This window comes from Cnephaeus nilssonii, assembly GCF_951640355.1.
Source record: "Cnephaeus nilssonii genome assembly, chromosome: 11".
NCBI classification, from domain to species: Eukaryota; Metazoa; Chordata; class Mammalia; order Chiroptera; family Vespertilionidae; genus Cnephaeus; species Cnephaeus nilssonii.
The window spans coordinates 68,405,360-68,543,983 of NC_137082.1; the positions used below are offsets into that span (position 1 = coordinate 68,405,360).

Sequence of the window (138,624 nt, forward strand, 5' to 3'; positions counted from 1 at the left end):
GCAGGGGAAGCAGCTCATAAGGTCCCTGCTTCTATGGGTATGGGGCTGGTGGGGGACCCCTGAAGAGGAGCCGACCAGAGGGCTGGAGAAAGGGGTAGGGGTGGGAGCTGGGAGAGGGAGGGGAGGGGAGAGGTGTGTGATGGGAGCTGAAAGGAAGGATTGGGGCTGGGGTGGGGGAGGAGGCAGGACTACCTCACTATGGTCCCAAGAAGGCAGGGCCCATATGGGTCTCTTTTGTGTAGTGTTTGTCCCCCTTGCACAGTGCCAGGCACACAGTAGGTGTGTAATTAGTACCTACGGACAAAATGTAGGCCCATCTGCTCTGCCCTCACATAGAGCCTCCTTTGATGGTCTCGTTTCTCTTACAGGCTCCTGGACGGGACGGCCCCTAGTCCTCTAAGGATCCTCGGATCTGCGGGCCCCAGCCGGCACCCCTCGGCGCAAGGAGCATGGCGCACACCGGCCTCGGGAGCTGCGGAGGCACTGCCTGGTGACCCCGCCTCGGAGGCTCCAGGGGGGCGCGGGCGGGACCCTGGGGACCGTCCATGCCCAGGGTGCGGCCGCGCCCCCTCCCCCTCCAGCCGGGCGCCCCCCGCTGCTGGGTGGCGTTCAGGGGTGCCGGCCAGTCCGGGTGCCCCGTTGGGGGGCGGCGCCCCGGAGGCCTCGCTGAGGCCACCATGTGATGTGGCCCCGCTTGGTGGTGCCACCCGAGCTGCGTGCCTCTGGTCGTCCATGCTCCTGGGCCCCCGCGCAGGCCAAGCATGAGGCCGCGTCCCGATGGCCGGGCGCTGGCGGGAGCTGCGCTGCCGCCCGCGCTGCTGCTGTTGCTGCTCCTGCTGCCGCCGCCGCCGCCGCTGCTGGGGCGCCTGTGGGCGGCGGGCACGCCCGCGCCAGCCGCGCCTGGGGCTCCGCAGGAAGGTGCGCTGGGCACTGGCCGCGTGAAGCGCGGCTGGGTTTGGAACCAGTTCTTCGTGGTGGAGGAGTACACGGGCACGGAGCCCCTCTACGTGGGCAAGGTAAAGTGGGACCCCGCACCGCTGTCCCGGGCCCAGGACCCTGGAGACACCCCAATTCCCCTACCCCCTAAGTGCCTGGTCTCAACTGCCTTAGCGGGGTGCTGCGGCGGGGGAAGGGAGGGGTACGTGGGAAGGGGGAGTGGAAGGGGGGAGGAGGCAGACACCAGGGTCCCGCACTCTCCTTTTCGTCCCTGCCCCACGCCCTTCTCTAGTGCCTCTTCCTTGGAGTCTTGGAGCACAGAGTGCTAGTGGGTGAGCCCAGTCCATCTTGGAGCTAGATGTATCTAGAGTGTAGAAACACATTTGCCAATCTGAACATCCCACACATACTCTCCCCACTCTGCTTAAAATTCTTCAAGAGCTTCCCATGCACTTGGGGACAAACCCAAATTCCACCCTCCTGCCTACAAAGATTGGCTCCCCTCTCTGAGATTCAGCCCTGGGCCCTGCTGCCCCAAACACTCCTGACACACCTACACCCCCCCCCCCCCCCCCCCACTTCCTAGGATGCCTCCCCTGAACTGCACCACCTGCTGCTCCTACTGATTACGGTGTACTCACACTCAGCTCTCTGCCCAGTGGCCACTTCCTCAGAGAGGCCGCCCCTCCCACACCAGGCCAGGAGAGGTCCCTGTAGGTGACCATCCCTCCCTGTTCTGTGCCCTCCCACGTGAGGTATTTTTCCTTCATAACACTTCATTATGCATGTGTTTGTTTGATTATGCATTTAATGTGTGTCTCTCCTCTTGGATTGTGTTTGTTTTGCTCCCCATTAAATCCCCAGTGCTTAATGCAGACATGGCTCACAAACCGTTGAATGAACGAATGAATGAATGAATGAATGAATGAAAGCTATTGTCTCAAACTCTGATGGTTAATGTGGCTGAAGATGTGTGCCCAAGGAGTATAAGGAGCTGAGGTCTTCGTTCCCCCATGCAATGCCTAAGCCTCTCATACTTACGCTGGAGAGGCAGAGGCAAGTAAGATCCAGCCTCTGCCATTTGGGGGCTCCCCTGAGTGGCAGAGACAGCCTGGTGCATAAAAAACTTCACAGGGCAGCACCTGGCACCGAGTAGGCATTCAATAAATAGTATCGGTTGGCTGGCTTTATAGAGGAGAAAGCACCTGAGCTGGGTTTTGATGTATAGGTAGGAGTTCATCAGCTTGCTGGGAAGGAGGCCATAACCTATGCAAAGGCTTGGAGTCCTGCTGGAGCCCAGCTTATTAGTCCTCTAAGTTTGGAGACTTGTCAGGAGCTGAGGTGTTGAGGTGGAGGGTGCTTGTAGGGCATGAAAAGCAGAGTGGTACCCAGGGAGGGTTCTCTGGTCTCTGCTAAGGCCAATCAGCTTTCCAGGAAGTTTTGGTCAGCAGAGATGCGGGGGGTGGGGAGACCAACTCTGGAGTTTCCTGTGTGTTGAGATATGGGTCTGAGAATTGGGAGACTGACCAGGCCGCTCAGTTCGGGGTTCAGGGATCAGGAGCCTAGACAAGGACGGGAGGAAAGCCTTGATAGTAATCTTTCAATTTGCCTGGCAGGAAACCCAGATTTTCTCCCCTCTTGACAGTCATCCCTGGTCCTTGGCTGCTTTCCCTCTCCATACATGGGGCTGGAGTTGATCCGCGCAACTCAGCAAATGAGGATTTGACAGATAGAGCTCAGAGAGGTTCATGTCCTTGCTCAAGCCAACTAGTGGCAGAACCAACGGCTCCTGACTCCTAGCCAGGGCAGTGAAATGGTGGGTCTGGTAGAATGGGGTGAAGGGATGGGGAAAGAGGAACCGGTGCCAGCTAGACCATCGCTGATGGTGAGGCAGCCAAGAATACAGGCTTTGGAGCAGACACTCCTGACGCCGAGGCCTGGCTCTGCTAACCCATGAACCACATTACCTTAAACAAGTCACTTCACCTCCCTAGACCTCAGTCTCTTCATCTGTGAGAGTGGGGCTAAGAGAGCTCAGCTTCCTAGGGTTGTTGAGAGGATTAAAGAAGCAAACTGAGTACATAAAGTGTTTTGCCTGCAGCCTGGTTGCTTGTCTATTGTTTTTGTTTTTTTTTAATCTTTTCTATATGAAGCACTTAACTCTTGAACTGCAAGATAGAAATCATTGTTCCCTTATGTAGGCAAGGAAACCGAGGTTCAGAGAGGGCAGAGTCATAGAGGGGCCAAGTGGCTTGGCCAGGATTGTTGTGTGTTGGAGGCCAGTCCCACCTGGATTCTGCAAACCTCTCAGAAACCTCCAGGCCTGGGAGAAGGGCTTCGGGAAACCCCAGAGAGAAAGGGGAGGAGTCTGACACATCTGCCTAAATGTCAGTGGTGGTGGTCTCAGGCACCCCCGCCCTGCTGTCTGCCCAGCAGCTGGGGATCTGAGAAGGCCTCCCCAGCCCAGCTGCCCACATCCTGAAAAGATCAGAGAAACCGCTGACTCACCGCTGCATCCATCCAGCCATACCATCATCTCAGCGGCATGGGCCAAACCCCACCCATCTCTTAGAACCAGTCTGTCAGCGATGGGAGGGCCCTAGTAAGTTCCTTCATTATAAAATGGGGAAACTGAGGCCAGGGGCAGGGAATATCATGCCAAGGCCACAGCAGCACAATGACAGAATCAAGCCATTGACCAGATCTCCTGACACCGGCTCCTGGCCCCATGAGGTTTAACTATTCTGTATGAATGTCTATTATGATGCAAGCATTGTGCCCAGCCAGGGGGGTCTTCCTCTCACAGCAACCTCTCCCAGCGTCCCCGCTGCTGTCAGGACTATTTCATCCTCCCCCTTCCTCATCTGCAGCCAGAGCCCCCCCTCTCTTGCTTTCAAGGCCACCTCCAGAAAAGCACTCTGTGCAAGGAGGAAAGAGAACTTTCCATCTGTTGGCAAACAGTTGCCCAAAGCACACTTTCTTGTGGAAGGTGGTATAGTGTGTGGTTCCGGGGGGGCCAACGGGAGCCAGACTGCCAGAACTCAAACCCAAGCTCTGCCGCTGGTTATCCCTGACCGTCGGCACGTTGTTTAATGTATCTGTGCCTCAGTTTCCTTATCTGTTGAGTGAGGGCCTAGCCCCTCCTCAAATGGTTGTGATGAGGGTTCAGTGAGTCAGCATATGTCAAGATCCTGGCATGTGCTCAGTATGCACTTTTATCATCATAGGGCTCAGCCGATATTTCCCCCACATTGAGAAAACCGTCTACACGGACACTACGAACCCTGCTCTACACCCTGAAAGCCTCTTCGCCCCCTGATGTTCTGGTTTCTCACCAGAGCGGGGGCAGGTGGTCTCTAGCTCACTCCTCACTCAAGGAATATGAGCTTGGGCTTTTAAAAACCCACCTGTCCCCTTTCTAGTCGAATCCCATGTTTGTACAAGTGGTCGTGTGCATGCATGCGCGCATGCGCGCGCACACACTCACACACACTCATGCTTACGCTCTCTCGCTCTTCAGGGAGAAAGGACTTCTCCACGGTTTCAGTTAATTCACTGCTTCCAGGTCCCCTGCCCCAGGGAGCCACTGGGAGCATCTGTCCTTGTCGAATTCCAAAGGTAGCTTAGCAACAGCACCATCTCCAGTGAACCCTGGCCCCAACCGTAACCTGTTTTACAACCGCCTCCTCCATCACTCACCGCCAGGCTCCTGTCAGCACCCGCAGGGAGCACTGGGCGCCGAGGTGGTCACCAGAGCCCCACTCAGGCCGCTCCCTTCGCTGTCCTGCCCCCTCGGCAGCCTCGCCCACCTCTTCCATTCACCTTCTCGCAAGACCCACCTTAAAGCAACCTCCCAGCATTTCCATACAATCTGGGTACGTTGACTAATCCCTTTTCCAAACTGTAATTTCCCCGGAGGCCTCTTGTCAGTTGCATGTGGATTTTGTAGGATTTTTAATTCTTTTTTTTAAAAAGCTAGAATTATGGGGTCAGCCCTTACGACCAGCTCCTGTGGGCGGTGAGATCCATTTTAGATATACGGCAGGATTAAAGTGGGACGGAGAGCAGATTTAATTAAGTTGCTAATATTTAAAGAAAATTGATGAACTCCTGGTTTACGAGTAGCACAGGCGTGAACAGACCCCTTATTCTGGGAGAGGCTTTTTATTTGATTTGCTTTCCGTTTAAATCCTGGACTCGTTTTATTTGCGTAGCTGCACTGTCCATTTAATTGTCTTTAATAAGGAAAACGTACCTCTGCTCGCATTTAATTTTGATTTAATTAGGAGGAAGTAATTAATGGCCTCATAAATCCTGTTTTTCAGCCTCCCCCCGCCCCCGGGTGAGAAGCACTCACTCTTGTGTTTTTGTGTTGTTTATGATCTGAGGCAGGGATTGGGAGAGGCAGTCTCCTCCCAGGCTATCCACACTGGATGCAGTGGAAAGGACCCAGGATGGGGAGTCGGACAGGCCTTGGGGCTGCCTCTTGTTAGCTGTGACCTTAGGTAGGATATGGGCCCTTTCTGAGCCTCAGTTTGCCAATCCATACAACGGGGAGAGAGTAATCTCTAATTCACAAGATCGCTATGAGATATCAATGAGGTCATGGTCAAGGGTCTGGAAGTGTGCCCGGTGACTCCCCTCCCTAGTCTAGCTCGTGCGTGCCTGCGATTTAATGGAGTGATTGGACCTTCCAGAAAGCCCAGAAGACATCGGGGAAGTCTAATGACAGTTGTTTATTTCATTATTCATTTATTGAGTGTGTTTGGTGCTGTGCCCTGTGCCAGATGCTGGGGAGCTGGAAACAAAGCCATACGCTTGACCCTCAAGGAGCACGAAATCTCACACTCTCATGTGCATACACACAAACACAGACACATTCCACTTTCCCATCTACCTGTATTTTCTCTGCAGGCATTGTCAGGGCACTAGTGTGTGCCAGGCCTGGGGAGTTCAGACAGAGAGTAACCAGTTAGTCCATGCCCCTGAGGCCCATGACAGCTGGGGAGACAGATGTGCAGCATTGAGGTGTTACAGAGGAGTGTGCATGGGACAGGGGACAGGGCAGAGTGAGGGTTCTGCAGCCAAATTGGAGGGCATCTGAGAGGACTGACTGAAGGAGGAAACAAGCTGAGTTTAAAAGACTCCAAGCAGATATTGCATGATGGCCCCTGTATCTCCAATGGGTCAGGATTTGAGCGACCCTCAAATCCTCCTGAGACTATAGGGTGGGAAAGGGAAAGGAAGTGAATTTGCATTGAGCACCTACTATGTGCCAGGAGCTTCCACATATGATCTTATGAATCTTTGAAATCTATGGGAAGATTAAATCAGCCCAATGTACAGATGGGAAAACTGAGGCTCAGAGAAGGATTGCCTCTTACCCAGGGTTATGCAACAGGTCAGTGACAAAGCTGAAGCTGGCACCCAGCCAATCCTGAAGCCAAAGCTTGTCGCCTTTCCTGACTTGTGATTCGAAGTCCTTTTCCAAATGATGAAATAGAGGCTCAGACTGAAGAGGCCACCAATGACTGTGGCCTGCCGAGTGCAGGGCAAAAGACCGGCGTCCGGGCCTTCCCCGCAAGCCGTGCAGCCCCGTGACTGCCCTGCAGCCCACTCCCTCCTCCTTTGCCCTCTTCCTCAGCCAGAAACATTGTCAGTGGACTCACCGGATCCCCAGAGGCTGCCGAGGGACCAACCTGTGCGTAGGAGTCAAACAGATCAGGGCCCATGTCAGTCTCTTCACCTGGAAAACGGGGTACATTTCTGTACACCATGAGGTTAAATCCTATTACTGCGGAGGCCTGCAGCACATGTCTGACATGTAGGAGGTGACCAATAAGTGAGGGCACCATCCTCCAGCCTCCACTCACAGCCGGAAGTCTTGAGAAATGTCCTCCTCGGGTAGGGCCACAGGCACTCCCTCCCTCTGCACTGCAGAGCAGGGCCGGGCAAGCAGGGCAGGCAGCCCAGACCAGCCCGAATCCTCAGCTCCTAGCTCCTGCCCAGGCCGACCAGCCCTGTCTGACTCTACAGTCCCCCGTGGGTAGCCACTGGGCCCCAGCGTGAACTCTGTGTCATTCTTCATAGAAAAACATTGATGACATCACCTCTGAGTTCCACTGATCCCTGTCCGGGGTCTGAGTGAAAATGTCAAGGGCTGCAGGGACATGAGGAAGACCCAGGAGAAAGAAAGAGAAGAAAACAGCCATTTATAGTGTTTAGGTCAATACATGTTCTCCTTTAAGCTTCACCACACCTGCACCAGGAGGGCTGGATCTGATTTCTCAGGGGAGGGGGGAACGGGCTCAGAGAGGTAACATGAACAAGCCTGTGGTCACAAGTCATGGGATCAGGAGCTGACTCCCTCTGTCTGTGCCTCAGTTTTCCTATCTGAGAAATGGAAGAATAATAGTGTTCCATGTGGCGGTGATGAAAACGAATAAGAGAATAGCTGTTCAGCATCCCCCCAAATGGTAAGGAACTATAGGCACACCTTGTTTTATTGCACTTCGCTTCCCAGATGCTGGTGTTGGTGGGTTTGTTGTTGTTGTTGTTTTACAAATTGGAGGCAAGACCCTTCACCAGCAAAAATAGATGATTTGATTTATTGCGATACTCACTTTATTGTGGTGTCTGGAACCGAACCCGCAATGTCCCCGCGGTATGCCTGCATTCTGCACCCTGCTCAGAAATGTTTGCTGAGGAAGTAAGCAGATGCCAGGTCTGACTGGAACGTGGGTGCAGGCACTCTCAGATGGAACAGGTCCACCCTCTCCTGTGGCCAGGTCCCCCGGGCCGATGTGGAGGAAAAGCATAAACAGCAACAGGAGAGACAGGTCTCCTCATCCCAGCACTGCCGATGATTCAGGGCCGCCGTTGTGAGATAATTTTATGGGGGGCATTAAACTGAGTTATGAGGTTTTTACAATCCAGCCACTTATGAGAAATCTATTAACAGTAACTGGACAGGAAGAAGGCTTCTTGGTGGAGCCCAGGACAGGCATTAATTGGGGCAATCTATAACAGGATGGGGACCCAGAAAGGTTCCACCAGCCGCCTCCATTTACTCCCCGCAATTTCTGCTGAGAATCAGCAGACTCGCCAAAAAGAGAGAGATGCCCATTAATCGGCTAATGAAATATGAAAATGTTTATGGGCCATTCAATCTTCCAAATGGCACTTCTATAATCCACCTTTCAGACACAAAGTTCCACCGGCAGAATTTATTCCCCGGCTCCTCCTGCGTGGCCGGGGCCGGGTTTTCGTCCCCCTCTGTGATGACTTGATCCGGCACCTGTTATCCCACTGAGTGGGCTGGGGGACACGGGGTCCTGGCCAGAGACGGGACTTGGGGGTTCTCTCCTTCACACCCCATCTCTGTGGAAGCACAGAGAGGAGTGGGGACCACCCAAGGTCACCAGCTTCCTGGGATGCGTTTTCTTCTGCTCCGCGCTGCCTCGGGGAGTGGAGCATGGGAGGATGCGGACTTAGGTGTTTCTGTTTGGGCGGACAGCCTGCTGGCTGGTGGCTTGCCCAGGAGATCTCCGTGCAGAGAGAAGAGCCTGGGATCTGGAGCCTCAGAGGGCCTGGACTACATCCCAGTTATATATAGCCAGCATTTTGTAATAACATAATAATACGATAGCGACCATTTACTGGACACTTATTATGTCTCAGGCAGGGCTGATTTTCAGTTCGCACATGCCAGCGTGGTCGTGTGGCTGTGGAGACAGTGAGAAAGCTCCCTGCCTGCGGTAAACAGTCTCTCCTCTCCCTCGCCCCAGCTCCCTCAGCCCCTTGAACCTCTCTGATCGAGCAACCACGCGGTTCCTGCCTGGCCCAGCAGGACCCTCCTGTGGTACCATTCCTTGGACAGTCCCCCTGCCATGCTGACTGTTAAATACTGTGTCATGTCCTGCCAGGCAGGTGCTAAGGGCCTTGTGTGATTTCAACTCACTATCCCCAACACCTGTAGGAGAGAGGTGCTATTACAATCCGTGTTACAGAGGAGGCAACTGAGGCCCAGAGAGGGGCAGTGGCCACACAGGGAGATGCTGCTGCAGGCAAGGCCAGGCTGTAATGCCGCTCCTCCGCCCGGGCTCCTCCCTGGAGGCTTGAGGATGGAGTGAGAAGGCCAGGCTGTGGACCAGGCCAGTTCCTCCAAGGAGCACATCATCCCATTTCTCTAATTCTCTATGGGAAACTAAAAAAAAAAAAAAAAAAAAAAAAATCTATAATATCTGTAGCAAAACCTACTCAGGTACTATTTTTTTAAATAAAGAACCCTGAACTAGATAAATATGTAAATGGCTTAGCATGGTGCCCAGCACATAGTAAGTGCTCCTTCAATTTGCATCCCCCTTTCTCCTCTCTCCCTTTGTGTCCTGTCCCCATCCTGTGCCACGCCCTGAGGCTGGCTCTCCAGGGGTGAGTAAGAGGAATAAGATAGGAGCCCTGACCTCTGGGGGCTCAGAGCCTGAGGAGATTGGACAGCAGCTTGGAATCATATTAGCAATGCAAACTGAGGCCCCACTCCCAGACCTACTGAGTCAGAATCTGCATTTTAACAAGATCCTCAGGTGATCTGCATGCACATGAGGTGGGAGAAACACGGGCTGCAGCCATCCCACAAGCTGAACATGATAATGATGGCTGATGTACTGAACTGCAGAGATCATGGAAGGGGACGGGGACGGGGATCCAGAAAAGTGTAGGGAAGAGGCGGCATTGAGCGGAGCCTGCGGGAGGAGCAGAGCTTAAGTGAGCAGAGAAGTAAGGACAAGTGCTCAAAGCAAGAGCCCGTTGGTGTGGAGGTGGCTCTGGAGTTCTTTGTCAAGGCAACGGGGAGCCATGGGAGAGTTGCAAGCAGGGAAGGCTGAGTTCCAGCTGCAGAGCGAAAGGTGGATTATGGGGGCAGGGCTGGAGCAGGGAGAGCTGTGGAGGGCTGGTGAGGCCCAGACAGGGGTGAGGCATGGCTTCCCAGGCCTGTGTTCTTACTGAAGGATGGGTGTGTTAACGAAGGGACATGCTTAGGAACAGGCCCGTCCCGGGATTCCCAGGGGGAGGCCGAGAGGAGCTTCCTCCCCCACCTCCACCCTGTCTTCCTCCCTGCCTCTCCAGATCCACTCGGACTCCGACGAGGGTGACGGGGCCATCAAGTACACCATCTCAGGCGAGGGCGCGGGCACCATCTTCCTGATCGATGAGCTGACAGGTGACATCCATGCCATGGAGCGGCTGGACCGTGAGCAGAAAACCTTCTATACGCTGCGGGCCCAGGCTCGGGACCGTGCCACCAACCGCCTGCTGGAGCCCGAGTCGGAGTTCATCATCAAGGTGCAGGACATCAACGACAGCGAGCCCCGCTTCCTGCACGGCCCCTACATTGGCAGTGTGGCCGAGCTCTCCCCCACAGGTGGGCTGCGGGATCCTGGGGGGCTGGGGGGGGGGCGGGGTGAGGAGGGAGGGGAGCTGCCAGGTTCTGAGTGGGAGCCCGCTGTGGGGGGAGGAGCTGAATCTGCGGGGAGGAGCAGGAGCGACAGGATCTGCTACCCCAGGGCAAAGGGTACTGGTGTGAGCCAGGTGACCACACAGGCTCAGGCATAGACCTGGACACAGTCACAGAGGCATGCATGCAGGTGACCTCAGGCACATACACGGACATAGTCCCCACATGAGCATGGGTCTCCATGTGGACTCAGAGACACACTTGGACATGGTCTTACACCCACACATAGACCCAGCCTCACGTGCAAGCTCAGCTGTCCACCCGTACCCAGCCCTTCACCAGAGTTGAACTCCACACACACTGTACAGCCCTTGGTCACCATCCCCACCCAGACGCAGGTACAGCAGGACACAGGTACACCTACAACCAAAGACAACCAGAGGGAGACACAGCTGAGACAAGGACCAGCCACACAACCAGGCACAGCCCAACACCCAACATAGCCACATACAACCCCACCCAGGGAACAGCCCTTTGCACAGATGGAGCTTATGCACAGACACAGTCACCTACACAAACACAAGGACTAGCCGCACCGAGTATTGCCATCTGGGCCCACTCCACCAGAGGGTGGCTGTGAACAGGCCTGGCACAGCTGGGTGCAGCAGCATTCAGACAGCTCCCTTCACTGCCCTCAGGAGGCCCCAACGCACCAACATGCCGCCCCCTGGGGACAGTTCACAGAGACGCTGAGCCCCCAACACAGGTTCAGGTGCATGTGCCTGGCAGGCTGCAAACACCCAGGGCGCTGGGTACGTGCGGAAAAGGGAGCACACACATCAAAAGTCCCATCTGCAAGAAGACCTCAGACTTGGCCACACCAGAAACGCGCATTTGCCCCGCAGGGAGCACTGACGCTAACGGTTGGATGGATCTGCCCTCTCCCTCCACGGGGCCCACATACAGTTGGCTGACCACCGAGGCTCCACGTGGCCTAGGGCTCCTCGTAAAGCCAGTAGCTGCCATCTCCTTCCCCACCGTGTTCACCTAAGCACCTGCCAGCCAGGCTGGGCCCGGAGCGGCGACCCTCGGTCCGAGACCCTGGCCCATCCCTGAGCGCTGTGGGCTCGGCGCTGCTTCTCTCTGGGCCTTCCAGCTCCACGGCTGCATGTCAGATGCCAGGGGTATTTGAGTTCTTGGAGGAAAGTGCAGTCAACCCCAGCTTCCCCAGATGGAGCTCAACTGGCAGATTGGCAGAGAATGAGCAGGCAGCCAGGAACTGAAGAGGAAGTGAACCAGAGAAAATGATGGGCACAAAGGGGTGGTGGGAGAACAGGGAACAGTGAGGGTGTGAATGTGGGTGCCAGCAGGGATGTACACACACAGTAGGTCCACATGTGTGCCTGGTGTGCACATCCACGGCTGGTCAAATGGCACTTTAAGGCCTGTGCACCCATGTGACGTGCTGTGTGTCTCTTTGAGTGTCTTCTTTCATTCATTTAAGAAATATGTGTGAGGATCTGCTATGTGCTAGGCATTGGGGACACAGCAATGAAAAGGCAGTCAAGCCTCCCTGCTCTCAGTAAGCAAATAAGCAAGTAAACGAACAGGTCTCTGATCTGGGAAGGCTTCTCTGAGGAGACGACATTGAGGCAGAAACCTGATGGAAAGCATGGGCCCTGGGGTAGAGCATGCCAGGCAGAGGGGACTGTACATGCAAAATCCCTGAGGAGAAGTGGAGCGGCAACCAGGTCTTGCAGCCATGTAGACCATAGTCAGGGCTTTGCCTTTTATGCTGAGCAAGCTGGGAAGTCAGCAGATGGGCTTGTTCCGAAGAGTGACATGATCTTAGTTTTAATAGGATTCCCTGGCTGTTCTGTGATGGTTAGGTGTTGGGGGGGGGGGGGGGCGGAGGGAGAGGGGAGGGCAGAGGCAGAGTGCCCATTGAGGAGAATATTGCAATTACCTAGACAGGAAATGATGGTGGCATGGAACAAGGTGGTACCAGGGAGGGTATTGCAAAGAGGTCGACTTATGGATAGATTTTGAAAGTAGAGCTGAAAGCATTTGCTAATGGATCGAATGTGGGGTGTGAGAGAAAGAAAAGTCAAGGATGACTACTGAGATTTTGACCTGGGCAATTAAATAGATGGAATTTCCATTTACCGAGATGGAAGGGGCAGATTTGGAGGGTGGAGGGAGACCAGGAGTTTGGTTTCAGACGTGCAAAGTTGGAAGCACTCATTAGCTAACCAAGTGGAGATCTTGAAAAAGGCAGTTCAATATACAGGCTCAGTGAGAGGTCTGGGCTGCACAGATAAATCTGGAAGTTGTCAGTAGCAAAGACCCCCTGGACTCTCAGAGCCCAATGAGTACTTAGAAATCAGTTTTGCAAATGGGGGAAACTGAGGCTCAGGGGGGGGCAGTAATGTGTCCAAGGTCACACAGCAAGTCAAAGGTGGCTCAAGCCCCTGACTTCCCAGGTCCAGCAGCTCCTACTACTGGATTCAAACTCTGGCCAGGAAGGTATATGGCCCGGTCGCTCTTCACCCAAAACTGACCTGCTCATTCCCAAATGGAAAAGACCATAAAGGAGGCTGGAGAAGGAAGCAGGAACCATATCCCAAGGACCTGAGAGAAGCACGGAGCCTGGGAAGGCTTAAGCAAGAAAGTAACACGGGCAGACTTGCATTCTAGACAGCTCCCCAGCTGCTGTATGGAGAATGGATGGGGATGGTGGGTGGGGGCTCCAGAGGGAGGCCCAGCCCCATATCCACCGGGATGGCTCGTCCATCATTACTTCACACTCTCTGCAACTCCAAGACGTGGCAGGACGGATGGTAGCATCCCCATTAAACAAATCGGAACCTCAGTTTCCCCCATTTGCAAAACTGATTTCTTTTTTTTTTTTTTTTTTTTAAATTTCTTTATTGATTAAGGTGTCACATATTTGTCCTCATCCCCCCATTCCCATCCCACACCCCTCCCCTTGGATGCCCCAACCCTCTGTTGAACTTAAGCATTGGTTAGGCTCATATGCATGCACACAAGACCCCTGGTTGATCTCTCCCCCCTCCCCCCACCCTCCCCTATCCTCCCTCTGAGGCCCGATAGTCCGATCGATGCCTCCTTGTTTCTGGTTCTGTTCTTGTTCATCAGTCTATGTTGTTCATCATTTCCCCTAGATGAGCGAAATCATGTGTCACTATAGATATACTTATAAGAATTGAATGTGCGACGAGCAAAAATAGTTATGCTGACAGGCAAATGAATCAGTCTGTAGTGAGTTTCTTTCTGGACCAACAGTTCTTTTGAGACCCAATATCAATGTCCACCGGTTCCCTATGAGTACATGTCGGCACTGACCCCTCAGCTCTGGATGGTGGACAAATGGTGGTAATGCAGGTCCGACTCCCTCTGGTTTGGTCTCGGCTGGACCCAGGGGCACTGCTTCACCCGGATCCAGGGGCCCACGGCCTCGCCCGGACCCGGGGCCAGGCTCACCCGGATCCAGGGGCCCGCGGCCTCGACCGGACCCGGGGCCCAGGGCTCACCCGGCTCCAGGGGCCCGCGGCCTCGCCCGGACCCGGGGCCCAGGGCTCACCCGGCTCCAGGGGCCCGCGGCCTCGCCCGGACCCGGGGCCCAGGGCTCACCCGGCTCCAGGGGCCCGCGGCCTCGCCCGGACCCGGGGCCCAGGGCTCACCCGGCTCCAGGGGCCCGCGGCCTCGCCCGGACCCGGGGCCCAGGGCTCACCCGGCTCCAGGGGCCCGCGGCCTCGCCCGGACCCGGGGCCCAGGGCTCACCCGGCTCCAGGGGCCCGCGGCCTCGCCCGGACCCGGGGCCCAGGGCTCACCCGGCTCCAGGGGCCCGCGGCCTCGCCCGGACCCGGGGCCCAGGGCTCACCCGGCTCCAGGGGCCCGCGGCCTCGCCCGGACCCGGGGCCCAGGGCTCACCCGGCTCCAGGGGCCCGCGGCCTCGCCCGGACCCGGGGCCCAGGGCTCACCCGGCTCCAGGGGCCCGCGGCCTCGCCCCGACCCGGGGCCCAGGGCTCACCCGGCTCCAGGGGCCCGCGGCCTCGCCCCGACCCGGGGCCCAGGGCTCACCCGGCTCCAGGGGCCCGCGGCCTCGCCCCGACCCGGGGCCCAGGGCTCACCCGGCTCCAGGGGCCCGCGCAAAACTGATTTCTAAGTACCGAGGCTCAGAGAGGAGAAAATGTGCTCACAGCCACATAGCAAGGCAGTGACCGAGCAAGTCGCTGAGCTTGGCTCCCAGACGGTTGGAGTGGCGAGAGTCCTTGTGTCACACCTGGGGAAACTGAGACCAAGAGAAGGGCACGGACTTGTTCAAGGTCGCCCAGCCAGTAGGATGCAGAGCCAGCCCGCAACTTCACAAGCACCGACCTAAGGAGCCCCAGCCCTGCCTCACCTCCCTCTCCCAGCCCACTCACTCTGACATTCCACTGGGGAAAAAGTCAGGCAGGGGACTCGACAAGCCAGGAAACCCGGGAGGGGGGAGGGAAGAAGCAGAAATTAAATGCATTTATTTCATTTGAGCAACTTTTTGAAGGAGAAGCGAATTTGACACCGGGTGCTTGCGGAAACTCCAGGCGGCTTTGAAAATCAGTCACAATTACTGAGCCTCCTGTTCCGGGCCAACGGGGGCGGGGCGGACAAGCGTACCGGGTCTGGGCAGCTTCGGAGATCAGAAGGAGCAGAAACGCAGATTGGGACATGAAAGGCAGCAGAGCTCGCAAATTAAACCACTCACAGCTTAAAAGGGAAGGAAAGTGTGCCGGGGGCCTCCAACCAGCCGCCACGCTCCTGCTTCCGAGGAGGGGCACGCCAGCCAAGCTGAGCCCCCGAAACAGGTCCTGCAGCTGAGTCAGGAGGCCTGGCTCCCCTCATGGCCTTGGCCAAGTTTCTGCCCCATTCTGGGCCCCCAACTTTCGTTCTGAACATTGAGGGATTTCATTCATGCAACAGATATGTATTGAGTGCCTGCTATGTGCCAGGCACTGTGCCAGGCACGGGGGATTCTTAGGAAGCCTATGTATAGAGCAGGGAGAGAGACCGTAAACAAATAAACAAGCCAATATATTATATTCCCAGTGGTATAAGCGCTGTAAAGAATAGGGGATCGGGAATTCCACAGGGTGGGACCAAAGTAGATCTAATTAATAAATAAGAAAACAGGAATAAATTCTGTGTTTCAGGTACTCACAACTGCAAACCTACTTGTGCCCCACCCTGTACTGGGAGAGTGCTATTTTATAGAGAGGAGTTAGGGAAGGCCTTTATATCTATATCGATATAGATATAGACATTTCAAAGAGGAAGGGAGAGGGAGAGATATAAACACCAGTGTTGAGAGAGAATCATCGATCGGCTGCCTCCTGCATGCCCCATACTGGAGATCGAGCCCGCAATCAGGGCATGTGCCCTTGACCAGAATTGAACCCAGGACCCTTCATTCCTCAGGCTGACACTCTATCCACTGAGCCAAACTGACTAAGGCAGCCCTTCTTTTTATAAGATGACATTTGAACAAAGATCTGAAGGAACCGTGGGAGTGAGCCAAGGAGCCATGTGAAACAGTAGTTTTCATACTGTATTGTGCATCCACATGGCCTGAAGGGCAAAACACAGCCGGCTGCCTCCTCCCCAGGCTTTCTGATTCAGTAAGACTGGGCTACTAGAAAGGTGCGCATCTTTTAAAACAAATCCCGAGGTGATGCTGGTGCTGCATGTTTAGGGACCACACTTGGAGAAACACTACACTGGGGGAAGAATGTTCCAGACCGTGAACAGCAAGTGCAAAGGTCCTGAGGCAGAGTGTGTTTGTCATGTTTGAGGAATAGCAAGAAGGTCAGTGTGGGCGAAGAGAGGAATAAGTGAGGAGGAGAGTGTCCAATGAGATCAGAAGAGGTACCAGGTCAGGGTCGCTTAGGACGTTGCAGCCATTGAAAGGTTTTTAGTTGCACTCTGAAGGAGATAGGGAGTACAGCAGTGACATGATCCAGCTTATATACTTAAACGATGAGTGTTGGCCACCATGTTGAAAATAGACTGTAGGGAGCAAGGTTGGAAGTGGGAAGATTAGTGAGGGGGCAATTGCAGTCCTGTGGGCAAGAGGTGATGCTGACTTGGACCCGTGTAGGTGGTGAGAAGATGTGGGTTTATGGATGGATGTTGAAGGTAAAGCCAACAGGGTTTACGAGGGATTGGATGTGGGGAGTGAGAGATGAGACAAGGGTGATGCTGACGTTTTTGGTCTGAGCCTCTGGATGGATGCAGCTGCTTTGCTGAGATTGGGAATGCTCCAGGAAAGAGCAGGTTTCCAGCGCAAAATTAAGAATTTGTTACTGGACAGGTTAGGATTGAGATGTCTGCTAGAAATCCAAGTGGAGTTGGGTCTCTGAGTCTGAAGGTCAGGAGCGAGATCGGGGCTGGAGATACAATGTTGGAAGTCATCCACACACACAGGACATTTAAGGCTTCAGGCTGGACGAAATCAACAAGTAAGCTTTGAGGAGAAGAGTTGGACTAGATAATCTCTTGATGTAGGGCCACCAAACCCCTTCCCCAGAGTGTCAGAGCTGACCAGTGGGCAGCAAGAGTATTTCATAGGGCTCCTGTGCCCAGCTCCACTCCACCTACTTATTAATGCCAACTGTGTATAAGACAATATACTTGGCACTGTTGAGGATACAGAAATGGGAAGTTCAATCCAACACACATCTATTAGCTACTACTTTATTCTGGGCACTGCCGGGGATATAAAGATAAGTAATTGAATTAAATCCACGAATGTTTATTAGCACCCATTATATACAAGGACCCCCATGTACTTGGCCCTGTAGGGGTTGCAAATATGAGTCACCCAACTTAGCAGACATTTATTAGCACCTATTTTACATAGAGCCCCAAGGGGATAAGAACATAAGCAGTTGCTTTCAATAAACACAGATCCGTGCCTACTATGTGGGGGTGCAAAGATAAGCACGACATGGCTGCTGACCTCGAAGTGGTGGCAGATCAGTTTTATTTCTGGTGACAACTCTAATCAATTGGTAGTGACTTTAGGGCTGCGTTAAGGAGGAGTCTGCAGGTTCATTCAGGCTCAGCAGAAAAGAAAGCCGCAACTGATTAGTGATGTCTGCTGTGAGCAAAGGCAGGAGAATGTGGTGGCTTATATGCCATAGGCTTGACATTGCTGGACCGTGGAATTGGGGCTCAACAGACTGGAGATGGGCAGGGGCCCTGCCGCAGCCACTTTCCCATGAGTTCCACTTCCTCTGTGTGCAGCATCTTTAATAGATGGGAAAAGACTGTTTTGTGGGAGAGTTTGCACCGGGATATTCACTAAATAATAGCTATCAGCCAAGACTGCTTTCACGGAGCTATTTTCCTTTATTCTCACAATCCTGGGGAACGAACAAGGCAGATATTATTGTCCTCATTTTACCAGTGAAGAAATAAATTCAGAGAGAGAGAAAGTAACTTGCCTGAGGTTCCAGAGGAAGAACTAGAGCCAGACCCTGAAACCAGACTCTGAGCTACTTCCCTTGGCCTGCCTCACAAATAGCCAAAACTATTTCTTTAGCTGGCGCAAGACTTTGCAGCTTGCAAAGCACTTTCCCATCCCTCATCTCATTTCACCCTCCCAGGAACTCTCTTGGGTTAAGTGTTGACACCCCCATTTTACAGCTGAGGAAACTGAGGTTCAGGAGAGGTAGAGAAATAACATTGGGATCGCGTACTATCTGATTGCTAAATCCAGTGCTGGGGCCGTCGGGGCAGAGAGGACAGGAGGAGGGCAGGAGGCCCTGGGTTCCCAAGGGCCCCATTTGGGGAGGGCAGCAGCAGGCTGGGAGCTTCCAAGTGTCCCATCTGCAGCCGAGAGAGTGTAGCTCAGCAGCCCTCAGGCCCAAGCCAAGAATCAATCGCTGGCCTCTGCAGAGACAACTTCTAAAGATGTTTTTAATTAAAGTCCAGGAAGATCTATATGTGCAATATCTCCTTGCCTAGCAACGGCACTGGCTCTCTCCACCCAGATGGGGATGGGCATAGGGGGACAGGACAGGAGGTGTCTGGTGGGAAGAGGTGGCAGAGAGGAACAGAGGCCCTGGCCCTCAGGAGCGCCCCACAGCCCAGGTGATCTGGACAGGAAGGAGTGTACCAGTGTCTTTCTTTGTCTTTTCCATCAACAAATCACTCCACAAGCATGAACACACTCTCTGTGCCAGGCCCTGTGCCCACTGTGGCAGGGGGTACAAAGGTGATAGAGCCACCATCCTGCCCTCAAGGACCCAGCACATAAAGGGTGCTCTGTGGATGTTGGGGGACCGGATGGAACTGAATTATAAGCAAAGACAAATGTTCGCTTTCTGCAACTGGCAGAGGGATGTTCTTGCAGAAACTTAGAATGTCACCAGACAACTTAACAGAGCGCCTCCTTTAAATGTGGAGAGAACCGAAGGGTGTACTGGTCTCAATTTAGGGTGGCAGGAGAGACCTTTCTCTCAGGGGGACGGCTTGGATACACACACACTCACTCACACACACACCAGTTGCCTACACGGTTGAGTCCATGGCAGGGACCCATGAGCAGAGAAAGAGTAAAGGGACAGTGTTCCAGAGTCCCCTGGAGACTCTGGAGAAATGTTTGTGACATGGCGGGGGGTGGGGGTGGGGGGCTCACCCCATCAAGCCAAAATCTCCTTTCTTCTCCTTATCCCCTTCCCACTCTCTCCTACTCTCCTCCTGCTTCATATGTATCTCCGTCTGTCTCTGCTTCTATATAACTTGACTTTCCAACTTTATCTCTGTATTTCTACCTCTTTCTGTCACACTGTCTCTGTCCCACTTCTATCCCTGCCTCTCCGAACCTCACCTCTCTGTCTCTGTCCTCATTTCTCCCTCTGTGTCTGGGTATCTCTGTCTTCCCACTTTTTCTCTGTCCATCTCTCTGAATCTCTGTCCCTCTGTCCCTTGTCTCTCTGTCTCTGACCCACTTTCATGTCCCATCTCTTTGTGCCACTTTCTCTGTCAGTTGTCACTGGGCCTGCCTCCTCCCCCTCCCTCCTGTGACCTCCCCCTCCTGTGCAGTCACTTCCCTGCATCTCCAGTGCATCATTCATCTGCATTAGGCTGCCCTGGCTGAGCAGCGGAAGTGGGGTTGGGGCCAGCCCAGCAAGTGCATTATAAGTGATGATCAAAAGTGGAGTTGTGGGGGTTAAGGGGGGGCAGTTTGAGAAGGGCCTTGTTTCCTGTGTAATCTGAGCATTCCCAGGGACTTGACAAGTGGTTTTTAATTTTTAATAGAAAGCATTCCGAGCAGTTCTGGCAGCAGCAGGGGGTGGGACTCATTTTTTATAAATGTGAGCCGAGGGTTTCCCAGGCCCAGCAGGGCAGTGCAGGGAGGGAGGAGGAGGCAGGATGATCATAATTACAAACATCTTCATAATAATGACACTCGGTCATCTCGGTTGAGGACTCTGTTCTTTTCCAAAGTGTTTCATCTCTTTCATCTCTTTATGGCATCTCCCTCATCCAGTGAGGCAGGAAGGATAAAGCCTTATCTCCATTTCACAGAAGGGGAACTGAGGCCCAGTTAGGTCAGACGGTTTTCCCATAACCAAGGACAGGGCTGGAATGAGAGTTTATGTCTTCAATCCCTGAGCTCCACTCCCCATAGCACTACCTCCTTCCTCCTCCCTGAGCCACCTAGGGCTTCTCCTGAGGGTCCTGGAGCACAAGTTTGGGTCTCCGTTGGACCCCACAGATAGCAAGGGTTAAGGGACAAGAAAGGAAATAATTCTGGCCTGGGAGACAAGACATGGGTTGCAATTCAGACTCCATGAGGAGCTATGTCAGAACCACCCAGGTAAACCAGAGATGAGGGGTGGGCAAGCCCCCGCCCTCCTGAAACTGGTGCTCTGGGATATCCTACTCATGGCCAAAGACATGGCCCCAGAGACCTTCTGACCAGACAAAGAGAGGTGAAGGGAATAACCCTGATTGAGCACCTACTACATGCCCGGCTTCCCCAGGTACTTAAATCCATCACTCTAATCCTCATAGCATCTCTGCACATTTCAGGCAAGGAAACAGGTCAAACAGAAGGCAAGACTTGACCACGGCACAGAGTGAAGAAGTGGTGGGATTTGAACCCAGGGCTCTCTGATGCCAAAGCCCGTGCTGTTTCCATGGAGGTGTGAGGGGCATCTCCTCCCAGGATGTCCAACTTCTCCTGCCGATTTTGCCTGGGAGGAACACGGCATCATCCTTGCTGCTCCCTTCTGGTGTCAGTCTCAGCACAGGCACAGTGAGTCATGGAGGGTGACATGCTAGCTACACAGAGCAGGTTTGAATATCTCCCTTCCACATACTAAGATGTAACCTGGGGAAAGTCATTCAGCCTCTTTGTGACTCAGTTTCCTCACCAGTCCAGCCAGGGATTGTGTCTAGGGCATCAGTTCTTAGCCTTGGATGCTCTTTAGAATCTCTGTGGGAGCTTTTTTAAGTACTTTGTCTGTGCTCCACCCCAAGAGAGTCTTACTGAATTGGTCTGGGGTGGGGCTCAGCATCCGGCTTGTTTTACAGCTCCTAAGAGGTTCCAATGTGCAGCCAGGCTGCGAACCACTGGTTTCTGTGCTCTCCCAGGACCAGCCTTTCTGCATCTAACATTCCACATGGAGCCCTGGGCGCTGAGATGCTGTTGGTCCAAGAATCACTTTGGCAACCCTGCCTATGCCAACCTAGATTTGGGCTCTCCAGCACCGGTAGCAGCAGGGCTGGCTGGCAGCACCATGGACAGCGGACACTTCATCCTAGCTTCTGGAAGTCTGGGCTTGAATTGAACTAGCTATTGGGGAGGGAGAATGTTCAATACAACTCCCTTCTCTTTCCTCCCCTTCCTTTCTCTTACTCTTCCCTCTCTCTTGCTCTCTGTCTAGTTCTACTCTCATAGACCCCTCCCCCCTTATCCTACTTCTAAGGTAGGACACATGTGGGTTTTGACATCAGGTCGACCTGGGTTTGAATCCTGCCTTCCCTATGTCCTTGCCAGATGAATTTAGCCACACACTGTCCTTGGTTCTGAAAATAGAAATCTGTTTGAGTTCTCAGAACAATCCTGAGAGCTTGGTAGTACTATTACCCTCACTTCACCAATGAAGAAATTAAGGTACACGGTGTTTCATTGCTTTATTTGACCTCCATTTCCTCAGATGTAAAGTGGAAATTTTAATAGAGCTTACTTCAAGGCTTTATTATATAAATCCCATAAGATAATATACACACAGGGTTTACCAATATCCAACAAGAAGCAGTCATTCAATAAGCACAACATATCATTATCATCGAATAATGATACATAATGATGGGTTTCATGTTTACTCATTATTAATTCGACATTTTCACTCTTCACTATGCATAGCAGTTTTCTCATCTGTAAAATGGGAATGATGCAGGATTGTACTGGAATCATCTCGTATCAGCTCACAAGAGCCAAGTATTGATCTTCAGAAGTTTTGTGAGCCTCTTGATATCACATTGGTAGCTTGAAATTGGCCATGGTGGGAGTATTTACACCATGAAAATCAGCAAACGCTACAAAGTAGGGCATTCCTTCCTGCCCCTCCACCCCCTGGAGCTGATGGTTAAACATGAACCAGCACACCACTGCATCACATCACAGAGGGCGTGGGGACTGAAGGAGGGAGTGGACATGATGGTGCATTGTAAACTGCAGGCTGCTGAAGCTAGGGGGGATGACCTGAAGGTGGTCCCCCAGCAACTACAAGCCTGGCACCCTCTGTCAGTTCTGGGGAGCTGCTGACTTGCGAAGAAGGTGGGAGGGGTGTGGGTCCTGGGGAACCAGTTGTGAATCACTGACCCTTCACTATCCCCACATGTTGGCATTAACTGTAATGGCTGCAATAAAGAATCCCAGATTGGGGAAATGATTCTATCATCCCCGTGGGAGTCCCTGGGATGCAGCCAGGGAGAGGGAGGGTGGAGAGAGAGAGAGAGAGAGAGAGAGAGAGAGAGAGAGAGAGAGAAATCAGCCATATCTATGGGGAGTCACTTGCCCAGAGGGTAGAGGGAAACATGCAGAGGGGAGGGACAAGGGGACCCTCTCTGATAACAGTTACAACAGCCAGTGTTTATTGAGCACCCACCATGAGCCTGATGCTTTCTCTATCTTCTTCCATTTCAGTATGTCCGCAAGGGGGGCATAATTGTGCCATTGTGTACTGGCATGCAGTGCCTCCTGACTCGGCAACAACCTGCATTTATTGAGTCCTTAGCATGGGCCAGACACTCCGTGCTGAAAAATTGAAATCTATTTGAATTCTCAAACCAATCCCAAGAGCTTGGTAGTACTATCACCCTAATTTCACAAATAAGAAAATTGAGGTACAAATGGTTTTGTGCTATACCCAAGGTCAAACTGGTAATAAGTGGCAGAGTCGTACGGATTGTGATTCAGTACATCAGGCCACCATCCCCAGAGTCACCGTGCCTGTGCTGACTCTGACAACCAGAAGGTCTTTGGCTTCCAAGAATCCTGAGGTCAAATCTCACTCCTTCCTCAGTCTGTACCTTCAGTCACGTCTTCTCTGTTCTTTTACCTGTTTCCTCACCTGTAATTATGAGGGGCCCATTCTGCCTCTCCGAGATGCCATGAGAATTAGAGATGATGAATGTAAGTGGCTGGTGAAGCCAGGCATGTAATAGGTACTCAATAGCTTATTCCTCTCTCCTCTCTGTAGAATGGGGTGGAGGCACCTGGGACCATGCTCTTGGCCCTGAGCAGGAAACCCGAGCACCAAGCATCCAGAGGGAGGGGGCTTGCCCAAACCCCTTCCCCAGCTTCTCCTGGGAACCCTGACATGGTTGACGTGGAGCTGGAGCCACCAAAGAAAGAGGCGCATTGCAGAGCAGGCTTAGGAGGCTCGTGGGCGGGAGGACATGAGAGGGAAATGAGAAATGCAAAAGAGTGAAAAATAAATACACGTGTCTGTCTGGAATGATCGAGGGCCCCAGGCTGGAGGCGGGGAGGCCGGGCTTAGCAGAATTGCTGCAGTAGCATTTCCAAAGCCTCCCTCATTAGCCAGGCAGTGAGCTGGCCTCCCCTCCCAGCACACTGCCCTACTGGCCCAGAGAGCCGAACCCAGGCCCAGGAGGACCCTACTCAGAACCCCAGGAGGCCTGGGCCCCTTCCCCTCACCAGCATGGCACTCAGAAGAGGGCATCTCCTTGCAGTGAGGTCTGAGTCTTATCCCCCTTGGGTCATATCCTGGGCCCCCTAGCCTCTCTCTTGGGTCTTTCACCTCACCCTCTCTTTCCTGAAAAGGTTCAGATAGACCAGATGGCTTTTCTGTCCCCCCCCCCTTAAACCTTCCCCCCACCCTAACCCTCAACCCCCATCCTGTCCAGCCTCACGTCCCAAGCCCTGCTTTTGTCAAATTGAACATGATGTCAAATTAGAGCCATCTCTGGGACAGGCCAAGAGAAGCTCCCAGTTTAATGAGGCAGCGTCGAAAATCAATAACTTAATTGCCACTGTTTGATGGACTTTTATCCAATTTATACTCTCCCCAGCAGCCTACGTGCTGAGCATGAGGAGAAGTGTGTGTGTGTCTGGGGGTGGGGACCATCTGCACGGGGGTTGGGGAGGGGCAAGGAAGGCGCCAGGGCCCACAGCCAACTATTTCCCAGGGGGAAGCTGGGCACTGCCATTCTCCTTCCACAGGGACCAAGGGACAGACACTGGCCTGGCCTCTGAGTCCCAATGAACTTGGTTGTCCTTCTGAGCTGCCCCCTCATCCTGCCACAGGATGGGGGATGAGGGAAGTGGGGGGTGAAGGCATGGGGAGGAAGGAGGCAGGGTTCCCTTGAGAAGTACGGAGTGTGTATGAAGCAGGTGCCTGGTTTCCAGTCCGAGCTCTGACGGACTGCCGTGATCTTCGCTGGTGACAATGACCGTGACCACACCCCCTGAGAGACAGCTCTGAGCTGTTCTGCACTGGGAGTTTAGAACGCATTCCTTCATGAACCAAGGACTAGAATGTCCCCATTTTGCTGAAGAGGAAACAGATTCAGAGGGGCTGGCTGCCTTCCATTGCCAAAGCCCCACAGCTGGGAACCAGGGAAGGGAGGTTTGCCTAGAGATCTGACTCCATGTTCCTTGTGTCCGTCAGTAGGGAGGCCCTTGATCAGGAAGCAGGCTGGGACTCAGTGAGGGGATGGGGCCTGGTTTCCATGTTCCCCAGTCTGGGCCTCCTCTCCCAGCTTCCTTCGGGGTAGGAAAAGGTGGGGAGGATGAGTTCAGCGGCCCCCGGTGACCCCTGTATCGCTTGGTCCCCCGGGCCCAGGCACATCGGTGATGCAGGTGATGGCCTCGGATGCGGATGACCCGACGTACGGCAGCAGCGCTCGGCTGGTGTACAGCGTGCTGGATGGAGAGCACCACTTCACGGTGGACCCCAAGACCGGTGAGGGGCGGGGCCGGGCCAACAAGGGGCGGGGCCTGGCGGGACCAGAGGGGTGGGCCTGGGCCGAGGACCACACCGTGTTGTGTGCTGTCTGCCTTCTAACCTCAGGGCGCTGAGGGTGGGATGGAGGGCACGGAAGCATTTTGCCCGCTCCAGGAGACCCAAGGGAGGGGGAAGGGGCAGCCAGACAGGAAGAAACAGAAAAGAAGGGGGCGGAGGGCACCTGCAAGACTGGCAGGAGGCGGCCACTGGGCGCCCTGAAAGGGCCTCAGAGGCCTGAGCCAAGCAGCCCCTTGTCCTTGGAACTAAACTGAGGCAGGCGTGTCATAATGAATGCACTTTGGGGGAGGTGGGCTGGTGAAGGGCACCTTTTCAGCAGTTAGGAGAGCTCTCTTCAAGTGGCAGTCATTAAGGATCTGATGGAAAGACAGAAACGCACTGTTAAGGAAGAAAAGGCTCTCTGCCATTTACCCTCCTCCCACCACACCAGACGATGCCCCCCTTCGCTCTGAGGTCAGAGCCCGGTTCCTTCTCTGAGGGGCCTGGCGAGTGGCACGGGGGACAGAAGGAGGAGACTGCGGCTCCGAGAAGCAAGGTGGCTCCCTGGAGGTTCACAGCTGAGAGTGGCTGCCAGTTCCAGGATGGGGGCTGTCACTGTCCCTGGGATAGGAGGGGACAAATGCTATCACGGGGCTGATAGTCGGGTTGGGGCAGGGGCACAGGCATGTGCATGGGCAATTAAGATTTACGATACAAGGTTCTTGGAGGCGGTAGCAGCATCTCCAAAGGATAAGAAGGTCTTGGCCAGACGGAAATTCGGAGAAGGGCATTCCAGGCAGAGGGCATGGTGCAGGCACAACTCGGAGGAAGAGAACAGCCTGAGGCATGAGAGGAATTGTAAGCAACTCCGGATTGAAGACGCGGGCGGGCGTGTTGAGAAGTGATGTGAGAGGCTGGCAGGGACCTGATGGCCCCGTGTAAGCAGGTGGGAGAGCTGGGATTTTAGTCTCAGGGCAATGGGGAAGAGAGGGGTGTTTGATGGATTTGCATTTGGGGTTTTTGTTGTGTTGTGTTTAAAGAGGGGTTGAGTAGTCCGGTCTGTGAGCACAGTTATAATTGTATTTTCTTACACATAACATCCTTATTATTTTCCTCCTTGCAAAGCTAATACATTTTAGAGAACATTCAAACATTAAAGAAATGTTTTAAAAAAGAAAGTGCGTCCTACCCCCAGCCCCAACAATTGCAGCCCCAAAGGAAGCCACTCAGTGTGTATACCCTACAAGACCCTGGACTCATTCTTTTGAAAACGACGCTATTTTTTAAATAGAAAATATATGTCAAGGTTCAAAATTCAAAAAGTCCAAATGGATATTTAGTGGAAATTCTTTTCCCCTTCCACTTCCCCAGCTACCCAGTCTGTGTCTCCAAGGCAACCAATGTAATTTTCTTGTGTATCTTTCCAGAGCTATTCTATACATGTACAAGAAAATAAGTACATGGATTTGTTTTATTTTTTTTACACAAATGGTAGCTATAACACACTATACACACTGCTTGCCTTTTTTTGCTTACCAATACATCTTGAAGATTATTCCGTATCAGTACATAAAGAGCTTTCCCATTCTTTTATTTAACTCCTGTTGTGGATACACAAAAATTTGTTTCACCAGTCCCCTCTTGATGGACACTTATGCTCTTTCCAATCTTTTGCTACAACGAATAATGCTACAGTGAATAACCCCACACATACATCATTCTAGGGGCCGGGGGTTATCTGCAGGATAATTTTCGGGAAGGGGAAAAGCTGGGTCAAGGAGCACATGGATTTATTTGGGATCCGGCTAGATAATGCTAGCATGTACCGGATTGCACTCCTGAGAGCCACATGCAAGGGAACTCGGCTCCCCTCCTCCTCGCCAACACTGTGGGTTCATTGATGACTTTGAAGCAGGGAAGTGACATGCTCAGGTTTTCATTTTAACAAGATCCCTCAGGCTGCTGCTGCAGAGCATGGCTCGGAAACAGCGATTGAATTCAGGGAGACCCAGTAGCGTGGGGTGCCCAGCAGAGAGCCCCGAAGCACAAACCCCAGAGCCTGCACCCCTTCTCAGCATTCACCCACACTCTTTAACCGGCTTCATCTAGTTATGGGGCCAGAGATGACGTAGGATTGGTTGTGAGGGTTAGTTGAGGTGCCGAGGAGGGAGTCTGAGAGTACGATCCTGAGAAGGGCAAACCTTGGGGGCCTAGAGATTATAAGGGACTAGATTGAGGGGGGAATCCAGGGGTTCCTAACTTTGGAGCCTGAGATGGGAAGGGACACAGAGGGAGGAATGTGGAGTAAGAAAACTATCTAGAAGCTGAGGAATCATTGGATGGGCACTGCGATCCAGGGCAGAGCTAATTAATTCAGTTTTAACTATATTGGCTTTAAGATGAGAGAAGAGGAGAAAAGAAACATCTAGAACCTCTAGCAGGTTGTCCGAAATATGGACTTGAAGATTCAAAATGGTTGGGGTTCTGTAAACTTTGATTTCCCCATGTCCACAAGAGGAATAATAATACCCATCTCACATGATTGTTGTGAGGATACAATGGAGGAGTTCATTCTTTCATTCAGCAACTCTTTATAGAGTGCCTGCTGTATGTCCGGCTCTGTTCTAGGCTCTGGGAACACAGCCATAGGCAAATCCAAGAGCCTACCCTCATGGAGCGTTTATTCACGTTGGGAATACAGAAAACAAGCATATAAACATACAACACAACACCAAGTAGCAATGAGTGCTAGCCGGGTAAGGGGAGAGACTTAGCTGAAGAAATCAGGACAGGACTTTCTAGGGAATGACCTTGGGGCAGAGACCTGAACGAAGTGAGGGTGGGAGCCACTCAGTATCTAGGAGAGAGCTTGCAGGCCAAGGGAACAGTGAGTGCACGAAGAGCTCAATGCAACACTTGGTACATAAATGGAAACTAAGGGGATGAAGAAGACGATGCTGCTGCTGATGGTAAAACCTGAGGAGGTGGAGCCCTTAGAATTTATCAGCTTTTGTCGGGGAGGGGAGGAAGAGACAACCATAGAAATAAGGGAAGGGCCAGGTCTGAGTCTGGGAGGTGGCAGGGGTGGGCAGATGAAGAGTCAGACTCCAAGGGACTGAGGAGGGCCAGGTTCCGAGGAAGAGCATGCCCCGCTGCAGAGGGTCTGGAGGATGGGGCCCGTGGGGAGCCATGGAGCCTGGAAGGGCAGGAGGAGTTAGTCCCCAAGAAGCCAGAGAGTGGGCAGCAGGCAAGGCAGGCGAAGGTGTCACTGGGCCCTTGTTCTAGGGTCCCTCAACTGGCTTAGCCTGACAGGGTCTTTGTGGACATTTCCTAGGAAAGACCATATTTGCCCTCCCTTTCCTTTAGCCCCACTGCAGGAGCCACTCGGTGTCGTTCCCAGCCCAGCTCCATTTCCCCAGCCAGGAATATTCTGCTGATGCGGGTCTATATTTAGCAGCTGCTGTGAGGTACAGTCTGTTCTCACTGTGCAGATAGCAGGGAGCAGAGCCTGAACGGGCCTGAGAGGAAGGTGTGAGGGACGGGAGGGGGCGGGGTGCCACAAAGCCCAGTGCCAGAGGAGAAATTAATGTGTGTTTTAAAGGCCAGGCCTGCCAGCAAGCCCCCCACGGGGGCGACAGGGATGGCATTTGCAGTCTAATGAGGCATCACTTGGGTTCCAGGGCCCCTTCTGTAGCATTTGGAGGGGACAACAGGGTAGAGAGAACAACAGCTGGAACTGGGGGTGAGCAGAAGGCTGCAGGGAGCCGTGGCCGGGTTCTCGTTGCCAGCCCCACCCGTCACAGCCCCAACAAGAAGAGAAAGACTTGCTTAGAGACTTGAAGTTTTCATCTGCTGAAAATTCTCAAGTGGGCCAGAGATGTCCGTTTTCCTGGGAAGGAATGAAACTAGCCTTTGTTGAGCACTTGCAAGTGCCAGATGCTGGGTCAGGATGATGAACCAGATCTGGTTTCTGCCCTCATGGGGCTTTTGTTCCAACAGAGCAGCCAGAAACAAATAGACAGCTACACCCAGGCGGCACGAGGTGGGACCGAGAGTCTATGGGCAGTCAAAATTGTATTGAACACCTACTATATGCCAGGTCCTATAGATAAGGTGGTGAAGAAGGCCAGTATGGATTTCTGCCCATATGGAAGTTATTTATGGGACATCCAACCCAGGACCAGAGGCGGGGATCAGTGAAATATCCCCAAAATGTGAGACCTGCTGCTGGAAGCTTCATCTCATTTAATCCTCCCAACAGCCCTATCAACTGGATATCCGCATTTTACAGAATAGGAAACTGAGGGTCAGAGAAACCAAGAGCTTGTCCAAGGTCAGATAGCATGTAAAAGATGGAAAGAAATCTTGAACCATATCTATCTGACTCCAAAGTCCCTTCTTTTTGCACTACCTCATATCTGACTCTGTAGCCCCTGCGCATGGTAGGCCCTCAATAAGGGTTTAATAAATGAATTTGCAGGGTCAGAAGGTTCCAAGAACAACTTCATGGACTGATTTGGGAATTTCCCCCCAGGCTCCCCAGGAGTGCACCAGCCTCCAGCATGCTTCTCCCAGCATCAGGAGGCATATGGAGTAGATAGAAAATGATGGCAACTCCTCCCATCCCTAAACTGGCCTCAGAGTGAGTGGCTTCGCCATTCCTCCCACTCCTTAAACCTGGGTGGGTTTTGGCCAATAGAATGTGGCAGAAGTGATGTTTCTAAATTCTTTGAGAGCCCAGGAAGCTTTCACTCTCTCTCCTGGAACATGGTCCTGAGGCCCCCATAACAGGAAGCCAGCCCAGCCTGCTGGGGAGTGGAGAAGGTCGCGCCATAGCCAGGGTCAACTGCCAGGCATGTGCATGAGGCCATCTTAGGCCTTCCAGCAGCTCACCCCCAATTAAATGCATGAGCCAGGGAACTCAATTTCTCTATCAGCTATCGCCTGCTATATAACAGACTGCCCCAAAATGCTGTGGCTTAAAACAGCAATGGTTTATTATTTGTCATAATTCTGTGGGTTTGCTGGGGTCAATCAGGGTGGTGAGCCCCTGGTGGCCACCCCATTGTCAATCTGTCCATCTGCTCTCTCTTTCCCTCCCTCCCCTGACCTTTCTTCACTGCTTCCTGTCCCTCTGCCTCTCGTTGTCTGGTGGTCTCAGAGTTCCAAGCACACAGAGCTTATCAAGCCTCTGCTTTTGTCACACTTGCTGATGCCCCATTGGCCACAGCAAGTCAGGTGGCCCAGGCCAGAGTCAGTGTGGGAGGGGATGACCCATGGTGTGGATTCCAGGAGGTACGGTTCATTGGGAGCTGTTACCATAGCAACCTACCACTGAGGGTAACCCTGAGGCAGGGCCCAGAGGCACCATGGGTACCCACCTCCCAGTCACCGAGAGATGGCACCTGATCATACACTCAAGGCTTCATCACCAGTTTCCAAAAGAGAAGCGTTCATATCCTCATTTCTTCTGGAGCTGGAAGTGGCGAGGCCAGCGAGGAGGCCAGCCCCGTGCGCATGGCTCCTCACCACAGGTGTGGACCTCAGCTGGACCCCAGCTCCAAGCCCCTTGCTGACCTTTTTGTAAACAAGCTCATGGGTGAGAGCCCAGATGAGAAGTGACACGCCCAAAGCTTAGCCGACAGTGCTCTGCTGGTCAGCTCCCCTCCCTGCCTTTCCACCTGGTTCACTCAGGGCCCCCCTGTGTCTGGCCTGGTGGCCCCTCCACTGTCAATCTGTCCATCTGCCCTCTCTTTTCCTCCCTGCCCCCACCTCTTTTCACCGCTTCCTGTCCCTCTGCCTCACTATTGTCCGTTTCACTGTCTCTATTTTTTTCTCTCTCACTGTCTCCTCCTGGGTGTGATTTCTCTCTGGCTCTACTGCTCCCCTCTGTTTCTATCTCTATAAGCCCTTCACCTCCCCTTCTCTACCTCTGTCTCCGTGTGTGTCCCTTTCCTCTTGTCTCTTTCCCTCCTGCCTCTCACTGGGTTTCTGTCCATCTCTTTCCCCAGGTCCCCTCTTCTTCTCTCGTTCTACCCTTCCTTCTCTCTCCTCTCTCCTCTCTCTCTCTCTCTCTCTCTCTCTCTCTCTCTCTCTCTCTCCTTCCCTCTCTGCTGCCTTCATCCTTTATCTTCTCCTCTCTTGTCCCTTCTGCTCTTTCCCTCCTTCCACCACCCCCAGAGGCAAAGGACACAATAGCCCCTCACGATCAGTGTTGAGGTGCAGGAATAGGGGGGGAGGGGGAGGTCAAGAAGGACCTGCTGCATGATTGAAAAAAACAGCTTGCCTGGTTGGGACTGAGAAGAGCAAGAATGTTCCAAGGGCTTAGACAGGACCACATACATGGCATCCCTCTGTCAGAGGCCTGGGCCCTACCCTTGTGCCATGTGCTGGGGGGTGGGGGCTGGGCGAGGGGCAGGGAATGCAAGGCAGGCTGGGTAGGGACCCTCCTTCCTTACTCCGTGCCAGCAGGGCAGGTCAGAGCATGGACGCGGGCCCCGGAGTTCCTGCTTGAATCCTGGCTGTGCGCCTTCTCCATGTGAGGCCTTGGTCAAGTACTTGGCCTCTTTCTGATTCCATCTCCCCTTCTGTAAAATGGGGATAATCACAGCACCTTCCTCATAGGGTGCTGAGAGGATTAAATGGGACAGTTCACTTCAGGTACTTAGTACAGAGCACATGCTCATCGATGGTAGGGACTGTCATTGTCCCATGGAATTCTCATGAGATGAAACTCCACACCCGTGATTCTCAACCGATTGTGTCCCCAGGACCATTTGACAATGTCAGAAGGCATTTTTGGTGGGGAGGGTGCTGCTACTGGCGTCTTGTAGGTGGAATTATCCTGCCAAAATGTCCATAGTGCCCCGAGGGGGAGAAATCCTGTTCCCTAGGGAGGTTGTCCCACTTTACAGATGAGGAAACTGAGTTTCAGAGAGGTGGAGGTGTTTGCTCAAGTCACACGGCCCAAAAATGGCAGATCGGGGGTTGATCCCAAGCTCATCTGCTTCCAAGACTCCCCTCTCCTCAGGGAGACCTGTTCTGACAGAGGGGTTAGCAGGGGGCCTACTGAGCCGTCTCCGGGGCCACGTATAAAGGGTCTGTGTGACCTTTGTTAGAGAGAATACACAGACCATTTCTCCATGTGGTCCCACAAAAGCAGAGCAACCCCCAGGTGCCCCCCTCCGGTTCCCCCAGCTACACACACAAACACACAGACACACACTGCAGCCTCCTCTCCCGTTCCATTGCCTTTATTGGAGTCTGGAGGCTGCTTGGGGACATCAGGACTCGGAGATTGGGTTTTATGGGGCACATCATGGGGCTGCTGGTGCATGACTCCACCTGGCGCTCAGGCCCTGGGTACCACCTGTCACCACCTGGTGCTCGGCAGGTTGGAGTGAGTCATGGGGGGAGGCTCTGAATGCCTCATCGACTCCCCGCTCCACCCTCGTCTCCACTGGCAGAGAGACAAGAAACTCAGCCTTCCCCTCAGCAGAGTCCATCTTGCAGTCACCCTGTTCCTGCGCCCCTCTACCCCCGCATCCATTAACAGCTTGAAGGATCGTCTGTTCGGCCATTAGCTGGTGCCCGGACAGAGAATCTGCGGCCAGGCTGGGGGCCAGGGGCTGGGGCTCTGAGGACACAGGATGATGTCATCATGGAGGGTGTGTGTGAGAATGAGTGTGTGTTAGTGTGCACGAGTGTATGTGACCACGTATGTGTGTTTATGTATGCACCACCTGAGTGGATGAGACATACCTAGTGTGTGACTCCATAGTGAGTGCACCAAGTGTGGGGGCGAGTCCAGTTCACTTTGTTAAACACTCACCAAGCTGTTGCTCCGTGCCTGGCTCTGGGCTGAGTGCCACGCACAGAGAGGCGATCAGGCACAGGCCAGGCTCACTCAGGGAATAGCAGGGGTCACCCTCACGTGGGGAATCTGAAGTCCCGGGAGGGGGGTCACACAGTGGCAGGTTCTAGTCCCTATGCCTCTTTTTAGTAAACCAAATTGTCCATTCTGTTGCTTTTGTGTTGTGTGTGAGTGTGTGATTATGTATGTGTATGCTTATATGTGTGAGAGTGTGTTTTTGAAACTATATGTGTGTATGAGTGTGTGTTTGAAAGTCGGTGTGTGAATATGTCTGTATATAAGTGTGTGCGTGTGTGTGTGACACGTGTGTGTGTGTGTGTGTGTGTATTTGAATGTATGTATGAATCTGAGCTGTGTGTATGTGTGACAGTGTTGTGAGTGTGTGGAGTACAGAGTGTGAGTTCACTGTGTGAGCTTGTGAGCATATCTGTATGAGCGTGTGTGTGTGTGTGTGTGTGTGTGTGTGGTGGCTGTTGAGCTTGCACCTGGACTGTGGCCAGGACTGTGCCTTCTGCACTCCCTGCTGAACTTGAGTGCGCCAGCCTCTGCCTATGGAGGGGTCTCCATCATATCAGCTGGCAGCCGATGTGGGCATCCTGGGCCTCACCCTACCGCGTCCACAGGCGTGATCCGGACTGCGGTGCCTGACCTCGACCGCGAGAGCCAGGAGCGCTACGAGGTGGTGATCCAGGCCACAGACATGGCGGGCCAGCTGGGCGGCCTCTCGGGCTCCACTACCGTCACCATCGTGGTCACCGACGTTAATGACAACCCGCCCCGTTTCCCGCAGAGTAAGTAAGGCCTTCCCAGAAGGAGGCAATGTCTGTGTGTCTGTCTGTTAGCTCGTCCAAGCCACCCACTGACCCCAAGTTCCCTTTTGGCTTCCCACCAAAAGAGGGACTCCCATCTATCTGTCTGTCTACCCACCCAAGCCAGCCACTTGCCCCAGACCCCTTCCCATCATGCTTTGTGCAGAGGAGGGCCCCAAAGTTGTCTGATTTTCCATACATCCAAGTAACACGGTGACCTCCTCACCCCTCACCTTGGTTCCTGCCGGCAGGGAGTTCCCATCTGTCCACCCACCCAACCCCTCATGGCCCTTGCACACACCCTATCCTGATTATTGCACGTGATCTGCCACGGACCCCGGCTTGCACAGGGGTGGGGGCAGACCTAGGGATATGGAAAGAGGCTGCAGCCATACCCAGGCCACGGACATAGTTGTGCCTGGAGACCCTGAGGTCTGGGGTGGCAGGTCTTCCCTCCCCCTCTGAGCCGGGAGGGCACCATTCTGTGCTTCTGAATTATGAGGCCTTCTCACTCTCTGCCTCTCCTGGCACAGCAGGGGGTGGGGGTTATCTGGCCCAGTCTCCCGCCTCCCCATCAGCCCAGCGAGCCCCTCTGTCCCAGGCTCAGGCGGAGAGCTATGCCGGGGAAGCTGGAGGCTGGCAGAGACTAAATGCCGCAGGGAGCTGGGCTGATTCCTATCTGGCGAGTCATTACTCAAGGTCTGCTGCTCTCACATTAGGCCCCGCCACAGGGGACTGACCCCCAGGAGATAAGGGAATCCAATCCCTTAGCTGCGAGTGTGCCGGCGGCATCTCGGCCCAGACGTGGAGCGGTGGGCACAGCCACCAGGCAGCCTGGCACAGAGCCCAGCCCCACCCTCTATGGGGAAGCTTCGAAGCACCAGGTAGAGAGTGGGAGTCACCCAGTCTTCTGCCCAGTTGTGCCAGGCTCTGTGCCAGCGCTGAGCTGGAAGGGGTGGAGCAGAGAAAAGAAAAGGCGCCAGGGCCCCAGGAAAACTCCTGTTTAGTCATTCCTTTATCCATCTTTAGCATTTCTTTATCGGGAAATAGAGCACACAAACAGAAGGACGTAAAATATCAGTGTAAAGCAGACACTCCTGTAACCACCAAGCAGGACCCCCGAACCCCCACATGCCCCCTCCTGATCATAATCCGCCCCCGCCCCGCCGCCTCCTCCAGAATTAACCAGAATCTATCTGCTCGAGGTCTCCATCGCCTCGCTTTTCCTTAGGGTGAGTGCACCTATGTGTGCATCCCCTGACATCAGAGTTTCATGTCACCTGCTTTTAACCTTACATAAGTGGGATCACACGATACAAAGTGTTTGTCATGCTATTTGCCTCTCGAAATTACATTTATGGAATCATCTGTTGTTACTTATAGCTGTCCTTCATTCATTTTCATTGCTGTGTGGTAGTCCGGAGTGTCGCTATTCTACTGCTGATGGACATTGGGGAGGTTTTCCGTTTGAGGCTGTTATGGAGGATGCTGCTTGGAACATTGTTGCACAGCTCATAATGCCATTTTGCACACATGGCTCAGTGAATCTACAGAGGAGCAGAATAGCTGGCTCATGAGATATGCTCATCTTCAACTTTACTAAATAAATCCAAACTCTCTTCCCCATGAAGAAATGCCGCTTTGGCACAGTGGATAGAGTGTCGGCCTGCTGACTGAAGGGTCCCAGGTTCGATTCCAGTCAAGGGCACATGTTTGGGTTTCGTGCTCGATCCCCAGTAGGGGGTGTGCAGGAGTCAGCCAATCAATGATTCTCTCTTATCATTGATGTTCCTATCTCTCTCTCCCTCTCCCTTCCTCTCTGAAATCAATCAATAAAAATATATTTTTTTAAAAAATGCATGTGTCCGTTGTACCACATCCTCGCTAGCCCTTTGTATTATCAGATTATTTCATTTATGTTAATCTGGGGAGTAAATACTGGTAACTCACGCTGCTTTTTATTCATTCACTCACTAGTCACTCACACATTTCTTTTATGTGACAGTCTGGTGTTCTGCCAGGTACTGAGAATGCCTGATGAATAAGAGATGTGGTCCCTGCCTTCTGAGAGATGAGAAAGAGAGAGAGAAAAAAAATATGAGAATAAACAGAGAGTAATAAGTAATAGGGAAATATGGTAACCCTTACACTGGGATCAGCTTGGGGGCCTGGGCACATAGGAGCAGAACCTGGAGGTCTGGGAATGTTCCCTGGAGGAGGTCACATTCTATGAGACTAAAGGGAGAGTGGGAATTGAGGAGGCAAAGGCAGGGAGGAGAATACAGAGTGGAACGCCCGAAGGTGAGACCGAGCAAGTCCTATTTAAGGAATTACAAGGGCTGCCGCCTGGCTGAAGCTAGAGTTGGGGGTGGGGGGGGGGGAAGCAGGGGGATGAGGCCGCAGGTGTCAGCAGGAGCCAGCAGCAAGCTTCTTGTAGGGCCAGCCAAGGGACTTATACAACTCCATCCCGAGGCAGTGGGGAGCTATGCGAGGGATTAAAGCAGGGAAGTGGCATGGCAGCTGAGTCTTAGAGAGAGAGAGCCGCCCCCTCCTCCCCCCACCCAGCAGCTACTGTGTGAGAATGAGAGGCACCCAGTTTACACAAGGGGTATCCAGACCTGTGTGTGGACACCTCAAGAGACAGCGCCCACCTCCCAGCCCCTGCTTCATCTGCACGGGCCCGTCATTTAGCAGATCACCCTCACCTCCACCTCAGCTCTGGGGAGAGGTCAGGGTGCTGTTTGCGTTCCATCTGACCCCATTCCTTCTGGTTTTCCATCTGCTTCGCTCCTGTAGCCACAATGGTCATCTTGCCATTCTTCAAGCATCCCAGGCATTGCACCCCACCTCAGGGCCTTTGCACCTGCTGTTTCCTCTGTCTGGAATGCTCTTTCCCAAATATCTCCTCGGCTCGGTCTTTTGCAAAAATGTCATCTTCCCAGTGAAGCCTTTCTTGATCACCCTGTTTAAACATCCACACTCACCCTCATCAGCCCTCCCATCCCCTCCCCCTGCTTCATTCTTCTCCTACGTACCCATCACCATCTGACACATGCCTGTCTTGCTGATGTGTTTAGTGTCTTTCTCTTTCCATTAAGAGGAAAGCACTGTGAGAACTGGGATGTTGGTCTGTTTTATTTGTTGCTGTAAACCCCAGAGCCTAAAACTGTATTGGGGACATCATAGCTGCTCAATAAATAAGCAGAAATCAATGTCAACAGAAAAATGAGCATAAAGCCTCACTGTTCTAATATAATTTGTTCCATTTATTGAGTAGCTACCATGTGCCAGGCAGTGCAGTACGCATTTTGCAGGCATTGCCATCTAAGTTAATCGTGATCACAATGCTGTTAGGAAGACACTGTTATTCCCATCCTACAGAAGAGGGATTCAAGGTTCAGGACTACACAGCCAGGACTGACTCCAGAACTTTAGCCTTGACCATGGTTCTCCTCTCTCACCCTCACTGGGCAGATGGGGAAGCTGAGGCCCAAAGAACTGCAGGCACATTCCCAAATTAATCAGCAAGCAAACCCAGCGTCCGATTTAGGACCCTCCTCTTTGCACTGTCTCCTGCATTTCTGCAGAGGACATGCCTCTGCCAGCACCTTCCTGGCCAACCTGAGAGCCCCTTGTAGACATTGTCCTCCCTGGAGCCCATCTGGGCCCCCCTGCTCTCCCCTAGAGCTGGTGGAAGCTGCCCCCATCCCTGCTCACAGCCGTATCCCCTACAGAGATGTACCAGTTCAGCATTAAGGAGTCGGCCCCCATCGGCACAGCCGTGGGACGCGTGAAGGCCGAGGACTCGGACGTGGGTGAGAACACGGACATGACTTACCACCTCAAAGAGGAGAGCGGCACCGGTGGCCATGTGTTCAAGGTCACCACGGACAGCGACACTCAGGAGGCCATCATCGTAGTGCAGAAGGTACGGCTGCCCCAGGAGGGATCGGGGAGGCAGGCTGTAGGGCAGGGGTGGGGAATGTCTAGCCCGCAGGCTGTATAAGGCCCGAGAAATCATTTGGCCTGGCCCTGCCAAGGCATTAGGGGTGAGTTCATTAAATGTTTAACTAAATATAGCAGGCTAATTTTTTGAGTTGATAATTTTGTATGGCCCAAGGATGATGTTATAAATATCCAAATGGCCCTTGGCAGAAAAAAGGTTCCCCACCCCTGCTCTAGGGGATGGAGGCAGGGAGGCCGCTGACAGCCCAATACTCCCACCCCACTCCACTCCAGGGATCAGGTCTTTACAGAGACCCAGGACCAACCTGGGAAAATGCTGATGGTTTCCTTCCCATTTTACAAATGAGAAAATGAGGCACAGCAAGGTTAAGTGATTTGTCCAAGGTTGCACAGCTAGTTGTCAGGGCCAGGGTTCAATCCAGATTTGAATCAGTGCTTTTAATCACTACTAAGTGCTACTTCATGTCCACACCAGGACCTTTACCTGCATCATTTCCTTTAATCCTGGCCTTTCTCGCTGAAGGAGACATCATTAATGTGCAATTTTGCAAGTGAGAAAACAGGCTCAGAGAGGTAAAGGGGCTTGTCCAAGGTCCCACCTAGAAGGGGTAGAGCTGGGATGTGAACCCAGGTCTTGTGACTCCAAGTTCTCTCTTTCCTGAGTCTAACCGTCTTCCTCGCCCATTGGCTTGTCCAGAAACCAGAAGTCAAAAGTGCACACTCAGTGAGTCCTAGAGGAAGATGAAGGTCAAATAAAGAAGCAAAATTCATTTTCCAAGACATGGTCATGGGCGTGGCAACGCAGGCTTGTGCAGGCCTTTGAGACTGTCCACTCCAGCCCTGCTCTCCCGCAGGAGGTCTAAATCCCCCGCACTGGCTCTTGGATGGTGGTAGACCTTTGTACACCTTCAGGGACAGGACGCTCACTCCCTGTCGTTGTCCAGCTCTTCCTCCTCCCATTAGCCAGAACCTGTCTCCCTATATCTATTCCTGTCAGCCTGGGCTTTGCCTTCTGGGACCCACAGAAACATCTGCCCCTGAGAACCCTTCACTCGCTCAATAAGTTCATTCAGACCCACTCTCCAGCTGACCTTGAACATGGAGAAAACGGCCAGTTTCTTCAACTACTTCCCAGAGGATAATAATATGATAGCGGGTATTTATGATGAAATGTTTACAATGTGCCAGGCACCCTTCCCCTGCTTTCCATGTATTAACTCATTCCATCCCTACAACATCTCTCTCAGGTACTATTATTGTCCATTTCATAGGCCCTGAGGAGTTCCGTAATGTGCATCCAAGGTCATGCATCTTGCAGAGCAGAGGAGGGATGTGGGCCCAGGCAGTGTGGCTCCAGAGTCCACCCTTTTAAACACCATGTGGTTTTCAGTCTTCTGATCTCATTGTACAGTGAGTATCCTCACTGTAAGATGAGCCCATTTCACAGATGGGGAATTGGAGGCCCAGAGAGGCACAGGATCACAGAGCAGTAGAATCAGGCCCATCCCCCAGGCTTGCGGCTTCAGCATATCACTTGCTTGCTCTCACCCCCAGTGCTGCTCCCCCGTCCCCCACTCAGGGCCCCTCCCACCAGCTCCAGCACTGGCGCCTGAGGTGTCCCTGTGGAGTCAGTGCTGGCTCAGGGAGCAGAGCCCTGCCTGATTGATGACCTGGCTCCAGAACCCATCGCTCACTCCCAGGCCAGGCCACTGCCTGCCTCCCTGCATCCTGATTTCCCAGGCAACAGGAAGGAGGGAGGAAGGAGGTGGCAGTTTTTGCTGCTGGAAAAGGTGGGGGTGGGAGGTTCTGAGAGGAAAGGCGGGTCCCTACACACAAGGCTAATCTCTAGGAAGGTCACCCTTGTACTGAGAGCTCCCCCACCACGCAACTGAGGTGCCTGCAGCCGCCCCATTGCAGTTTCTCTTCCCACCATTGCAATTTCTCTTTGCTGTAAGGCAGCGATTTTCCACCTTTTTCATCTCATGGCACACATAAACTAATTACTAAAATTCTGCGGCGCACCACACAACATAGTATAATTTTTGCCGATCTGACAAAAAGATAGGTATAATCTTAATTCATTCACACCGGACGGCTATTGTTGTGTTGGCTCTTGTCATGTTTTTCTTTGACAATCTAAGGGAAAAGAGGTCAGTGCCCCTGACTAAATAGTCAGGTATCGCCGGCTTTAAAAATTCTTGCGGCACAGCGGTGGAAAACCGCTGCTGTGAGGCATTGTCTTTCAGAAGGCCAGAGCCAACACAGCCACGGAGCTCATTCATCAGAGGGTCACCCATCAGCACTCCCGATGAGAAGCGGGGCTCAGTGAGGGCTTAGCCAGATCTCCGGGAAAGCTCTAAGGCAGCCTGGCTTAGCCGGCTCAACTCGCATTAGCTGCCGCCGCCTATGTACCAGGGACTATGGCATCTAATCCTCCCACCTGAGGCCCAGAGAGGCTAAACATATGCCCACAGACACACAGCTGGGCAGCAGCAGAGCCACCGCCCTTTCCTCTTGTGGGGTAAGGACCGGGGAGCCGCACTGCCTGGGTTTGAATCCAGCCTTGGCCAGTGACTGCCTCCGTGACCTTGGGCTTCTGGACCTCCATTTCTTCATGTGTGAAACGAGATAACAATACAGGCCTCTAGGGGTGTTGTAAAATTAGATAAGCTAATATGTTTAGAGCACTGGCACACAGTAGGTGCTTTGTAAATTAATTAATAAATGAAGTGCCCCAACATACTGTGCTGAGTCGTGAAAGTGAGGATGTTAGTACAGTTTCGCCCTGAGTGGCTGTGTGTCCCTAGGCAAGAGGGCCCTGCAGGGACCTGTAGCCAGAGAGCGTGGGTCTGCACATGGCCCTCTGGGTCCACCTGCGGGGGCGGGGAGGGGGGGGTGCCTCCGGGTCAGTCAGGGCCCCAGCGGACCCCACCCTCTCCCTGGCCCACCGCTTCCTTCCTCCTCCAGCGCCTGGACTTCGAGTCCCAGCCGGTGCACACGGTGGTCCTGGAGGCCCTCAACAAGTTCGTGGATCCCCGCTTCGCTGACCTGGGCACCTTCCGCGACCAGGCGATCGTGCGCGTGACGGTGACCGACGTGGACGAGCCCCCCGAGTTCCGGCCGCCCTCCGGCCTCCTGGAGGTGCAGGAGGACGCGCAGGTGGGCTCCCTGGTCGGCGTGGTGACTGCGCGGGACCCCGACGCCGCCAACCGGCCCGTCCGGTGAGACCCCCGCCCGGGGCCACGCCTGCTGCCTGCTCTCCAGCCACCGCCCCTGCACTCGTGGGCCGCGTGGGAGGGGGGCCGGCCGGGAGGGAAGGAGGCGCGCTGGACGGGGAGCGGGGGGAGAGAGAGGGGCACAGCTGGAGCTCGGAGACAGAGGAAGCGTGTGAGGTCGGTCACAGATAGGCAAGGGACTCGAGACCAAGTGGAGCTGCCCCTGACTCCCAGCTCCACGGCCTTGCCCCACCTCTCCCTCTCAGCAGCTCCCTGGATCCCCCCTAAACACCGCAGACTCCTGTTGGGAACTGAGCTCTCGGCTGCTCCCCGGAAAAACTAACAACAACAAAAAACCCACTCCTTTCTTCCAGTTCCATCAAAAATGCTGGCGACACCCTCAACTCCAGTCTTTCTCATCGCCCTCCAAGCCATCAGCCGACTCTGTCATCTCCACTTTAAAAACATCCAGAATCTGACTACTTCTCACCCCCCCCCCCCCTCGCTACCCCTGAACCTGGCACCTCTTCCTCTCGCCAGGATTATTGTCACAGTTGCCTGCGGGTCTCCCTGCTCCGGCCCTCACCCCTCTGGAATCTAGAATCGGCACAGGGCCAGATTGACACAGCTCAGATGTAAATCAGAGCATGGCCCTCCTCTGCCCCACGCCCTCACCTCTGTGGCTCAGAATCAGAACAAGCCCTTACAATGCCCTCCAGACCCTGTGGGATGTGGCCTCGTGGTAAACCTCTCAGACACACACCCCACACACACACACAAGCCTCCTCCCCCTGGCTCACTCTGCTCCTCCACGCTGGCCTCCTCACGGCTCCGCAAACACACCAAGCTCCCTCCACCTCAGGGCCTTTGCAACTGCTGATCCCTCTGCCCGGAATGTTTTCACCTTAACACGGCCGTGACTGGTCCTCTCACTTCCTCCAGGTCTTTGCTCAAGAGCGAGGCCTTCTCCGTGAGGCTTCCCCTGCCCTCCCTTGTTAAAGTTTCAGCCCCACCTCAATCCCCAACCCCAACCCCAACCCTTCAGATCGCCTTTCCTCATTCTCCATTGTCTTCATTCGCCTTCTTCACCACCTAACACACCACCTGTTTTCTAATTATTTTGTTTGTCTCTCCCATGAAAAGATAAGCTCCATGAGGGTGAGGATGTATGCCTGTGTGTTCACCACTGTATCCTCAGGGTGCTGCCCGAGGCCCAGCACTCAGTGGGCACACACTGAATGTGTGCTGACTGGGCAAAACGTAAAGACAGACCGAGGAAAGAGACAAAGAGAGAGACACTCGTGGAGATGTGGGAAGGCGAACAATGAGAGGAAGAGATCTGAGAGAGAGGAGAGCCAGTAGAAAGAGGACAAGAGTAGCTGAGAGAGACAGAGGGAACTCCCTGGCAAGATAGAAACAGACAAGGTCGAGAGAGAGGCAGAGCAGGGATGGAGACAGGAGGGTAGAGGGGAGGGGAGACTAGGGTTGGGGAGCCCCTGGCTGTGGCTTTGGTTGGAAGAAGGTCAGATGGACTAGAAGGGGGAAAGGATTGTAGAAGAAACTGATCCAGTGGAGGAAGTCAAGGGTGGAGGGACTGGCGACCATTAGACAGATGAGAGAGAGTTTCTGGAGCCCCCTGCGTCCTCCCTACAGCCCTTGTACACAGTCCGTGAATGACCTCTGAGCCCACCATATGCCCAGCTCTGCGCTGAGCACTGGAGAGAGTGGGGAGGGAAGTCAGTCTGACACGAATCCAGATGGGTAACACGCCCTCGTCATCTGTGTGAATGGCTGTCTTGGAGTTGGACGGTGCACACGCAACCTGTGCAGCCTTCTGTGGCAGCCCCAGGGGAGGACAGACACCATCCCACTAACTGCCCAGGGGCTCCCAGACTGGGAGGTACCCTCAGGGCTCTGGAACCGAGTCCCCGAGGCGGCAGGGATTGAGCTGGGCTGAGTAGCTGGGTCTGGTCAGATGTAAACACGAGGGGACGAGCGTTCCAGGCAGAGGAACAGCGTGTGCAGACGTGTGGAGGCAGAGGAGGGGTGTGTGCCTGGGGAAGAGCGGGCTGTGATAGATGGCTACCGTGGACTGAGGAGTGAGGCGGCGAAGGTAAAACCTGACCGGCCTCCAGGGCAGGCTGAGGAGCTCAGACTCTGTCCCTGTACCCTTTTTGTGGCCAAAACTGTCCTGCCTTTGAACTCCTCCACCGCCCTTCTACCCAGGCTGTGGGCACAGTCTTTCAACCTCCCCCTCAGCCTCTGGCTGGGCCCCAGACCTTGGGGCAGGTGGGAGGGGCATTATCGCCATTTGCCAGGAAACGGAGGCCCAGAGAGAGGAGGAGGCTTCCCTGGCTCTCACAGTGAATTAAGAGCCAGGAGTAGGAGCCGACTCCTTGCCCCCCAGGTCAGTGCTCCCGCCCGCCTGCTCCCCTCCTCTCCAATATCGCTCTCTGTACCTCAGTCATCTCCCTCCTCCCGCCCCTCCCTTCCCTCCTGCTTTTATCAGCACTGAAAGGGCCAACTTTGAAACCTTCTTTCATCTCTCCTCTGGCCCCTTCCCTGGGGCTCCTCAGATGTGGAGGCGGTGAGAACCTTGAGACAGGTCCAATTTAACACCACAAACATTTACCCAACTCCTCCTCCGTGCCAGGCCCTGAGCCAGGCCTGGGGACACCACCGAGATGACTCAACCAAGGGCAGAGCTGGAGAGGGTGCCCAGTCTGTAGAGACAGACGTGGAAAAGGAGGCCCGTGAGAGGCTGGGGAGACAGAGACGGGTCCTCAGAGGCCACGTGTGCTACCGAGGGCCTGGCTTATGTCCCAGCTCCCTAGTTCCTAGGGTCATGGATTCAGCCAACACCGACGAATTGAGTCATATCCAGCATTATTCCAGGAAATGTAGAAATGGTGATGACAAGACCCTATCCCTGCCTTCTCCTGGGTGGAGACAGTCAACAAGTGATTACGTGGGATCATTGCTTATAAGAGCTTTGAAGAAAATAAACAGAGTAGTAGGCTAGGGGGTTTGCAGGCCACAGGGAGTTACTTTGGATTGAGTTGTCAAGGAGTTGATAAATGCGCTGAGATCATATGGTAAAGAGAGCCAACTATGCAAAGATGTGGGAGAGCGCAAGTGCAAAGGTCCTGAGGCAGGAACAAGCATCGGGTTCCTGGAAATGAAGACATGAAGCGGTGTCCTGGGAGGTTTGGCCCAGCACAGTAGGTGCCTGGGAAATGCAGAACTGCATGTGTACAGAATGGTTTCTCTGAGTCCCTGCACTGGGGAGAGTGGGAGATGCCACATAGGGTTGCATTTGTGCTGCAGAATCCGTTTTACTCGTTTTACAGATGAAGGAACTGAAGGTCAGAGAGGAGAAGTGACTCATCCAGTGTCACTCATCTTGAAAGGGAAAGGAGCGGGCTTTAACCCACGATTGTCCCTTCTTGAGTCCAGCCTCCTGCCGTTTCCCCCTGCTTGTTCCTCTCTCTGTGGTTAACGCAGTGACCAAACTTGTGCCGTGCCTTCCCCAGGGCATGAGGCACAGAGATGAGTCAGACATGGGTCAACGGGAAGACTGGGCTGCCACGTATATGAATGTGGTGCTCTAAGTCTGAGTGGGTTTGGGCTGAGACAGGGGTTTGAGGACTAAAGAGTTCCAAGGAGGGGCGAGTTCTCTTGCACCAAGGAGAGATGTGAACACAGGCTTCCCCCAGGGGGCCCCACAGGGCCCAAAAGGATGAAGTTGGAATCGGAAGAGGGCACTCCGGGGTGGAGTGATGGTGAGGGCCAGGGGGTAGGAACAGAACCATGGAGCCAGGAGGTTAAGTTCAGGAGCAGGAAGATCCACTAGATGAGCTCACGTGAGAGGGGTTGGGAGATGCGGACAGAGGGACAGGCTGTGAAGGACCTTGATGTCAGGTGAAGGAGTGGGACTTTATCCCTAGGCCCGTGGTCAGCAAACTGCGGCTCGCGAGCCACATGCGGCTCTTTGGCCCCTTGAGTTTTTAGCAAAGGCCAGCTTAGGAGTACCCTAATTAAGTTAATAACAATGTACCTACCTATATAGTTAAGTTTAAAAAATTTGGCTCTCAAAAGAAATTTCAGTCGTTGTACGGTTGATATTTGGCTCTGTGGACTAATGAGTTTGCCGACCACTGCCCTAGGCAGTGGGCAGCCTTGGATAAAGCTTTCGATGGAGGAAGGAAAATGTTCAGATGGGCCCAACTCTGGAGTAGGCAGCCCTGCAGATAGACTGTCCGTGTATCAGCCCAGCCGCGTGAGTCTCCTTTGAACATCAAAAACCGGAAAGCCCACACCGGGCCCGAGGGAGAGGACGCTGATGCGCTCCCAGCCCTCCACAGTGGGTGCGGCAGGACGTGCGTGGGCTGTGGGATCACGAAGACCTGGTTTCAATCCCAGTTCAGTTGTAGAATCGTGGGGAAATCACTGCGCCGCTCCCAGCCCGTTTTCCCATCTCTGAAACGGGCTTTGTGACGGTCCCTGCCTCAGTGACTTATTCGAAGAATGGCGTTTAATGTCTGCTAGGTTCCAGGTGCTGTGCTTGGTGCTCCAGGGCTGGAGGGGGGGTTATGGGTTTGGGTATGACCATTTTTCTTGGTGGTCTGGACACTTTCTCCCCTTCATTCTGCTACCAGTACTAACCACATACCAACGTCTAGGCGTCGTGTGTAAGCTTTGAATGTGTGCCTTAAGGGTGATGGGGCGAGAGGGAAAGAGTCACAGACAGGATGGAGTGCGCAGAGAGAAATCCCTTGATTTGGGGAGGCAGCCCTCTCAGAGCTAAAGAGTGCCCCCCCGCTTGTAGCCCAGGTAGGGTCTGCATGGTTCAGCCTGCTGCGTGTGTATGTACATGAGCCCACACGCAGGCGCACCGGGAAAGCTGTACACACCAGAACCTGCAGACTTTCATGTTTATTATGTCTGTGTGCGCTATCTATCTATGCACATATGTATGTGGTGTCCTTGCCTGCATGCGCACCCAAGCCAGGAAGCAGTACCCTCCCCAACCCCACCCTAACCTGGGCAACCTGTTTGTGGCATGTGGGCGCTGGCAGGTGTACCTGGGTGGCCCTAAGGAGGGTCTCCTAGACCTGGGGCTCTGGACAGACCTGGCCTAGGAACTTGACTCTGCCACTGACCAGCCCTTTTGCCCCAGGGCTGGAACCCTGGCTTCTCTGAGCCTCCGTTTCCTCGTCTGTAGAATGGGGGTGATGACAGTGCCTGGGAGGATTTGAGGAGCTTAACACATAAAGCCTTTACACCGGCCTGGCACCAAGTCTTGCTTGGCAAATAAAACGAAGAGCCCGTTGGTACGTGACGTGGCAGGCGCCTGCTGCTATTATGTGTTTTATTGGTAGCTACTTGCCTAATCTCACAACCAGCCTGTGAAGTGGGTACCATCATCATTATCACCATCTCCATCTTTAAGAGGAGGAAACTGAAGAAGAGAGAGATTAAATGACTTGCCCAAGGTCCCACAGCTAGGTTTCAAACCCAGGCAGGTGGGCGCCAGATCTGCACTCCTGCCCCCTCCCCCCCCCCCCACAGGCCTCCCTTGCACACGTGAGCGCGCCCGCACTCCCTAGCTGACATGCCACATTCTCTCACTGCACTCTTCCACCCCCGCCTGCTCTGGTTCCCCTTCCTGCTTTCCGGGTCCTGGCTGACCGACGAGAAGCAGGATAGTGAGATTTGAACAGAATCTTCTAGACCCACTGGGGCCCCCTATCTTCTCAGGCCACTTGGCAATACTCCAACGTCCATACATGGCGTCTCCCAGTCCCAACACGCAGACCACACGCTGGTTGGGGGGGACTTCTGTGTACCCCTTGCCAGACATTTCTGAATAAAAATTAGAATAACAATAATTCTCACTCACGAAGTAATTTTCCTGGAACTCCAGCTCGACATTTAATCCTCCCAACTGGCCAGGTAGGATTATCATCTCTATTTTGCTGAAAATTAGGCTCAAAGGAGGAAGCGACTTAACCTGGGTCAACCTGGGCCTGGATCCTGACTCAGGGCTGAGCAGCCGCTTCTTAAACCTTTGCTCTTCCCACTGTAACTCAGTATCTCACACACACAGACACGCACACCACTCACCTAGGCAAGTCACACACACACTTTCCACCCACCACGCAGACCAGACACACAACTCGTGCCCCTGCACGTGTGGCACCCCAGCCTCTGCCCGCCCACCCTGCCCCCATGCTTGTCAGGCCACACTCCTTGCCACACGCTGTGCCCATCCCCCTACCCTCCCACTCACTCTGCTGGCTCCCTGAGCTGGAACAAAACCACCTGGGCCCGGCCAACCACAGTGACCTGCAGCCCCCAGCCTTTAGCTGGCTAATAGCGGCCCGCCCCCTTGGCCTTGGGAACAGCTGCCTCCACTTAGATTCCAGCCTCCCCCCCCCCCCCCCCCCCCCCCCCGCCCGCTTCCCTTCTGGGAAGGAACAAAAGAGAAAAGCTGGGGAGGGGAGGAGGATTGGAAGAGGGGAAAAGAGGAGCGAGTGAGCAGAAAGGAGAGGCGAGGAGAAGCAAGAAGGAGGCCGTGGGCATCCTCCCACCAGCCCTGCCTCATGCCCAGCCCCGACCCCCCATCAGGAGCCCCAGGTGTGTCATTCCCCTGGCCCTCCCCTGGACTCTGTTCTCCTGCCTGAAAATCCAGGAGGGGTCTCCATAGTTCCTTCCAGCGGAGCCGGCACGCAGAGTCTGGTCCTACCTTCTCAGGATGCAAACATCTGACGGGGCCAGGCTCGGGGCAGAGGGACCTGGGGCTGCACGTGCTGCAGCTTTGGATGGGGGACAGCTAGAAGGAACTCTGGGTCCAGAGGCCCAAATTCGGGTACGAATTCCAATTCTGGGACAGTCCCTGTGCAACCTTGGACAGGGTCATCCCCAGCCCGTATGGCACCTTTGAGAAGATGCTCCCTGGGCGAGGACACGTGACTTGGCAAGCAGGACACTGGCCGGACTTCACCCCACTTTCCCCCTTAGCCTGGCACCTTTGTCGGGACACAGCCTTCCTAACCATACCTGGCAGTCTTACGCTTGGCAGGTTTCCTCTCTGAGCCTCAGTGTCTTCATCTGCAAAACAGGGAGATCCGACCAGCCTTACGGGATGCCAGGCGCGACCTCATTGATCTCGTTTGCCCCTTTATCCCCAGGGCCTAGCACAGAGCAGCACAGAGAAGGCACTCGGTTCATGGTTGGGCGTAAAGGAATGAATGGAGGGATGGCTAGAGGAAAAGCAAGCTACACACTATTTGAACCTTCCCACACACACTCACCCACGAGGACCGAGGCTGGTCAGGGGCAAGGCCGGTGCTGGCTTAGCCGTTTAGGGATGGGAAAGGCACTAAATGGGACTCAGGAGACTGGCTAAACTGCCCACTACGGCCATGTGCACAGCCCTTCAGTTTCCCACAAGCCTTCACCTCCAGTACCACAGGAACTATGAAAAGACTAGCGCTGGCCGGTGTGGCTCCGTTGGTGGGAGCATCGTCACATAGACGTGATGAAAGGTTGCTGGTTCAACTCCCAGTCAGGACATGTACCTAGGTTGCAGGTTCGACCCCTGGTTGGGGCCCAGTACAGAAAGCAACTAATCTATGTGTCTCCTCTCTCTCTCTCCCTCCCCTTACCCCTCTCTCTAAAAATTAAGCATATCCTCAGGTGAGGATTAATTAATTGTTTTTAATAATAAGAGCTGTCACCTATGCCCAGATCTGTGAATCACCTCCTACAATCCACACCAGTGGGAGGTATTAATCACACCCTTTTCCAGTCAAGCACATAGAGACCGAGGAGGCCCAGTGACTTGTCCGAGGTCACACAGATAGAGCAAGTAGCAGTGGGCTCCTCTCAGACCTGTGCAGTCCCACTGGGTGTCATTATCCCCATTCAGCAGATGAGGAAACTGAGGCCCATAGAAGTTCGGTAATGCAGCCAAGGCCCCATTGAAGGGTCATGTCAGGGCTTTGGGCCCCCGGCAGGGTGTTTCGGGTGGCCTCACCCCCCTGGGCCTTGGTTTCCCACTCTGGGAGGTGGGGAAAGGGCCCCTCTTCTCCTGTCAGGGAGGGCCAGAGCCTCGGGCTGAACCCTGCCCACCGAGCTGCTTTGTCCTGCCGCACAAAGAGCCCTTGCTTGGCATTCGAGGCCTTTGTGGGCCACGCAGCCTGGCGGCACCCCGCCTGCGTTATCAGCTCAGGAAGCGTCAGCCAGCGCTGGCGGGGCCTCTCTGGGCTGCCGCCCGAGACATGTGTTGGACACGGGCCTTTCAGGCCTGGAGCCGCCACACAAAGGCCCGGGAAGAAGGCAGAACAAAGGGCTTTTTCACTGGGCAGCTGAAAGCCGCAGATTAGTTCCTGCGTGCTGTGCAGGCAGGGCAGGGGCGGAGCGGGGGGGGGGGGGGGGCAGGCATCCAGCGGCTGTTCCCCCAGACCCACCAGCTACAGCATCACTCGCCCAAGTCCCTGATCTGGGGCTTCCAGGCCCAGGCAGCCAGAGAGAGCCTCCTGACGCCAGAGCCCACCCCTTTTCCCTGCTCAGAACTCCTCTTGGCCCCCAGTCCCTGTCCAACCTCTGAATCCTGTGCCCTGCGTGTTCTGGTGCCTAACTCTCCCCCTTCCCGGTTCTAACCATTTGGCATCATTTTCCATTTCCTGAATAATTCTCACCACCTACCTTTGCACCCTCTGCTCCCCCTGCCCCATAAACAGCTCCCCCTTCTCAAGCCCAATTCCAGGGTCACTGCTTATAGAAAGATAAGGATCGAATATCCAGCGAGTGTTACCTCTCTGTCAGGGACTCTGCCTCCTTCCAGCCCTTGCAACACCCGTTAGCCCAGTTACCCAACCGAAGAGACTGAGGCTCAGAAACGCTGAGGGCTGCCCGTGGTCACACAGCAGGCGCCCAGGGCAGCTGGGATGCAAACCCAGACCCTTTCCACTCCTCCTCTGTTGGAAAGGCTTGCTCTGCTCCCATGTCTCCCAGGCAGGAGTCCTTCTTTGCGATAGGGCGGGGTGGGTTGAGGGACATGGGCACGGGTTCCATCTGGTGCCAGGGCACCTTCAATCAGCCCCGCCCTGCCTCCATCAGGTATGCCATTGACCGAGACTCAGATTTGGACCAGATCTTTGATATCGATGCGGACACAGGTGCCATCGTGACGGGCAAGGGACTGGACCGTGAGACCGCCGGCTGGCACAACATCACGGTGCTGGCCATGGAGGCAGGTAAGCTGGAGGGAGGGGGCAGTATGGAGAGAAGGGTGAAGGCTGGGGAGCAGGGCTGAGGCGGGGCAAAGAGGAAGAAACCCTGCAAAGATGGCAGGGTGGGAGGAAGGCAAAAGTCAGTGGGCAGGCCCAGCCACTGTGGCTCAGTTATTGAGTGTTGACCTATGAACCAGGAGGTCATGGTTTGATTCCCAGTCAGGTCACATGCTCGGGTTGCAGGCTCAATCCCCAGTAGGGGGCGTGCAGGAGGTAGCCAATGAATGACTCTCATCATTGATGTTTCTCTCTCTCCCTTTCCCTTCCTCTTTGAAATCAATACATACATATATATATATGTGTGTGTGTGTGTGTATATATATATATATATATATATATATATATATATATATATATTTATTTTAAAGTCAATGGGCAGGAACAGAGAAATGTGGGAAGGATCTCAGGCCAAAATAGCAGGGCCAGTCTTGAGGCTGGTTTTCTTCCCTCAGCACTTATTGAGCACCCACTGCGTACCAAACCCTGTTTTGGAGGCCGAGAATACAGCCCTGAACAGCACAGACAGGCTTCTGTCTTCATGGGGGAAAGCGAGCCTGTGAACAAATGGAGAGAAAAGGTGTACATCAAGTCAAGGGAGAGAAGAAAGCAGGGGAAGGCGGGGGCAGGGGGGATGGAGGGAAATGTTGTTTCTCTTAAGAGAAGGTCTCTCTGGGAAGGAGGCATTTCAGTAGAGACCTCAATAAACTGAGGAGTCATGCTGGTATCTAAGGGAAGAGTGTTCCGGCAGAAGGCACAGCCAGTGCAAACGCTCTGAGGTGGCAGTGTGCTTGGCCTGTTGGAGGGTCAGCACGGAGGCCAGCGTGTAGTGAGGCGCAGAGTGGTCCGTCGTTGTAGGGTCTTTGGCCTTTACTCCAAACGAGGTGGGAGTCGGTGGGGAGAGTTGAGCAGAGAAGGGACGAAGTCTGACAGCAGCCTCGGACTGCTGCGTTGAGAATGGAAAGCGGGGACTCCGCCAGCCAAATGCCATGGTGCAAGGAGGACACGCCGGTGGCCTGGCCCAGGGCAGGAGCTATGGAGGAGGTGAGAAGTGGTCAGCTTTGAGAGGCAGGGTGAAGAGAGAGCCAACAGGACCTGCTGCAGGGTGATGTGGAACTAAGAGGTGGAGAGAGGTCAAGGAGGACTCCCAGGTGCTTGGCCTGAGCTTCTGGAAGAGTGAAGAGCGTGTGTGTGTGTGTGTGTGTGTGTGTGTGTGTGTGTGTGTGTGTCACAGGCACACTTTGGTGCAGCTGGGAAGGAGTGTGAACTGGGAGAGAAAGGTGGGGGAGGCCTGAGACATGGGGTCCAGATAAGCAAGGCCATTGAAGTGAGGAGCTAAGAGCAGAGGGATTCACGGAGCCGCAGGAGAGGGGCGAGCGCGGCTGCAGGCCTCCGCCATAACCACACGAGGCTGCCCGGACCTGCTCTCCAAGCTCCCACACCCTGGCAGCTCTCAAGGTCCCAGAAGCCAGCAGAGCCGCCGGTCAGCAATCATGACAACAGGAATCCTCGGTCTCTGAGCCTCAGGCGACCGATTTTCCGACTCCCCTCTGCCCCTCCTAGGCCCCAGCCCCTCCTGGCCCTGTGAGGCCTCCTGCCTTCTCCTCCTCCCGCTGCTGCCCTCCCACTTTGCAGGCCCCGCCAGCCATCCCAGGGCTGGGGCCGAGGAAGTCCCTAGGCTGAAGTTCCCTTCGTCTCTTTCAACTTCAGTTTAAAAGAAAATACAAAGCTGGCTCAAACCTCAGTGCCTGCTGCTCCCAAGCCTTTGAATCCACTCTGCCACCACATGAAAGGCAGATAACAAAGGTGGCTGGAGAGGAAGTGGCGGCTGGGCTGGGGGGAAGACGGCTCCCCCCCTTTGCCTCCCTGAACCTGCTCCCTGGGCAGCCAGGGGGACTGGCCAGGCTGCTGGACTGAGATGCCTCCTCTCCTTCCCACAAATACATCTCCTCCAGCAGCCGTCACCACCTGACGGCCCACCACAGCACAGCCCCTCCTGGGGTCAGTGTGCCCCTGTCAGAGAGCAGCTAGAGTGGCACATAAAGGCTGCATCGCTGTCGCTCCACCGGGGGAAGAATGTGGGGGACTCTCCCCCATAAACATTTTACAGTGTTTACCTAATACATACTCAGGACTCGTCGCTTTCTAGCAATTACTTTTCCTGAATCATAATCAGTCACAGATCAGCACCCATTTTACTGTTGGGAAAACTGAGGCTCAGAGGGTTAGGAGACTTGCCCAAGGATGCGCAGAGCTGGGATTTGGACCAGGTCTGCCCGGCTCCCAACATAGTATTGCTGTGTGGGCACCCTTCCCCTGGTACTCGCTGCTCTCTGCACCCGCCCCGTCCCACCCACCAGTCCCCAACAACTGACCATGGGGGAGAGGAAGACTGGTCACTGTGCTAGAGACACCCCCACCTCCGAGCTGCATTCCATAACCCCTGCCCAACCCTCACCAGGATATCAATCCGTGGGGAAATGAATGGTTCCCACTGCACAGTCCTGGTGGTGGTGGTGGGGGGGGGGGGGTTCAGTAGGGAAATGCAAGGAGAGAACTTAGCCCAGTGCTTCCTGAGCGCTCAGTTAGTGGGACCTATTGACCTTGACTATGCACATCCCTGAAGCCCCGACTCTGGGCCAGGCACTGTGCAGTGACGGGCTCACTGAGTCTTCCCACCGAGGAGGTGTCGAGTCTGCTGTGTCCCCAGGGTGTGGATGAGGACACGGGCTCAGAGAGGTGACGCCATTTGTCCAAATCTCCAGCCCCAGCCTGTCTGACTCCAGAGCCCAGCTCTCACCCACGGCCCCTCAAGTCATAATTCCTTGGTGCCTGGCAGAGGTTCGGCGGGGAGCGGGGGGGGGGGGGGGGGGGGGGCGGGGAGAACAGCAATGGCCCCAAGGTCACAGAGCAAGTCCATGTGAGGCCAGGGCTCCACCCCAGGCCTGTGCTGGCGGCCTGCGGGAGCCCCGGTGCAATGCCGAGGGGTCCGCCCTCCTGTGCCTCGGCAGAAGCATCCATTTGACTTCCACAGAAGCCGGGGATGCTCAGGGGTCACCGTGGGCCCCGCCTGCTCTGAGTGTAACAAACATAAGGTGACAAGGATCAGAGGGGAAATATTTATACACAGCGGCCGGGCTCCGCGAGCCCCTCGGAGAGTGCGGCGTGGGCGGGCGGCCGCCTGTCACACCGGATTACCTCCAGACTCCCAGGCCACTTAGTATGCCAGCTCCCCTCTCCATTCCGCCCATGCCCACACTCCTTCCCTGACATTATCTTTAACGTTTTGTAATCATGAAATATTAATGACCGATATTGAATTTAAAGTACAATTTGTGTCTGAATCCCTCGGTGGAAAGGGCAGTTGTAAAGGGACAGCCTTCAAAGAGACTGGGGGTGGGGGTGCAGGGGGCTGCATCCGGCTCCCTCCTCCAGGGTCGGCAGGCCCTCAGCTGGCCTGGAGGGCAGGCATCCATGCCCAGGAGAGCCAAGCCTTCACCAAATTAGCCAGACGCTTCCCCACCTGAGTCACCCCAAGCCAAGTCACAGCTTACGGCACCCCGATTTTTCCTTTATGCCGTAGAGCATGTGTTGTGATTTCTAATGCGCTCTCGGGAGTGTTTAGTCCATCTCTCTTCCCCAGGAAGCAATGCCTTCTACCAGGGCAGGGTCTCGTCTGTGTCTGCAGCATTCACACCGGGCCAGGCAGGCAGTAGGCGAGTGTAAATATTTAATGAATGGGTGGCTAAATGGGCGTGCCCACCAGTGAGGACATGATGGAGAGGAACTGGCTCCCGCTGCTTGCTTCCAACTGTGTGAGTGTGGGCAGGTCACACCCCTCGCCTTGCCTTCGTTTTCTCATCTATAAAATGGTGCTGCATTGGATGACGGTAAGGGTAACTACTAGTGATAGCCGTTTCTATTTATTTGAAGCTTACGATACGCCAGACGGCATGCTGTAGGCTTTATCGTGCCGAGTGCTTTATATAAAACATCTCGTGGCATGTGCATTAGCAATCACTCACGGAAGGTACCTAGCACAGTTCCTGGCACACAGCAGGTGCTTTCACAGCCAGAGAAAGACTGAGGGGAGAGGGATGTTGGAGATGATGGTTTCCAGCCTCCTCACCCCCAGCCCATTTCATTGCTGGGGAGACTGAGCCCAGGGAAGGGAAGCAACTTGCCCAAATCCACCGATGAGGTGGCTGTCTGACTCCCAGGCCAGTGCTCCTTAGGGGCTGGAGGAAGGACCAGGGGTGGGTGAGGGGTTGCAGTGGTTTGAGTGGCAGAGAGTACCTTTTCCTCCAGGGATAACCCTCCCACGCCGTGTCTCCCCTCAGCCAGTGTTCTCTCGGGGCCCCTCACCCCCCTGCCCAGGGCTGGGCACTGAGAACTGGTGGTCCACAGGGCCACTGACCTTGGGAGCTCACAGTGGGCAGGGGAGAGACATGTCAACAGTGAGTGGAATCAGGGGGCAGAGGGCACTCAGGAGGAGCGGGGAGGGGTGCCCAGCCAGAGGGAAAGAGGCAGGAAAGCTTTCTCAGAGGAGGGGACATCTGAGCGGGGTCTCCAAAGCCAAAGAAGCCTTTCTGAGCAGAAAGGGGGGTCGGTGCTCCCAACAAGGGGCCCCGTGTGCACAGGCCTGGAGGCCTGGCAGCCCAGTGCCCCTGCTGAGAAGGAACGCGCTGGATGTGTCCGGAGGCTGGGCTGGCGGAGGCTGGCGCAGGCCGGGCGAGGGGGCACGCAGAAGTCACTGGGTGTCCTGGGAGCTGGACAGCTCCTGGCGGTGGCAGGGGGTCAGTGCAGGCCCTTGAGCAGAACGCTGACTAGTCAGATGTGCGGTCCCCAGCATTCATTCGGGTTCAGAGGGGAGGGCAGTCAGGAGGGGACCAGCGTGGAGCAGGAGAAAGATGGAGCTGTGAGGAAGACCCGGCTTAGATGCGTGCTGGGCGCGCCGACCGGGCAGGGCAAGGGAGGCGGAGCGTGGCGAGGAGGGTTGGCACAGCCCTGCGTGGAAGGGGCGCTTTGGGAGGCAGTGACCTCCCCATCACCAGGGGGGTGTAAATCAGGCCTGGGCTCCTCTTGGACTAGGGAACTTCTGGGATCCTCTGCCACCTCAACTGCCTAACATGCCAACAGGAACAAAGATGCTGTGGCATCCATAGAGTCTCCACAGGACTCCCCAGAACATCGGGACCAGCTCAGCCCTGGGGAGGAAATCCTTTCCCACAGCCCCGATTCCAGGGCCCCCACTTCACCCAGACGTCCTCCCCTGCCCTTTGGAGGACTGAACCGCCCGCCCCCCAACAAGATCAAAGCCTCCAATCTCCTTGGGGAAGCCAAACAGACAATCAAAGTCCCCGAGAGACAGAGAAGGGCACCCGACCTCCCACTTCCACTGGAGATGAGTGGGGACAGGGCGGGGAGTGCACGGGGTCCACTCGTGACAGCCCTGAAGCCCCCTCCCCTGGAGCACCCCCACCTGCTCACCCAGCCCCCCCTCACCGTCCCGCCTGCTTGTCTTGGCCGGCTGGTAATTGGGATGATAAATCTTCCTGCCCAGCTGGCCAGCTCTAATCAGAGCCTGGTGTTTTTCGATGCAATTTAATTCCTCTGGGAGGAGGAGGGGCTGATAGATGGTGCAGAAGAGGGTCCAGCTCTGCTCCTGCCCCCACCACAGCCAGTGAGCGGGAAGGAGGTTACCCCGAGCTGCCCCTGCCTCCCTCTCCCCACTTCTCATCTCCTCCTCACTCCTACTCTTGCAGCCTCAAGTCTCTCTCTCTCTCTCTGGGCTTCTCTCTTTCTCTCACAGCCACGGAGAACTTCCAAGTCCAACTCCATTTGTTTTACTGATGAGAAAACCTTGGTCCAGCGATAGAGGCAGGAACAGGGTCACGCAGCACACGGGTGCCGGGGTTACAGCAGTAAACAAAACAGACAAAAAGTCTGCTGACTCCCTAGTGGGGGAGGTGGGCGATGGGCAAGTTAAGCAGGTAGAAACATGGGGGTGTGGATGTGTGCTATGGGGGAGGGGGTGTCTGGTGGGAGAGTAAGGGGCAAGTTTAAATAAGGTCATCAGGGCAGGTCTCGTGCCCTTCGCCTGATTGGTTTAACAGTGTGTTTCACATTACTTCCTTTACTTCCTAGTTGGATCTCGACCTAAAGGTCACTTACTCCAGAGAACACATCCCTGTACACACACACCCCCAAGGGCGGGACCCCCTGCTCCATGCCCTCACAGCTCCTGAACTTGTACCCCTCAACTTTTCTCAGGGTCTGGAGTAATGTCTGTCCCTGCCGCTAGACTGAGAGACCATGTTGGTCTTGCTCGCTGTTGTGTCCTTGGTACACGGAAGGTGCTCAACCCGTAATTGTCAGCAAAAACCAGAAGTCTCAGCTCCAAACTGCTCCATCCAATCCTCCATCTGTTATGCATAAGGGACTCGGGGCGCAAAGTGTAAGAGACCCACCCACACGGCACAGCCATTCTCTGCCCCAAGTCTGGTCTCTTCCTGAAGCATCCACTGAACCGCTGGGCCCCTCAGCCCCTCGGCCCCCCAGGGCATCACCTGCCACCTCCCAGATTAATGGGGAGCCGGCACAGGGAAGAACCACCCGGCCGAAGCACGTTTAATTTTAATTTAGGAATCGCTAAGGCTGCAGGCCTGCTCAGCTCTGGGCTGTCAATCAGCCTTCCTCAAGGCTGCATCAATTAGTTTAAAAATATTGAATGTAATTTTGCCTGACACAACATATTGCAGCTACTGCAAAATATAATTTATTTTAGAAGAAGAAATAATTAAACTAATTTGCATGTCAGTCAGCTGAACTGAGATGCCAAAGGGGGAGGAGGCCCGGGGGGGACCTGGCCCCTGGAGAGGGCACCTGCTACTGGGCATTAGGTGAGGTCACTGTGGGCCTGGGTCTGAGCAGTCGGTGCCGCTGGATGGACAAATATCCAGGCAGCTAGAGGGCCCACTGACAGTGTATCTAGACCAAGCACTGGACTTGGAGTCTGGAGACTTAGAACCCAACCCAGCTCTGCCACTGACTTGCCTGGGGCTTTGGATAAAGTCCTGCCCCTCTCTGGGCCTCGGTTTTCTCATCTACAAAATGGGTTTAACAAGACCTCCTTAACAGGGTGTTTCGAGAATGAAATGAGGTCATAGATAAGAAAGTTTGTTATAAATTGGAAAGTCCTGCACAGAGGTGAAGATTAATGAATGGATGGATTCCTTGTTTTATACCAGAAACATTTAAGGTGGTGAAAGTATGAATCATTATTAACAATTCTTACAAATGATGTTAACCTTGGAAGAAGGCAGTCAGAGGTGAGACATCAGGCTGCACTCCCCCACCTGCCAGTCACGCCAGGGCAGTGGTTGGCAGCCCTTGCTACACATTTGGTTCCTGGAGCTGTTAAAAAAACGCCAGTGGCCAACCCTTGGGCATCTGTGTTTTAAAGGCTTCCCAGGTGACTAATATGCAGCCGGCTGGAGACTGCTGTGATGTCAGGGGCACTGGGTCTTGATTTCAGGGTGGCCCACAAGCCCTGGGGGTTCCAGGCCAGCCCCCAATTTCGGGGTGCCTGGGATAAGCTTTGAAGGTGGCAATGTTGGCAGAGTAGAGGCTCACCTCCTCATGGTGTATACAGCTGCCCCGCCTCTTAGATCTGAGACCCTCACTCATGCCCAAGGGTTCAGGACTTTCTCAAGAGGTGACCTGTGACATTTTAAAAGAGAAGGCAGAACAACAACAGAATGGTAATGACGTGGGAAGGAGGATGTGTTAACCAACCATATCGTGTAAACATTTCCCAATCTATACATGTATCAGAGCATCACACATTGTACACCTTCAGCTCACACCATGTCGTATGACAATGATACCTCAACAAAGCACGAACATTTTAAAAAGAAGAGGGAGGAGATACCCAGCAGAAGCTAAAAAAATGGTGCCACATGGGGGTCTCTGCAGCTGTGGCCCCAGTCCTCCCTCAGGGTGGCTGCCCACGGACGGGGACCTTGTCCTGAGGGCTCCTTTCTGCGTGCCCACAGGACTCTGTCTCCCCTCTGGTCCCTGTGCCGCCCCCACTGCAGGGGAGGGTGCCCCCTACCCTCTCTCTGCCTCCGTGGGTAGAGAGGTGCCTGTTCCTGGCACAGCCTCACCCTCCCCGACTCCAGAAAGCACCACCATCTGTCTGTTTAAGTTCTCCAACACCGCGCTCTTAAAAATAACGGCCCTCCCGGCATTCCCAGTCACGACTCCCATCTCCCGCCCCTGGAAGAGCCCCCTCTAATCACTGAAGCGGCAGGTCCAAGTGACTGAGAAGATAAGGTGCCCCCGGCTAAGGGGAGCTCCAGAGAGGGGCCAGGGTCTGAGTTAATGAAAGACTCACCCCGCTTCCTTTGAGGTGGCTGCACCTGCCTCCCCGTCTCCCTTTCTCTCTGTCAACACGCAGGCACCTGCAGTCCACATCCAACGGGCCCTGCATTCAGAGGAAGAGGCAGCCAACCAGTTCCACTCCCCCCAAAACTCACGGGGTTCCTGGCTGCCTGGAAGCTTGCAGGTTGCCCCCAGAATAGCTCCCCGCCAGGCAGGCCAGAGACCCAGCCGTCGGATCCCTGCTTGGAAGGGGGTAGTTTCCTGTCCCAGAGGATGTCCTTGAAGAGAGATGAACTCATGGCTAAGGTAGCGGAGGACGGGGCACCAATGAGCACTCAGAGGTCTGGGGTGCAGCGAGAAAGGGCCAACATTCTGGGTGTTGCTCAGAGAGGATAGGCTGGGTGAGGTGTCCCAACGTCCTAGTCACTGGATGTCACTGCTGAACAGCCCTGAGAGGGTGTTTGTTTATTCAACAGATCCTTATGTAGCACTTGCTGTGCTGCATACACAGTTCCAAGGGCTTTACAGATAGTAACTCAGTCTGTCCTCTTAGCCAACCCATAGCTACTAACCCCCGTTTGCTGGTGAGAAAACTGAGGCACAGAGAAGACAAGTCACATCGCATGGATCTCACAGCGGCTAAATGATGGTGTTGGGCCCTAGCTGGTTTGGTTCCGTGGATAGAGTGTCGGCCTGCAGGCCAGAGGGTCCCGGGTTCGATTCCAGTCAAGGGCACGTACCTTGGTTGCAGGCTCCTCCCTGGCCTGGGCCCTGGTCGGGGCGCATGCAGGAGACAACCAATCAATGTGTTTCTCTCACATCAATGTTTCTCTCTGCTTTTCCCTCTCTCTTCCACTCTCCCTAAAAAAATCAAAGGAAAAATATCCTCAGGTGAGGATTAACAACACAACAAAAAAGTGATGGTGTTTGGATCGGAACCACTTGGCTCCAGAGTTCTAGATCGTAATCACTATGCTCTGCTCGTTTTCTGGTGTGGAAACTGATATCAGAGAAGGAAAGGTCTTACCCACGATCAAGCACTGGGTCCAAGGACAGAGCCCTGCCGGGAACTCAAACCTCATTCCATCTGAATCCTTCCGGGTTTCATTCATTTGTTCAACAAATGTATTAGAACCTGCTCTGTGTCGTATCCCTCAATGTTGAAGTAATTCCACAGAGGCCTTGACCTCAAAGACATCACAGTTGGAGGAGTGGGGACTTTGTGGTTTTGCTGAGGACCCAGGCCAAGACTGGAGGTGGACTTGTCATTCCCTCTCAGGATCAGGTCTTAAAAGAGCAGAGATTTGGGGCTCAGTTGCCAGCTGCCCAAGTCTTTAAACTTTTCCTCATTTGAGTTTCTCTTCGGCAATATGGGGATATAAATTGTACCAAACCACAGGGTTCCTGCGAGGATACCTGCAACAATGGGCATGACTGCTCCAGGTGTGTTCTGTTCACTCTGTGGTGAGGGGACTGAGCTGGCAACAGTGCTGGTAGTGCTGCTGGAGATGGGAGTGGGGTAGTGATGTGATGGTGACTTGGGTGATGATGGGGGGACTGATGACGTGGTGGGGGTGAGGTGGTGTTAGTGATGGCCTTAGTGTTTGTGATGGCGGTAGAGATACTGAAGGTGGTGGTGGTGATGATTCTAATGGTGATGGCAGAGCTGGTGGTGATCTAATAGTGATGGTAATAGAGCTGTGGTGACGGCATTGACGAGGGTAATAGTGATGGGGGTGGAGATGGTGGTACTGATATTGGCAGAGGTGGCGATTATAATACTAATGGTGGTTGTGGTAATAGTAATGGTGATATTGACAGTGGTACTGGTGGAGATGGTGATGGTGTTGGTGATGGTGATGGGTGGTATTAGTGATTACTGTGGTGAAGGCTGTGATGATGATGCCAATGGTGCCAATGCTAATGGCACTGGTGGTGATGGTGACTGTGACAGTAATGGTGATGGCTACGGTGATCATCTAATGGTGGTGATGGTGATAGCAATGGTGATGGTGACAGTGACAGTGGTGATAATGCCAGATGTCCTCAGTCCTCATCCTGGTACCAGCGTGATCACCCCTCACGTCTCTCTCAGTGTGACTCCACTGTACTGATCTTGTCCAGCAGCAGGTGTGGGGGGGGGGGCTGTCTAGGTCTCATATTGGATACCTGTCACCTTCCTCCTGTGCTCTTGTTACAGACAATCATGCCCAGCTCTCCCGGGCATCCCTAAGGATCCGAATCCTGGATGTGAACGACAATCCCCCAGAACTGGCCACTCCCTACGAGGCAGCCGTGTGTGAGGACGCCAAGCCAGGCCAGGTATCACCCAGGGGCTGGGCACTGCAGGTTGCTGCCGGGACTGGCCAGGGGCTCCTCTACCCAAGCCCCGAGGGGGCTCGGCCTCACATCAGCCCCCTGCCCCTCCTCACCCTTTAGCTCATCCAGACCATCAGCGTGGTGGACAGAGACGAGCCCCAGGGCGGGCACCGCTTCTATTTCCGCCTGGTGCCTGAAGCTCCCAGCAACCCTCACTTCTCTCTGCTCGACATTCAAGGTGAGTCACTTCTGAGCCCCCAAGTCCTAGGGTGCATGGAGGGAGGAGCCTCACTTAACTGCCTTCTTTCCACATTATTGATGGGGAGACTGAGACACCCAGAGGGTCAGCGTTGGGCCCAGGATCACACAGAAAGTCTGGGCCAAGCTGGAGCTGTTGTTACCCAGGCCGCTGGCCAAACCCTGCAGAACAAGCAGGGGGTGGGTGGCCCAGTGGAGAGGGGCATCTCAAGGGTAGAGAATGAGAGATGGAAATATACAGAGAGGCAGTCCATGAGGAGTGGGTGGGTCTGAGGCCAGGGCATAAAGAGCCCCTAAGTGAAGGTTGAAATAAGCCATATGCACACACCCCCACCCTTCAGCTTAAAAAGCGCTTTATGTCCCTCATGTTGCCCTTTGCATCCCCACGGCCACCCTAAAGTGGGTTCCTTACCCCTCCCTCCATTTTGCAGGTGATGAAACTGAGATTCTAAGAGGATCAAGGACCCACCCTGGGCCCTATAGGAGTCGGTGGGGAGGCTGGGACACAAACACGTGCTTGTCTCAGATCCAGTGTACTTCCTGCCTTAGCTCACTACCTTGAAAGGAAACTGCCCCGCCCAGCCTGAGCTGATCCCACTATGAGACATGCCCCAGCAAGTTCCCCAAGAATCTGCAGTTTGAGCCTTTGAGGAATAGACTGGGTGATCAATGGACTGGGAGTGAGGGACCTGGGTTCCTGCCCAGGCTCAGTTGCGGCTCTCTGTGCAACTCTGACAAGGTTGGCACATCTGTAAGCCTCAGTTTTCATCATCTGTAAAATGGGGGCTGACCATGTGAGATGAGGGCCGCTGAGGTATATTGTGAGTACCTAGAACATGTTATCTCCTTCATTCAGTAAGTATTTATTGAGCATTTGTGTCAGGCACTGTTCTAGGCCCTGGAAATATGTGGCAAACAAGATAAAAATCCGCCGAAACCGGTTTGGCTCAGTGGATAGAGTGTCAGCCTGTGGACTGAAAGGTCCCAGGTTCAATTCCGGTCAAGGGCATGTACCTTGGTTGCAGGCACATCCCCAGTAAGGGGTGTGCAGGAGGCAGCTGATCGATGTTTCTAACTCTCTATTCCTCTCCCTTCCTCTCCGTAAAAAATCAATAAAATATATTAAAAAAAAAAAAAAGATAAAAATCCCTGCCCTCTGGAGTATATGTTCTAGTGAGGGGAAAATGAATTAAATAAATAATATGTTGGGGATGTAAGTGGCTGTGGCAGTGGGAGAAACAATGTAATAGCCATAAGAGTCTAGACTTTGTTTTATTCAGTGCTGGCTCCTAAGTGCCTACAGCAGTGCCTGGCACATAGTAGGTGTTCAATAAAATGTATTAAACAAAACAGGGCGGGGGGGGCGGATAAAACAGGCTAATTTAAATAAGACGGTCTGGGAAGGCCACCAGAAGGAATCAGTAGTGAGTAGGGATCTAACGGAAATGAGGGAGTGAGCCATGCAGATAACTGGACAAAGAATGATCCAGGTGGACAGAGCAGCAAGTGCCAAGTCCCTGAGGTGGAAACGCCTGGGATGCTCCAGGAACAGGAGGCCTGCCTGGCTGGAGTGAGTGAGCGACAGGACCAGGAGGAGATGTCAAAGGAGAGGTGCCAGGGGCCCGACCATGGTGGTTCCTCTGACCCTGGAATAAGTGTGGGACCATCTCCAATACCTTCACACCCCTTCCCTCCAAAGGGAAAGACCTCAGGGCCTCTGAGGCAGACCCATCTGTATTTCCAGGAGTCGGTTAAAAATATTTCACACCTAGTACACTCCAGAAAAGACACTGACCCTAAATCACCTGGAGCAGGAGCCGGGAGCCCTGCTGGGCCAGGCTTTCACCCCTTGGTGGCTTTGATTGTGTCGAGGTAGGGAGTGCCTGGGGGAAAGGCTGAGAGGCTCAGAGTTGTGGCTCTTTAAACCTTTTTGGAAGTATTTCAATATTTTAACAACCAGAATAGCCCTGCCCTCTCATCATTCCAGTGGCGTCCTGAGCAGGAGACACCAATAGCCCTGGCTTGACCTTTCCAAATCCATGAGTCTCTCCAACCCACGGGCCTGGGGTTCTGCCCCAGATGCCTCTCTTTGCCTGGAGGCCACCAGAGCTTCTACCTGGTGGGACCCCTGGTAGGAGCAAGGGAAGGTCTCCTCCTCCTGTCCCCCAGTCCTTCCCGCGGTGTGCCGAGCCCCCGCCTCCTCGCCGTATAAATATCCAGGGTGACAAACGGCTACCCCAAACCATCTGTTTCTTTGTACACATTTGTAGCCAGTTTGGAAACGTGATTTATAAATATTGCTTTTGCAGCCAGGGACTGACACTGATGTATGTCAGGCCAGATGGATGGATGCGGTGCTGGGCGCAGATTCCACCTAGAAGTTTGGGGTAGGGGTCTGGGCTGGCCAGTGGCTTCCCCGGCTGGAACCAGCCACTGCCCGGGAGGGCAGCTCAGGGGTTCAGGGATGATGCTCAGGGAGTCCCTCTTTATGGGGTGAAGGAGTGGCAGGGACCAAAGCTCTCAAAACATATGTCTCCATGGCCAAAGACAGCAACCCTGGGAAACAAATATCCCTCCTCTCCTCTGTTCTTGCTTGGAAATTTGAAGCTGAGCCAGAGCCAGCCACTCATTTTTCAAATCTGTCTAATTCTCGGTGCCTCCACTACCGCTATTATCTCACACCTGAAGCACACAATAGCTTCCTCACTGGTCTTCTACATCCACTCTTGTATTTCACATTAGAAACTTCCTTGTCTGGAATAGAGGCTCAGCAAGGGCAGGGACCATGTCTGTGTTGTTCATTACTGTATCCTCAGGGGCTAGAATAGTCCTGATATGTAATGGGTGCTCAATTAGTATCTACTTTTGAAGGAATAAATGACATGTCCCTAGATCACTTCTTTGCTTAAAACCCACCAATCCAGGGCCTCCCATTGCTTTTAAGAAATTAAGCCAAATCCCTTACCATGGCCTCTAATACTTTCCATGGTGGGTCCCTGCCTCCCCTTCCAGCCTCGTCTTGACTCACTTTAGCCGTCACCCTCATCCCTCCAGCCACAACGAACAGCTTTCGGCTCCTTGAGTCTGTTGTGTTTGTTCCAACCCCAGGTCCTTTGCATGGCTATTCCCTCTCCTTGAACTCATCATTCAGGGCTCAGCAATAATATCACTTCTTCCAAGGAGACCTCCCTGACCTTCCAGACTGAGTCCAGTCCTCTGTTAGGTGCTCTTCCTATACTTTTCCTCATTAGCCCTCACCATGGTCCGTGGTTTGTAATTGTAGACTAAATTGTCTATTTAATTAATATTTGTCTCTCACATTGGAATTTAAACTCAGATCCAGTACTATTGGTTTAGATCTCCATTACCCCACACACACACCCAGTAATAGCATAGTGCCTAACACATAGTAGTTACTCAATAAAGAGTTATTGGATGGCTGGATGAATGCGTGGATGGATGATGGATGGATGGATGGATGGATGGGTGATGGAAGGATGGATGGAGGAGCAGTGGATGAATGTATGATGGATGAATGGATAGATGGATGGATGGATGAATGGGTAATTTGGGGTGGATGGAAAAGGTATCTATGCCAACAATTCACTGGATACATTCAGATAAGTCACCAATTTCCACATATATAAAATGGGGATAATGTCAACTCTTGGTTGTAAGGATTAAACATTACTATGTGTTTAAAGTATCCACACAGTCCTTAATGCATAGAAAGCGTTCGGTACATGCATAGGAGTCCCACACCATTCCCTCTTTTCCCCATCTTGCTCTTGAGCCTCCTTTCTTCCCCAGGGAAGGCAGATGTTTTCACAGCTGGGGTTAACCAAGCCTTTGACAGGAGGGCTAGAGTTCAAGCCAGAGCTCGAGGAACTAACCAAGGACCACAAATGTTACCCCGAGAGTTGTGGTTCATTCAAGCGTCGCTGTTCAAGTCTGGCTCCGTGCCAGGCCAGAGACAGGCACACGCTGCGGTACCACAATGTGACAAGGGCTGTAACAGAAGTGTGCACGGCACCTCTGTAGTCAGAGCAGGGAGAGGGGAGTCATAAATCCTTCCTTCCCAGGGAAGCGGAGAAAGGAGGCCACAGAAAGGAGGTGACATTTAGCTGGAGCATGACGGATGAGGGATTTGCCCAGGCAAGGAGGTGGAGAGGGTGTTGCAAATAGCGGGGACTTGGTGAGTCAAGGACAGAGCCGCCTAGACAGGGCGCGGGCACTCCATGCAGCCCCAGGAGCATCGGGGTGGGGCTCGGAAAAAAAGAACCGCCAGCATCTATTGTGAGTTTCTGTGTGCTGGGAACTATTCTAAGGGTGATGCATGCCTCTTGCCATTTAATCCTCACACCCACGTGCTTCTATTTTCCTCAGTTACAGATTAGGAAACTGATGTCCAGAGAGGCTAAGTTTCCCAAGCTAGTAAATCGTCAACGTGATATTATTTTTAACATTTTATGTGAAATTTTTCAAATGGGTGTAAAAGGGGATAGAATCACATCACAAACTCTCATGTGCCTATCACGTGAGCTTCAAACGGGACCAATCGTATTTCAGCAGGATCTCTAGTCTGCTTCCTAGATCTGCTCAAGGTCACACACGGCCCTCCAAAGGCTCTTTTTCCCGCTTTGTATCCATTATGGGGAAGGCCAGGACGGGGGCCCTGGACTGGGGGCTGCAGAGGAGAGGCTGGGTTAACTGAGGCCACAAAGGCTGGAAGGGAGACCCAGGATGCCAAAGTCCGAGGTCAGTGAGACCAGCTGCAAGACTTGGAGGGCAGGGCCCCCTCTGTGGAGTTGGCTGTGAAGTGTGGGGAGTGGCCAGCTGGGCTCTGAGTACTTCTGTACCACCACGGTTGGCAGCGGTCAAAATGATGAAGGCTCAGGGATGGCCTGACCCATCCAAGAGAGGTGTAGAGGAGGCAGAAAGGCCAGTGGAAGTAGGCACCACATGCCACGTGAGCCCTTGTTCCAAGACCAGACACCCACCCCCAAGTCCTGCTGGCATTCCTAGCAACAGGCTACAGCAAGGTAATGTGTACGTGTGTTAGTTCACCATCCTCTGTGGACAAATGTGTTTTTAAAAAAGGAAAGAGGTGGTTGAGGGAGCTTTGGCATGATCAGGTCCTCTGACCAGGCGCTGGGGCCATGCCCCAGCCCTCTCGGCTCGGGCCCTTAGACTCCGGACAGAAAGCTTCTTCAGCCAAAGGCAGCTGCTAGCCAGTGTCCCCAGTCTTTTCTGATGACCCAGGACTTGTCGGGGGCCAGCAAGCCACAACCCAGGGGCCACAGTTCCCCAGGGTCAGGGTGCATTGGACCACTGGGGTGGAAGCTGGAACAAAAACAGGCTGTTGAGACAAATGGGAAAAAAACCCATAGCCAGGGACAGGACCTTGGCCCAGCTGGGGACAGACTCTTGGAATAGCTCGAATAAGAAAAAGAATCTTGAGATAGCTGGGAATAGAATCTTGGGACAGCTAAGGACAGGACCGTGGGCTATCTGGCTGGGAGCAGGATCTTCGGGCAGCTGGGGACAGAATTTGGGGACAGCTGGGGACAGAGTTTTAGAAGATCGGGGAATAGACCCATAGGTCAGCGGGGAGGCTGGAGCCTGGGGCACAGGGAAGCTATTCCGGAGGTGAGATCCGGAGGTGCCTGGGACAGGGGAAGCTGACCCTGGACCCCAAGTCACACGCCCCTCCCCTTTTCTGGCGCAGACAACACAGCCGCAGTGCACACGCAGCACCTGGGCTTCAACCGGCAGGAGCAGGACGTGTTCTTCCTACCCATCCTGGTGGTGGACAGCGGGCCGCCCACGCTCAGCAGCACGGGCACGCTCACCATCCGCATCTGTGGCTGCGACAGCTCCGGCGCCATCCAGTCCTGCAACACCACGGCCTTTGTCATGGCCGCCTCCCTCAGCCCTGGTGCCCTCATCGCCCTGCTGGTCTGTGTCCTCATTCTAGTCGGTGAGTCCACTGAGAGCCACCCCCTCCCCAGTGGCCCCCATCCTGGGGCACTGGATTTCCTTCCCTGGAAGTCCCCGTGGGGCCTCAGTTTCCCTCCCCATACAAGGAAGGGCTGGCTTGAATGGTCTCCAAGCTGTAACATGGAGTTCCCTTGAAAAGTCTTCTCAGTACGGAGCAGCCCCACCACCACCCCAGAGGGTGTCACCCCCACCTAAGTCGTGCTGCCCCACCCTCCACAGAGTCTACACAGTCCAAACGTTCCCTAATTTTGAAAAACCAAGCATGTTTTTAAAAATTCTCTCCTCTGTGGTCCTATTTTATTCTCTGTGTAGGGCTTTTACTCATGAGCCTCACCACCACTCAGCCAAGTATATTATCCCCATTTTTCAGATGAGGAGACTGAGGCTCAGAGAGGTTTAGTGGCTTGCATAGGATGCAGAGTTAGCCCTCCAACTTGAAATCACGTCTTCGCACCCTGTGTTCCCTGCTCCTTTACCCCACCTGCTATGAATCTAAACCGGGGGCAAAACCTTGGGGCAGCTGGGGCAAAATCTTAAGAATGTGGGGTCAGAATTTACTCTGGTGTCAGTTCCACCGGCGGCCCATTGAACCCCCACCACGTTCCCAGTGAAGAGGTCAAGTTCCAGGAGCCAAACTGATTCATGTGACTGTAATGCCGCCTCTCACCCTGGAAGCAAAAGGCCTCATCTCAGCCCTGACCACTGGGCTTCGTGGAACAGCAAGAGCTAGAGGGACGCAAGGGAGGTCCATGTTGCAGACACCGGCTTTGCTCAGTTCCCCGGGAGAGGTCAGCTGCCCCCCACCCCTCATTGCCTACCACTCCTATGGCCACTGCCCACCCCTCTGAGGACCTGCCTGTGGCCACGCTGCACCTCCACAGGTCCCTGCAGAGGCCCTGGACAGGCTCCTCCTAGCTGGGAGGCCCCAGCCCCCGCTCTCTCCCCTCCCCAGCCCATGGCTCAGAAACCCTTTTCCAGAGGGTGCACTTTACAGCGGTCTCATTTTCCGAGGCAGTGCAAACAAATTTCTGCCTAATTGCCCACAAACGAAGAAAGTGCACATCAGTGCTCTAAAGGTGACGGCGGAATCGCTGATCGGGCCTGGCACATCTGTCGCCCGCCGCCTGCGCTCCCCGCCATCTGCTCTCACGGGCATCCCCCTCCGCAGCTTCCAGCCTCCAGCTCCAAAAGCCATCCATCCATCTTCCCCACTTCTCTCCTGACACCTTCCCTCCCTCCGGACCTCTCCTTGGCCCCCAGCCCCTTCCCTGTCATGAGCCACCTTGTTAGGCCAGGAGCCAGCACCCTGCTTCATGGCCCTCACAGCTGACTCTGGCCACTGGCCCTGCTGGAGCTGTTTGGAGCAGCAAGAAAAATCCAGGGCGTAGTACCCAGGACATCTGTCCATCCATCCACCCACCTATCCATTTAGTTCTCCCCTTCGTCCATCAGTTCCTTATTTATCCATCCGGTGAGCTCCCCCCTGTGCTAAACTGTTCTAGGCGCTGGAACTCATCAGCGAACAGAAGAGACTGAAAGCCCTGAGTAACTGGCAAGTCGGGGTTGCCGTCACTGCAATGAAGGAGACTGCGGAAGGCGGAAAGAGTGTTATTAGCTCACGTGTGGGCAGTTAGACTTGAGATTCTCTTGGTCAACCCAGAGGACTGGTTAAATAGGAAACTGGACATACAATCTCGATTTCAGGGGAGGGGTCCAGGCTGGAGTTCGCAATACAGGATTTGCCAGCCTCTAAATGGAGCTTTTATAAAGCTGTGAGACTGAAGCAGAGCGCCGAGACAGGGGTGGCGGATGAAGGTCCAAGGACTGAGTCCTGGGACATCTGAGGTTAAGAAGTCGGAGAGGAGAAGCCTGCTTAGATGGTTGAGTGACCAGAGACATGGGAGGAGGCAGAGAACCAGGAGTGCTGGAAGTCGAGTGCAGACAGCCAAGAAGGGCTGATTCATTCATTCCCTCATCCTTTCACTCACCCAGGTTTCCACCCACCTCACTCATTCATTCAACAAGCATGCTTCACATGCTCACTGCACGCCAGGCAGCCGGTTGGGGGAACATTGCCCAGGTCCTCCAGGGTAGTGGAGCGTGTGTATTTGGGGGTTGGCGGGGGGAAAGAGGGACTGACATGTTAACCCAGCAGGGCCGATGGTATGATGGAGCAGTGGCTCTCTAACGGGTAGGTCTAGAGTGGGACCTGAGCATTCACATTTCTAAGGAGCTCCCAGGAGATGCTGGATGCTGCTGGTCCAGGGACGGAGGTTTGAGAACCCGTGTGATGGAGAGAGGAACCCCTCACCAAGGGAGCTGGGAGGTGATGGCCTGGAGCTCTTCCCGGAAGGACTCCTGCAGGAGGCGTCTTGACCTGAGACTCCAGAGACTCAGAGGGTGCTCAGGACTTCTGGAGTGGACAGAGGAGGGCGAGGGTGAAAGAGAGGTCAGGGCCAAGGACATTTTTCACTCCTCCAGCCCTCAGCTGCTCCCTCCTAAACCCCCAGCACCTAGACCTCGGGGTGTATCTCTTCATAGAGTTGAAGATGAAGACCTCAGAGGTTGGGTTCATCCCTCGACACCCATGAAATCTCTTAACACTGCCCTCTGTCCCCCACAGCCTGTGGTGGTCTGGCCCCCATCTGCACACCTCCCAAGATGGATAGAGCTCCCTGCTTATCCAGAGAGCCAACTGGGCCGGCTCCCCGGGGTGGGAGGGGAGGCCCCGGGCGGCCCTCACCCCCCATTCTGTCTCCCACGCAGTGCTGGTGCTGCTGATCCTCACCCTCAGGCGCCACCACAAGAGCCACCTGAGCTCCGAGGAGGACGAGGACATGCGGGACAATGTCATCAAATACAACGACGAGGGTGGCGGCGAGCAGGACACCGAGGCCTACGACATGTCGGCGCTGCGGAGCCTTTACGACTTTGGCGAGCTCAAGGGCGGCGGCGGCGGCGACGGGGGCGGCGGGGGCCCGGGCGGAGGCAGCCCCCCGCCCTGCCTACCCTCCGAGCGCCACCCGCTCCCGCAGGGGCCGCCGAGCCCGCAGCCGGACTTCTCGGTGTTCAGGGACTTCATCAGCCGCAAGGTGGCGCTGGCGGACGGGGACCTGTCGGTGCCGCCCTACGACGCCTTCCAGACCTACGCCTTCGAGGGCGCGGACTCGCCCGCGGGCTCGCTCAGCTCGCTGCACAGCGGCTCGTCGGGCTCCGAGCAGGACTTCGCCTATCTCCGCAGCTGGGGCCCGCGCTTCCGGCCCCTGGCCGCGCTCTACGCCGGCCACCGCGCCGAGGACCAGGCCCCGGCCTCCTAGCCCCCTTCCCACCCTACCGCGGGCCGCGGCTGCGGGCCCCACCCAGGACCCCATGGGCCCGAGGACACAGCATTTCCCTTGCTCACCCTCTTCCCCAACCCTCCCACCCTCCCAGGGCGGCTGGACGGGAGGGGGACTTGCTGGGGGCGGATTCCCAAAGCCCCCAGCCAGGGGCGTGGGGGTGCAGCTTTCGGCCCAGAGGTGCGAGAATCATGATCAACGTTATAAAAACTGCCGCGAGACCAGGCACTGCGTGGGTCTGGGGTTACAAAGGGAGATCGGGGTGTCATTGCTGCGAGAAGGGGCGGGTTACTCACTCCCGGCTTGGGGGAAAACCCTGGGGGGGGGGGGGGGGACGCTGCCAGATGCCCCCCACAGGTTTCCCCCATAAGAGTTAAGAGGAAAGAAGGGCTGTTCATTTACTAAGCGCCTACTGTGTGCTGGGATACTGAAGAGTCATCTTAGTCGTCACAGAAACCATGAGGTGGGACCCTGCGGGAAACAGATGGAGAAAGCCACCCAGCACAGTGGCAGTGAGCTGTCCAAAGACACCCAGGCAGTGAGCAGTGGGGCCTCTGGGACTTGCCAGCTGCCTGGCCTCGGGCACGTGACCCCACTTCTCTGGACCACAGCTTCCTCACCTGTCAGCTGAGGCTAATAACAGAACCGACCTGGAAGGGTTCAGAAGTCAAGGGGTTAGGACAGTGCCTGGCACATAGTAGGTGTTCAATAAATGTTAGCCTTTGATACTATTACTATCTTTGTCGTTATTAGAAGCCCAGCAAGTCTGCCTCCCAGGTCTGAGCTCACTCCCTCGCCCAAGGGGCCCTCCCCCTTTTCCCACCAACTCCAAGGGGGGAGGAGGGGCCCCAAATGCCTGCCGTGCTCCTGCCCTGACGGGAACAGGGATGTTCCGGGGACTGCAGAGACGGCCGGAGCCGCAGGAACACTGGGAGAGGACACCTGCCGGGGTGCCAAGGGAGGACAAGCTGGTGGCTCTGGGACTTGGATGAGGTGGGCTGGTGGAAGTTGAAGGGATCGGAAGCCACTGAGTACAATGGGGACCTTATCTGTCTGGTCCCGGAACCCATCAGTCTTCCCATTCATGGACCCCCAAGTTAAGAACCAAAGGGGCTAAGTCATCTCTAAGCCTATAGCTCTAAAACCATTTGATTATAAGACACAGGCTGTTTGTCTTCCCACCCTACTCCCAAGCGATGCATTCATTCCACATTGATCTGCTGTTAATGCCACGTCCTGCCTGGGCATCCTTCATCGAGGTCCTCAACTCCTGAAGCCTTAGTTTCCTCACCTATAAAGCAGGGCTGATGACAGCCCCTCCCTTAAGGGATTGTTAAGAGGCTTAAAAGAGATCATAAGTGTTAAGCTCTAATCTCAGTGCCTTCTTGACACATTATTGAATGTGATCAATAAGTACTCATTAGCTTTATTTCTTCACCCTCCCAGCGAGCATTCACTCATTCCCTCCACTGTGACAGATCCAGAGATGGCCGTTATGTCCTGAGTGCCTCATCTGTCAGCCCCTGTTCACAGGTGAGGAAACTGAGGCTCAGCGAGGAGTAACTCATCCGAGTTACACAGATCTTGTCATTCCTGCCTTCCAGTAACTCAAGGCCCAGCTGGGCGGGGTGAGGAGGCAGTGGGCAGAAGTAGCCAATAATAATGCATTTGGTAAGAGTTGTAGCAGAATTAACAGAACAAGGAAACACTGAAAAACGGTCAAATGATTCCTGGAGTGCTTCCCAGCGGAGGTGACTCCAATGGATCTTAAAGAATGAGTATGAGATGTACGAGTTGGCCAAGCAAGCAAAAGCATGCCAAGCAGAAAGAAGAGGATCTGCATAGGTTGTGGGGGGGCGGGGGGAGTGGTGAGAGGCAAGAAGCATGTGGTGGCTTTAGGAATGGTGTCGGTCCCAGGCAGGGGCGGGGTCACTGCATGGAGGAGGGGTGAGGTGTGAGGCCGGGAAGGCTGGTTGGAGGGAGGTTAGGGGAAGAACTTGAAGGCCAGGCCAAGGAAAACTTGATGCTTTGCTCAAGTTGAACCTGTCTCCTAAAGTCCACAAAGGGTGGCTAATGGCGGGGCTACGAGGTGTGTGTGGTAGGCCCACGTCAGGGGCTATTGGGACCCTCCTGGTTCCTGTAGCTCGTGCTATAACTGGGTATGGTGGGTTAGGGACGGATGGGGAGATGTGCGATCTCCTCTCCCACCCATGTGTGCCCAACTCTCACATGCGGAATCCCAACAACGATTCGCAGTTGGTCATGACATCTCCATTCTAGAGGGGGGATCGGGACCTGGGGGAGGGACGTGGCTGGCACCCGTGGAACAGGCCTGGGACAGCACAGGACTCCCGATGCTAAGACTGTTCCTTCCACACCTGCCGGTTCCTTGGCAGATTCTGACGCCGCCAAGAAGCAGGTTACAGGCAGGTTAGGTGTCCAGGACACATAAACACGGAGTCACAGGACACTTGAACATGCTGTCCAAATCCCACACGTGGAGAATGACTTTCCCAAGGCCACACTGAGTTAAAGACCTTGCCGGAAATGAAGAACATTTTTCACCCAGATTCACCCTCAGAGCCTCTGGCTCTCCCGTTCACCCGCTGTGTGACTTCGGACAAGTGACTGTGGCCCTCTCTGTCTTCACTGTCTTCTGCGTGAAGTGCACGCGCTCAGAACACCTCCGAGGGGCTGTAGGGAGGACAGAGTGCGACGGTAACCACTGACACTGACGGGGCATTCATTCCCCACGTGCCAGGCACTGCTCTAAGCACTTCGCACGAATTACTCATTTAATCCCTCAACGACCCAAGGAAGTGGCCCTCATTTTAGAGGTGAGAGAATGGAGGCCCTAGCCAGTTTTACTCAGTGGCTAGAGCATCGGCCCTCAGACGGAAGGATCTCAAGTTTTATTCCAGTCCAGGGCACGTACCTCCGTTGCAGGCTCGATCCCCACCCCGGACGGGGTCCATGTGGGAGGCAACCAATCAATGTTTCTCTCTCACCTTGATGTTTGTTTCTCTCTGTGTGTCTCTCCCCCTCCCTTCCACCCTTCGTAAAATTCAATGGGGAAAAGAAATATCCTCCGGTGAGGATTAACAAACAAAACGGTGAGAAAACGGAAGCACAAAGAGGTTAAGTAACTTGTCCAAGATCAAACAGCTAGTAAGTGGCAAGGCCGAGATTTAACCAGGGCGCTCTGGCCCCCATCACACGCTGTGAGCAGCACCCACAGTGTCTGGCACCCAGGAAGCACTGAACTCGTGGCCTGGGTGAGTCCCATGTCACTGTCTGCGCCCGGGAGCCCTCGCTCCTCCCCTCACGGCCGCACCCACAGCCTGGGGGGGTCCTCGGGGCTCTCTGTGGTTTCTGCCAATCCCGGAGCGGGGCGTGGGGGAAAGGCTCCTGCCCTCGCCATGTCCACTGGGTCCTAGTCAGCCCAGCAGTGCAATCCGCTGAGCCCAGCCCCTTCGCGGAGTTCTGTAAGGTGCCCGCTGATGCCAAGCACCGTGCGAGCTTTGTACACTTTTCTGACAGTTTGGGGTCACAGAGAAGGGTCTTGTGGAGGACACAGGCTTTGGCCATCTGTCTGGCTGGTTCGCGTCAAATTCCCCAAACTCCAAATCCCCTCCCTGTGCTATGCAGAGAGCACGGCCACCCCTGCTCCAGGCTCTACCTGGGCACCCCCAACTCCATCCAGGAGCTCAGAGGACACAATGTCTGCCCTCCTTACAGGGCATCTGGGACGACAGAAAGAAAACATTTCCCTCGCCGTCATCAGGGGATAAAAGAGTATTCGGGTCATGGGTCAGAATTAATGTCTCATTGGCCAAACGTTTAGAACCAGCGATACTCATGACCATGACATCATGCTAATACCGCTGGTGATGGGGACAGCACACCTACAGAGGGCTTGCTGCGTGCCGGGCGCTGTTCTACGCGCTGTACGTCATTCTTACTCATCCAGCCAAACCCATGGAAAGTAGGCTTGATGTTTACTGTGTTGAGCGCTTTACATAAGTTGCCTTGTTTAATCTTCAGCAGGAATAGCACTTGCCCTATTTTGTAGATGCGGGACCCAGTGCTCACAGATGAGGAGGACGTGCTCAGAGGCATAAGAAAGCTTCTAAGGGTCACAACCCCCACACGAGTCTGCACAGGCCCAAGATGACTATCTATATATTGATTGATTTTAGAGAGAGGCAGAGAGAGGGAGAAAGAGAAACTTCGATGTGAGAGACACATCTATCCGTTGCCTTCCGTAGGTGCTCCAACCAAACCCACAACCCGGGTATGTGCCCTGACTGGGAATCAATTTGGTAACCTTTCAGTGCACGGAACAACGTTCCACCACCTGAGCCCCTCTGGCCGGGCGACTCTGCTTCTGAGTGGAGTTTCTGGGCGAGTGTGGGAGGCAAGAGGAGCAGTTGGTGAGAAGGGGAGGCACTCCAGACAGAAGGCAGAGCTGAAGAGCAAGGTGGAGGTGGGGCCCAGGCCTCTGCCCAAGCCGGGGTCTGCGTGTCTGCTGTGTACCCATATGCATGCGCCTGCACATGGCTGTGGGCACCCACCGGGAAGTGGGAAGTCATTGCGGAGCACACAGGTCAAGAACTAACCCCCCATGTCCCACTTCAGGCAGCTGAGAGAGTCGGCTGCTGTCACAGGGGGCGGCCAAGCTCCGGCATCCGTCAGCCAGCCATCACTGCCGCCCACCCCCGGGTCACGAATCAGCAGCGCCACTTACCTCCTGCCAGCAAGCACTCAGGCCAGCTCCATCACTGGTCGCTGAGCCTTTGGAAAATGTAACCCTGTCAGCCCTCACTGTGAGGCAAGAGGGCTCACGCTTCAGTGCACGCACAGCGGTGCCCAGCACGCCCACATGCTCATGATGCATGCACATGTGTCCCCTAAGACACGTTCCCGCCTCATGCACAGCGCAGACACATGCGTGCTCACAGCCATGCACCCAGAGCATATCCCTGCAGGCCTGCAAACGTGCTCACACATCTGCACACCATGCCTGTACTAGAGGCAGGCTCTCACGTGTATACTCATATTTGTACACAAAGCATATACATGCCACCCATAGATGTCTTCTCTTACATGCATGTACGTGTGCATCCAGTGATACGTTTCCATGAGCCAACACATTTCCCATCCAAGCATGCACTTATGAACATGTGTGGGTTCCAGACACTCCCATGCAGGCACACAGTACATTTGTGTGTATCCCCTCAGATATGCTTATGCACATGAACTCATAGCTCCATGCACACATTCCTAACGTATACACACCCTCATGCACAGGAAAGCATGTGTAGCCTTAGGAACAATCAGTTACAAACTCTAATTCCAAGTGCATGATGCCCACAGGTGTGTTTGCACATGGGGGCACCTGGGAGGTCTGTCTGTGTATAATGTACATGAGGACTTACAAGGATCTAAACAAACTAGGCACAGCCAACAAGCATCTCCAAGAAGCGCTCACACACATGTAATGACACACACCCCCACGCATCTGCCTGTCTGTGTACTTCCACTTCCTCACCGCGTGTCCTCAAGCACCTAACCACCCCTGTCCACGTGCTCCTTCGGGCAGGCCCACTGTGATTCACCCGCAGCCCCGTCACGTGTGCCAACTCCACACAAGCATGCATGCAAACAGGCACATGCCCCTGAAGCTTGTCTCCCACACGCGTGTGGGGTCAGAGCTCTGGCACGTGGGTGTGCGCACGCCCCCAGGGTGCAGCCTGCCCCAGCCCCAGCCCCCGATTGTCAGGTGTGCTGGGGACAGCAGGAATGGTGCCCACACGCAGAAATCGCCACTCGTGCAGAATTGCATCCGCGGCAAACTTCTCATTTGCTGTGCAAATGATGATTAAATGTTATTGTGCGAGAGAAAACAGCAAGGAGGATTCATTAGCTTTATTGTCAGGGAGGACTCGCGGGCTCCAGCTCCCCACTCCACGGCCGGCTTAACCCCCTGTGTGCTGGGGGTGCCATACTCAGATGTGGGCTGTGGATAATTAAGGCCAGGGACATCGATCCCAGCCCTGGGACCATGTAAGCGAGCCGGGGTGCAGAGAGCACTGCGGAGGGAGTCAGGAGTCCAGGGGCCACTCCAACCTTGCCCCCTGTTTGCTGAGCAGTCATGGACTTGTCATTTCGTTCATCAGATCATCCCTCACCCCTCTCACGTCACAGGAACATAGAGGCCATGGTCCCTCCTGGACACCTGGGGCTTCCAGAGGGGGAAGGCATCCCAGGCTGCTGAGACAACTCCAGGGGACACAGCCGCCGTGCGGGGCTTGTCGGGGAGACGGGTTGTCAAGGGCCCAGAAGGCCTTCCAAAGAACTTGGACCTCTTCCCAAGAAAATGAGGAACTATGAAAGGTGCATGGATAGAGCTGACAGATAAAATACAGGGTGCCCAGTTAAATGTGAATTTCAGATAAATAACGAATAATGGTTTTAGCATTAGTATCTCCTAAATATTGCCCAGACATACTTATACTAAAACACATAGCCATTATTTATCTGAAATTCACATTTAACGGGGAATCCTGTATTTTTATTTGTCACATCTGGCAACGGGATGTATGGATTTGCATTTTAGAAAGATCGCCCTGGCTGCTGAGTCCGGGGTAGATTAGAGAGTGAGAGGAGGGAGAGAGACCAGCACAGAGATAAGGAATTCATATCCTCACCTTTTTAAATCAGAGAACCCTTCCGTTTTTAGCAGGGCACATGCCATCTAGTACAAGGACCACATTTTCCAACCTCTATCACAACTCCGTGTTCCCGGGACCACGTCCCAGCCCATGCGAGCGAAGCAGAGTTGTCGTGTGGCAGCTGCTAGGACACCTCCTTCAAAGACGGCTGCCCCAGGCCTGTTGCTTCTTTTCCTGCTCCTTTCTCCTTTCTGCGGATCGATCGCAGCTGAGATGGCTGGAGTCCAAGCAGCCCCCTTACACCACGAGGACCAAGGCTGGTCAAACAGTGAACTCGAAATAGTCGTGGGTCCTTTCAATCTCCTGGAGTCACCATACCAGACCCCAACGGCCCACCTCCACACTTGTTTTACACGAGAAAGAAACTTCCAACTGTGGAAATCGCTGTTATTTTGGTTTTCTGCCCTAAGCAGCCAAGCCTAATTGTAAGCTGGTATGAGAATCTGATACAGGAACCTCAGAGAGAGACGTTCAGGCTTAAACTGGGTCCCAACAGTGGATTGGAGAAATGTTTAAGAGGAAGACCCAGGAGGAGTCAGCAATTGACTGGTTATGGGGAGGGTGGGTAGAGAATGTCAAAGGCTTTCAGGCTTGAGTGACAAGGACGGCGAAGCTGGTAATGAGCCGGGAAACCCAGGAGACACTTCAAATCTGGGATCATGGGAAGTCAGTTTGATTGGGGGCATGTTGAGCTTGAGGGGCCTGCACGCCATGTGCACAAGACGTGGGAATTCAGGACTGGAGCTCCACAAATCTTTGCTGGTCCCCCTCACCTACAGGGTAGCTAAAGTCATTAAGAGCCAGGGAGGCCCGAGGAGAGGGGAGACTCATGGGGTCACAGGGTTAAGGGTGAACTCTGAGGAAGCATCAGGCACAGGTGGAGGGGGAAGAGCCACTTGGACCTCCATTTCTCCAGCTGTAAAATGGGGGCAGTGAGAGGGGTGACCTAACTGGTCCCTAAAGTTCCTTCCTGATCTAACGTTCAAGAGTGCCACGGTGTGACCTTAGAGCACTTATTTCTCCTCCCTGTGACTCAGTTTCCCCTTTGGAAAATGGGGCTAAAAACAGTACCTACCTCCTGGGGTTGTTTGCAGGACAAGGTGGCCCAGACTAGCTTTTCGCTCAGACCCGGCCTAGAGTAAGAGCAAAATAAGGGGCAGATGTCCAGTCATGGTTGCAGGAGCTTGGCATGCGTGAAGGAGGGGAGGGGTGAGTCCTCTTCCCCACTCCAAGCCCAGAAAGAGGCTGAAAGCCGGGGGTCCCTCACCGAGACCTTCCGTGGGCCCCTGCTGTGTGCAGAACACAGAGTCAGATGGGGAGAGGAGAACATGGGGAGGAGAAAGTGTGATTACTCTTGAAATGGTGATAAAGCGCAGCCTTGCCAGGAGAGTTTGGAGAAAGTTACAATTCAGGGGCAGGAGAGGGGCTGGAAAAGGGGCAACAGTGGGAATGTCTAACCCAAGGAGGGGCTGACGGATTCAGGTCGCAAGGGCAGAGTGCTCTGAGCTGGAGGGAGCCGAGCGGATGCCAGGGGGCAGAGCGAAGGGGCTGCAGCCTGCTGATGACAGCCCAGGCGTCCGTGAAATGGGTCTTCTGGGAGCAGAAGGAGCTAGAAGGGCTTTAACACTCCTCATTCCCGGCACCAGTTTGCTCAGGCTGCCGTGACAAAGCCCCAGAAGCTGGGTGGTTTACACAACGGAAATGTATTATCTCTCAGCCCTGGAGGCTACACGTCTGAAATCCAGGTGTCAGCAGGCTTGTGTGATTGTGGGAGGGCTGTGAGGGCAGGATCCGTTCCAGGCCTCTCTCCTTGGCTTGTCGATGGCCGTCTTCTCCCTGGGTCTCTTCACGTTGTCTTCCCTCTCTGTCTCTGTGTCTCTGCCCAAATGTCCCCTTTCTAGGACACCAGTCATATTGGACTAGGGGCCTACCCCAGTGGTCGGCAAACTCATTAGTCCACAGAGCCAAATATCAACAGTACAACGATTGAAATTTCTTTTGAGAGCCAAATTTTTTAAACTTAAACTTCTTCTAACGCCACTTCTTCAAAATAGACTCGCCCAGGCCGTGGTATTTTGTGGAAGAGCCACACTCAAGGGGCCAAAGAGCCGTATGTAGCTCGCAAGCCGCAGTTTGCCAACCATGGGCCTACCCGACTCCACTGTGCCCTCATCTCAACTAATTATACCTGCAATGACCCTATTTCCAAATGAGATCCCATTCGGAAGTATGGTGGGTTAGGGCTTCAACATGGATTTTAGGAGGCCACAACTCGGCCCATTACATCCCCTGTTTCAGTCCCAGCACCAGCTGTCACCACAGAGCCTCACCAGGCTCCCTTCGGTGGGAGCTTATACAGTCTGAGGGAGGAGGCCTTCGGGTCCGGATCACCAGCTGGGATGGGGTGAGGATGGGGATAGCTTCCTCCCTTCCTTTTCCTTCATACCCATTGATTCCCTTAGACCCTCACAGTTAACCACACACACACACACACACACACACACACACACACATTCTGTTCAGGAAAAAGCCCAGTGACCCACCCATATACATGAAGGCAACACACCAAGACACCCATGCAGAATCCTCACACACAAAGATACATGCATACACATATATGCACATGCTCACAGTCATGAGGACACACACTGATACAGAACACAACTCACACACACACTGCCCAGACACACGGATGCATGCTAGCACACTCACACAGGCACAATGACAGCCCCATCAGCAGGCACACAGACACCTCTATAATCCCACAATCACACATGCTACATGTGCATCATCATAGGCCCATAGGCCCACACACAAAGATACAAAATCCAGGGACACGGGCATTCACGTGCACACACCCAGACAGACACGGGGCCATCTGCAGACACAGGACTTTTTAATCCCGTTGTGGTTGGCAGATCCTGGCAGGCTCACACCATCCCTCTGGCCTCACAGCTCACCATTCACTCCCTGGTAATTGGAGGCAATTTAATCCCCATCCGCCCAGCCAATCACAGGCTCCACAGAACAGGCAGCCATCAAAATCCCCCCATCAGGAGGCAGCGAAGCAGAGTCCCCCTTCCCACCCCAGTTTCCCCTTCTACTTTCATAGTTGAGATAGATTTACACACACAGACACACACACACACACACACACACACACACACACACACACACACACTGAAGTCCTGAGATTGCATATACACACACAGTTACATGTACCAGTACACAGAAACCCACACTATAGCACATGCACACACAACTACACACAGAGGCCCAGGAAGACAGTGTACACACAGATGTAAAAGGCATGGTGAGATCGATGGTGTCTGTATCTGCACAGATACACATAGTCTCATGGTCAGTTAATGCGAATGTGTGTACATCATTCCAGGAGTTCTACTGATGCGTGTGGACACACAGACATATGGTGACACGTGGAGATGGAGGACACATATACGCAGCCACACACAGATCTCAACCTGTGCTCACTGAACGCCTTCCCTGAGTGTCTGAGCACGCACCCACCAGCCCGCAGTGACAATGAAAAAGTGTACAGGCACCGACACACGAGAGCACACAGGGCCCTCGCTGGCCCATTGTGTGTCCCCCACAGAGGCCCACAGTCCCAGCCCACTGACCCCAGAGGTGGCCCAGTTCCCTCCCCAGCCAGGGTGATTTCCCAGGAGAGGGGGCGCCGAGGTCCCACCTGCCAACCTGCTGTTTGTAGCTCTATCACGGCCGGTGCGCTGACATTCAGAGCCTGGCACCAAGATGATCGCTCTCGCTGTAATGTACCACAGATTGCACTGACATTTGGAAAATATTCCACCTCGGGACCCATTCAACTTCAAACTTTTTTCTGGAAGAGGAGAGAAATGGCAGAGAGGGCAGCGAGGGCCTGCAATGTTCTGAAAAGGAACTGTTTCCCAGCACACACACCCGGAGCTGAGCCCTTGGGCCTCTCAGCCTCTCCTCCCAGAGACCAGGGAGCACCGGCTGCCTCGTTGCCTCTACCTTAGGACCGGAGACTGGGAGGAGGAATGCACGGCTCAGAGCAAGTTCCAGAGCACACAGCAAGTCTTCATAGAGGATCGGCTGGGAGTCCCTTCATCAAGTCTGGGACCCGGCGATAGCTACCTGCTCATTAGACCACCTACTAAGCGCCAGGCCCTATTTTAAACATGTTGCATACATGAGCTCATTTGCAATCCAACAACCTTGTGAGGTAGGAACGGTTATCGCCTCCATTTGAATGATGAGGGTTCTGAAGCTCGGAGAGGAGAAGTGACTTGTCCAAGGTCACACAGCCAGGGAAAGCTGGAGCTGAGATTTAAACCCAAGTCTGTCTGGCTCGGAACCTGCCCTTTTGCCACCGGCACATGGAACTTGTAAGATGTGTCGTGGAGTCAGGCAGATGCTGAATCCTCTCCAGGCCTCTCACTGCCTTTCCCCTTCTCTGCTTTCCCTTCTCGTCCCCGTCCTCTCCCTGGCTTCCTTTCTCTCCTCTTTCCTCCCCTTCTCTCCGCCTCTCTAAGCAGATCCAATGTTCCCGGAATGATGGCACAGTTTGGGACGGCTTCCTGGAAGGGAGGAGGAGGGCCTGGCTGCACCTGGAACTCAGAGGATGGGTAGGACGACATCTGCAGAATCAATGTGCAAGCCTCGCAGAAAAGCCTGTGGAAGCCGCCGCCTGTTAGTGAATGGAGTGGTTGGACCCTTCCTATGTGACAGCTGCAGAGAGCCAGGGCTTGGATGGGGGAGACTTGCTCGGGGTGGCCCAGCCCTCGCTGAGGCTGTGCCCAGACTGGGATGTGGGCGGTGAAGCCATCCGGGTAAACTAATGGCAGCCAGAGATGTGCCCACCCATTCTCCAAAGCGGACCCTGCAGAGGACCCTGCTTAACTGAACTGGGCAGTCATGGTGGGAATACAGGGAAACAGGTATTTTGAAGGCAAGGTAGGGATGACGTGGTCCCAGCTAGTCCACAAAGAGGACAAGTCAGAAGACTGTCTGGTTCTCTCATGAGCTGATTAATCTCCTAAATAACCTGGAGTCCAACTTCCCAAAAGGCAGCAGAAAGTTAGGTTAATCTACTCTAAATGATTCCTGAGCTTCTCCGGGGTGGCAATCAATACGCACACACACACACTTTCTCTCTCCATAAGTAATTCTCGGTAATTGTAAGAAAGAGGTTTTTGTAGAAAATGACATTCTAGCCACAGAGAGAATCCTGGGCAAAGGGATCAATGGGGCTCCAGCTGGGGAGCCAGTCCTACTAGCGGGGGGAGTGGGTGGAATAGCCACCATCACATCACGTTCTGGGCTGCAGGGTCATCCCAAGGCCTGTCTGCCTGCGGGAGCTTTAATTGATTGGGGGAAGGAAGACTGACTGGGGAGGGTGAACTGAGATCTTCAGCAGATGCAAAGAATGGTCCCTCCCAGGGCCCATCACTGATGCCATTGAGAGCACCACTACTACTCTCACCAGTGCCCACCCTTGGTGCCCTGGGAGCACCACAATGGTCATTACCAATGTCCTTGGGAGCACATCAGTGCTTAGCACCAGTACCCTGAGGACACCAGCAATGCTCATCAATGATGAGTTTGGGGGCACCACCAATGTTCATCACCAGTGCCCTTGCAGGTTCACCATCTATATTCTCAGGAGTACCCCTCAGTGTCCTCCCCCAAGCCCCAGGTTGGCATCCTTACAGATGCCCTTTGAGCTTAGGGACTATATATCCTCTAGCCATGGTGCCTGGTACATAATAGGAACACAGTAAACACCTTTGGAATAGATGAATAAGTGAGTGAATGCTACTGGGAAGGACACACTAGCCTGCCAGCCTACCCTCAGGACCTTACCCAGTGCCGGGCAAGGAAAGTGCTCCATAACGATCTGTTGGACAGACTAGTGAGTAGGTGGATAGATGAATGGATAAGTGAATGCATGATAAATGGATGGATGGGTAAGTGGATGCATGATAAATGGATGGATGGGTAAGTGGATGCATGGATAAATTGATGGATGGATAAGTGGATGGATGGATGGATGGATGGATGGATGGATGGATGGATGGATGGATGGATGGTGATAAGTGGGTGGTGGGTGGATAGTGGATGGATGGATAGATGGATGGATGGATGGATGGATGGATGGATGGATGGATGGATGGATGGATGGATAAGTGGATGGATGGATGGATGGATGGATGGATGGATGGATGGATGGATGGATGGTGATAAGTGGGTGGTGGGTGAATAGTGGATGGATGAATGGTGGATGCATACATGCATGATGAATATATGGAAGGAAGAAAGGATGACCTTGGGATCACAGTTGATGCCATCTGTAATTCCAGGCAATCAGCCTCCAAAACCGGAGTTCAGCATGATGTAATCCCGAGAGGGAAGAGAAGGCTGTCTGCTGCCTCACCCCTTGTGGCCTGATGGCTTCACCTGCTTCTCTCCTTTAAAGTGGGGATGGGGTGGGGGATAGGGGTGGGCAGAGGCAGGGAGAGCCTTTCTCCTACTGGTCCTACTTCCCCCTCCCACTTTCCAACCCAAATACAATTTTCTCGAGTGTCCGAAGGTCCTGAGGGAAAGCTCATTACCTGTGATCCGCCTGTAAAAATGTCCGTAGCTGCCTGCTGTTTGGAAAGCCAGTTGCCATCAACTCAGCCTGGCAGCGGGTGGCAGGTAGGCCAAGGTAAGAGTGCCGGGGCTGTGGGAGCCAGCCCGCCTCTGTAGGCACCAGCTCTGTGGGACGCAGCCATGACCTGCAGCAGAGCTGACCCCCCCAACACCTCCTAGAGGGCCACCCCAGGATAGGGAATGCTCAGTCCACCTGCCACTGATTCCACACCCTCTGTGTGCCACTCACTCCACGGAGCCACCTCATCTTCACCCTCAGGACAACCCTGGGATTCTGGTCCAATCTCAAAAGAGCCCCATTTCACGGCTGAGGGAACTGAGGCTCAGAGAGGTGAGGGAAGTTACCCAAAGTCACATTGCAAGACTGGCAGAATCAGCCCCTGAACCCAGACCAATCTGACCGCAGGGCCTGCCTGGTTCCTGTGAACGGCAGTTGGCAGCATGGCCACGCAACAGCCTGGCATGGGAACAGCCTCACTCAGGAGGGGATGACCACATGGTAACGGAGTAGCCGCCATCTCGGCAGCATCTAACCTCTGACCTCTGCCAATCACCTGGCTGTCTCCAAGCTGCCCCAGCCCCATGGGATTTGTATCTGTCAGAAGGAAGAGGCAATGGGACCTTGCTGGGGCGCCTGCCAGCCCACAGCACACTTCATGTGAATTAGAAAAAGCCATGCCTGCATCCAGGTGAGGCCAGGCGGCCCTGTGCCGCGGCCAGCCTGCACCGCCATGCACGGCAGCCCTAGCCTTGTTTTGAGATGCGTCTGCTCTTAAATCACAGAACCTTGAAACCTCAGTGCTGAAATATTATTGAATCCATCAGTGTTTTCCCAGTTTCCGCCACTGAGATACCATATTCACGACTTCTGCTGTATCCAAGTACCAGCGCACTATTATTTACAGAATGTTTTTCTTCCAATAACCCCCTCTTTATACTTAATTTTATTTTTTAAAACGAAACTTACATCAGCACATTAAATGGAAAAGCAGTAACCCAGGACATAGATGGTGACCTGAAAAAAAAACACCCTCAAGTAAAACAGTGGTATTAATGCATGCTCTCATATCGTTGCCTGCTGAGGGCTGCAGCCTGAGTCTTGCACCCTTTGTTCCAAAGGAAGATTACTAAGTCTGAGACAGATGTTAAAGGCTCACTGGCACCAAACCCATCCTTCCTCTCTGACACAGAAGAATGAAAGAGAACTGAGTAGGAGTCACCTTTCTTTTTCCTTTTTTTAAATATATTTTCATTGATAGCAGAGAGGAAGGGAGAGGGAGAGAGAGATAGAAACATCAATGATGAGAGAGAATTATCGATTGGCTGCCTCCTGCATGCCCCCCACTGGGGATTGAGCCCGGAACCTGGGCATGTGCCCTTGACCAGAATCGAACCCGGGACCCTTCAGTCCGCAGGCTGACGCTCTATCCACTGAGCCAAATCAGTGAGGGCAGGGGTTACCTTTCTAACCAAGTGACAGTTCGGCGTTGTTTAATGCTATTTATGGGTCCTTGTGGCCATGCCAACCGCAAGTTTGGAAGCACCAGGCTTGATGCTAACTCTCAGGGTTTCCTAGAGTTGACCCGCCTGGCCACTCCGACCGTCCAATGCAAATGCTGATGATTCTCACCTTGATTCTTTCACCACTTGCTGGGTGTCTTTGGGCAAGTGCCTTCCACTCTCTGTGCTTCTGTCAGACAGAAAATATCCTCTACGGATGCTTTCAGCTCAGAGATTATAGAATTCTGAGATCTAAATGAGGATGAGTCTATGGTCTAGGATAAGGCTCGGCAAACTTTTTCTGTAAAGGGATAGATAGTAAATACTTTTGTCTTTGTAAATGAGTGGGCATGGCTGTGTTCCAATACAAGTTTATTGTATTGGAAAACAGGGGGGTTAGTTTCCAACCTCCTGGTCTAGGTCAAAAAGTATGAAAGAAGCCCCAGGGTCAAGGACAATTACCACCAGTTCCAGGTCTGAGATGGGTCAAGTGTTGGAACGACCCCACCCCCAGTGCCTCCAGGCAGCCATGATCCACCTGCTCTCTCCCCTCCTCTTTCACAACATGCTCACAGGAAAAGATGCCAGTCTCTGTGGTGAAAACCGGGGACTCCCTCCGAGCTGGAAGTGCCTTTGAGGTCCCCCCAGTTCAGTCTGGTGGAACCCAGACACACACAGGTTTCGGGAGATGAACAGATCTGAACTTGAAATCTCACTCCGCATCCTGCACCAGGGTCTCCACCTAAAAAAAACAAGGACTTTGGGGTTAGGGTCCTCCATGGGGGACTAGCTTTAGCTCTTCAGGCCTCAGCTCCACTCCTTGGGGCTGCCCTGGGCTCTTAGGGTCTAGACTCCAACCTTCGGGACTTGGCTCCATCCTTCGGGGCTAAGTTGGGCTCTTCGGGGCGGGGCTGGGCTCTTTGGGGTTAGCTCGGCTTTCGGGGGCTACGCTCGGCTCTTTGGCACTAGGCTCAGCTCTTAAAAGTCGAGCCTACCTCTCTACTCCTAATTGCAAAGATGAAGAAGTTCACCGTTACAAAGCACTCGGCAAGTACCTATTACAGAACAAGCCCTGAATGCGGTGCCTGTTATTATTATGAAGAACAACATTGACAACTCAGGGTGGGCACCCTTGGCCGGGGCACCTCCTGGCCCACCTCCCACCACGCAGCCCAGCCCGCTGTCTGCCAGGGCTTCGCCCACAGCACATCCACTGCACAAATCGCTGCCATTGATTTCTTGCAAGGCAGCTTTAGGGTTTCTGTGATTTTCTTTTTAGCCTGATTTTAAATCCTGATTTATTCTTAGCCCTTAAAAGAGGAAGTGGAGGTTCGGAGGCAGGTTGGATCCTTCCTGACTCTTGAGCTCTTCCCGCTCTTCCCCCCAAACCCAGCCCACCTCTACTACCTTGAGTAACTTGTCTCTTCCCCAAAGGGGGCACCAGGACCTCTGTTCACCCAGGAGGTGGGAGGGTTGGATGGAGACGGTGACTTGGAGCCCCGGGCACTGTCCCCTGTTCTCCTGGTTACTGCCCAACCGGAGCCTTAATCAGGATATTTCTGGACCTCCCCTTCCTACCCCTCTCCAGGCTTGACCCCCAGATCCTTGGGCACGCTACTAGAAATCTCAAGAAGTCTGTTGTTTCCTCTGCGAAATGGGTATAGAGGTTCGTCTCCCAGGACTGCGGGAGGACCCATGAGTTAACCAGGGTGTGGGGCTTTGGGAGTGCCCCCATGTATGAGGGGTCTTGGTGGTCAGTGCCTCGCTGGGAGACGGTCTGCTTGCCTCCCTGGGGCCCCCGGTTCCGGGTGGAGTCACGCAGAGAGGCCCTCCCAGATGTGTGTTTCAAGCTCAGTCTCTGGAAATGTTGCAGCTGCCACTCTTCTACGACCCAGCTGGGACCCACTGACAGCATCTTAATTTCAGCCCAAGCTCTTTTCCAGACGGGCTGCTAATTAGGGCTAACGGGCACCTCTCCCAGCTGGCTCCGCTGCCTCCTCCTCCTCCTCCTCCTCCTCTACTAAAGAAGCCACTGAGCAGGGTCGCTGGGCTGATGCCCCAGGCCCCCGTTTGTGAGTCCGTCCTCTGGGTTAAGCAAAGGCACTTGGCAGGGGTGAGGTCTTTTGATGCTTTTGCACCTGACAAATGGGAGGTAGGGGAGAGGCAACATTCATCCAGTCAGGCAGGCATTCACTGACCATGTACCCACTTCCTACTTCAGCCAGGTCCATGGAAGGCACTGGGGACATACAAATAAGCTAAACCAGAAGCCAAACACTCCTGGATTCAAATCCTTGTTTAATCGAGTTCTGGCTGTGTGCTCTTAGGCAAGTTACTTAACCTCTCTGAACCCAGGTCTCTATATGTATAAAAATAATCCCTACCTCATTGGGATGTTATAAGGCTGAAATGAGATGTGGTGGGCTGAACACAGTGGCCAGCACCCCAGCCATGAAGCGGGCAGAAGTCGGAGGGATCATAAGGACTTTGAGTGCCATCCTGAGAAGCTGGAACTTCATATCCAGAGAATAATAAATAGTAACTATTATATTTACCGTGTTTACTGCTGTTCAGCGCTTGTTAAGCACCCCAAAGTGCTGAGACTATGATAATAGCTACAGTCACACAGCACTTACTGTATGCCAAGCCCTGTTCTAAGTACTAACTCATTTATCCCCACAAGAAACCTACAAGACAGGTGCAATTGTTACCCCCATTTTACAGATATGGAAACTGAGGCACAGAAAGGTCAAATCACTTGCCCATGGTCACCCCCTATTTCATTTTCTACTGCTGCGTAACAAATTAGCCCCAAATGTAGCCGCTTCAAGCAATAAGCATTATCTCACATTTCTGTGGGTCAGGAATCCAGGCACAGCTCAGCTGGTGCCTCAGGTCCTCTCTGTTCTTGGCTGGAAGTGTCAAATCCTCCCGTGTGGGCCTCCCCAGAGGACAGGTCTCAACACAACCGCCGGCTTCCCTCGTAGGCAGCAAGTGTGCGGGAGGCCCACGACGGAAGCCTGTGTCTTGTTATAACCTCCTCTCAGAAGTGACAGCCCATCACTTCTGCTGGACTGTGTTTATCAGAAGCAAGTCACTAGGCCCAGCCCACACTGAAGAGAAGGTGCTACACAAAGGCAGGAGTACCAGATGCCATCACCTCATCGGGGGCCACCTTAGTGGAATCTAGCTCAACCAGTACATAGTGGAGCTGGAGGATAGAGCCAGAAAGGCCGGCTCCGGAACCCACGTTCTTGATCCGGAATCTGATTGACATCCCAGCTCCATGGCGGTGGCCTGAGTGATGGACATTAGACACCATCCCTGCCTTTCTGACGCTCTCCGCGGAAAAGCAAAAGAGTGAGGTGAAAGGTGCATCAACAGAGGGAGGTCGAGCAGCCCAAGCAGGAAGCCGTCCGGGAGGAGGGGATGCTGAGCTGAGCAGCAGCAGACCAGGTGCAGTCGGCCAAGCAAAGAGGCGTGTGGAAGAGAACTTGGGAGCGGGAGCACTCCGTGCCAAGGCTCGTGTGGAAGACTGGCGCTCTGTGCGAAGGCCCATGTGTGTCTGGGAGGAAGAGAGCTGGAATGGATGGAGGAGGAGCTGGAGAGGTGAACAGAGGCCAGATCTTAAGAGCCAGTGGAGAAACTTGCATATTATCCCAAAGAACTGTGGAGCCATGGAAGGTTGTCCACAGTAAGATTTGTGTTTTTATTTTTATTATTAGATTTAATATATATTTGTATTGATTTCAGAGAGGAAGGGAGAGGGAGAGATGGATAGAAACATCAATGATGAGAGAGAATCATTGATCGGCTGCCTCCTGCACGCCCCCTAGTGGGGATCGAGCCCACAACCCAGCATGTGCCCTTGACCAGAATCAAATGCGGGCCCCTTCAGTCTGCAGGCCAACGCTCTACCCACTGAACCAAACTGACTAGGGCGGGTTTGTTTTTAAAAGACCATCCTGAATGGTGTGGAAAATAGAAGATGGTGGCTGGGGACAAGGGGAGGGGTGAGGAGGCCCTTCTTTTTTTTATTCACTCAGGTCGTACATTTAGCAAGGGCCACCTCCGGGGCGAGTCTCGGCCCTGGAGATACAGCAATAAATAAGCAAGGCTGTTCTCTCGTGGAAGTCACATTCTGGTGGGAGAAAGAAAGAAACTCACAAAAGTAATAAATGCAAAAGAAAATCATCAAAGTGATTGGTGCTATGAAAAAATGTAATTAAGCAGAGTAGCATTCAAGCAAAAGTGACCACATCAGCGACATTGACCTTAAACCTGAATGGCAAAAAGAGCTGGCCAAGGGAACACAGCATTCCGAGCCGAGAACCAGCTGGTGCAAAGGTCCTGAGGTGGAGCGAGTTTGGTTGGAGGCCCGTAGCGCTGAGGCATAGTAGCCAAGAGGGAGAAGGGCAGGAAACGGGGCTGAAGAAGTAGACGGAAGCTAGAACGAGAGAGGGTGGCACCTGGTACTGAGCCCCGGCAGTAGGGAAGAGAGACGGGAATCTGAGCAGCGACAGGAAAAAGGCACAGTCCACTGGCCTTGGGTCAGCAAATCAGAGTCATGGTGCTAGGCCCAGGGGGCCAGGGGAGCCATAGTAAATGAGGGCACAAGAGAGGAGAGGCTGGCCCAGCCCCAGCGCATGTTGCCAGCAGGTCCCCACCCCCCAGGCCCATGCGCTGGGGCTGGCCCAGCCGCAGATTAATATCCCCAAGGCAGACCCCAGGGAAGGCAGCAGGTTAGGCAGCATTTGCATATTTGTTTAATAAAAAGTTATGGATGTACAAAGAAGGATAATTAACCACCCAGCATACTTTCCCTCGGCTCCCTCCTCCCCGCATTACCACTGTGGCCCCGATCACCTCTCCTCCAGCTGAGTCAGCAGAATCCAAGGGGGGCACCCAGGCCCCCAAAGTGTGCACTTCCTAAGTGTATATTGTGGCCAGTCAGGCCTGTGCAAACAGCAATCCCGATGGTTCTGCCTGAAGTATTTATGCCAGTACCTAGGGCCACGTTAGCTATTTATTTTCGCAAAGAAATTAAATTAGATAGTTAAATAGCTTTCTGTGTAATTATGAAAGAAATCTACATGAGATGTTTATGAGGAGAAGGGGGATCATTAGGCACCCAAACCCCATGGATATCCATTAGTTGGGAGCCCCCTTATTTCCTCCCCGGATACTACAAGGGTGTGGGGAGGGGCCCCTCCAGGGAGAGCCAGCGGGGTGGGAATTCCTATTGCTGGAACATGCGCCCCGAAAGTGTGGGAGCTGTCTGTCTGTCTCGGCAGTGGCTCGGAACATGGTAAATGCTCAGTACATGCCCAGAATGAAAGAATGTCAGTTCTGCAAAGCAGGGGGTTCCTCCTCTCCGAGCCTCAGTTTCCTCATCAGTAACAATGCCTCCCTCACCAAGTTGTTCTGAGAATTAAAAGACATAATGCAAAAAAAAAAAATTTGAGGCCATTTATTGATTCCAAGTACCATATCGGATCTTTGAAACCATCACTTTAAGGCAGGCGTCCTCAAACTACGGCCCACGGGCCACATGCGGGTGTTTTTGCCATTTTGTTTTTTTACTTCAAAATAAGATTATGTGCAGTGTGCATAGGAATTTGTTCATAGTTTTTTTAAAAAACTATAGTCCGGCCCTCCAACGGTCTGAGGGACAGTGAACTGGCCCCCTGTTTTAAAAGTTTGAGGACCCCTGCCTTAAGGGGTGTTCGTACTTTAACCATATCCCCATTTAATGGATGGGAGAACTGAGAGCTGACCCCAGCAGCTCAGGGCAGGGCCAGGTTTTAAACCTGCTCAGGGGCGCGGCAACCACCTAGCTTGTTTAAGGTCGCTGCGAGCCTCTTTCCCTTGCACTTCAGAGTGAAAAGCCTTCAGGCAGGCCTCTGGGTAGCCAGGGAAACCCAGACCCAGAAAGGAAGTGTTATGCCAGTATCCCACTGAGCAAGCTGGGTGGAACCCTCCTGGGCAGCCACACTCACCTCCCCGGGCTGAGCAATTAGCTAGGGCTGATTAGCACTGATTGCAGCCCCCTGCGGGGCGCCCCGGCTCAGGGCTGGGCCTGCAGGATGCGAGTACAGTGCCCTGGGGGTCCCTCTCATCCTCAGGAGAAGGCTGGCAGCCAGGAGATCTGAGCCCCAGAGGGACAGGCGGGAACCTAGGGCCAGGAGAAACCTACGTTCATCCCAAACTGGGAAACTGAGGCCGCGTTGAGGGGACTTGAGGTCCAGACCTCCTGAATTCTGATTCCGGCTCTGCTCCTTGAATTAGCTGTGTGGCAACTTAACCTTGCCCGCCTCCGCTTCTTCATCCATAAAATGGGAAGATAATAGCAGTCCATTCCTCCCTGGGTTGTCTAGAGGACAAAGTAAGATTCTGTAGGTAACACGTCTGACGGGAAGTGAGCACTCGGGAAACATCATTGTCACTATTGTTCCCCAGTCCCTGAAAGTGGGAAGGCAGTGAGAGCTGGGTGGTTGAGGGGTGCGGAGAAGGCTCTGCCCTCGGGGCATGCAGGCAGTGTGGGGGGCCTTCTTCCCCTCTGTGAAGTCCTCCCGTCTTGGAGGTGGTCTGAAGAAGGAGACACCATGTATTGGTCGTTTGTATGTGCCCAGTGATGTCATTCTGGTGAACCCCATTACTAGATGAGGACCTGGGTGCCGCCAGCAGGGTTCAGAGCTGAAACCCCTACCTGGGCCACCCTGACCCCAAAGCCTCGGGGCAGCTGAAGCACCAGCCTGAAGCCCCCTTCTCTGCAGGGCAGTCACCTGGGCCCGAGGCGGCCCTGACTCTCCCCACTCTGCCCGGGCCAGGAACCTGGCTAAATGGGGCACGAAAGATTTAATGGAGGATGCTAATCAGGGAATCCTAGGGAAGATGCCAGACAAGATCCAATTAAAATGCCAGCCTCTGCGTTCCCCTTTTTAATTTTCCACAAATTAGCTTAAAAGGGGAAATGGAAATAAAGATGTTATATATATATATGTTAGCCAAGAGGGAAAATCCTTTGAGGATTATATTATTTGTTTCTCTTTTTAAAAAAATAAATAAAATTACTTTCAGCTGAGGGATCTGTGTTCCGACTCTAACCCCCTTGGAGGCAATTTTCAGAGCCTGCTTGTTAGAGCGTGTGCATGGTAACCCCTCTATAAAATAAAGCTCCGTTTCCTGAACGAGCGCTTCCTGCGTACCTTCCAACCCCCACAGCCCGAAGGTCAGCGTCCTGGCACCTGTTCAGTGTGCCTGAGGCTCAGAGGGGTCAAATGATTTGCCTGAGGTCACTCAGCTGGGACGTGGTAGAACCTGGGTCCAACAAGCGTGGGCTCCCCACTGCAGCCAGGCTCTGGTTCAGCCCCAGGCCTGGTGCCATAGGAACCTGCAGAGTTAAGGATGGGGACACGTGGGGGGGGCGGTTAGCCTGCCTGCTGCATGGGACAGGGCCGCCTGAGGTGTTAGTGTTCCAGAGGCCTATGGATCTCCTGGCCTGCACTCAGGGTAGGGCGGCCCGCCCTCCTGGCTTTGCCCTTTGACACCCCAAAGCGGGACCCAGCCCATTCATCACTGTCTCCTGGCAAAGGCCAGCTCCTGCCCCCACCCCCCAACAGTGACTGGCCCTGGTAACTGGTACCCTTGATCTCACTGCTGTGTCCTCTACTTCTGTCTCCCTCCCCCCACCCCCACTCCCCTGTCTACTGGAAGTACTGTTTTGCCAGTGTGCAAACAGTACAAGCTGAGGCTCCATGACAAACCGCCCCCGCCCCGCCCCCGCCAATCTCCCACATAGGCAACAGCCCCCTGAGCAGCCCCAAAGCCTGAGGGCACTCCCAAGCTCTCCTCCAAGTCCTGGGCAGGATCCTCACAGAGACAAATCTCCCACCCTTCTGGGCTGTGTGCTTTTGGACAAGTAGCTTCACCTCTCTGGGCCTCCATTTCCCTCTCTGCGGAATGGGTATAATAAAAATCAAGCTTGAAAGATTGCGATGCGGGTTCGATGAGACCAGTCATGCCAGGCCCTGGCACACAGAGGATGCTCAGTAAATGTTCCCCTTCTCCCTCCAAAAACTGGGAGGTGAAGGGCCCAGGTAGGATGAGGACGCCAGGAGGAAGAAGAGGCAGGGAGGCTAAAAAGATGAGACAAGACTGCCCTTGGGGAAGCCCCGAGTCCACTGAAAGGGAGATCAGAGGGGCATCAGAGGGGCTAGTGACGGATGAGACTATCTCGGCTGCCTCCTGACCTGGCAGAAAAGGCCAACCTGGGACGTCCCAGGTCATGGCCAGTGAGGCAGCGTCCCTGCACCTGGGCACTGGGCAAGCCAGAGCCCGCAGTGACCCCCAAGGCTCATCCCTCCCCTTGTTGGGTGGGATGCCTAAATCAGAGAGTGACCCCACAGACCTTGGGTGGTAGCCCCAGGCTGTGGGTCCCAAGCTAGTGGTTGCAGTCGCATTTGGAGAGATGTCTGAATCTGGGGTTGTGCCAAATTTGTGTGGAAGCCCAGGTTTGGGGCTGTCGGTACTGGGGTGCACTCGGAGCGTGGGGCTGACTCTGGCTGTGAGCTCTGGGTTTGGGAGTCTGCAGATTCACGTCTGGTATTATCAAGACTGAGCTGAACCCCAAGTCTGTCTGTGAGCCCAGCCTGGAAGATTTCAGAATTCAAGGTAAGCTCCGAATCTGGAGTATGCTAACAGCGAACCCCAAGGTCGGCAAACGCATTAGTCAACAGAGCCAAATATCAACAGTACAACAATTGAAATTTCTTTTGAGAGCCAAATTTTTTAAACTTAAACTTCTTCTAACTCCACTTCTTCAAAATAGACTCACCCAGGCTGTGGTATTTTGTGGAAGAGCCACACTCAAGGGGCCAAAGAGCCGCATGTGGCTCGCGAGCCGCAGTTTGCCGACCATGGTCTTAGGGTAACTGTGAACACTGAGGCGTGGGGTGTGTTTAACAGCGGTCGCCAACCGGTGGTCCACGGACCACTGGTGGTCCGAAGGGTTGGCGACCGCTGGTTTAGACCTGTGTGAGGGTCGGCACCCACCCAGGAGGTGTGTTTAAGAAGTAGCCAAGCATCTCAGAGCAAGGAGGAGGGAGTCTTGGAGGGGATCCCTGGGCAGCAAGCGAAGACCCACCCAGTTCCCCGTTCTTATATTCATTCTTCGCCCTTCTTTCCATGCACCCAATCCTCACTCATCTCTTTGGTCTCACCCTCCACCATCCACCCCACTCCCCCACCCCCACCTCCACTCTGAATTGCTGACTCTCTGGGATCCGCTGTTCTGAACCTCAAGTCTCAGGCACCTCCACAGTCCTTCCCTGGGGTGAGGAGGATCAAGGGATGAGGGAGAGAGAACCCATCAGCACCTGCTCCCCCAACAGAGCAAATCCTCCCCAAATCACCCTTCAGGGCTCAGGAAAGGCAGATCGGGTTCCTGGGGAAGCCTGCTGCCTTATCTAAGTCTCTGGAGCAAGCATTTTGCATTTACTCCCCCAAATGTGTTGCCGAATTGCGTTCCAGCCCGTGGCTTCCAGCCATCTGCAGAGAGAAATCCAGTTAGACCTTGTATAATAAGTTCCTGACAATCTTGCCGAGGATGCTGGGTCATAAAAGTCTCCTGGTTTTATCGCCGGTAACAGACACAGAGGGAAATTAAGTTGTCTTATCAAATTTTGATAATATATATATCCCTCTAGAGGGGAAGTCTCTGCCTAGGGCTCCCATGGTATGAGCCCAGGATGGGGACGGGGAGTGGGAGTGGGGGTTCCTGGGGATGCGGCACAGGCTGCGGGCCAACCTGGAGAGCCCGGCAGGACTGACCCACGGAGGGCAGCTACCGGCATCCTAAGTTTCAGTGTCAGCCAGGCCTGGATGTGAGACCTGGCTCTGTCATTTCCATGCTGGGCGAACTGGGACAACTTACTTTACTTCGAAGGGCATCAGTCTCCTCCTCTGTGAAGTGGACATGATAATAATAGTGCCTGCTTCCTGGGTTGGTGTGAGGTTTAAATGAGATACTACATGCAACAGCTTAGCCCGGTGCTTGGCATGTGGTGAGAGCTCCGTACATGTCTGTGATTTGGAGGTAGGAAAAAGGAAACAAGGGCTGGGCACTGATATTATCTGGTTCATTCTCTTCCCGGTGTCTAGGTGGGGAAACGGAGAGGGAGAGTCAGTGGATAGCGGTCACACAAGCAGAATGGGTACCCACGTCACCCTTTTAGGACGGAGCCATCCCCACTACCTCCCACCCCAGCTGGGCCTCCTAACGAGGCTGGAGGCTGCCGCTTTTCTGCTTCTGTCTGCAGTCCCACCCTCCAGTGCCTTGCCCCAGGGGATGGACAGACATGTCAGGACGCCTGGCTATCCCTTTGCTAGACGAATAGACTTCCAGGACCTTGACCAGTGTTAGGTTTACACAAGTCAACCAGCTAATCCTGGGAAACGGGTCCCACTGTTCCAGGAGGGCGCTGTCACACTCCAACCAACGCCTGCCCCGTGGCATGACCTGCCTTCCTCCCACTGCCGGGATCCCATGTATGGCCACCTCCCACTTTGGCATACCTCTAGGGACCAAGGGCTCACTACCTTACCAGGCAATTGTTTCATTTCCCCACCTTGTCTGACTTCGAAGCTAAGACTCATTCATTCTGGAACCACACCTGCCACCACAACTTACTTTCAGCACAGCCTGAGTGCATGTGAGCCTCTGGGTGTTCATGGATTTCTCTGTGTGTTTTCCAAACTGTGAGTACTAAAGGGAGAGGAAACTGGACTGGCACAGCTCTGTATTCCCAAAGGCCAGGGCCTGGCATATAAAAGGTACCCCAAAAAATAACAATAGCTAACATTCATTGGGCACTTACTATGAGTCAGACATGAGTTACATGCATTAACTCATGTAATCATTATAACAACCCTGAGACGCTGTTACCATTATTACCTCTAACCTATAGAGAAGTGACATAGTTTGCCCAAGGTCACACAGCCAGGACGTGGGAGAGCCAGGGTTCAAATGCAGGCACGGAGTGCAGAGCTATTACTCTTACCTCCCAGGTATTCCTAAAGATTATTTGGAATGAAGGAAGGGAAGGGGAAAAGGAAGGGCAGACCCAGATATGTAAATCCATCTCTTCCAAGTAGTCTATACTCCTGGAGGGCAGGAAATGTATATTACTCATCTCTCTCTCTCTCTCCCAGCACAGTGCTTGGCAAACATTAGGTGCTCAATAAATGTGTGCTAAATGACTGCTTACTCCTCATAGGCGTATTTTTCTCCCCCACCATGCCAAGGGCCTGTGGATGAGGAACTGCATTACATTCATCTCTGTAGAGATGTCACTAGCCCATTCTGTGTGGGCGCAATCCCAGGAATATGGCTTGGCAAGCTAATGGCCCGTTGTACAAAGAAAAGGAAATCCTCTTCCTCTGCCACCAGGGGTCCCAGGTTGGCAAGTGGAGCCGCACCCTCCCAGGGACGTGCCTTTACTCGGCACACAACCTGAAGGACTGTCCTCGGAAACCCTGCTCCAGCTCCCGGGCCTGGCACTGAGCCTGAACACACACTAGGCATTGTGAACGTTTGTTGAACGACTACTTGCCAGCGCTTGCCTGTCTCCTACCCTTTCCGCCCTCAGCCAGTCTGAGTCCCGGGAGAGCGATTGGTGGAAGAGCCACCAGCTGGGTGTCATGTAGCCACGGTGCTGATGGGAGAGTTTGCAGACATAAGAGGGACAGACAGGGCCAGGCATAATTGGTAAATATTTGTCTATCTAATCAGAGGGCCTTTTAATTAGCAATTTCATCCACGCAACTGGTTTATTTTTTTTCTTCTTTCTGCGGGAAGTCAATTAAATGTAACAGATGGAGGAGAACATGGGGTTTTCCTTGTCTCCCACCATCTGTCCTATCCCACCACCACCCCCAGCTGCTCCCACACCTCATTGGTAGAGCTGCCTGCCAGTCGCCAGAGGGGGCGAGGCTAGGGGCCTGATGAGCAGGAGCAGGGTCTCTGACACCTAAAAAGCCTTCCGTCTTGCCTGCCACCCACGCCAGGCTGACCCTGAGGTCCTCCAGGGCCTGAGACCCTTTGCCAACAGGGCATCGCCCCTTCCTGCCTGCCTGGGAGCGAGTATCGAGGAAGATGTGCTTGTTTTGGCATCCACTGCAGGCCTGACAGGAGCCCCTGTCCAGAGAAGACCCTTATTTAGTTCAAAAAAACCTCTGTTGACTGCTCTCTGCTGGGCAACGTGCTGAGCAGTGGGGATATTAATCGGGCAGTCCCTGACCTTCAGGAATGTGTAGCCCATTGGGGGAGATATTCATTCATTCATTCATTCACTTGGTCTTTAAATATTTATTAAGCAACAAGCTCTGTGCTAGGCCCCGACGACACAATGATTAATGTGTCCTGACTTTAAATGACTCCGTTAAGCAGAGGAGACAGGCATGTAAATTCAGGCATTCGATACGTATTTATTGAGCGTCTAGTGAGCCAGACACTGCTCTGGCTGTTGGGGACACAGCAGTGAACGGCACAAGTTCCGTGTCCTTTCTAGTGGGGGAGGGACAATAAACAGATGGATGTATAATGACAGGGGTGATGGGCGGTCTGAAGAAAAATAACCATAGCACCGTGTAGCGTGGGGTCTAATTGAGCTCTGGAAAAATCCAGAGTCCTTTGGCATGGCCTACAAGGGCCCTGATCACCAAACCCAAATTTCTCTCTCAGATCATTCCTCCCCAGTCCCCACCTCCAGGCTGCATCCCAGCCACATCCACCTGATGATTTCCTCCAAGACTGTCCCCTCTGCCTGCCACCTTCTTTCCCCTCATTTTGCCTGGCTAACTCCTCAGCTGAAATGTTCCCTTATATCCCCTCTGGATCTCACAAGCTGTGTTATGTTTTTCTGCTACATTCCTGCAGCCCCAGCACTCCCTGCATTCCAGAATCTTCTTCCAGCTTGGTGGTTGCCAGGTACTCATCTGTCTCCCTCGGCCCGTCTGGGAGCCAGCCCAGGGTCCAACCAGGTGTGTCTTGATGCTCTGCACTGTCTCACCAGCACCAGGCACGGGGCCTGGCACTTGCCTCATCACCTATCAATCCCATCAGTATTGGCTGGACTGAATTAAACCAGTGGACAAGAGGAGAAAGGGCATCCTACTCAGGGGTCAAGATTTGCAAAGACAAGGGAACTTGAAAGGGTCCTAAGTGTTTCAGAGATGGGGAGCAGCCCAGTGTGGCCAAATTTAGGAGAAGAGCCGGCACGAAGCTGGAGTTAAGCTTTGACTGCCAAACTAGGACGTCGAGACTTTATCCTTATAGGCCTATGAGCCACCTTCAATCATTCACATTCCTCTTCCATGATTCTGCCAGAGATTCATCTGTCTCTCTACTATTTTAGCTTTTGCCTTTAAAGTATTCCCTTTTCACATTGTTTTTTTAATAATAGCTTTATTGAGATATAATGCATGTAGCATAAAACCCACCCTTTTAAACTGTACAATTCAGTGGTTTTTAGCATATTCACAGAGTTGTGCAACAAGCACCATTAATTTTAGAACATTTTCATCACCCCAAAAGAAAGCCTGTACCTACTGGCAATCACTTCTCATTCCCCCACCCTCCTTCCCCTGGCAACCGCTAGCCTATTTTCTGAGGACTTGTAGTATCAAGTGCATACTACAGTGATAGGAAGATAGTGATAGATACAATTGAGAAAGGAATTGTATGTCCAGGAAGAGAAAGGAATCAGGGGAATTCCTAGATGTTTAGCCATCTACTGAAATGGCAGGCAAGAGGGGAGGTGATAACTTGGGCTCCATTTGGGACTTTTAGGTAGAGAGCACTGTTGGACATCCAAGTGGAGATGTCAAGACAGCTGGAAATTTCTGAGTCTGGAGAGATGCATTGGGGAATCACTGGTGGTGTTTAAGGCCACGGGACTGGATAGAGTCCCTTCAAGAAGGGGCCCACAGCACAACCCCCTGGTACACCAGCCTCAGAGGGCCAGATGCAGAGGAAAAGCCACACAGGAGACTGGGGAGAAGCAGCCGGTGGCAAGGACACAAACCAGGAAGCATGGCATTGAGCCGCGAGGTAATAGCTAACATTCATTGGGCACTTACTATGTCGCTGTTTGAGAAGAAGGAAGAGAGTGGAGAAATCGAGTTTTCAAACACCCCAGTGTTACTGAGTTCTAGCAGATCCAGTTCCGTGCTGATGGCTGAGCCTGAGCCTGATCTCCCCTTTGTCAAGAGCTGTAAAGACAAACCACCGAACCCCGATGCCCTCCTTGGCAATGAAGGAGAACTGGAAAATCCCCGGGGACACCCGAACATGTACCACCCAGGGTCTTCCCCAACCCTCTGGGCTCTCCTGGCACACTGGGGAGACCACTTCTATGGGCAAAGGGGAGTCATTGAAGGCTATGGGCATGGGGGTGACATGGTCATATTAATGGGGTGGAGTGTGGGCTGGTGGAGGAGAGACTAGGCAGGAACCGCAAGGGGAAAGGAGGAGTGACCATCCTGTGAGAGATGTGAGGTCTGGACTGAAGCAGAGGAGACTGAGCCTAGAGATCTTCAGGAGCTCACCTGAACCCCTGCTCAGCCCTTCAAGCCTCAGACTCAGTCCCTGAGTTTCCATCTTGCTTTTTGTTCATCTCTTCAAGGTCTCTCTGACCTCCCACACCCCATTTATTCCCACTCTGCCCCACCTAACATATATGATGTTAGAACTTATTGAGGGCTTACTATGTGTCAGGCACTGTTCTAAGCACTTTACATGTATCACCCGTTCAATCCTCACGCCCTTCCATTTTACAGATGAGCAAACTGAAGTGCAGAGACGGCTAGCAAGTTGCCCGAAGTCACAGAGTGGGTAAGTGCTAGAGCTAGGATTTCAACCCAGGGGCTCTGACTCAAGTCCATACGACAGTGATGGAGAAAATGGAACCCAACCTCCTATCCTGCAAGGAAGCCCTTCGTCAGTGATCCCTCCTTGCTACTCTAGCGATGGGCATTTCACCAGCTCCCAGGTCAGTCCGCTTTGCTGGTCAGGTTGATTCATAAATCCTTCCTTTGCTGTCCCTGCGATCCATCTCCCTGTAACTCCTCCCACTGGCGATGCAGCAGAGGGCTGGGGAGTGGCACGGTGGCATATGGGTGAACAGGAGGGCTCTAGCGGACCTGGGTTAGTAGCTGTGCAGCCCTGAGCAAGTCCCTCACCACTCTGGGTACCTGTTTCCTCAGTTGGGAGCCTGGCCGATGACAGAACTGCCTCTGTGTTGTGAAGATGGAGTGGCAGACGCTTAGCATGTCTCCAGGCCCACTGTGAGCTCTGAGTAGGTGGGAGCTGCTAGGGTGCGGTGGTGTCTGCCCAGTACAGGCGGTCCCCTCCTTCCCTGGGACCCCTCGCTCCGCCCCTCAAGGTCATCACTGCAGGTCCTCAGCCCCAGACCTTGATGCCGTTTGTCCCTGGCTCATCCCTGGGCTTCACCCTCTGCCCTTCCTCTGCCAGGCCCCCCTGCAGCTCAGGTGAGCCCAGCTGCACCTGCTTCCTAATCAGGATGCCAGGGGCCCCCCACGGCCCCCCACCCCCCTGCAGGCTCCCAGGAGGCTCCTCGCTAATTTCTCTTCCTCAATCAGCCAGTACTCTGATGGCCTCTCAACTGATTGCCCCTTTGTTCCCTGCCAGGCTGGCGCCACCTCCAGGGCCCAGCTTGCTCCTGACTGCCCCTGCATGCCTGCCCACCTGGCTCTGACCCTTAGGCTGTGTCTAGGCCTGCAGGCTTCTGAGGAGATGGGTGTGACTGAGGCATGTCAACAAAACCATTTGGAGTGTGTGATTGTACACAACACACACACACACACACACACACACACACACACACACACTCTAAAGAGAAATATCAACACACAGGAGCAGGAAGCAAAGCACTTACAGGCATTCTTTTAAAGGACATTCACATTAACCAGGAAAATACACATATACTTTTGGAGACAAAAAGATGCAAATACAAACCACCCAGGAACACGCACATGTACGCACACACACGCTCCAGCAGGTGCTCTATTCATTTCAGCTCTCCTTACCCCTGCCCCCCACTTCCAGGCCCTCCCACTTTTTGACTCTTTGGATGGGTTAGTTCATGCCCAAGACCTTGGCCTGAGCGAACACAGATAACAAAGCAAATCTCATTTCCAGAGTGAGTCTGCATCTGGCTCCCGCCCCAGCCCTGCTGCAGGCCTGGGGCTGCACTCACACACCAGCCCCCAACCCGGCATGATGGCCTGGCTGTCTGGCCCGTACCATCCCCCAAAGTCACCGTGCTCCTTCCTGGGGAGAGGAGGCCCAGGGGGGCCCAGGCAAGACCAGAGGGAGCTGGAGAGGGCTCCTCCTGCCCAGTGACCCCGGGAGAGCCCCACCTCTGTTTCCTGTGGCTGGGGCTGGCCTGGCTCCAGAGGCTGAGTGATTGCATCCCGGCAGGTTGGCTGCATCGCCTTCCAGCTCAGCGCTCAGGGTGGATGGGGGTCCTCTGAGAGCTGGCTGAGGCGGTGAGGGGGAGGCAGGAAGGCTGTGGCTCCGTATTCCTGTGGGCCCTTCAGCACTAGGCCCATGCCCTGGTTCACCAGCCTAAAGGCCATTCGTCAGACAGGGTCTCTGCGGGAGGGGACCCAGACACTGCTGGCCAAAGGGATGGAAAGGGACACCGGGGCTTATGGGACCTGCTGTCCCAAACCCTTGCCCTGCTCCAAGGCTGTGGTTCAGCTGGACACACCAGTCCTGCTATAAAGGATGTAAAATACGGAACTATTTCCAAGCACGTTGATGCATGGCATTGCCCAAGCTCTCCAAGCAGCCCCAACACACGGGTCCCTTCCCTGGTTTTCTCCTCTTTTCCAGAAATTAAAGAATCAACACCTGGCTCAGCAGGGGGCCTCCAGGGACCCTGCCCTTCTGAGGGCCCGTCTGATTGGTTCCCGGCCATGATCACTGGTGGGTAGCTAAGATGTAGAGTGTCACCCAGAATGTGGTCCCTGACTCTGCTGCCCGCCCCCCCCCCCAACCCTAGACCCATCCCACCCTTAGTTCCCCCGGGTCCAGCTGCCCTTCTCAGTTTGCCCTGCCCTCTCTCTGACAGGGGAGTCTTCAACGTCAATCACAGGCTGGAGCGTCCTGCGTCCAGCTCTTTAGAGAAGAGTCCTGTTGGGCAGGAGGCTCCGGGGAGAGTTGGAGGCATAGAGGGGACACAGCGTCCCCGCCTGAGTCCTCACACGGAGGAAAGTCAGAGGCGTCCCCTCTCCGGGCCTCAGCCAGGGGACAGTGGCGAGGGCCCTCCCACCTGAGTCTCAGCTTCCTCTGCCACTCACGCCGCCGCAACCCCATCCGGCCGGTACCTCCATTATCTGCACAGATTTACCTCACGATAATTTCATTTCATCCCCAGCTCCAGAAAGATGGATTGGCCAGCGAGGTGACTGCAGACTGTGCGTTGGGCTCATAAATTTGCTGCCCCTCTGTGAAGCTTCCACGGAGGGGGGCGAGCGCGGCCACCATTCATCTCTCCCTGCCACCTCCACTGTGGACAGGAGAGGGGGCCGCAGGAAAGCCTGGGAAAGGGGACATTTCCCAGCCCTCCGACTACTAGGGTTCTCTCTCCGCCTTTGTTACAAAGAAGGCTATCTGTCACGTGGCTGGCAGGATGACCTGCCTTCCCCTACCAGGACGGTGGGCACTGGAGCTGGCTGGGGGGAAAGGGAACAAGAAACAGGGCGGGTGTCCCTTCCTCCCTCCCATCACTGGCCATCAGGAGGCAGTGTGCTGGGCAGGAGAGGGAAGCCAGTCCACAGTAACTCCTTTTACAAGCACACAAGCACACAAGCACACACACATCTAACAGGCACGCCACACATACACACACAGAATAGTAGCACGCCCACGCTAACACCTGCTAGAGAAGAAATCACAAATGCAATCGCAGAATCAAAGCAGCTTAGGAGACAGGAGCATGGGGCTTGGAATCCGGGAAAGCTAGAAAGGGATACTGGCTGTCCTGTGTTTCCTTGGGCCACTTACTCAACCCTTCTGAGCCTCACCTTGTTCAGCTGCAAGAATAACTGCTGATATTCCATCAAAGGGTTGTTGCCAGGATCAAAAGAGCTAATGTGTGAGGAGCACCTGGCACATAAACGGTAGGCAGAATCATGATTACTGTGTCCATACGCATGTGCGCGCACATACACACACGCACACCTCTTCACTCTCTCCATAACCTGATTCTGTTTCTCCTCTCTTTCCATTTCTGCACAGTTCCTAACTGACCTCTCACCTCTGACCTCCAGGAAATGCCCAGAAATGTGTAGCCCAGAGCCCCCAGGGGCCACATTCAGGTCTTTCCTGGCTCTCCCCCACCCAACTCATCCTGCTCCACACAGTTCCATCTGCCCCCAATCGTCACACCCCTGGATGTCAGGAACCCAGGTCCCAGGCGAGGCTAGAGCTCAGAGTTCATTTGGGACGGGATGGATGAGAGGACAGAAGAGAGTGGAGAAAAGGATGTCACAAACGATGTAAAGTAGGAGCAGACACCCACATAGGGAACGGAGGACTAAACCAGTGGTTTCCAGTCCTGGTTGAATGTTAGAGTCACTGGGGAAGTTCCAGAAAACAGTACGATGCCTGGTCTGCTACCAGCACACCCCACGGCACAGACGTCTTATTTAATCGGCCAGGGGGTGGGACCTGGGTCATTGTAGGGGTTGGGAACCCAAGCTTGGCAGCTAGACGGGCCTGAGCCCCAGCCTGGCTGTCTGACCTTGGATGGGTCACTTCCCCTCCCCAGCCTTGTTTCCCTCTTCTCCGATAAGAAGCACGCCAGCCCACGAGGGCTGCGGTGAGGACGGTGGGGGGTGGGCGTCGGTCTGTACTACAGGGCCTGGCCCTGGTCGTGCTCAGGAGCAGAGGGGACCCTCCTGGGGGCCAATTGAGCCTGGGGCCTCTAGGGACTCTGAGGTTTCTTGTCATCCACCCCCACCTGGCGCATTCCCTCCAGGGCTGCTGTGCCCTCCTGCTTGTCTCCATATTAAACATTAGCCCCCTGCCTTCCTCCAGCCGCAGGCCCCGCATCTCATTCCCCCAGCGCCCCCGCCCTGCACATGAACACTTCCCTGGGGTCCAGGGTGGGATCAGCCTCCAATTAGATTCACACAAGGACTCATTTCTCCTCCCGACTGGGTTCCAGGATCAGAGGGGGACCGATTGGCAACTCTGCCCCTGATTCTATCCAGTCGTCACTCCTGCCTAATTAGTATGCCAAGGAGAGCTGGCTCCACAGGCCCCAGGATTTGTTTGCCAGCCGGCCAGCTCCCTGTCTCCCCAGTTCAGAGTGAGTAATTCTGTCCCTCCCAGGCCCATTTAAGGGAGTGAATAATTAGTTACATTCAATTAGGCCTCGCTCTGCCACGGTGGCTCCTGCCTGCCTCACTTGGGGGGACAGGCACACTAATGAAATGGCACATGTCTGCCACAGGGGAGCGTGCGTTAAACACCGACAGCCCCCCACCCCGCCGCGGGGGCAGAGGGCGTAGAGGGAATGGGTTGGGCAGGAGAGGAAAAACAGAGGGTTGGACACTGGGGATGAAGGCAGCAGAGGAGAGGAGGGCGGAAGTGGTGAAGAGAAAAGGGGAGATGCAATAGGAGGGGTGGAGAGAAGGAGGGAAATCAGGGGGGACAGGAAGCGGGAAGGGACTCAGGAGGAAAGGGGAGAAGAGAAGCCACCTAAAATCCATCACTATGGAGCCCTGACAGGAATCAGGCTCCAGCCGTACAATGGACTCCTATGCAGCAATTAAAAAGCATGTTGTCGATCTATATTTATCGGCATGGAGAGACGGCTGCCATATACTGCTAAGCCGAGAAGGCTGCTTACAAAACAGTGTATGTAATAATAGCCCAAGGTTAAAAATATTTTTTTGGCGCAGAAGCGAAGTCTGGAAGGACCTGTAACTTGTGGTTGGTGGGCGTGGTGAGAGGCTTAAAGGTGATCTTATTTTCTTGTTTATTGCTTGGATGGGGCGTGCAATGCCAAGCCTGACTTTCATAATTAGCCAAAACAGTAACACTTGGTCGAAAGAGAACAAGGGTGAGATGCATTGCTGGGAGAAGGGAGAGGTACCTGTAGTTGGTCAGGGAGCAAGGCAGAAAGCAGGGCGGGGGGTCCTGGAAGGAGGACACGGCAAGGAGCTAGCTGGGTACCAAGGCCCAGCTGGATGTGCAGTAGGTAGGGAGAGAGTCTGAGAGCCCCAGGGATAGGGAGAGGGGATCAAAGTAGAGGAGTGATACCCCCCTAGCTCCCCACTCACCGGCCCCACCTGTCTGGGCCAAAGCTGCTCACTCACCTTGCTGAGCCCCTCCCAGAGCCAGCCCCCAGTAACAGTGCTGCATGTCCCAGGGGAGCCCCCCTCTCCCCATGAGCTTCCTCCTTTCCCCAGACTAAGACCACAGCATGAGTGTGCTTTTCCTATTTTTATAAATTAAAATTCTATCTCCCCACCCCCGCAGGTAGGTTTGTAATTTTCTGTGCCAGATTCACTCTGGGGGAGAGAAACCCTTCTGGGAAGAGTCTTTAATAACTTCTGCTGCCCAAGGAATTAGCTGCAGGGCCCCGAAGGCTTAAAGGGAGGGTATGTGCGTGCGTGCACGCCTGGGGAGCGCAGGGACGCAAGGGGGTGTCACACAATGAAGAGGACATCTACCCCCAGCCCAGCCTCAGTCCCAAAGCAAGTCCCTCAGTCCTAGAGCTTCGATGCCTTGACCCCATTAACCAGGCTTGCACAGGGGGAGCCTAAAGCCCAGGGCTCTCTCCAGCCTCCTGGCTGGGCTGCAAGGAAAGAGACAGCCTGCCCATGCCATGTTGCCTATCTGGGCTCTGGACCCTTCCAGGGCCTCAGTTTCCCCATAAATAAAACAAAAGGGTTAGACACGATGATATTCCCAGTCTCTCTTTTTTTAAAACATTTTTTATTGATTTTGAGAGAGAGAGTAAGGGAGAGCGATGGAGAGAAAGAAACATCGATGAGAGCGGAAGTCATCGATTGGCTGCCTCCTACAAGGCTCTCGCTGGGGATAGAGCCCGCAACCCAGGCATGTGCCCTGACCAGGAATCATGTGCCCTGACCGGGAATCAAACTGGCGACCTCTTGGTTCCTGGGTCGATGCTCAACCGCTGAGCCATACCAGCCAGGCCCCAGTCTCTTTTAATCCCAAGCCTCTCTGACATGCTTTCTTGGGCTCTCACCAAGTTTTTTAATTTTTGGAATTGGTGGCATTGAAATATTGGGTGGTTTCTCCTGGAAATCTGGATTCTCAGCAACATATAACGCTCATTCCTGTAGAGCAACCATTGGAAGGGACTGATCGATGCTGCCCCCAAAGGTGAGCAGAGCCTCTCCGTTCTGCCACACAGAGTCTCTGCCGGGCAGCCGGGCCTGCCTCACTCTCCAGGCCCCGTGTGCGTGAGTTTGCAACCCTGCCCTAAAGGTTAGCTGCTCCTGCTCTGGGCTCTCCCTCTGTCCTGGGCAGGCACGCTGTCTTTTAAAGGCATGTTAACATGGACCTGTTTCTCTACACCCTAAATGGGTAAAAACCACAGGCTTTTAGGTCAACCAAGTTGGGTCCAAATCCCAGCTCTCGGTCCTCAGGCCTGGCAAACCATTTAGCCTCTGAGCCCTCTCTGCGAGATGGGTGACATAAGAGCCTGTGCCTCCTGTAGGGCTGTCCTGTGGATTAAGACAACACAAAGCAAGTTCTGAGCACTGTGCCCAGCAATGATGAACATCCGTCTGTGCACACTCTCAGTGTGCAACTGTGCACAGCCCTAGCTCAGGATGGGACCACGGTAGCAATGCAGTCGATGCTGCTGAATGAAGGAAGCGGTGACCAGGGAGACCCGACCTGGGGAACCGATGCGGCAGAATACAGGCGGCAGCGGGCCAGACCAATGTGTGGAGGGAGGAAAGCCTTCCTCTCCAAGTCAGGGCAGGCTGTGGAGGGAGAGCTGGCAACAGCCAGCCACCTGCGTCTTTCAGATGTTACCTTGGCGCCACCCTCTGGATGAGGCGTGCCTCACACCTACCCTCCACTCAGGCAGGAGGACCCTCGTGGGTTTATCCCCCGCACTTATTTGTAGAATTGGCAAGACCCTTAGCACTCCTAGGGCCCCAGGCCTCCATTACACATCTGGAGTCGGGGGTGGGGGGCGACCCAGAACCAAAGAGTAACTTTCCCAAGGTCACAGAACCTTGGCTGGGTTCCACTTCAAACACAGAACTTGCTACAGCTGCCAGGAAGATCAACCCTGTCCCGCCCCAGCCGGGTGCTCAGTGGTTAGAGTGTCAGCCTGCGGACTGAAGGGTCCCGGATTCGGTTCCGGTCAAGGGCAGGTACCTCCGTTGCAGGCTTCATCCCCTGCCTCCGTCTGGGCATATGCGGGAGGCAACCAACCAGTGTGTGTCTCTCACATCAATGTTTCTGGCTCTCCCCCTCCCTTCCACTCTCTCTAAAAATCAATTTAAAAAAAAATATCCTCGGGTGGGGATTAACAAAAAGAAGATCAACCCTGTCCTTTTGTCAGGGACCCCAAGATATACAGCAGATGCCCCTTATCCACAGGGGATACACTCCAAGACTCTCAGTGGACACCTGAAATCACCGGTAGAACCAAACCCTGTATGTTCTACGTACTATTTTCTTTCTTATATATAGACATATATATGCCTAAGATAAAATTTAATTTATAAATCAGGCACAGTAAGAGATCAACAACAATAACTACTAATAAAATGGAACAGTTTTAACAATCTACTGTAATAAAAGTTATGTGAATGTAGTCTCCCTCTCTCTCTCCGATAACGGATCTGATGATGGAGACAGCTGCTGACTAACGCGTGGAGAGCGTCCACAGGGTGAATGTGCTGGACAGAGGGATGATTCATGTCCCAGGAGGGATGAAGCAGACAGCGCAAGGTTTCATCACAATGCTCAGAACAGCACGCAATTTAAAACTTAGGAATTGTTCACTTCTGGAATTTTCCATGTAAAATGTTTGGGCTGCAGATGCCACAGGTAACGGAAGCCACGGGTAAGGAGGACTACTGTACAAAGGCATACTTCCTTAGGCGTGCGCTCTGCTGGCTCTTCGGGGGGCTTCTCCCAGAAACAGAATCAGTGCCGAGGAAGGAGTGCAGGTAGTGTATTCGGGAGTTGAACCCCGACAACACCAGTTGGGGCTGGGGACGTGAGACCGGGAAAGGAAGGAAGCCAGTGCAGAGGGGCAGCTGGGGCTCCATCCCTCTAGGGAACCCACGAGACACTGCGGACCGCGCGTCAGGTCTGTCCCTCCCCGGGGCAAGGAGGCTGGGTCACTCACCCTGCAGCTCTCAGGCCTAGTTGGTTGACGGTGCCCCGTGATATTAACTCCCCAGGTATATCTGACCTGCCCTACACCTCCCCCAACCATGTTTGCAAGACCAGGGAAAGCCCCGAGGCAAATGATCCCACGAGCTTGCAATAGAAAACCAACTGCTGATCTCAAACTCTGAATGCCGAAAGCAGGTTCTCCAAGTGCGGCCCCTGGACCGGCAGCAGCAGCACCTGGGACACTGGTTAGAGATGCAAATCCTTGAGCTCTATCCCAGACCCATTCAATCCGAAACCCCGGCAGTGGGGCCCAGCAATCTCTCTTTTCTGGTGATTCTGATACATGCTCCAGACTGAGAACTCTGGCCCAGAGGCACCGACAGTACTGTCTCCGTTTGCCTGATGGGGAACCTGAGATGCTAAAAGATGAAAAGCAACCCGCAGATGAGCGGTGGCACAGGTGGTGGGTCTTTTGTCTCTACCCACCACGCTGCCATGCACAGAAGGAACACTAGCATTTGGAGACGAGGGTGAGGTCCCCACCCCATCACACCACCACTTTGCTCCACTTTCTAAACCAAACTCTCCACCTGGCGCCTCCAAATGGTTCTTGGAGCTCTTCTGGGAAGTCTGCCAAGCCAGGTGCCTCTCTCTGGATTCCAAGCTGCCCCCACAGCCTTCACTGGGGACAAGCCCTCTCCACCCCCGCGCTCCAGGCAATAGGACACATTGGGGAAATCAAAACAGCTTCTTAGGGGGGTGGGGGCAATCCCTGGGTTAAACCACCCTGGCCTCACCCACACCATGAATCTTAATCTTTGTGCCAGGGCTTTGCATGGCTCTTCCTTCTCTTCCTTGTCCTACACCCTTCCTTCCCTCCCTCCCCTCCCTTCCATCCCCTCCCCTCTGCTCCTACTCCATCTGCTGCTCCTCCTGGCCAGGCTCCCCCTCAGTTGGCACAGCAAGAAAAGAGAACAGGATGGTTATTTTTATCCTAAGACACTGCGGGGGGAAGGGGTGCCATCTGACTGAGAAGCACAGCTCCTGTAGCAGTTGGGAGGTCAGGAGGAGGCGGGAGGCCCAAGATCTCCCTGGGAAGGAGCCACAGATTTGGGTTCCAGAGACCAGGCAGGCCTGGGAGAAGCAGTGCGGGACCAGGCATGGGGAGCTCCGAGCAGCACCACTACAAACGGCTGTGCAACCAGACGCAAGTCACTCGATGTCTCTGGGCCTCTGTCCCCACCTGTTCAAGAGGGAGGGAGGCGAGCCCTGCCTGTCCCCAAGGCTGTTTTGTGAACATGAACGAAATGGAGAGAACCCTTTGCAAACGTGGTGCCAAAGTGAGCACACATGGAGGGGTGGCAGCCCGGGGACATGCTTCTTCAGCCTCCGAGCGGGCCCCAATTCTGTGAGACTGACCGCAAACGTAGCCGCTCGTGTCACCCGGCGTGTCCACCCCCGTTTTTTTTCACGTTTGATGACTTTAATTACATAAGCAGTATGTGAATTCACTCTCCTTTTCGGTGGCGGCGGGGGGGGGGGGGGGGGAGGAAATAAGGCCTTAGGAAAAAGTCAAATCTTCTTTACCAACCCTCCCCCAGACCCTTCCTTCCCAACCTGGACATCACAACTGCAAGCTGCATGTTTCCTGTATCCTTCCAGAACCCGTGTTATACCTGCATCTACAGCATATGTTGTCTGGACACATACCCACAGGTGATGGATTGTATTGTTTAGGGGTATGTGCTTTAAAAAAAAAAAAATTCCATGCCCGTCATTCTGCAACCTGCTTTTTTTCCATGACAGTGTTTTTGAGATGCTGTTACATAAATATATTAGCATTTTATTTAGCCAGCCCCCTGTGGATGGACAGTTAAGCTGCTTCCAGTTGTTCCCTGTCACAAACGACCCTGCAATGATATTCGTGTCGATGGCCCCTGGGCTCATAGAGACCTCGTGGGCACCGAACGGCTGGACTGGAGGGTTTGATGATGGTACTAGATGCCCCCTTTCCACGCCCCCCCCCCAAAAAAAGTTTTGCCTCCATCTTTAAAAGCAAGTCGGGAGACTGAACGGGCTCCAGGCTGGAGTAGGAGGTTCCCCTGAGTGAACTGTGCAAGCAGAGGGGGGCTGTGCCCAGCGCCAGCCCCTCGCCCTCTTGTCGCAGCTGCAGCTCCAGGCTCCGCAGCCCCTCGCCCTCCATGTCCATATACTGCGATGCTCCCGGGCACACACAGCCTCACTGTCTCTCCTGCACTGAGATGCGGCTCTCTTTGCCATCCTCCTGCGCCACCGGCTGGCACCAGTGTAAGGTCTCCTGCACGGGAGCGGTGGAGCAAGGGCCGGGAAGGTACTCCATCTCCACAGGAACTTGCCCTTTGCCCTCTGGGTCCTTAGGGCGGTGGCGGCAGGCCTGGTGAGCCAAGGGGTGAGGGTATCCTCAGCCACACCTCTGAGGAGCTCTCCCCTCCAAGGGGATGCTCCCCAAGCCCTCTCCCCTGCTTCCCCACTCAGGGCAGATTCCATGGGTGCCTCCTGCCCCCTGCTGGCCACACTAAGGGTGTCAAGAAGCTTCCAGTGGATTCAAGGAGGTGCCCCTCCGGTCTGGCCCATGGCCTGCACCAAGGCCCCACGTACTGGATGCCAGGAAAGAACAGCCAATGACACCATTGACTTTGACAATGGTGCCGGGGCAGCTCTGTGGAGACGTGAGCTCTGGGGATAACAAAGGCTGGCGCTGAGGGAGGGGATGGGAGGAGCTCTGGATCCCAGGAATGGGACTGGGGGGGGGGGGGGGGGGTCGGGAGGCAGAGTAGCCAGTTCTGCTGTCACCCCACTGGCCACAGGGCAGACCCCGAGTCAGTTTTACTGCCCTAAAGGCAACAGTGAGTCCATCTTCTTTCCAGTTTGCCAAACTCAGAGCCAGTGCCCCGGGGTGACCTACCTTTTTGGGCAACTTCCCTAGAGAGAAAAAACAAAGGGGTGGGGACTTAGTAGTGAGGCCAGATAAGGAAACAGGTAGCCAGTTCTGCTGGACCTTCTCCTCCCTCCCTGCCTTCCTCGTCACCTCCCTGGGGACTCACAGAAATAGGCAGCCACCAACAGGAGCGCCAACAGGACCGCTGCAACGATGGGGATCACCACCAGGGCTCTCTTCCGATGCTTGGTATCTGGAGAAATGGAGACTTCAGCGATGGCTCCCACCCCCATGCCCAAAGCTGCTGGACCTTCCCAGACTTTACAACCTCCCACGCCTGAGCTCATCCACTGGGAGGCTTCAAACAGGTGGCCCTGGTGATTCGTGGCCAGCAGATGTCTTTAGTATGACCAGCACATTTTTAAACTATGTTAAATATTTTAATTGGGGGGCAACTGCAGATGTAAAATCTAGATCTCTGGTTTCTCTTAGAAGCGTGGAAATCTAGCCCCACTGGACCAGCAGCCCCACCTGGCACTCACTGGCCAGAACTGAGTGCCGGGGCTCTCCACCGCTCACCACGCTCCCCCTCCCTCCCCACCCTGTGCCCAGTGCTGAGGACCTGCGTCATCATTGTTTATGTCTGCACTGTTGCCTTTGTTATAGAACAGTGATGGCGAACCTATGACACGCGTGTCAGCACTGACACGCGTAGCCATTTCTGATGACACGTGGCTGCATGCCGAGGATGAAACATTTGCTGCTCCTGAGGATGAAACATTTGTAACTAGAGTCTTGGAGTTAGTTTTTTCCTCAAAGTGACACACTACCCGAGTTATGCTCAGTTTTTTGGCGAAGTTTGACACACCAAGCTGAAAAGGTTGCCCATCACTGTTATAGAAGAATAGAGGGGGAATTAAAGTGTTTCTTATACCTAAGTTTCCATTCCAAAAGAGAAAATGAAAGGAAGACTAGGAGGCAGGGCAGGGACTAGGGTAAGGCACATACTTTGGGACAAAATTTAAAGGGATACAGAAAAAACAACTCAGTAATCAAGATAAGTAATATTTGAATGTCATGTTTTTAAAAATCAAATCACCAAATTATGGCCCACAGGTTGGCTGATTGTTTTGTTTTTTTTTAATAAAGTTTTCTTGAAACCAGGGCCAAAATTAGGCTCAGGCAAGTCAGGCAGGGTCATGCAAATGCAAGGTTGGACCATGGCATTAGTTAAAATTTTATAGTTTGTTCATTATGGATTTTTTTGTATTGGCTTTTATTCTTTTTTGAATATTACAACAAGATATTGCTTATCTTGCCCTAGCTGGTTGGGCTCAATGGATAGAGCATGGGTCTGCAGACTGAAGAGTCCCAGGTTTGATGTGGCCAAGGGCACATACCTCAGTTGGATGCTCAATTCTTGGCCTCAGTCCAGGCGTGTGCGGGAGGCAACCAATCGATGTGTCTCTCGCACGTCGATGTTTCTCTCTGTGTGTCTCTCCCCCTCCCTCCCACTCTCTCTAAAAATCAATGGAAAAATACCCTTGAGTGAGGATTAACCAAAAAAAATGTTATTTATCTTGATTACTGCATTTTTCAGGCACCCCTTTAAATAGTGTGCCCAAGGTAAATGACTCGCTCACCCAGCCCTGCCAAAAGGAAGATGAATGTTTAAAAAAAAAAAAAAAGCAAAGAGTGCATTTTTCTCACCTCTGACCTTTTTCACTTATTAACATGACCTGCCTAGTCCCTGAGTCTGTGATCTGTGCTGTAGGCCAACCTCCTGGTTCTAAAATCAAAGCTGAGGCCCTGAGAGGAAACCGTGTCCCACTATGCTGGTCCTTGAAGTGTGTGGGGCTGCAGAAGAGCTTCGGTGAAGCCCTTCCACCAACCCACTCAGGGAAGTGCTGTTATCATCCCACTTTACAGATGAAGAAACTGAGGCTCCAGAGGGGAGCTGACTTGCCCACCCCAACTCCTCCTCTCACTTCCCCTCCCACTCATTGTTTCTATATGCCTCAGGCTCCCCGTGTATTTCCCTACCTCCCTAGCCTGCCGCCAGGACCCATTCTCCAGGACTCACCACAGACAGCATCCGTCTTGTTAGTCCCTGCCCGCAGCTCCACCAGGTCTTTGATCTCACAGCTGTGTGGACACACATGTGCACACACATACAGAGAGAGAGAGAGAGAGAGAGAGAGAGAGAGAGGAAGAGAGAGAGAGAGAGAGAGAGAGAGGAAGAGAGAGAGAGAGACTTTAAAATACACAGAATAATTATATAAGCATTTATAAATATAGATTATAAGTGTAAAGAGCAAATCATTTGTAGATTATAACTTTTGAAAACAAGTCCATCAACTCAGACTTCAAAAGCAAGGCTAAATAATGTATGTCATATAATGTATCATATGCTTTTCTAAAAACATTACTGATTTTGCCCTAAAAATAGAAAATTAAAATGAATTATTCAAAAAAACTTAAAAAAAGAGAGAGAGAATGAGACATTAAGTTTTCCAACCATACGATTTCCAACCCCAGAGGGAGACCATCAACAACCAGCAAGTCCAGATTCACTCAGCACGTATGTTATGCACCCTCCTGTGCTGGTTACGATGCAAACTCTGTTCTCATGGCACGCGTGAGTGCAGAGGAAAGATTATTACGCATCTTGAAGGGGTAATAATTGGAGTGTCTAATGAGTGCCAAGCCTTGTGATATAGGCTAAAGTGAACTGGGAATTGTTCAGAGAAAAGGAGATGAAATCTGCAATGGCAGGAATGGAGAGATGATCCATTTGGTTTAAGGCAAGGCTTCTCAACCTCGTCGGCACCATTGACATTTTGGGCCACATAACTCTCTGTAATGGGGTCTGTCCTGTGCACTGTAGGATGTTTAACAGCATTTCTGGCCTCCACCCACTAGATAACAGTGGCATCCCCCTTCCCAATCTCGGCTCCAGATATTGTCAAAATTGCTTAGTTGAGAACCTCGGGTTTAAGTGTCGTCCAGAAAGACTCCCCTGGAGAAGTTAGGTCTGAGTCGGCCTAACTTAGAGCAGCGGTACATTCCCATTAAGCAGGACAATGTGATACAGAGATTAGGTGGGTGACATGCCAGATGCATTATGGAACCATGGAAAAGTTGGGTCTTTAGAACCAGATCACTGATAGAACCAGATCATTGCTAGTCAACCATGAAGGTTTCAACCGGATTCAGCTGTGAGTCATATCAGCATCCAATCAGATGACTTAAGTCATGGGAGGACTCCGCTGGCCAGAGAGCTCACAGGAGAAATCACAGAGAAGTGGCCAGCCAGGAGGCCAATGAAGGAGTCTAGATACAGAAGAGCAGGTCCAACATGTTCCTAGGAGGAGGAGGAGGAGGAGGAGAAGGAGGAGGAGGAGGAGGAGGAGGAGGAGGAGGAGGAGGAGGAGGGGGAGGAGGAATGGTCGAAGAGGGACATCACAGAGAAAAAAAAAACATTTCAAGTGGGGGGAAGAGAGAGCAAGTTCAAAGAAAGCATATACATGAGGAGAGAGTTTATGAGCTTATAAAATACTTCTACAGGTCTTTTCCTCAAGCCTCATGAGACGAAGGTCATTCCCAACTTCCAGCTGAGGACACTGAGGCTCAGAGAGATGAGGGTCACACACTGACACAGGGCCACACCCTTCCTAAGCTCAGTGAGGCTGGAACCCAGCGCTGATTCTACGGCCCCACCGTGCCACCATTCATCAGTCAACATTTACCAGTACAAATTTACTGAGCACCTACTATGTTCTAGGCACTGGTCTAGGCATAAGGGATGTATCAGTGGAAGGGGTGGGTAGGGGGGAGGGCAGCCAGTCTCTACATTTAAGGAGTTTGCAATCTATTAGAGAAAGGCCGACAGCAAACAAATGACCAAGTGTATACGAGATGCCGCAATGTGTGTGGACAATAAGTGTTCACACATGAGCACGTTTGTCTATGGGAGGACATGCAAGGAACAGTGTCTGCCTCCAAGAAGCACTGGATGGCTGAGGGACAGGGGTGAAAGGGAGACTTATCACTGTAGGCCCTTCTGCGCCTTCTGTCTGAGGTGCCTATCTTACCCATTTTTTAAAATTAAATGTAAAACGTTAATGGGGCATGTATTAAAGCGTATTCCAGGCAGAAGAGTTTGATGCAAGAGCATGAATAGTGTGTTGAGGAGATTGCAAGTAGCGGGATGCGGGAAGAGGTCAAGATATGGAGCTGGAAGGTCAGAGGCCATGCAAAAGAGTCTGGGTTTTGACCTAAAGGCCCAGAGAGCCGTGAAACATTGTAAATAGGGAATGCTGTTCATCTAAAATGAACTGCAGAAAACTCACTTTGGCAAGCGAAGGGAGAACCAGATGAAAAGGGGAGACTAGAGGTGGGGAGGTCAATGAGGAGGCTAAGGCACCATTCAGACCACGGTGATGAGGCCCAGGCTAAAATGGCAACACTGAGATAGTGAGAAGGAGGAGTCTTCCAAAACATCTGGAAGGCAAGAAGGTGACTGATTTGGAGGTGAGGGGGGACTATGGGACAAGTGCCCAGAGGCATGGTGGTGGCTTTCACCGAGGGTGAGGGGAGCAGGAAGGTGAGCCCATTTGGTGCCTGTGGGTCACCTGCAAGGAGATATACCCTCAGCCATTGGGTTTGACAGTCTGGGATCCAGGAGACAAAACTAGACAAGAGAAGTTGATCGGGAACCACCCGAGAGAGATGGTAGCTCGCAGCCATGAATATGGATGGGATGGTCCAGGGAAGGCAGGCCAAGTGATTAAAAAGTAGAGCAGAACAAAGGCCTAAGAAACCAGTTAAGGAGGACCAGGGGAGGTAGAAGGAAAGTAGGAGAGGTGTCACCATGTACCCAAGAAAAGAGAGTTTCACGAAGTTGGAGGGATCAACAGTGTCTGTTACCACCAACAGACAAGAAAATGCTAAAAAGTGCCCATTTGGTCAGCTGTCCATGAGGTCACTCTGGTGTTTTACACGTGTGTAGTGGGTGTGGACATGGGAGCCGGGGCTGAAGGGTAGGTAGCAGGATAGGAGGGAAGCAGATCCCATTCTTGGGACAGGAAACACCAGGGATGAGTTCTTATACCTCGTCCAAGGATGACACTTTGCATAAGCGGATGACACATTGGAGAAGAAGCCGACCAGGCAGGGTTCGCAGATGGTATCAGAAATCCCTGTAGCTGGGAGGGAGAAGGGGGCATTCATCATCACAATGGACTGCCTGTCTGGCTCTCGGTCTTCCTGCTTTAAGCCCTCTTCCCCAGCATAGAGCCTTCCCCCCCCCCCCCCCCCCCCCCCCCCCGCTGCAGCCCCTAGGAAGGCTCCTCCCACTGCCCTCCCAAGGCAGGCACCCTGGCAGGAGCCGGGATGAGAAGGGTTCGTTTCCTGCTCACTCTAGGAGACACCCTGATGTAGGTTGTGGTCTCCATTCCCTCCACCTCTGGGCTGAGTGCCCATTGCCCAGCCCCTTGCCTTTGGCCCTCAACTCTTCCCTCCTGCCTCTAGAGCTGATCCTCAGACAAGCCACTTACCGATCTCCTTGACCCCAAAGCCAGGGGGGCAAGAGCTGTGTGGGGTGCAGAAATCACAGGCCTGGTTGGCACAGTGTAGGCCTTCATTACACGTGCAATTCGTGTCTGTTTCCAAAGTGCCTTTACTCTGGACCAGGAGTCCTACGTCTGCGCAAAGATGGGTGGGAAGGATAGGGACTCTTGCTGGGGACTCTCTTGAGCCCCACTCCTCACACTTCCTGCTCTTTTTTTTTTTTCTTCTTAGACCCTCTTCCAAGTAGGGGTAGCAATCAAATTCTTTAACAACCAGTACAGCCTAGACTCCAATCAATCCAAACAGACCCTGGCTGTCTATTAAAAAAATAAAGGAATGGCTGCATTGTCAAGAATGAGCTGGAAGTCCTAGCTGGTTTGGCTCAGTGGATAGAGCGTTGGCCTGCGGACTGAAGGGTCGCAGGTTCGATTCCGGTCAAGGGCACATGCCTGGGTTGCAGGCTCGATCCCCAGTAGGGTGAGTGCTGGAGGCAGCCAATCAATGATTCTCTCTCATCACTGATGTTTCTATCTCTCCCTCACCCTCCCTCACTGAAATCAATAAACATATATTAATTTAAAAAAAAGAATGAGCTGGAATATCAGCCCCACTCCCAAGCACCGGTCCCCCACAGCCCACACACTGGGGTCGCAGTATCTGTGCGGATGGCAGTGCCTCTCGCTGCTCCAGGTCCCCATGAATTCGCCTTCACTGCAAGGGACGCATTCCGTGTCAGTCACCGCCGTGCAGTCACTCACCAGTTTCTGTCCTGGAAAAAGCATCAGGAAATGAGGCAGCTCCGACCAACTCTGGGAGCCAGACATTCACCAAACACGGATCAGGCTGGGCTTTAGGGCAGAGGATTCACAGGTGACCGTCTCAGGCCCTTCCAGCCTTCAGAGTCAGGTCAGGAGTCGGGGGTGGGGGCAGGGGCCAAGGAAGATACAGGAACCTGAGTCCTCAGTGGGCACAGAGGGAACCCAGAACGTTCTGACAAGCAGGGCAGGGATGGGAAATCCCAGGGGCCATTGAAGACTCAAGTTCACAGGTGGCATAGGGAAGCTGCATCTGCCAGCAGACCACGAGGGGTCCCGCTAGGAGGCTGGAGGTGGGCGTCTCACCTGGCGGGCACAAATTACAGCACTGACTTTGTATGGGGTATTGCTTTCCACTGCATGTAGTAGATGGTTCTGGGTGGACCTAAAAACAGAATTGGGCAATTTGAAGGGATCTGGAACTCTCTGCTGTAGCCTCCTTGGCAGGAAGGTGACAAGCAGCCGGGAGAGGGGTGAGAGCAGAGGTGGAAATCCAAAGCAGAACAGTGGGGCCTGCCTTCTGGTCGGCATGCTTATTTTTAACTAAACTGCCAACTGATACGGCTGTAAAAGCACCCAGAGAATCATTCTGGCCTTTTACAAAGCGATTGTGCGTGAACCTCACAATGGTCTCCGAACTAAACAGATCTTCCTTTTGTCTGGACTCCTGACACTTTCCTCTTCACAAAGATCCAAAAGCACGTGAGGACCCCGGGACCTCCCCTGGAGCCCAGAGGCTGGCTGCTTCAGCTGGTCCTAGTCCTCAGTGGGGGCTATATTTAGCACCTGGCCTGCTTCCTTCTATTATTCTTCTGCTCCCCACCCCTTTCCCGCTCCAAGCCTCATCGTGTTTTTCCCCTCGAAGCCCTCCCTCGTGAAATGCCAGAAAATTGTGAAGCTGGGAAGATAAAATCCAACACTCTCACTTTACAAATGGACAGACTAGCCCGGCTGGTGTGCCTCAGTGATTGAGCATTGACCTATGAACCAGGGGGTCACGGGTTCGATTCCTGTTCAGGGGACACGCCCAGGTTTCAGGCTTGATTCCTGATAGGGGGCATGCAGGAGGCAGCCGAGGGATGATTCTCATTATCGCTGTTTCTGTCTCTCTCTCCTTCTCTCTTCCTTTCTCTCTGAAATCACGGAGTTTCACAGTGATAGCATCTGAGTGAGATGTCAGGTCTCAGTACTCTCCCTCTCTCCACCAGCTTGGCTCTCACCCGCACTTTTACTACTTCCAGGTATGACCCATGCTATTAATTACTTCTCACTAAGTCAAATACATTTCTTTTCAATGTAACCCTTCTATCATTGCCATGAGAGAGAACCAGTCTCACGTCTCATAAATAAAAGGTAACCCTAAAAATAAAATTCAACAGCAACTAAACAACGTTATGAAACTCCAGCTGGTTGCTTTGCTTGCCGATGCCCTCCACCCCAGGCTGGCTCTTGATTTTTGTTTTTAAAAGGAGGATTAGCAAGCACTTGAGAAGTATTAACTAACTATATTCTAGTTCCAGAGACTTCCTCCTTCAAGAAAAAAAACCAAAGGATTTAAAACAGAACTGTAAAGCGCATCTCTGTTGTTTAGTTCGGTGTGCGTGTGCTCCCCACAACCATCCCACGCTTTGGGAACAGCAGTGAAAAGGGCACAGGTTCGAGAGACAAACAGCTTAAGGCTTTTTGACTTTGCAACACTTACTAGCTATTTGCTTCTCTTCCTCTCTAAAATGGGGGTAATAACACTTGCCCCACAGTTCAGGTTGTAAAGATGAGAACGAACATTTGTGTGTGGCCTGGCACCGGGTCACATAGTAGGTGCTCATTAAATAGCAGTTTTAATTATCGTACATTTGTGAGGATCTGCTTGACTGTCCAGTGTCCTGGCTCTCTGGCTGCCTGTTCAGGATCCTGCCTAATGGGTGGCTCTCGGTCAGCCATAGCTTACGGAAATGTGTCTTACCCCAAGTGGGGACGGAGACCGAAAAGGCTGCTGCCCCCATCGTCACACCACAACATTCACCTGGGAGCAGGGAGAGCCTGTGACGGTTCTCCCTGCAACACCGAGGACCTTCCCCCCACATCCCAGAGCCATGAGAGTCCTCCATGCCATTTCCAGACACATGAGAAATACGGTTCCTCCTCTGAAAGTTGGTTAGTCCCCAGCTCCCACTCCATAGCTCCAGTCCTTCTGATACAAAGGCGTTCGGGACCAAGGCTGGGAGACTCTCACCGTCTGAGAGACAGGCTCAGGCCCAGGCAGATGCAGATTTATATCCAGGTTTATATCCTAGCTCTGAGAAGTTTGGCAAGACATTCCTTCTCTCTGGGCCTGTGTCCTCGTCTGTGTAATGGGGAGTTAAAAGAAAGCAGACAGAGAGCACATGGAAGGCAATTTCCTCAGAGCCTGACGCACAGGAAGCTCTCGATAAGTAGCCGCTGCCATTGGAGTAGTCACAGCCCAGTCTCTACCTGGAGCCAGAATTGGGAGTCTTCTCCTGAGAAGCCCAAACCAGCTTCACTCCCTCCCCTGGCTCTTCCCCCTCTCCCTCCTACACGGCCTCTCTTCTTTCCAGCTCCCCTCTCTTCTTTCCAGCTCCGCCCCGGGGTGCTCCTTCCTCCCTGAGAGCCTTTGCTTAGAGTGAAAAATGAGAGTTCTGGGACCAAAGTAGCTTCCCCGTGGACTCTCTTCCCTTACCAGCCACTCCATGGCTCATTCCTGCTCAGACTCCATGCCAGAAACTACAGCCCCTGAGAGTAGGGGGAGACCAGAGGGGCTGGGATGAGAGGGTAAGGTACTTGGGGGATTCCCAGCCTCCAGAATGAGGAACTACAAAAATACACTTAAACAAAAAGTGAGACAAATGTGGGCTTCTGAAAATCCCGGAGATATGCTTGACTGGGCATATCTGAGCCCTCCGGTGCCCAGAGAAACCCTTTCTTGGGTCCCCTGAACTATGCATCTCCCCCGCAGGCCCCCTAGGTCATCTTGAATTCAGGATGCGGAGACATGGCCTTGAGCATTCCTCCTAGGTTGGATCACCCCTTGTGCCCACAAGATGCCCTGGAAGAAGGCAGCCCAGCTGGCAAGGAGATGATAACCACTCTAAGAGCTGGCATCTGTCCGCACGCGAAGGGACAGGAAACCAGCCGGAGCCTCCCCTTCCCTCGGCCCGCCTTCCTTCCCGCTTCTGGCCGGCCTTGGAGGCAGACCAGACGCCCGCCTTTCCTGATGCAGGCTGGAGGCTCCCCAAACCGCAACCCCATCCACGCTGTCCAGGCACGTTTCCTGCAGTGCGCCCACGTCGCACCCCCTGTGGGCTACCTGGAACCCCAACCTGGGAGGGGAGGGAGGCAGCCCACCTAAGCCAGCCAGGACCCCAGGGTACCTTGCCCAGCTTCCGCCCACCCTTCCGTCCTCAACAAAATCAGGTAGGAAGATCCCTCCCCCGAAGTATTGCTCCTCTTCCCGTTCCCCTCGCAAATCCCAAACTCCCCCGTGGGGTCGGAGCAGAAATTCCACTCACGGCGGCTAACCAGCAGCCCACGAGGAGATACTGCAGAGGCGGACGGACCATGGCGAGGTCAGACACCGGCGGCGCGGGAGAGCGCGGGACCCGATCTCTAGTAGCTCCCGGGCCCCAGCGGTGGCCGCGCCCACGGAGGGGGCGTGGTCTCCGAGGGCCAATCGCGGCCGGCCTCGCTGGGGAGGGCGGGGTTCCCGGCGACTTGCAGGTCTGGGATTTCCCCAGGATCTTCCCGGATTCAATTTCCCCGGGGAGTTTAAGGACGCGCTGGGAAAGGGGATGGAGGGTCCCAGGGAGAGCCCTTCCTCCTCCGCCCCTGGGACTACGAAGGCCACGCTGAGGAGAGGAAGGAGCCAGCAGGCTTTCCCAGGGGGCGAAGGAGGGGAGAGAGATCCCCGCAGGTGCTGGGAAGACACCACAGGGACCCCCACGGTTCTCGCCCCGCCGCCTCCGGGAATCCCAGCAGAACCGAAAGCGTCCCCACCGCAGGCGGAGAGGCCTAAGGAAGTTCCCCCTCCCCATCGTCCAAAAAAAAACAAAAAAAAAAAAAAAAAACGGGAAGGCCACAGCTGGGTTGTGGGGAGGAGGACTGGGGAGGCGTTTCAAGGAAAAGAGTTTCCCTCTGAGAGTTTCGCTCTCTTTCAAAGGAAATTCCCTCGTATATGCCCAGCGTCCCTGCCTCCCATCCATCCATCCATCCATGCAACCATGCGCCCCACCACCACCAGATTCTATTCCATCCCAGTTTCCATCTGTCTCTAAGCACTTGAGAATCTTTTGAGACTCCGACCCTCTTGTTCTGCAGAAACACGCACACACCTTTGTGCTCACCTTTCTCCAGTCTGGCCCTCCAAGCCTTTCTCGAATCAGTGTGAACGGTCTCTGCTCTGCAGCACACAATAGACACCTGGTTTCCTGGGTTCTACTAGGCTCTGCCTCTGATGGGTGGTGCCCTGGAGCGCAACTTTTCCCCAACTGTGCACCAAGAGGTCCCTGGTTCAATTCCAGTCAGGACACATCCCCATCGTGTTGCTCCCAGATTTGAAACAACTGAAGAACTAGAACTAGACAGTGGTTGAGGTTATAATCCTCCAAGCTCTGAATTTCTGGACCAGGCCAAAAGACCAGGGCGTGCAGAACTGGGGGGATGGGAGAGGAGAGGGCTGCTAACCCCATTCTCCTGGCTTCTGATGCAAAGCGCCCTGTGGATTTTACCGCTGGAAGCCATCCTCTTTTCCATCACCTCTGCCACTATCCTAATTGAGAGGCTCATCATCTTTCACCTGGACTGTCCCAACAGCCTCACTCAGTCAATAAATATTATTGAGCCCCTACGATGTACTAGGCAACTCTAACAGCTTTCCTCTCTCCGTCTTCCCCCTCCCCTCACCCCCACTCCATCCCCCTCTCATTTATACTGCAATTCCTTTTATAAACCCCACATCTAATCTGATCAGGACACTCCACTGCCTAAAAACCTCTTTGGGCTTGCCCAGCTGGTGTGGCTCAGTGGTTGAGCGTCGACCTGTACACCAAGAGGTCCCTGGTTCAATTCCAGTCAGGACACATGCCCAGGTTATGGGCTGGATCCCCAGTAGGGGACTGGATCCCCAGCTTCAGGAGGCAGCCTATAGATGTTTTTGTCTCTCCCTTCTCTCTCTAAGATCAATAAAAACATATTTGTTTAAAACAAAAACAAAAACCTCTTTGGGCTCCCCTATACCCTCAGGATAGCCCAAACTCCTTCTTGCAGAGCAAGCCCTTCTCCTCTCAGCCCAAACCTCTGTCCCCACTCCCCACTCACTTCCTGTCATGTCCTCCCATGCATACTGGCTTCAGCCATGCTCACCTCCCAATTTTCCAAACACACAATTGTCTTTTCTTACCGTGTCTTGCTGTTTTCTTCTTTCCCTTCGCCTTCCTGAAGCCAACTTAAATATTGCTTCCTCTAAAGTCTCCTCTTAACAACCTGAGACACAGGTAGATACTCTGCCCCACCTTCTCCCTTCCCCCGTTTTCCCACAGTGTTATCGTGCTGGGCTATAACTCCACCTGCCTGCCCACATTTGATTGTGAATTCCTTGAAGACAGGACTAAACCTATCCCAGTCCTGGGCACATAATAGAATACCAATACACAATCATTGAATGAATGAGTGAGTGAGTGGGCTCAGTAACTTATTCTAATCACAGCCTCCATCAGGAAGGAAGTGGAGGCAGGAGCTGCAGAGCTGATGGTGGTAGCACAGACCTCAAGCTGGTGGTCAGATGCCAACAGTGAAGGAACACTTGAAATCAGCGTCCAGGGGATTTCATGAAGCCACCCAAGCTGGCCCAGAATGAAGCGAACATTAAAACATATTTTCCCTTTTTAAGCCGCTTCAAAAAAAACAAGCACACTTTTAATTCCCTTTGGGTGCGGGGGCATCACTATAATAACTTCAGCCATTATTTATTCTTTATTTGCTTGATTTCAAAATTGGGCCCTTCACAAAACTGCCTTGGAAAGTAAGCACACAGAATTAAAACATTAATTATATTATATAAAACATATCAGAGCAGCAATTAAAGCAGCTTAAATTAATGTGTGAAAGAATAAATAGTTATCTTCGGTTGCCCCATGGGGCGAAGACCAGATAGAACAAAGGGAAGATATTTTAGTGCATGTATATCCCGAGGAAACATGTGCTGGCAGGCACAGACCCAAAGAAAGCATAGAATCTACTTAGTCTGGGAAGAGTGTGTCGGAGAAGGAAAGAGAGAAGATGATTTACGTGAAGGATGGCAATATTTCAGAGTCTATCAAAGAGAACTAGGAAGGCTTCAGTGAGGGGAGTAGGGCAAAGGGCAGTAAAAGAGTGGGGACCCAGGATTTTGGAATCTCAGAGAAAATGGCCTTCATGGGGAAGTTGGGGGTCATAGGGCCGGGTGAAGGGGTAAGAAGTGTGCCTGAGGGTTAAGTCCATAGCACTGCCACAATCTGGCGACCAGATGGTTCTACTATGCAAACCCCATCGTGTTGCTCCCAGATTTGAAACAACTCCCCGAGAGCCCTCACCTCTTAAGCTCACAGGGCCCGAGGCCATGGACTTCCTGGCCTGCATGTCTAATGGTCCTTCCTGCCTTCAACTTGCTGCTCCAGAAGGTGGTGTCCCCTCTGCCTGTAAAGCTCTTCTCCACTCTCCTTTTACTGGACCAACTCCTCCTCGTCCTTCAAGGCTTCAAGGCTCAGCTCAGGGGCCCTTCTTTGGAAAGTCCTCTCCACCAGCCAACCTCCCTGGGCCCTTTCAGTTTTCTGCGGCTGCTTACCTATGCAAGACACTATATTTCAATTACTCTGTTTACTTGTGAAACCAGTGTACCGAGGCGACTCAACTCGGTGGGGCATAATAATGAAGCTTTTCCCCCTAATCTCAGCCTTAGCCCTGTTGTGTTGATTCTCCCTTTTTCCATCCCTTAATGACATCTCCAGCAGATTGCATCATTTTTGGATCACTTTCTGTTGTTAAACCTTCATCCTTGAAAGCTTTATTCTCAAACTCAATTTAAATCTCATTTTATCTTCTCCCTTACTTATCCAAGGGTTGACTTGAGCCAGGTCCCTGCCTGCTTGGATAAAAGTTTTTTTTTTGGGGGGGGGGGGAAGGAAGCATGGCCTGGTTGGGAGACATGCCCCAGCACCCTCCCCCTTATTGACATTGAGAGGAGGGAGTGGGAATAGCCCTCTGCAATAGCCTTCTCCCTCTTGTCAACACTGCTTCCCTAGCCAACCCAGAGTGGCAAGTGTCCAAATATGGTTTCTCCTGGGGCACATTAAGTTTCTTGGAGGCTTCGCCACTGCCCAGTTCTCTGACAGAGGACATCCAGCTCAGATTTGAGCTCTCCTGCCTTGCCTCACTACTAGGCTCCTGCCACTGGGGAGACCCTTGTGCACAGCAGTCAGACTGCTTGGTGGGATATCAGAAATCCCAGCTAACTACTGCAGGTTCCACTTGACCCAGAGAAGCTCACGCATCCTGGCCAGCTGCTCCATAGTGACCCCTCTCTCCCCTGCTCAGATAGGCACAGGGGACATCAGCAAGTCAACTACCAAGTAGATCCCACTGGGGGACAGCATCCTAGCATCCTTTCTTGCAGTCACCCCTCAATCTCCATGCGAGACTCCCAATTAAAGTGGGAAAGATTGTCTTCCACCATAATATACAATATATTCCTCAATAAAACCAGAGAACTCCTCCCTCATCAGGATTATTAAATGGACAAGGAAAAAGAAAGTGATGTTTTGACTAAGATAGAGGGTCAACTCTGCCCCCTGTAGCAAACTTTCGAGGGAAAGTATCTGGCTCCCATTTGGAATGCAGAGTACATAGGACATGTTGGCTTGGCCATGGGCTAGAGTGCCAACTCCTAAGTAACAGGAGCTCCCATTCAATAACATTTGCACTGGGCCATCGCTCCTACCTAACTTGATTCCTAAAAAGGAAGATCTTTATAGCCCGATGCCCACAAAGAGCCCATGAACAAGCTGGATGCTGAACAAGTGTTTGTTGAGTGAAGGTGGGACTATATGAGACTGAAGGGATCCACCTGCGCATTCCATGCTGTCCTGGGTAGCTGCCAATCTTCCCCAGATGACTAGCCTCTCCAACTGGGATTCCCGGGTCCAACTGTGGACAAAAATATTTTCCTTCAGCTCAGCAGAGTAGGGTTGGGATTCATCAGAGGGAACTGAAAAACTCAGGAAATAACCCAGCCAGAAATTAGGGAAACCCAAGAGCCAGCAAAACAGATGGGTGGGAAAAACAACAGATGGGTGAGTTTACAAAGTATAGATCTTTATCTTGACCATGGCCTAATCATGATTTGATTGATCCTGATTCCTAGAGAAGGAAACCCTGGGTCTGGTCCTCAGCCTTCATGGGCTCTGATGTCTGGAATAAGAAATGGCTTTGGTTGGGAGAAGGTAATCCAAATTCTTCACCGTGGCCTCAAGATCCTAGGTGATCTCTGGTTTCTACTGACCTCTCCCTTCACTTGCCCACTTGCTTGCTACACCTTACCCATTCAGACATGTCAGTTCTCACCTCAAAGCCTTTGTTTGTACTGCTCCCTCTACCTGAAATGCCCCTCCTCCCACTCTTCATCCGCTGACTCTGCCTCACCATTCAGGTCTCCTGGCAAATGGTACCTCCTGGCCCTCCTGGATCACCTTATCTAAGGTGAAGTTCCTCCACTACCAACCCACCTTCCCCACTGCTGTCTTCTCTCATAGCTCCTGTTCTGGTCAGGGTTGTCATTTGCAAGCAAAAAAATACAGAGCTGGTGAATTTAAATACGTACAAGAGAACATTATTGAAAAGGATGAGGTGGCTCATAGAATTGAAAGGAAGGCTGAAGAATCAAGTTCAGGCAGGAACCACAAGATGTAGAACATAGACAAGGCCCTGCTACAGAACAAGTCTTACAAACCAACTCTATGCTAGCCAACCTCCAAGAGGGTCCCCCAGTGAGCCCACCTCCTGGTCTTCACAGCTTTGTGTAGTCCCCTCCGCCATTATAGCAGGGTTGGTCTACTAGTATGTGACCAATGGAAAGCCAGAGCAGTAATAGTATGTCACCTCCAAGATTAGGTTGTAAACTACTGAGGCTTCATTCTTATGTGCTCTGTCGCATGTTCTCTGTCTCCCTCTCCTTCCTCCCTCCCACCCTTCCTCTTCTTCCTCCCTCCTTCTCTCTCTCTCTCCCTCTCTCCCCCTCTCCCCCCACCACCCTGCTCCTCACCAGGCTCTCTGGAGAAGCCAGCTGCCTTGTTATGAGGATCTTAATCAGTCTTTAGAGAAGCCCACATGGTGAGAAACCAAGGCCTCTGGCCATTAGAAGTGGATCCTTCAGCCCCAGTGAAGCCTCAGATGACTGCAGCCCCACCTGACAACTTGGCCGCAGGGGTCTTTCTGGTGAAAGACCCCTAACCAAAGCCACCCAGCTAAGCTGCTCCTGGATTCCTGACCCACAGAAACTGGGAGATAAATGCTTGTCATTTCAAGTCTAAATTTTAGGCTAATTTCTGACACAGAAACTTGAGCATCATTCCCTCAAGGTTCAGAGTCTTGGGAAGGAACATCAGAGGGGCCACACCCCATATTCTGGCAGCCAGGAGGTCGGAAAAACTATCTGCACCTTCTTGGCCTCCTTGGTGGATCCTGTCCACCCCCTCTACTCCTGTCCAGTAAGAAGGATGTGCAAAGGCCAAGCAGCCAAAACAATCCATTTGCCCTGCTATATCCCCCAGAACACTTGCCATGAGTGGCAATTCTCTATGCAGGATGGTATTTTTCTCCTTACCTCATCCCTCATCCTCTTCCTAAGTTTGGGCATACACCAAAGTCTAAAATCAGGAAGCAGATATTCTCCCAGCCCAATAATATGAGGGAAATATCCTCAAAAGTCAAGTATAATTTCTTTTAAAATCCCAAACCCCGAGGAAAGACGTAAGAATATGAGAAGGTAACTTTTTCTCAGTGAATTAACGGAAAAAATATATAAAGTTTGGGAATTGAGATCAAGAGATATAATTCTGCATCTTTTTGTACAAAGCACAGTGAATAATCAAACCTTTCCTGTTCAAGATATATGTATGAAACAGATACTTTGTTATACACCAAAAAATTATCCATGGTCCCATTCCCAAATTAAATCAATGTTTTTATTTGTACATGTCACCTTTTTGTCCTTGTTCGTATGTACCTTCAGATTTTTCTTCCCAAGATACCATAGATATATTTTCTGTTTTACATTCTCCTATAACATTATACCATACTAGAGGCCTGGTGCATGAAATTCGTGCACAGACAGGGTCCCTAGGCCTGGCTGGTAATCAGGGCTGATCTGTGGGGTGACCAGTGGGGTGATCGGGGCCCCTGCTCACACCCGCCTTGGCTGTCCTAGCACCGCCTGCTCGCCAGCCCCACCCCCCGCCACCGCCACTGGTCAGAGCCTGTGGGCTGGGGGCAGCTCCTACATTGAGCATCTGCCCCCTGGTGGTCAGTGTGCATCATAGCAGCCAGTCGTTCCACCACTGGTTGGTCTGCTGTTCAGTCGATTTGCACATTAGGATTTTATTATATAGAACTAGAGGCCCAATGCACAAAAATTCGTGCAAGAAAAGCCTTCCTTCCCCTGGCTGCCGGCACCGGCTTCCCTCCAGCACCCAGGACCCGGGCTGCTTCGCTCCAGCCACCGCTGCCACCCACCAGGACCTGGGCTGCTTTGCTCCAGCCGGCGCCAGGCATCTGGGACCTGGGCTGCTTCGCTCCAGCTGCCACCACCACCCACCAGAGGCATGCTCTGAGGCGCGCCATGGCTGCTCAGAGCACACCCCCAGCCCTGGTGTGTGTCCGCTGGGGCTGGGGGCAGCATGCAGCCCCCTCCCGCCCATCTGCACGCACAGCTCCTCCTGAGCCAGTTGTGATGCCTTAAGGCAACCCGGCTAATTTGCATATTACCTCTTTATATATATAAATTATTTACACTTTTGTAAATATTTATTTTTTTCTTTATCTCTATACCTCCCTCCCCATAACAGCCTGGCAAGTATCCTTATACCTACTTAATTATTCATTTCATAAGAAAAGGAATCTATCATTTTTTTTTTTTGTAGTCACTTTTCTCACTTAACAATATATTATGGGAATCATTCCAGGTTAGTCGACATAGACCTGATACATTCTTTTTTGTTTGTTTTGTTTGTTTTATTGTTGTTGTTAATCCTCACCCAAGGATATTTTTCCCATTGATTTTTTTTTTCTTAGAAAGAGTGGAAGGGAGGGAGAAATAGAGGGGGAGATAAGAAAGAGAGAGAGAAATATCGATGGGAAAGAGAAATATGGACCAGCTGCATCCCCCACATGTACCCCCACACACACACAGGGCCAGGAATTGAACCTGCAATCCAGGTACCTGTCTTTGACCAGGAATTGAACCTGTGACCCTTCGGTGCTCAGGCTGATGCTATAACCCCTGAGCAATACCAGGCAGGCTGACATCCTCTTTTAATAACTATTTAATATTCCACCACGCAAACTTGTTACAATTGGTTCAACCATTCTGTTGCTCTATACTCAGCCTACATTCAAGTTTTAACCACTATGAAGCATGCTGTAACAACACATATCCTTAGACATTTGTGCTTTTATTTCTGTAGATTTCTAAAAGTGGAAGTTGTGAGTATATATATTGCATATGCTAACAGGTATTTTCAAAATACTTTACAAAAAACACCAAAAAACTTGGAAAATATTCATATATAAAAGGACTTTACTTTGCATTCTCTCCATCTCTAGATGCTATCATTCATTTTAATATTTGACAATTTACATTTTCCTAATTATTTGTGAAATTGAATGTCCTATCAAATGTTTATTAACCATTAGGATTTCCTCTTCCATTAAGAAACTTTGCCCATTTTTCTACTGAACTGTCTTTTTCTTATCAATTTTATTTATTCAACAAGCATTCATTGAGCACTTACTATGTGACATGTGTTGGCATTTTACCATTGACTAGACAAAGTTCTAGCCCTAATGAAGAGCTCTTTATATAATAACTAGAGGCCTGGTGCACGACATTCATGCACTAGCAGGGGAGGGGTCCTCAGTCCAGCGGATCAGGCCTAAACCAGCAGTCCGACATCCCTCTTGCAATCCAGGACCCTTTGGGATGTCCGACTGCTGGTTTAGGCCCCTGAGAGGTCCTGGATTGTGAGAGGGATGTCCGATTGTGGGAGGGATCCCAGCCTGGCCTGCGGGGATCGGGCCTAAACTGGCAGTCGGACATCCCCCAAGGGATGTAGCAGTGCACCAAGTGGCAGGCGGCCAGGGAGGAGCCAGAACCGGGGCCAGGTGCCATGCCACTCATGCTTATCCCAGCCTGCTGCACCTGCTGCCACCGCTCAGTAGTGCTGCCACAGAGTCGGGAGAGGCTCCCACCACCGCAGCTGCGCTCGCCAGCTATTCGTGAAATTGACTGTTAGCCCGGCTTCTGGCTGAGCAGCACTCCCCCTGTGGGAGTGCACTGACCACCAGGGGGAAGCTCCTGCGTTAAGCATCTGCCCCTGGTGGTCAGTGCGCATCTTAGCAACTGGTCGACCAGTCGTTCCAGTCGTTTCATCATAGCAGTCACTTAGGCTTTTATATATAGATGACATTAACTCTTTACTTTGTCATCCATGTTGAAAATCAGCTCAGGCCCTAACCGGTTTGGCTCAGTGGATAGAGAGTCGGCCTGAGGACTGAAAGTTCCCAGGTTTGATTCCGGTCAGGGGCATGTACCTTGGTTGTGGGCACATCCCCAGTAGGAGGTGTGCAGGAGGCAGCTGATTGATGTTTCTCTCTCACTGATGTTTCTGACTCTCTATCCCTTTCCCTTCCTCTCTGTAAAAAATCAATAAAAATATATTTTTAAAAATCAGCTCAGATATTTAATTATACCTCTAGGCTCTCCCATCCACATTTTCTGGTGGATAGTTAATAATTATTGTTTTGTATTTTATGATGTAAAAAGACCTAATACTAAGTGCCTCTAACCGTTAGTTTCTTAGAGTAGAAGGAGCACTTAGTCCAATCTCTTGTGTAGCACCTTGTTGGGACCCCACTCTCATGCCTGACCCTACTTCAAGTACCTGTGACCTTGGGGGGTGCTTTTATGGCCACAAGAGCATGTTTAGCTCTTGAGGGAGGCAGAATGAAAGTGCAGAATTAATGCCCATGGGAGCAGCCTTCTACCAATGATAGACGAGGAGTTGTTGAAAACCCCAGTTCCCTCATCCCTGAGATGAACTAACTCAGAGGTGTGTGTTCTATACTGTCTCCCGAGTCAAGTTAAGCGGTGGTTGCCCACAGTGTAACCTGCTCATTAACCCACCCTGTAATGGCTTCCTTCCTCTCCCTGTTTCACTTCCACACCTCCTTTTCAGTGCTTCCTGGGGTCACCTCCCAAATGAATTGCACTCAAATCCTGTCTCAGTTTCTGTTTCTGGGAGACTCCAACTAAGACACTTTGATTTTGAGATGAGGAACTAGCAGCAGGAGGCAGTGTAGGAGTGTGGCATCTGCAGTCAGAGGTCTGGGTCTAAAGTTTGGTTCTGCTCCTGGGTGGCCTTGAGCGTGTGTGTGTGTGTGTGTGTGTGTGTGTGTGTGTGTGTGTGTGTATTTCAGAGAGGAAGGGAGAGAGAGAGATAGAGACATCAATGATAAGAAAGAATCATTGATCAGCTGCCTCCTGCATGCCCCCTCCTGGGGATCGAGCTGACAACCCGGGCATATGCCCTTGACCAGAATCAAACCCGGGCCCCTTCAGTCCATAGACCAATGCTCTATCCACTGAGCCAAACCAGCTAGGGCAGCACATATGTTCTTTAATCTTTAGTTCCTCCTCTGTAGCATGGGCCTAATAACTCACATTGTTATTATATAGAGATAACATTAATCATGCAATTTTCTAATATCCAGTAAAAGGTGCTATCAAGCATTCATATTAGACTGAGTCCTAGAGAGCACAAGTAGCTCATATAAGGTCATATGAGAACCTGGGACTCGTATGTCCCATTTCAGAAGACTCTACTCTTCTGTCTTTCCAGGGGCCAAGGATATTACAGTCATAGGCTCCCATTTGTCCTGCACTCTGAATACTCTGGGACTTATAAGTGGAAGTGGATGGTTCTCAGTGCTGTCCAATAGAACTTTCTGTCACGATGACCATCCAAAACGGTAGCCACTAACTTCATGTGCTCATTAAACACTTGAAATGTGGTTAGTGCAATAGGAGATAGTAAATATTTTTTTATTTTATTTACTCATAACAAATGTAAATAGTCATGTAGAGCTAGCAGCTGCCACATTAGACAACTCAGGTCTAGAGAATGGAGGTTAAACAAGGGTGGGAAGAATCTCTTAGTCCTTTTCTTCTCCCCCTGTTCTCTCTTTCCTCCTGTCACCTCTTTCAGCCCCAGGTATTCAGCCCCCACTTCATAGCACTCTTTCTTCGTCCTTGGCTCTATGGAAGAAAGCATGGGGATTGTGACAATCTTTGTATTTTTGCACACCCCACAAGGTAAAACAAACTCCTTTGTGATTCCTGTGTTGAAACATAAGATGAATATCTGCTATAAATGAAGCTGAATAAAGATTATTTTCTTGATGGCTCCCATTGTTCCCTGTTCCTTTATGGTATTCATGCTGAGATAATTTCCAGCCGCTCAGATTCTCAGTAGTTATAAAACATAACATTACCTCATTTTCATTTCATTAGATTTACAGGTCACAAGACTACTTTGATCCTTACCACGTTCATCATTAATGGTTTCCAATAATGGTTCTTTCTGTTTCAGCATGAGCCCCATACAGAACTTCCTACTTCTGTATTCTTTTATCTCCTGCTTCCTACTTTTAACTCTCTGCTAGACAATAGTGGCGAATGGAGTTTTCCAAATGCCGTTGTGTATTTCACATTCATGAAGATGCTCCCTGTATCGCTCTGTAACCCCACAGCAAAAGCAGTAAAGGTAGTCATTTCTTTCCAAACCATCTAATCCTGATGGATGGCATGGAAAGGTCTGCCTGAGTCACATATTTGATCCATCATCAGCTCTTCCAGGCTGTATTCCAAAGGCACCTTTAATTAACTTCACAGGGCACAATAGGACACAGGGGCTTTGGAGCCTGACAGACCTGGGTTTGAATCCTGACTATGTTGCTTAACAGTGAAAAATAAATAATATCCTCTTTGAGTCTCGGTTTCCTCGTCTGTGAAATGGAGAAATGGGATATCGATATTTACTTTGTGCAATAGTGGAGGGACCAAGAGGATTTATATGGGAAGCAGGATATTGAAGTCATTAAAAAGCATGGATTCCACCACTAGTACACTAGTACTGCTCTGTGACCTTGGGTAACCTGCCCACCACTCCGAGTCTCACTTTTCTCATCTATGAAATGAGTATATAGTAATACCTACCTCTCAGGGTGTTGGGAGATTACATAAAGTCTCTCACCTTTCAGCATGCCCTGAGGAGCGCCTCTCATCCCAGTTGTTGACTACTTTCTTTAGAGCAGAATTGTTGTTTTTTAATATTATGAACTCCTCTGAGCATCTGGAGAAGCCTATGGACCCTGCTCAGAAAAAAAATAATTGTAAATGCATAAAATATGATAAGTAGACTTACAAAGAAAACCAATTATAATGAAATATAGTCATCAAAATATTAAAAAGACAAATGTGTGATATAGCACTCTGTGTGCTTCTTTACTAATGGATTAAATAATAAGATCTAGTGGCAAGTCTAAAATTTCCATAATTCCTAAGTAATGATGAGTGCAAACAATAATTCAAGACATCCGATGACTGTAATGTGATATGAAATATCTGTGCTTTCAATGGGAGACAATGTACCAGGCTCCACTGATGCTATTGTTTGCTGCCTATGTTCATAATTAAAAGAAAGGCTTCATTTCAGTTAGAGGTAAATTAAAATAAGGAAGTCGATTTTTCCCATCCAAGTTCATGAACCCCAGGTTTATAACATATTTAGTACTCCTTTATCCTCAGCTGTCACAGATTAAGAGGTAACCCAGAAATTCTCCTCACATCCCATTACATGGCCTTCCATTGGAAAAGTAATTTCAAAACACAGTCTTACAAGAGTGTGCAATAGGTTGACAAACGACTGCTTATTGAGCAGTACATGGAAGGCAGTGGTTTACGTATGTTAACTCAGCACTATTCACAGTGATCCTTTGACGTAGGTCCCATTGCTATTTCTGTTTTCCAGAGGAGGAACATGGGGCACAGAATGCTTAGGTAACCTGCCCGAGGTCACACAGTTAGTAAATGGTAGAGCCAAGATTTGGACCTAAGTAGTCTGAATCCATACTCTGTGCTCCTAGCGGTCGTGCTATACCGTCTCTCTACCCAGAGTGTGGAGGGAAAGTGAGATCTTAACTAAAACCTTTGGGAAGAATAGGAGTTAAACAAACAGGTGACAGAGAAGGAAGGAGAGCAGGTGATGATGTAGAAAGGAGTCTGGGAGAGTATTTTAAGCAAATGTAATGTTTTAAGGGTGTTGCTTGGTGTTGAGATAGCTTGGAGAGAGGGAATCTATTATACCTACCTGTGATCCCATACTTCAAAATCAACTTTAATTGGATTAAACATTTAGTTATTGAAGGGTGAAAAGTCAATCATGACAAACTTAGGAAAGAAAGATATATATTTATTAAGTTTTCATGGAGGGAGGAAAGTAAAAAATGGATCAGCAAGACTGTGTTCATTCTGGAGGCTATAGGGGAAAATCTGTTTTCTTGCTTTTTTTCAACTTCTATAGGCCTCCTGCCTTCCTTGGTTTATGGCCCCATCCTCCAGCGGTGTAGTAACATCTTATCATTTCTGTCTCTCCACATAAATGGGTATATACCCCCCCCAACTTGCTTCCATCATCACTTCTCCTCTGACTCAGACCCTCCTACCTCCCTCTTATGAGGACCCTTGTGATTACATTGGACTTACCTAGAAAATCCAGGATTACCACCGTCTCAAGGTCCTTAACATAATGACATCTGCAAAGTTCCTGTCACCATGTAAGGTGATAAATTCACAGGTTTCAGAAGATATGACATGGACATCTTTGGTTGGGGGGTGGGGGGGGCGGGCAGGGAGATCATTATTCTGACTGCCAGAGTTGTACAAAGCTATACTGACATAAGTGGATATTTACTTATGTCATAGAGGCTGGGCTCCCTGATGGCTGGGAAGGACTTTAGAGTGACCATTCTGCAGTTCCCTGGGCTACTTCTTTAAACATACAACAGAAATTGCCAAGCAGGGGCAGTCCTATTCTGATCCACTTTGTTGGCAGAATCTTAATTTGAGGCGCTATTAGCTGTTGGGGCTCACAACAAACTCAATGTCATCACAACAAAGTCCCTTCCAACCCCACCCCCAAAGTCCTGGGACACAAGGACTCACTATTAATCTTCCAATGACATTTATTCCATATACCTGTGAACAGAGTAGTCTGTGAAAAGCCACGGGCCTCTGTGTTCTAGGGATGGTCTGTTAGCACAAGCATATTTACAGAAAGACAAACCATGGTGTCATAAAATGAACCAAGAGAACATGAGATATATGAGTTAATGAGCCCACACGATGAGACAGACTTGATTCTAAGAGCTTTAAGCATGATGTGCACTACCTCATTTAATTTAACTTACTTTATATTGACCTTGGGAAGTACATACTATTCTTATACCCATTTTACAGGTGAAGAAAATGAGGCACTGGGAGGTTAAAAAACAAGCTCAAGCTTTCCCAGCTAGAAGTGAAGAGTAGAGTTGTGAACTAGGCCAGTCTGATCTACTGCCTGTGTTCTGATCCACCAAGACTTCATAAGTGGTAAATTCCCCTAGTAGACTTGAGCCAAGAAAGTTGAAGCATCAGAGGTCTGTTTACATGGTGCACTGGGTAAATTTCCAGAACAGCATAAGTAGGTCATGGGAGTGGGGTATAGGGATTGGAATTTTGTGAACCCTATGAGGTTAAGCTACAAGCCCATTTGTCCACACTCTCAATGCCTCTCTCCTCACCTCTCTCAGATGGTCCTATTGGCCAAGGACTCCACAAAATCCTGAAAATTCTCACTTAGAGTGAGTGAACAAAACAACCTGGGGAAAAGGAAAGGAAAAATTCCTGAGAGAAGTCCCTAATCTGCTTCCAGGAGCTCTCAGCAGAGGTGGAAAAAACACACCCAGCTTCCTTCCCAGGTGCCATGATGTATTATGGTAAGGATCTGAAGACCAAGCATATCTGCTCATAGGCATTGGACACATCCTGCACTATTCATAAGAAGGAAAGCTAGACAAGAGTGTGCACCCCTCTGTCTTTCCTTCAGTATTTACTTGTTTGCAATTACAACTCAAGTGTGATTATTTACTTAATTCTATCTCTCTACTAGACAGTAATCTCTAAGATAGCAGGGATGGGTCTGTACTTGCTCATAATAGTACCTAGCAAGTAGGTATATGATAAACATTCCATTTGGTGAGTAAATTAGTGAAAGAGTGAACATATGAGTTAGTGTCAAAGAGATCTGACTTCCCCTAGTGTTCAAATTCCACAGCCACCATTGTTACCTGGCACAGGAGAAAAACTAGGCCCCATGGGGTCGAGGCATTTCCTAACTAATAGAATAGCCTCCCTGATTCATATAGTGATAGATGCGCTAAATCGAGTGTATTTACAACGAATTCCATTTCCAGTGACAAATATATTCTATAGATTAAGTAAAAAATACAACATTATACATGCTTCACAGTCAACATTTACATTCTGGGAAATTTATTTTTGGCATTGAATATTCCAAGAAAAATAAATAATTCAAAAAGAGCCTGTGACTATATCACCAAAGTCTTTTGCCTCTTGTCAGTGAAACGAATAGGGTACATACACAGCATACTTAAATGTAAATCCAAATAAAACATTTTTTCTACTTTCTACCTCTCTGCTCTGTTCTTTGTGATCCGGAGGTTACAGGTTACAAGAATTAGTATCTACATATACTAGTGTAAAAGGCTAATATGCTAAGTGTCTGACCATCTGACCAGTCACTATGACATGCACTGACCACAAGGGGGCAGACACTCAATGCAGGAGCTGTGAGGCGCACTGGCCATTTACAGAGAAATGGCACTGCAGACCTGGCGCCCACAAAACAACACTCAGCTTCCCATAAGTGGGACACAGGCCCTGCCACCACCCTGGAGCAACACCCCACCAAATCACAGCCAACGCTGCCAAGACCCCATGGTGCAAAATGCAGCCCACAGCCCAGCCCAGCCCGGAAAGAGTGGCTATGGGCACCAGGTAATGATATCACGTAGCAACGCCCAGCTTCCTCTCCCTAGTGACTAGCCTCCTTGCAGTTTCTTCAGCCCAGGAACACAACTTGCTTTATAGCCAGGTGGAAACATTTTATACTGTAACCAAATGTCTGTGAAGCATTTTCCCATGCCTCATCTCATTTGATCCTCACAGAAATCCTGGAGTAGGTAGATAGGAGACTCGGTGGAATCCTTTTTCATTAGCTGGAAAACAGAGATTTAGAAAGCTTAGAAACTTGACCAGACTGAAAAGAAGAAATGGTGGATCTTGAAAATGGCTTCAGGTTTTCTTAATGCGCAGAATATAGTCAACCACTGCTACAGTTAAATATTTTACCCTTTGTTCTCCCTGCGTGATCTACAATAATAATCTTTGTGTTGATATTTACTGCTGTGTTGCTGACAATTACCTGAAAGAGAAGCTGGGGTGCTTCACTGGGCTGGAAAAAAGTTTAGCTAAATCAGAAAGCAGGTCTAATTAAGCAAGTTTATTCTATACTAGTAGCCCATTTGCAGGAAGAATCCTGCAAGCGGCGGCTGCGGCTGCATGCGCTGCCGCTGCCGCAGCCGTTGCAGCCGCCGCGCCTGCACCCACGCACTGCGGCCGCCCGCCCCGCTCCACCCTGCTCTGTCCCACTCCGCCCCGCCCCACCCCGCCTGGGCTTTCCCTCTGGCAGCCACCTTGCTTTCCACTTTTCCTCCCTCTTCCTTCTAAGTTGTCTTCAGTCTTCACTCCTCCCTCCCTCAGCGTATGCAGAGTAACCGCCATCTTTGTTGGGTAATTTGCATACTCGCCCTGATTGGCTGGTGGGGGTGGATTTGGCTGGTGGGCGTGGCTTGGGCGTAGCGAAGGTGCGGTCAATTTGCATATTACTATTTTATTAGGTAGGATATATAAAAGGCTAAGTTGACTCGCGCATACACAATACATATACAGCTCTCGGCGATCTGTCATTGTTGATCATGAATTTGGTTGGCACTTCTATTATAGAGAAAGGGGAATAGCGATTAGAATACTTCTAATTTCCTTTCAATGTGCACAAAATAGTGCACTGAGCCACTAGTGTATACACACACACACACAGACTGACTTCTAAGGTGTTTTGGTTTTCTTTTAGTTTTATGCAAAACTAAATCAAAGTATTTTAGGGTTTATAT

General features: G+C 52.8%; 2 protein-coding genes across 2 annotated transcripts; one reads left to right on the forward strand and one right to left on the reverse strand.

The window, feature by feature from the left end:
* Positions 1-730: 730 nt before the first annotated feature.
* Positions 731-70,368, forward strand: CDH22 (cadherin 22; the record flags this gene model as incomplete). The annotated part of the gene is made up of 11 exons (XM_079783461.1): positions 731-1,016; positions 10,060-10,354; positions 24,772-24,891; positions 33,427-33,594; positions 37,347-37,540; positions 40,546-40,799; positions 49,920-50,056; positions 60,675-60,796; positions 60,914-61,031; positions 66,780-67,031; positions 69,818-70,368. The coding sequence occupies exons 1-11, from the start codon at positions 762-764 to the stop codon at positions 70,366-70,368; spliced, it is 2,466 nt and encodes an 821-aa protein (XP_079639587.1). The 5' UTR covers positions 731-761.
* A 39,886-nt stretch (positions 70,369-110,254) lies between these two features.
* CD40 (CD40 molecule) lies at positions 110,255-121,666 on the reverse strand. The gene is made up of 9 exons (XM_079785255.1): positions 121,542-121,666; positions 118,321-118,399; positions 117,843-117,968; positions 117,187-117,333; positions 116,742-116,835; positions 113,712-113,773; positions 111,795-111,881; positions 111,656-111,672; positions 110,255-111,124 (listed from the first exon to the last, which is right to left on the reverse strand). Exons 1-9 carry the CDS (start codon positions 121,590-121,592, stop codon positions 110,951-110,953), a joined length of 837 nt encoding a protein of 278 aa, XP_079641381.1. The 5' UTR covers positions 121,593-121,666; the 3' UTR covers positions 110,255-110,950.
* Between the last annotated feature and the right edge of the window lie 16,958 nt (positions 121,667-138,624).

Coding starts and splice junctions, on each gene's coding strand:
- CD40 (XM_079785255.1), bottom strand. CDS start 121,592: ATGGTCCGTCCGCCTCTGCAGTATCTCCTCGTGGGCTGCTGGTTAGCC. Junction 117,969..118,320: donor CTGTAATTTGTGCCCGCCAG/GTGAGACGCCCA, acceptor TGCTTTTTCCAG/GACAGAAACTGGTGAGTGAC. Junction 111,882..113,711: donor CAAGACGGATGCTGTCTGTG/GTGAGTCCTGGA, acceptor CCATTTCTCCAG/ATACCAAGCATCGGAAGAGA.